The sequence below is a fragment of the Trematomus bernacchii genome, unplaced genomic scaffold, assembly GCF_902827165.1.
Source record: "Trematomus bernacchii unplaced genomic scaffold, fTreBer1.1, whole genome shotgun sequence".
In the NCBI taxonomy this organism is placed as follows: domain Eukaryota; kingdom Metazoa; phylum Chordata; class Actinopteri; order Perciformes; family Nototheniidae; genus Trematomus; species Trematomus bernacchii.
Genome location: NW_022987840.1, coordinates 4,565,951 through 4,702,402, shown reverse-complemented (window position 1 = coordinate 4,702,402; position 136,452 = coordinate 4,565,951). Strand labels below are relative to the sequence as shown.

Sequence of the window (136,452 nt, the reverse complement as noted above, 5' to 3'; positions counted from 1 at the left end):
ATTAAATCTCTTAAAATAAATAGCCAAAAACACGTTCTGCAATGAATTACTGTAGTAACAAGGAAGCAATACAACACAAGTTGCATTTCTCTGGGTGTAGTGCTACGTTCAATAAGGAAAGAAAAACAATGAAAAAACATGAAAAACAATACCTGCACTTCCAGTTTCAGGACTATCAAACGGAAGAAATAACCAGGAAATAGCAGAAGTCTGGTGAGTCTCGTACATGGCAGCAGCAACGATACTCTTCTCTAATGATGAGTTACAGATGGGCAGCACACTCCAAATGATTAACTGGTGTGTGGCGTACAACACTTTGTGTTTCTTGTCTGTCAGAATCCCTGTTTTGTTTTAAAGTGTGCATTCTGGATTAATTGGGCCAGTATTTTCCTGTGTCTTTATTACAAATTCATGACAAAACATTTCTCTTACTGATTTCTTCTCCATCGCAACTGCATCCAAGGTCAACCACTTCCAAGGTTATCAGCCTCATATGGGGTTGGTACACCATGTGAATAGAGAATAACCAACTTCTGAACATAACTTCACCAACAGAAGACAGTTATCATTTATTTACAGGGTTATTCCCCAATATCAATACAGAACATGAGTCCAAACTCCAGAGGCTGTAGATATTATGACAGAAGCATTAGGACAGCAGGAAAGGTAGGATAAAGAGCAATAAAGTAAGAGTAGGGAGGACTTCAAACAGGATGGTTATAAGAAAGGCAAGACTTTTAACACGTGTGAAACCCAAACTCAACATGTCGTGTGAAATGGATATGTTTCAACAAACATTTGTTTTCGTACTATCACGAGATTCCAGCTAACGTAAAAGGTGAGGCTCAGCTGTACTGTAGTATTTAGACTTAAACACTGTGCCACAATGACAAACAAAATATGATTGCTTAGAATTATAATACAGAAAATACAATAAAGTGGTTATAATTCCAAAAACCTATGCTAAGCTCTTGCAATTATAATCACCTTGTATAAACTTAAAGGGGACCTATCATGCAAAATGCACTTTTGTACGTCTTTTATACATGAATATGTGTCACCAAGTGTCAGAAAACACAACCCTCTCTATTTTCCTCCATACCCAAATCTCTAAAAAAGGGGCTGCAACGGATCTGATAAAAACTGATCCAGATTTGAACACTGTCCTGACGTCAGGACAGTGGCGCTACGGCTATTGGGCCAACTCCACCAATCAGGAGGAGACAGCCACGGCCATTGCCGTTCGAAAGCGCTGGAGACGCTGTAGTACATATGCCAGGCCTGTAGATGGCGCTGTTCTCACAGAATCTACCCTTGCAAAAACAGAGCTAAAAAATGTCAAATTGAGCGAAATGAGGCATGGCTAAAATGCATGATCTGTTTGGTATTTTGAAAAAAAAAAAGTATAAATATGCCTTATATAGGTATGGTCCTATACTATATTATTCAAATATAGCATGATAGGTCCACTTTAATGAACTTAACTTAAAGGTAGGGTAGGTAAGTTTGAGAAACGGGCTCGAGATACACTTTTTGTTATATTCCATGGAATGCTCTTAACATCCCGATAGCAATGAATATCTTAAGTGCTTTGACAAAAAATCCATAAAAAAATGTAATCTGTGGAAGCCGTAGTACTGTAAAAAGCACGACCAATCATTTTATAAAATAACTGGATGGCCTACCTGCCTGTCAGCTTTCCATCTGTGCACAAACTTATCTCGTGCCCCCATTGATCATGTGCGCGTTTGTGTGTGTTGGAGGAGGGGCTCTGTAAGGAAGTGGCAGATTTTTTCCGGCTGTGTATTTTCAAATTCTAGCGCACTCGAGCTGGTTTCGAATAACAATTATTAATTGCATAACAAGAACAAATCAAACATGATTTGACATTATCTTTGTTAAATGTCCTCATAATTTAGGTATATTTAAGACATTTGGATGGAAACATTACATTCACAAAGATGTAAAACCGACACATTTTACTTTCTATAGGCCATGATTGTACATGCTGAACACATGCACCAACAAACGTGTGTGATTACAGAAAGCGAACTAATGTCCATCATCTCATATCGTCATGTTGACCAAACCTAGTGTTTACCTTTCATATTTGTATTTCATCTCTAATCAATATTCCTCTTTCCATCAGTTGACGATTTAGCTTTCGTTGGCTCTGAAAGAAATTGGTTTGTTGACTCTGCTTGTGGAGCTTTAACCAACCAATATGATTATTTATGCTCCAAATGCAGCTGTGTTTGTTTTAATAAAACTCCAATCTGTTTCTGAGATCTTGTGCATGATGAGAGATTTAAAATCAAATGAATGAAAGAAAAAAGGCTGAATTTGTTTCACAACATTGAAAACAGTGAGATTTAAAGAACGGGGAAGCTTGGTCACATCATGGCGTGAGCATGGATTTGACTGCAGGGGGAGGTGGGAGACTTTTATTCCTTTTCTAAAACTGTCTGTGTTTAACCTCTGGTATACTATTAATTAAACTGAAACATGAATAAATTAATGCTTTGCCTTTATATGAGTTTCCTTCAGGGCAGTCTGTTCACTCAGCTGTCAGTTAGACATCACGCGTTGATCCCCCACTTCTTCACACTGGACATCTTCCAATCCAGCTGTGTGGGGTTCAGGACTGCAATGATGGAAAATAAAGAGTGCTGATCCCTCACAAAGTGCCTCGCTCTGGGTAACCTTGACAGTGACTGCTGGTGGTGTGTGGCTGCTGGTAGTTTGGGTGGAGGAGGTTTCCATTTGTCATGTGGTGCAGTGGCAACAGGGGGATTTATTGGGCTTTGGGTGTCATCCTGTGACAAGGTGCACATTCTTTCCGTGCATTATGGGCCCAGATGATAGTAGTTGGAAGCTCCCTGTAAATAACCTCGAGGTTATGTCTTTTATTGAGTTATACATTGTGTTGAATTTATGATTGAAGCCCTATGGAAGAAAATATAAAAGAATATACGAGTACAATTCCCAGTGGAGCGTGAACAGAGGTGGAGGGAATACATTCCCTATGCTTTACGAGAGCTAATGTGAAAACAATGATGCCACGGCAAATGTTAAGCACCAATACACACGAACAAATCTGCAGAGACTAGCAGGTATTGGTAATCCTTTCACTGCTACTTCACAAAAAGGTATCCATGTTTTTTTTGTAAGACCGAATGATATATGTTGTTTTCTGAAAACCAACAATCAAAGAAGGTGAAATACCCCAAACTAGTGATCAGATTATGTAAACAAATGACTACATTGATTATTATTATTATTAACTTGTAATTCAGTGTATTTCCCATTTGTGCAAATTAAATATTCCAAACAGTTACTCCCGAGACATCTATGGACTTATCAGAAAAATATAAATTAAATACTGGACAAGAGTTAATACAGATCCCCGCTAGCTGTTATTAAAATAAACACACTCGACAATGAGATCTGGGTCCATTTAGCACAATGCACTGATGAGATCTGTCTGTCTTTTTGTTGTGAAATGAATGACTCATTAGGCAGAGGGCTCATTGACACGTTGGCTGTAGGGTCGACCTGCTGCATTAATTTCCTGCAGCTCCTCTTCTCTCCTCTCAGCTCGCTAATCCAGGGACGCTGGAAAATACAGCAAACATTTTTTCAAATGCTTTACAAAGGCAGCCTTTGTTGACCTGCCAAGAAAATGTTGGATCGGATCACAAAATGCATTTTAAGCACGGCGAGTGGATGTGTGACATGCTTGTATAGGCAGTGGAGTGCTTACTAAACCCAGTGCATTCCTGATCTCAGGAACATTCTTGGTTGTTGAAAAAACGAATGAAGACAGATTTGGTAGGAAAATAGATTTTTTAAATCCCAGGATCTACACCTCTTGTGAGTAAAATATCCACTGGGTTTTGTTTTGCAGTAAAGTTTTAAAAACAGGACATCTACTGTGAGAAAAGAAGTCTTTGTCCAACATTAATTTAGGCCACCTGAGCCACCTATTGTTAATAGGATAGAGGATGTTCACATTATGTTTCTTATGCTACTTATAATGACTTCTCCTGCTCATAATGAGAAGCTATGTTCCTCCAGTAAATTATAGGTAATTATTTAATTATTTTTCATATTTAAACTGCTGGAAAATAAATTAAAATAAATGAATGAAAAAGATAAGCATAATGAGAACACAAATAAATAAAATGTTTACAAAGTAATGCAGGCTATGGTTTGTAAAAGATGTGCGGTTCATTGGGTAGGTTGTTATAAAGAACTTCTCCCAATAAAACATAAAAAGGGATACACTTTTATACTGACGCAACCAACCAAGCAATCAAACAAACAAGCTGAATTTTAAGATATCTTGCTGCTGCTTCCGCACAAGGTTTTGATTCGGATGGAAACACAATCAAACAGTAAGTGCAGCAAAGATAAGTCTTGGTTTGTCTCAGCTGTCATTTCCTCTAGCATCCATAATGACCTCAATACAGATTCAGCAGCTGCACCAGGCGCTCATCTGGAGATTTCATAGGGAAACTTCCAACTCAGTTTTCTGAGACGGTGATGCAAATCAGATCCGCATTGACCCGACATACTGAAGGCTTGGTTGAGCCGCTTGGGCTACAATCGATATTACCGCACCAGAACAGCTTTAGGACCACGGTACTGTGTTACTCAGCAAGCTCCCTGATTTATTCCCAGAGAAACGCCCCGTTCCTGGCAGGTTTAATTAAGGCCTGAGACCGCCAACGACAACAGCGGAAAGAGTCCCAGTCAGAGATCAACCAGGATAAAGTGCAGACTCTTGGACGATACTTTGAAGTTTTAGTCATCAGGCTTGACTTGACAATGTTACCACAGCGACACACTTTGTTTCGAGCGCTCGTAAAGCCATCCCTGGTGTGTAGGTAATGACATTCCACCGCTAATACCGCCTCGTCTTTCAACATAACACAAGTCAGATGATTGGCTATCAGCCAGCCAGCGATATTTCTTCATATATAGCCGCCGCAGAGATCTCATCCAATTCAATGAGTCTTAACGCCTGCACTCTGTCCTAATGAATGTTCCAGTATGTGTCAATGTCTGCATGTGTAATGGTGTTCTGTATGCATCTCCAGGGGTTATGAACTGCGGCCCATGCTGCAACAACAACAGTTTACTCTTTCTGTTCCTTGTAAAAATAGATGTTTAGATAGTTGCCATCTCTAGCACACGTTGCTGCTTTTCCTGATTTAGTGCCGGCGATGACTTTTAAAGGGGACCTTATGGAGTTGGCGTAGGTCTTGAGGAACACATCAGTATCCAATTAGACTCTGTTAAAACTGGGAACCTTTGCGTGTAGAGTTTGGCAGAGGCAGAGGTTCCACCGTTGCTCTCGTGTCTAAAGGGGGAGTGGAGAGTGAATAATCCTCGCTTCAGTTTTGGGGAATCACAGCCGCTGGCGGTCGAAGTGCCTGCGAATAAAATCCATTTTGGACGCCTGTTGTCTTAGATCACATCATTCTAGTGTCCACCAGAGTTCACCATGTTTTTACAGAAATTGCAGAACTCTTGTTTTGACTTTTCTGTCCTGACATAGAGTGACTTCATCGCCGAAGGCTTGCAGGAAGCTGGCTCTTTTTGACAGTCTTGTGTGTCCAAAGTATGTATCAACACGTAGAGAAAGAGTGACACAGTCCAAGATAAGAGGAAAAACATCAGAGTTTAAAGATGATTTAAGTGGAAAATAGAGCTGATGTAAATGTCAGCTCTATTTTCCACTTAAATCATCTTTAAACTTTGATGCCTCTTTTGTCTAAGGACTTTGGTTAATCCTGTCTTTTTTCCGTTAGATGTCTTTGAGTGGCGGTAAACATTTATCTGAGGCAAACTTGTCTTTTAGTGGAGTGATGAGCTTTTGACACCAATTTGTGTTCGTTAGACTGCAGCAATTCGCCCTCCCCCTGAGATCAATACCTCGGCTCATCTCTTTCTGCCTGTTCGGCTTTACAAGCTGTAAAGACAGATAAAGTGGAAAGAAAGAAGGAGAGTGGGATTGAAAAGAGAGAGGGAAATAGAGGTGGAGGGAATCACAACAGCCAAGCTGCAGAGTAAATCTGGAATTGGTTTTATTGCTAGAGCATGACTTCCCTGATGTTTTCTGCTTGGGCAGTGTGGTGTTTTCAGATCAAAGTAACCAGGATCTTTGCACTATTTTAATTCCCTGAAATAAAACCTACTGACAAATGTTTCTTACTAGTAGGGATTTCTGAAGCCTAACACTTGCTTTACCTTTAAATATCCCCACTTTCCTACAAAAACATTAGAAATATTCAGGGCTTTGGGTTAAAAAAGAACTGAGACTCGTCAATTCTCCTTTGAAAGTCAGACTAATCAAATTTCTTTAAAGATTAACAGCTTGTCAAGTCAGGCCGACCCATATATTGTATGGTAAGGAGTATCTGGGACAGATTAGACCTTTAAATAAAAGATTAACTTACAAAACATTCAGTGTAATTGAAGTTTCCCACAGCCTGATAAACGCATTCGGCTGAAACGAAAGGAGTGTCTCAGTTCGTCCTTTCCCATTTATGTATTCAAAGCAGCTCCTCAACCTTTTTTTACTCAATTTAAGATCCTTTTCAGCGCTGCGGACACTGCGTCATTCTTCACGATATAATTGAACAATTAAATGAACAAATTAAATGTGTGCAGAAAATTAGATTTCATTACAAAGTTACAGGGTGGAAAATCCATCATGTGAAAGGTGGATGAATGACAGGCTGATAAAAGGCTGATAATGAAACCTTATACTTGGTGCTGTTCGTTACATAAGATGGGCTGACAGAGTTCATCCAGAGGTGGGAAGTGAAAATACAATAGGTGAAAATTGAAAAGCTGTATCCTTAAGTTACTCCTGCAACAATATCCATTTCTCCACAATTGATTCATTCAGTGAGGTTAAATGTTAAGCATCAAATAAAGATTTTTATACTTTAGTGGTAAAACCTTAAAAATCTGAAGAGAAAAAATACAAATGGTCCTAAATTCAAAATGAGTTTCCTTGAACATCTTGTATCTCCAGACTTATATATGTCCTTATTTCCAACATTTAATACATTATGAGATTAATATAATACCTCATTATGTTTCCATCAATATAATAACAAAACATATCTATAAAAATATTGAGGGACAACAGTTTTCATCTCCTTCTGGGAACTAAATCACAGTTTTTAAAGTTATTTTAAGGCATCTCAATGCACTTGAGGTTAGGGTAGTAATATTATATAAAAGAAAAACCAAAACCACCATCTTTCCTGAACATTAACCAAAGGAACCTCTTGTAGCGTAAACCTAACCACACGGGGAATACACAACCCTGGTCTCAGGTGTCAAAGCCCTGTGCTGTGGGTTACCATTTCTAAGGATTTTACTGATTTTTCTTCATGTTGCTACATACACTGAAACACCTGAAACGTTGACTTTAATGAATTGTATTATGTCAACAGATTTCACATAACTGCATTAGGTTAAATTAAAGCAATATTATTAAACTAACCTAATACAGTATTGTGAAATGTGTTGACATAATACATTTAATTAAAGTCAATGTTTCAGTTTCTTCCATGTACGGTATGTTAATGAGGCAAAAGATGCCAAGAAAGAAAGAAAGAAATATCATCATATCAATCAATCATGTCCAAAAAACTAAATATGTCCAACTTTTGGATGTTTTTATCAAACAACGATACACATCTCATGTTGATGTTGCAATCTTTATCTGAAAACTAACGTGTATCTACCACTCTCTGACAGAATGTAATGAAAATAAAAATCCTTTTGAAATGTGATGAAAGACATGTTGAACATCCCCAGTGTTGATACTTAAAAATAAAGTATTAACTTAGAGTAGACGTTCTTATTTTTTTAATCTCTTCTGAATAGGACGTTCAGATGTTCAAATTAAGTATCACAGACACACTGTTTAGCAGTCAAACTTTAAACGTCTTGCAATCATTGTTCTTTGTTTTTTTGTTCCTGCTAACGATCACAGTATACCCATGCAGGGTGCCGCACACTGTCTGTTTCCAATTACCTTATTGGGTAAAAAAGGGGGGTGCTGGTGGTTTAGGAGGATGTTGAAAAGTACTACGAAGACGCTTTGATCCTCTCTGCTGAGAAACTCTGAGGCAAGAACATATATAAAAAAAAGAAACAGGATGAGAGACAGATCAACAGTGTAAGCGGCCGAGCTTTGCAGAGTATGCAGCTGCAGCATTTTCAAACAGATAACCTGAAACCACATTTATTTTCCATGTTCAATCTAAAGGCAACTGGAAGTGTGACTGCAGCGGTGTTATGTGTGTAATATTTCTTAACTGCTATAGTCTGCCATCGAACCTGGCCTTAAACTCACAGCGAAGAAACCCTTCAGTCAATATTTCAATAACATTGATCTTTTAAAAAATAAAACTATTCTCCACACAGATTTGGATGACTCATCGCTGTAACTGGAAACAACTATGAGCTTTACTCGCATGCCAGCTTGGTTTCTGAGTACTGGCATTTGTTTCAGCTGTGTATATTGAATTTCAGAATAAAACTGCTACATCTACTTTGTTCAGCCAGTGTTCTGCCCTACAGGTACGAGCTGTTATCTCTCGTCTGTTCGCTATTCAGCCAAAGATTTAAAACACATGGAGAGGAAATGGTGGGAAACCATATTTAATCCCAGAAGGCTTAGTGGGAGGGAAGCAGGCCGCAGTGCAGTCGGCACACGTGGAGGTGGGTTACACACAAGCCACATTGGACATGGCGCAGGTTTATGTAGCAGTTCATAAAACCTCAATGAGAGTCATCAGTCATCAGCGTAATGCTGAGCCAAATTTAAAAAAGCTTCTGATCAAGCCAATGTGGGCCGGAGTTTTCTCATCTGGTGTAGAAATTCAACTTGTGTGGTTATAATATTTCTCTCTGTGAATGACTCATAATGGCTCCTCAAAAAAAGCTTCAGCTTATTACATTTCATTTTTTTCCTGACTCTGTTGTCATGACATTTCAGCTAGGCGCGCTAGAGAGGTGTGTCGATAATAGCTGTTACAGAGCATTACAACATCTTGCATTATACCGACTTGTCAGTGAGGACAAGCTGACATTAATATTCATCTTAATAACTGCAGCATGACAATATTAACTGAACCCAGATGCAAATACACTGTTTTAGAAGCTGCTCTTCTTACTATACTTATTTTCTTTATAGGCCGTTTTTGTGGAATAAGAATTGAAATAAAACTAAAGAGCCAGGCAATCACACAAGCATGAAGTCTTAGAAATATGACTTCAGTCTTGCTTGATTTAACCACACCCGTGGTTACCATGGTAACATCCTTTTTTTTGTATTACTACTGTAAACACTCTTTCAGCAGCTACTTTGGAGAAAAACAACAGAAAAGCTACAGCGAGGCTGATATCAATGAAAGGGAATAGCAAACAGTAACGCTGGATTACAAGCATGTGTTGTTTTCTGTGAATTGTGTGCATGTGAAGGCATTTTGAATCCAGGCCAGGAGCGGTGGCCACAAACAATGAAAGCTACTATGTGGAAAACTAATCACAGAATGTAAATACACTGAATGGATATTGCTGAAAAGTGCCAACAAGAATGAAGTTTGTTTTTGATGAAAATCTGAGGGATTGAACTGTAATTATGCAGACTTTTCAAGTAAGTTTATTTTCTGAGTAAAGTAAATGTCCTTATTTCAACACTCTGACAGATTGTTTTGCTTGTGTTTAATAAAACAATCTGATTGAGACCAATTATAAAGAGAGATTTAGATAAAATCATCCAAACGGACAAATTATAACTGATAAGAAACACATTTTTTTGATTTTCATATCACATAATGTTTCTGTTAAAGGGTCAGCAGGTTTTCAGTTGCGCCACATGGGTCCACCTTCCAAAAAACTTTGATCAGAAGTCCTCCTTTGATTATTTTTAAGTCTCATTCATTCTCTTTACACACCTCCAGCTCCTCTTCTCTCCTCTCCCTGGCTGCTGGTGGACTGCTTTGAAAAGTGGAGAGTCTGCCTGTTGATCAGATAGCCCTATAACTAATGAAAAGCGTCATGGAAGTGACAGCAAGATTAATGTAGTATCCCGGGCAGCACTCGCACGAGGCACACTGGGCTTTTCCTGCAGGGCTGCTGCCGCTGCTTAAAACACTATTTATGGTGACAAATAATGCCCCATTCTGCACTGACACCTGCGAGTCAAGGTTAAAAAACATATTCGCCACAGCCGGTGCGCGTGGAAAACGTCAGGATGGGGGAATGAGGATAAAGAGGAAGGAGAGAGAGAAAAGGGGAGAGCTGCCATTTCAGATAGAATAAACTTATTTACTGGAGCTGTACTCTGTAGGGGAGTCGTGGGAGAGGGTGCGGGGTGGACAGGGAAAATGGGAATTCAGGATTAATTGAAAACATCTGTGCTGTGCAAAATGGCCGCAGCAGAGGAGCCTGAAGGGGTTGATAGCAGAGAGGAATCACACACAGCACTTGAGAACATATAATATATTTGATTCAGTTTTTTTCCCCCACTCTGAGCAGACAGCTGATGATGCCACCAACTGTCTGGCTTGATATCTCAGTGTGCGTTTAGGGGTGTGTGTGTGTGTGTGTGTGTGTGTGTGTGTGTGTGTGTGTGTGTGTGTGTGTGAGACATCACTTTGATCGAGAAACCATCTCATTCTTAGTCGATACCAGCAGCCGGGGCTCAAAAGCGGTCAATTCTGTCTGACCTTCAGCCGCAGCGTTACAGTGGGCCAATCAGACAAAGTGTGTGAGTGTGTGGGTGTGTGTGTGTGTGTGTGTGTGTGTGTGTGTGTGTGTGTGTGTGTGTGTGTGTGTATGTGCCATAATTCCAGGCGGAAGTTAAACATGGGCATGGAATAGCATCAAACACACACATTCACTTTTGTCATCTATGCTGCATAGATATGCACATGTACACATATATAAACGTAAAGTCATTGATTGCCTCTGTTAGCAGGTTTTACACCAGAGAAACATCTAAAATATAATTATTTGTCTATCAATTTGGGTGAGATGCAATAAAGCATAATGAGAGCTGATTAGAGAAAAATATATAAAAACAGTGCTTGCTTCTGCTCCTTCTTGTTGATTTTTAGCATCACATTCACACATCAAACACTGGAGGTGTGATGATGACATTCATGCGAGTTGAACCCTTAAAATAAACCAACACCATCGACTGTCACTACCAGGGGAACAACTCTGGGGTATTCAGAAGGAAAAATAAAACTTTGACAATTAGGAGACAACCGATTGCTATCTTCTTGGTTATTTCTGGAAACACACGCACAGTTGCATTTAATGGCCTCCAGATTCTCTTTGATATCACTTGTACAACCAATTTATTACATTCATAGAGACATATTGCTCGGGAATTGCTTTATTGTGTGTGTATATGTTTGCAACAGGAAAACATTTAAACTAGAAAGAATTTGGATTATTAGCTTATCGCTAAACACACCAGCAAGCCTTTACCTGGTATTACCTTAGGATAAAGTATGAAGAGAAAGCACACACAAGCTGTAAACTCATGCGTTGACTTGCTAGCTTTATCCAGCATGGCAACACAAGTTACAGTAGCTAACAAGTGTGTACCCGAAAACTGATTTAAAAAAGATTGATGTCTATCCATGGCATTGCTTCTACTGACCAGTTTGTATACACTGCCTTTGCGCCTCACTAATATGCACATTAAGTTATAAGCTCAAAACAGCTGTAAAGTCTGTGGGAGATGTTGCCCCCTCCTCTGATGTGCCTCAACTGCATCATAAAGACATACGAAATTGATACAAAGGGCTGCTAAAAACCGCCCCCATGGGTTGTGTGGACTGGACAACGCAGACAAATCAATTCTTTACAATTACATTCAGTACATATTATATCAGGTGGGAAGCAGTGATGATATTGATATGTCAGCTCTTAGTTATTATGTAGTCATCCTTTTGAATTGATGAGGATTACAGTTTGACAAACATTTGGAAGCCATTTCTAATGACCTAAAAATATTATTTTTTTAGTGCTCGTAAAACAAATATCACAATATGGGCCTTTACATATGTTTGTTGCATATGATTGTTTTGTTTACTTCTTTTTTATTTTAATTTTAATGTTTTTGTTACATGTTTGGAGAAAAAAAGCTGGACACTAACCTGACTATTTAAAAAAAAAACAAAAAAACTTTATTTTTCCTTTCAGCATTGACAGATGAATCGCATACCACATCCACTTCTTCCGTCCTTTCACAATAAAAGCCCTAGACACGTTTCCTGCCAAACTGTTTACCAGTGGGAACTCAAATGTACTAATAATATAGCCAACAACATTAGCTTAGACTCAACAATAACTCACCTCATGCAGAGTTGCAGACTACCTGACGCTACTCTCAATACGATCCAAGTTCCGTCCTCTGACTCCGCAAATAATTCACGTCTGTGTTGCAACTCCCGCGAATTTTAGTCGATACCGGTATGTATTGTTTTTGTTTTTGTTAAGCTTATTCACCATGACCCCGCTGTGCAATGGCCTTTAAGCAGGTGTGCAGGTTCACTGGACTTTTCTTTGTGGATAAATGAGTCTGTTTTCATATTGCCTTTGTTCGGGTCCATGTGAGTCTGCAAATGTCAGGAGTTGGGTGCGTCTTTCAAAGGTATGTTCAGTGTGTATTTCATTTCAAAAGTGTGGTTGTTTATCTGTTTTTAACTGTCTCTCTCTGTGTGTGTGTGTGTGTGTGTGTGTGTGTGTGTGTGTGTGTGTGTGTGTGTGTGTGTGTGTGTGTGTGTGTGTGTGTGTGTGTGTGTGTGTGTGTGTGTGTGTGTGTGAGAGGAGCAGCAGCAGCAGCAGAGTCTCATGGCTGCAGAAGCAGAGCAGCAGCAGCCTGATATCAGCTCCTGTTGAGTCTGATTACAACCAGCTAGAGAGGGGCAAAAAACTACTCATGAAAAGAAAGAGAAGGAGAGAGCGAAACTAGACTGAAGGGAGTCAAATGCAACAAAAAGAGTCTCGGCATGAGTGTGTGAGCTTCAGAGAGAAAATAAAACAGCGAGTGTCATCCACAAAGGGTGAAAGGGAGGTGTAAAAGAGGGGAAACACAAAAAAAGAAAATCAATCAGTGCACTTACACACACTTAAGTAACTGTGTTACTGTCAGCTTGGTGCAGTAATCTGATTTCTTTGATGTCAAGTAAACAAGAAACCTGGTTTCCATAATTGGGTTAAAGGGAAATTGATAAACTTGTTTACTTGTCTATATTTCTCCAGAAATTACTTCAGGGAAGGAAAATATCAGTGTGACAGCACAGCAGGATTAAAGGAAGATTGTTACAGTATGCATCTAAGTTTGAAAATAAGATAATACAAGTTCTACCTAAACACTAATACACGGCAGCCTGCATAAGTATACATAAATCAGGTTTGACAGATATCTCTCAAATTCACAGTTTAAGAAAAAACAGAGTCCTCTCCACAGAGCCTGTAAACTACTAAAATAAATTAACCATGGTTCCAAAATAAGGCTGAGATAAGGAGAGAATACAAACTGCCTAAAAAAGAAAAACAGTAACAATGAAGAACAACCGTTAATGTCAATACAAATCAGGTCAAATTAAAGAAGCCAGAGATGTTTCGCAATTTCTAACTGGACTAGAAACAGACATTTCTGGGCTTCAGAAGAGCTTTTACACCTAGTGATTAATTTAAAACATGTTGGCCACCAGTGGCAGCAGTGAATGCTCTCCTTACACTAGAAAAAAGGCTCATAAACGACTGTCATTTCTTTTTGGTTCAGAGAGCAGGTGCTTTCAACATCTCAATGGCTTATGTGGAGTGCGCTTAACGACAGTCGTGCTAAACAAGAGTCAGGGGCAGTGCCTCTCGTAAGTTAACTTGGCTATGCGCAGGATTTTATATTCATCCTGCTTGTGAATCGAGTTGACTTATCATTCTTTGAGAGTTGTTAAAAAAACGAGAAAGAAATTCCTTCTAGAAATCATTTGGTTATAAGTTGAAATCAAGTGCAATATTCACTCTTCCTATAGCTCTGTTTTTGGTCTCCACCGACTCCTGGGAAAAATATTGGACTCTTTAGTTGCTTAATTCTCCACTATGTTCACCAGCTAGTTGCTTACTGTGTCTGCCTGCAGTTTACTCCAGAGTAGGTAGGGTCTTGGAGTGTGTCGTGGCTGAAAATGAGGGTGATGAAAGCAGCGAGAGTGATCCAAAAGTTGTGGGCTGTTAAACCAAAACAGCTGAAAGATACTAAAACACTTGTAGAACTGAGTGGAACTGCAGTGTGGTGATAATCCCCTTTACATTTCCAACATAACCTAATTTCTTCCAGCTACCTTCTACTTTTTGTAAACGTGCTGACACAAGACAAAAAGAGTAAGTGAGGAAAAGCAACAAGACAGAGAAAAACACTGCGAAGATATTTACAGAGTTTGAAACACAGAGAGCGAGATAAGGAAGAGAGAGATTCATGGGAAAGCAAGGGAACAGTCAGAATAAAGAAAATCGCGCCGGAGATGGAAGCAGGGAGAGGAGAATAAGATCAAATAAACGAGAGGCAGCGGGGGGAAAGTGAGAGTAAGAGAGAGAGGCTTGGTTGACACATAAAACAAAGATGAGACACCTAGAGAGAGAGGGAGAGATAGGCGATTGTGGAGAAGAGGCTGTTGCTGGAAAATGTAGATAGACACCTCGGAGGGAGAGAAGATAGAAGCGAAGGGATCCAGTGTGTGGAGGGGCCAGAGAGGAGGAGGAAGACAGAAGAGGGGGAAGACAGAGGAGGAGGAGGGGGAGCTAAAGAGGAGGGGAGGGGACGAGACAAGCAAGGGAGGACCAGAGCGAGGAGAGAGAGAGGCAGATACGGAGGTCCACAGACAGCGGCGTGCAGAGCGCAGACTGGCCATTGACGCTGCAGTTGGATTGAACACACATGCACAGACACACACACACACACACCCCTGAGGAGTGTATGAGACATGCCCAGGCTGCTTTCCATGGACACACACACACTGGCAAGGCACCAGAGAGGAAATACAGCACATCCCAGAGCCTGAGGAGTCATGGAGAGCAGCATGTTTTTTGGTGAGTTTGTATTTATATGTGTTCACATGCATCATTTCATCCTTGTGTGTGTCCGCAGATTCCTTCACCTAAGAGTGTTTGTTTTGACTTGTTCTGGTTACTGAGAGCACGGACAGGAGAAGCGCTGGTTTACATTAAAGGCAAAACAGTGTGAAGTTACCCACTAGGGAGATTCTGTTTTTTATTTTGTGTGTGTGTTCACTGCATGGGTTTTATCACAGTCAAATGCACAGTATAAGTGCACACTCCCCCCTCTCCTAGATGTAAATGGATTCCAGCCCGCCTGTATCTTGTTCTTGAAACTAAAAAAGATGGATGTGGGGAGCCGGGTGCTGTTACAGGGAAGTTGCACACTGAGGAATCCCAAAACTGTTGAATGAACCTGCTCCTCAGGTAACCCCCTTTTGTGTTGCTCATGTTCTGGTTTATTGGACTGAATCCCAGGTGGTGTTGCTGCTGAGAATACAAGCTTCGGATTTCATTGTGACCAGCTGACTGTTCGTAGGAATTCAAGTAAGATCAGAGATGGCAGCACTGGGAGCCACTTGATATTCTCATCTGTATAGTATATTTACAGAAATCGAAGGAAAGGCCCCTTCCATTCGTTTTTTATGGAGGAGACTAGAGGAGGCTTAGGAAGACTTAATGCGCAAGTGGCTTCTCGTCAAGTGCTCTTCTCACGGCTGGCTTACAGTCACATAGGAGGAATAATTACACAGGGATCCGGAGTTCTGAGGGGGTGATTTGTTAAATGAAAAACTATTTTTTTCTTTTTCATCCCGGGGATTAAAGTGATCTGAAGTTACAGACTGTGGCTTGTAAGTGCGAGAAGGATTTTCTCTTGTTATGCCATACACAGAGAAGGAGGGGGTTGGGGGGGGGGGGGTTGCTGGTGGCTTATAAATGAATATGCTGTCAGGTGCAGAGACAGCTTCAGCTCTTTGAGAATCGACCGCCGACGTCAGTCAGGTGCGCAGCTTCTGGAAAGCAAAGAATGGATGGGTTTGGACATTGTCCCATTTTTTAACCTGAAATCAAACGAAGAGAGTTGGTGATGTTTCTTTTCATACGTTTTTTTGTCTGACAAAGAACCAACTTGTCTCCAGGGCTCAATGTGAAGCAAACAACAAGAGGAGTAAAGGTCACTGTGTTTGTGTACAGGAGCTGCATTGCTTTAACATTTATGAATCCTTAGTGCACAACCGCACTGCACTCCAGAGAGAAAATAGATGGTATCTGTTAAAAGATTAATAACACTGCTTGTTCAGCAACTCTGCATTGCTGCTACCTAATTGGAACACGTTTTTTGTTAAAGTAATTATTATCCGGTGATATATCATCGACTCTTGACCTCTTTTAAACACGACAAGAATATAAACAGATCAAAAGAAAATGCTCCTCTTGCATACATCAAAAGAAGGCCGTAAAAAGAGCCGTAACCCAGCAGGCTAATAGGTCTTTAGTTGGTGCTGCAATCATACAAGCTATTAGTGTTGTTTCGTCCAGGGCCCGGAGGAAAACGATCCTGTGTGTCTGGCTTTGTGGTCGGCGTTAAATGGCACGTAAACATATTTTTGGTTAACCTCAGATTACAGAGCACATAGGAAGTGATTTTTGGGTCTGGTTCAGAGACAGCTGTGTTTATTAGCGAGCCTCAGTCATGACAGCAGCAAAAGCTACAGTATGCTAATCTGGAGAGGAGTTATGTACCTCGGAGCAAAGTGCATGCTGTATGCCACACGCTTGTGAGATTTATGGGATTTCTTACGAACACAGAGTTTATCCTGTAAAGGTTCATTGTAAAATCAGTGAAAGTTTAGCTTAAAAGCAAAAAAAAAAATAAGAATGCTTTAAATCTGTCCTTCTTGTTCACTTTGTTCGATTTAATAGGGGTGAAATGATCTTATCCTCCTCGCTGGAAGCGTGGTACTGATCTCAGAGCGTGCTAAGGGCCGCAGAATACAATCAGCACACTCCAGGAAAACACAAAGGTGTTAATCACATCTGAAGCGTCATCAGCATACAAATTACTTTCAGAGAAATTCAGATTTATCTAATAATTGGATTTATGTTTGCTGAGGGAAAAGGAATGATGTGCCAGAGCAAGCTTTTTATTTGGAGGCTCTCCGGCGGTGTGGACTCTCAGTCTCTCTGGGCAGATCTTATCAGGGGAGCAGCCAGGTTCAGGACACTAAAAGGAGGCGGACGGTGGAGCAGAGCGGAGCAAGATGATTAATTATTAATGCCAGACGGCGTCCTCCAGACATCATTTTAACTCTCCCCCTCTCTCGACATAATGCCGCAGGAGTAAAAAAGCGCTTCAGCCCAGATAAGGGAATCTTTGAGGAAGGGCAATGCAGAGGACAGCCGTGTCTGAAACACACCCTGATGTACAGTACACACATCCTGTCCAATGAACTGCTCGTATTGTCTTACACTGTATAAACTGCATCATTAAACACAGCCTCAAAGAGAATAGATAAACAAAGGCCACTGGGTAAAAAAACTTTCATCAATTTTGATCTGTTTCAAATGTTTCTGGAAGTCAGATTTCATCTTAGTTTTGCATCGTTACACTTCTGGGCAAAGCAGGCAGAAAAGCAATTTAAAAAAGCCCTAGATTCAGTTTGTGTCAACTGGTTTGTGGTAATTTAATTAAAATTGTGTTTTAGAATATGCACCCCTAAAGCATTATATCATCTGACATGATAAGAGCTTTTAAAGCTGCGTTACTTTGTTTCGTTTGGCTACTCTGAGAGAAGCTGGAAAACACACGTTTAATATATTAATGCCTTATAAATTTGTTATGGGTAATGTGTTAGCAAACTGTTTACACATCCAGCAAACATCGAGGAACATTAACATTCATTTCGAGTCATGTCTCTGGTGATGTGAAGACCGTACGTGCAATTCACTTTCCTTCCAGCTCTGTTTTGTCTCTTTAGCTGCCAAATGTTTACAGGCTAGTCCCTGACTTTGACAATTGGTGCTGGGCAGGGGGCATAGAGTCGTTTTCTGGCTTTTTTGCTAAAAACAGCTGCCTGTGGTATCTGGAATTGATGCAGACAAGATCGGATTGAACAAAACAGTTGTACAAAAACTACTTTTGAGACTTTTAATATTTTAATAATATGCTTATATATTGCATATTTAGAAATTAATTCACGTGCAATTAAATGATAATGCAGAACAAGTAGTATTCCAGCAATGCATGCAGTACACAGAGAGGAGGGGTGGTGTGGCACCAATCAGCTGATTCTTTCTGAAGCACACTTTCAGGTAAATCACATTTTGATGATACATTTTTTATTGGAATTCCTGGTGTTTGTTGGTTCTAAGCAGCTTTCTGTGTGGCTTTAAATAAATCTGTGGCTACAATTTACATAGACAAACATTTCCCAACCTCACATTTCACTTTTAACCACCACATACCTCCTCTCGGTCGCTGCATGAGAAGCTCATAGTGAGAAATTGTCCCTCAGATACGAGACTTCATTCCCTATGTAAATAAATGAGTGCAGGGGGACATGGTACAGATGGGGCAATGACATATAACCAGGCTGTCATTTGAATTTATGATTTCTATTTGTTTGGCTTGAACTTGTTTTGATTACTTTGATTTGATAAATAAATGTTCCAGACTAAAAAACTGAATATAAGACTAGGCTAAAGGCAAAACTGTCTTTTTTTCCACATTTCCACACTTAACTCCCAGGCTGCTCAGACAGTCTCTTTTCAGTTATTTTAATGATTGTCGCCTGCTGACCTTTCACTCTCCCGAGCCACTCTCTATGCGAAGTAGATGACAGCGCATGCCGTGGAGACTCAGGCCACACGGGGCCCTGCACTCTGTCGACGGAGTCAAAATTTAGAAGCAGGCCACAGAACTCAAATATTAACATTTTTAAGCCAAACTCAAGTCAAATATTGACAGCTCTAACAAAGTGATAATTGCGGTTGCCATCTGTGCTTCTGTGCCAGAGCCTGCTGTAAAAGGATTTTTCTGCATTAGTGTTGAAGCATCTTGAAGTCCGTGTGTCAGACTCAGGGTTAAAGATCAGAATAGCAGCCAGGGCTAATTTCTCTGCTCTGCCTAATATCTTTTTTCAGCATTTACTGGTGATGACAGATGATCAGGCTGAAAGCGTTGAAACTGTTGCTGCAGGCTGGAATGTGACTTTTTGTTCAGGCATGTTTTTCTGGATTGCGATTGTTGCGTGTTATCTTTTACAAAGGTAGACAAAATAAAAAATATGTTTGCCTTATTTTACCTCGAACGGGGGGTGGAAGGTATATGAGGTGAACGAGGTTAAATCCAGTGACAATTAAATTGAGGAAGAATAAGTATTACTCAAACACTGTCTCTATTTTACAGCTACTGTATAGTATACTTCTCCTTCACCAACCTTCAATACTTTAAACCGCAATACTATTTGGTAACTATAGTAACTACTTGCTTTACAAATGTTGCTGTTTAGCCATGCAGCATCGTGTCTCGAAGGATGGCAATGATCAATTTCTTCTTTCCTTCTTCTGCAAGTGAGGACTTAGTGTGATAGAAAGTTCATAAAAGTTATTCTTAGTCAGTTAGTTTTTTTATCAGCCTTTTTTGGATCCTGTGGTTCAGTGGGTTCACTTCTTTTGTCCAGACGGAAATATCTCAACACGTATTGAATAGATTGTCACAAAATTTGGGGAAAACTACGATGCCTTTTATATCAAAATTGTAAGTTGTCCTCAAATGTGGTTTACTTCCAATCCCTGCTAAACTAATTGAGTGCTGAATAGCATATTCATTGCCCATGTGTGCTCTTGTGTCTACACATGGTGCGTTCAGGCACCGTTTTGAATGTGGGTTACCCTCAGTTTAGCAGCTCTCAGAACCAAACATGGAGTCACTGTAGTTGCACCTGAAATGGATGAAGTGTGTATAGCTTGTGGGAAATATAGGCAGGATTATATATGCTGGATTGTGCAAGAAACACATCTGTTCCCAGCATGGTATAGAATATCTTTTATTCAGAACATATGATCAACGTTTAAAATGTGATGTGTTGTTAAAAATCTAACTACACACGATAAAAGAAAGTAGTTTAAATAGTTCTTCTTTGCCCAGGTACAACATTAAAAAGAAAAAGTATCACGTTACTATTATTTAAAAGGTACAGAAGGCACAATGTACTTCCAACCATGTTCCTTTTACGGAAGGGACATTTTAAGTGCAAGATGAATACTCATATGGAGTGTTTTAAGCTTATTCTTGTAGGGTCTGAATAGGATACTTCTTCAAGCGGCTACAGTGTCAATACAAAACACTTAAGACTGTAATGTGAAACTAATCATCTCTGTGTGATGTTTTGTCATAAAGGACTCCAGTCGTTATGACACATCATATTTCATCTCCTATCACTCAGCAAACCAAACATGACCCTATCGTAAAAATTCACATTTCAGTTTGTCAGTCTTCATCTCGCTGCAGACTAATCCCCCACATCAGCCCTGGTGTCTTTGAACGGCCTGTTTTGACTGTCGGGCCGTGAGTGCTGGATTTGGCCGGCGCGTGGTGAGGCGTGCTTGTGGGTTGACGTCAGGCCGGCATGTCGAGAGATGGCATGGTTGGATGATCCCTACAGAATGACATGCTTTGCTAAAGTTGGGACGAAGACGTGCCTCCACATGAGAGACGGCATGTGTTCTTTTTCCAACAGATGGCAGCGCTCCGCGACTGGAGGGCGAAGACAGAGTGGGAGAAGGGGAGACAGTCTGTGGTTTCTCCCTTTTCTCCTCTTGTGTTTATGACTTTTATTTACCCCTTACCACAGCCTGGGGTCCAAAACGTGGCAAACCGTGTTTTTATTTGTCTCAAGACGGCGGTTTGATACAGTATCTGCCAGCGCTTTAGAGCCATGCTGGCCCAGAGTCCCACTGTTGTTAAATGTGCAGCAATAAAGAAATCATCCCTCTGGTTCTCATTACAGCTTCGTGAAATGGCTTCTTTAATTCCTAATGTTTTGGAGGGCTATGACGGTTTTCTTTGCCTTTTTTTCATCCTGTAGTGTTGAAATCAGCCGTGTGCTGTTTCCAATTGTGGGTTTTAAAGCGCTCTGCTGGCGTGGCGCACTCACATGACAATAAAAGTAAAGTATTTACTTTGTTTTTCCTAGAGATGTGACGGCCTGCTTTGCCATTAACTCATCTCAGAAGACAAACTGTGCCTGTTGCAGTCATTCCACATCAGCTCTTTGTGGGGACAAGTCAGAATGAGAACATCTGTTTTGGAGAGATTAACATCATCGCTGTATCACTTATCATCTGCATCTACAGTTTATTCCCAGTGCATTATGTAGGTCTGACTGTGATTTAAAGAAGAAACTAAATCCAGAATTCTTGAGTCTTAAGTCAATTGATCACAGACACAATCTTTGAGCCAATGGAGACCATTCTCCTAATCGTTAAAGGGTTGCCAAACCTCCGAATGTACACATACTTCAATAATAGCTGAGAGGAAAAAATTGACCTTTTTAATTTTGTCCAAACATCAGGCATTCAGCGTCAAAGCATGAAAACTATAAACTATGAATAATTACGTTCTCAGAGACATCTCAAAGACATTTATGTAATCATATACTGATATTTTGAAATAAAACCATACAGAAATGCTGAAAAAGGTGCAAAATCTCTATTTATTTATTAAAGCATGGAAATTCACTCTTGACCTTGTATAATCTCAACCCCAGGTCTGACAAGTTATTCTGGAGCTTGCAACTCTGCTATTTAAAGCCTTGGAAAGCTCAGAAAACATAGACCTTCAGTTGATATTATTATGTCAAAAAAAATGATAAATGACATGATATACCCAAAAATGACGGAAAGAAAATGAAGGTATTGGGAGTTTGTGATGTATAATAAAAACCTTGTTATAAAATGATGTCTTTTAAATGATGGAAATCCTCAGAAAGGAATGAGGTTCAAGGTTTTTCCAGTGTTGAAGCTTTAAAACCATCCAAATTGGAGATTTGGGGGATTTCCGTGCCTCCAGCTGAGATTCAACCCACTGTAGAACATCTGAAAAGTTGTTTTTACTCCTGGTATTAATATAAATCAAATCAACTCGCTGGAACTAATGTAAGGTATGCATACTTTGGCTGCCTTGTTAGCAGAGGAGGTAAATACTTGAATGTATGAGTAATACAGATAAGATGTTACACAGTGCAGAGACACATTGTTTTACAGACTAAACAAACACTCTGACGGTTCACTTGGAAGATTTCAGCTGAGCTTTGTTTCCCTGCTGCCATCTGCATATCAATATGTTGCCTTTGCTCTGCCTCCTACAGGTAACACATGTCAAAATGGCCTCATGCCCACCCTGGTGCGTCCCACCCTGCCTGGCATCCAGACCTCACTGGGCATGAAGCAGTTTTTCCCGTTTCCATTGGATACGGCCGCAGCGATCAGCCTCTTCCAAGGATTCAATGCGGTGAGTCTCATCTTTATCCTATATTTGTCACATGATCTGCTGCTGCTTTATGTTCAGGATTCCACATCTTTATTTAAAACCGTTATCACTGATTCAGCGCTGCACAGCTTCAAAGCATCGAGGTCTGACCTTCCTCAACCTCATTTTGTCAAGTTCATGCATCTCTTTTTTTTTTAAATAAAATATATATATAAAATGCACTCTCTGTTAGCCTGGGTACATCTAATGAAATATGTTTTGAATGCAAGACTATAAAGAAAAACATAAAAGGAATATTTGTAATGGTTCTGACAATCCACTTTAGAGGAGTACATTTCCGTCTGAGAGTATGTTTTGTTATGCAAATATGTATGCAATATGTAGAAGTCTCCACTGTGTTTTTCTATTATGGCAAACACATCGTTTTTCCTGAGACGCATTTGTGGAAAATGTGCAATTATTCTGATAGTGCACTTACTCTCCTGCCAGTTTGCATATTCAACTTTATCCTGGAGATGTATTGACAGCTCTGTCTTTAGACTCCAAGACCAAAACTCATTAATAGTTATTTATATCTTAAGAAATATGGCTGCTGAATGCAACTCATCTTCTTATTCATCTCCACATGTGTTTTTAATTTAAACCCAATACAGACATATATTTTACAATAGAAATTGCTGAAAGCCAGTTGGCAATTTACTCTAGTCTAAAACATTTATTTGAAATGTGCAGTAGGTGACGGAGTAATGACTAAGTAAGCCTTATCTCTGTGAGACATTCTGAGAGCGATGCACGTTTGTAAAACATGCTCCATGTTGCACTAATCTCCGTTTGGAAATTAATGACAATGAGCAATCATTTGAAACAATGACTGAATAATTGTAATTTTTAAAGCAAGGAAGCCACATTTTTCATAGCTTCTGGAGTATTAAACACATTTTCAATCAGATTTGAACAAGCCATTTTAATTGTGTATTCAGGTAAATCAAGATGGCCTGTTTTTTGTATTTTCCAACATTTTACAGACGATGAAATTGATGAATGGAAAAGAATAGTCTGCAGATTAGTCGATTATGAAAATAATAAATACGGTGTAGCCCTGAACACAGTAGCGATCCCTTCCTGTCATGATTCATTGTTGATGTTGCAATATTGTTATATATTAATTTCTATGTCTTTAAGTTGATGTGGAAAAGGATGCATCATGTTTAAAGATTTAAAAGACTCCCCTTATAGCTCATCGCTTTTTAAGCAGGCATGGAGACAAACTCTATACTAGACCCTTTCTCCAGAATCGAGAACTGATGTTAACAGCTTTCTGAAATGCAACGCTAGCATGTGGCTGCACAGACCTTATTGGATTCGCGATTGTTGAGGCACTACCTTTTTTAATGGAGCACTCATCCACTATGCACTTACTGTACCAGGACTCACACGTACACTCGTATGGATCTATTGATTCTTCTTTTAAAAGCAGAAAGTAATTATGAAGAAATATGTGGCCATGTGCAGCTCGTATCTTCAAGGCCATCAAAACAACACGAGGACTCCTGGTAAAAAGAAAAACCCTGACAGATAAAAGTCTAAAAGCTTTTTTTGTTCAGTGTCTTCTTTTGAATTACATTGATAGCTCCATTTTTAAAATCTGTTGGAAAGAACGGGTTGAAATATGGAGCACAGCTGGATAAGAGTGAGGAAAAAAACACACATGAAGGAACAAAAGGAAAAGTGGGGACATCAAGGCGAGAACCCCAGATAACCCTTGATGATAGATGTTTTGTGAGAAATGTCAGGAATACTGGGCCCTTCTCTCGCCCCGTGTAATCTGTATTTAATAGACTTGTCTTCGGATAATGAGTAATACACTGGGAAGCCTCCAAGTGGTGGAAAGCTGATACTAGATTAACATGAAGTAATCACCTCTCATTCTCTGTCACACACACACACACACACACACACACACACACACACACACACACACACACACACACACACACACACACACACACACACACACACACACACACACACACACACACACACACACACACACACACACACACACACACACACACACACACACACACACACACACACACACACACACAGCATTCTTGCGCTTTCCTCTCATTCTCTCTCTGTTTTCCTTTTTGTCGCTTATTCTCTCAAACTTTTCTCACAGCTCCTGATTTATTTATAACCAGTTGTAAAAGCACGAGTTGACACCAGCCTCTGGTTTCACACATAACTTATTGGTTTACACTCTGCGGGCTTCCACTTTTTCAGCACTTTTAAAACCAGTGTAAGTTCGTTGTTTTAAGGGTACAACAAAGGAGCCTGTTGCAAGCTTGTGGGCCGTGTCTCTTTATGTGTTATGTGTGGTTTCATGGGTGGGAAAATATGTTTTACAAATCGTATTATAACCAATGTTAAGGAATAATTCTTCTAGATATCTAACCTTTTACTCTGACATATGTTATCTCCTTTAAGGAAAGGCCTTGGTGCCATATGTGTTGTTGTCACCAGTGTGAGACCGGTCAACTTGACTGGCACGTAGGGTAATTGTTGTGAGAACACTGAGGCACTTCTTTATCGGTGTTTGTGGGCTCTAGGATGTGAAATCCTTGAGGCCATGAACGTCGGACGCAGATGATTCAGTGTTTAGTCTACTCCTTCAGAGATGTTGATTTCTCTCTGTGAACCTGTTAAAAGGTCTAGCATAGAGAGAGGCTCTTCAGAATTGACGTGGCAACTCTACCGTGTGGTCAGAACCTCTGACTCTTTGATTTGTGATGTGAATCCTCCGGCCGATACTCTGAATAAACCCATCAGTGTTTGACATCAAAGCTCCAACTCTCACCGTGTCTCCTTCCTGAGTCGGTGACTCCATGCATTACTACACAGAAGTTTCCTCCACAACCAAGAGCTGAGATGTCAAATCAGTGCCACAGGGGAAAAGTCCTTGACTCAAATATTGAGTCAAGTTAAAGCAAACTTAGTGGCAACACATTGTACCTGAAGTGAACGTACTCTCTGTGAACATGTACCGTTAAATGTAACATTTGTTTCCAACCATAAATCGAGCAGGCCAAGTGGAATTACTAAAATATCCTCAAGATTAAAGGTGGGGTAGGTAATTTTGGAGAAACCAGCTCGAGGGCGCTAGAATTTGAAAATACACAACCGGAAAAAATCTGCCACTTCCTTACAGAGCCCCTCCTCCAACACACACGAACGCGCACATGACCAATGAGGGCACGAGATAAGTTTGTGCACAGATGGAAGGCTGACAGGCAGGTAGGCCATCCAGTTATTTTAGCCGGGCCGGCTAAAATGATTGGTCGTGCTTTTTACAGTATTACGGCTTCCACAGATGACATTTCTTTATGGATTTTTTGTCAAAGCACTTAAGATATTCATTGCTATCGGGATGTTAAGAGCATTCCATGGAATATAACAAAAAGTGTATCTCGAGCCGGTTTCTCAAACTTACCTACCCCACCTTTAAAGTATGCAAATAACTTTCTTGACTTTAACACAAAATGTTCTTCCTGCCTCCACATATGGGTAATATGGCTTCAGTCAAGCAGTGTATCAGAAGATGCAGATCTCTGATTGTAATTGCACACAGAAACCAAACAGCTGTTCGATTGACTGCAGCAGACTGTGATTTACGGATGAAGCTGAAGTTACTTTCCATCTGAACTCCCACTGACGGCACACTCTTAATATCTGCTGGAGATGAGGTCAGATATGCTTACGTGCCCTCAGGGCTCAATAAACATTTACACTCTCTTATTATAAAACAACATGAAATAATCCTATATATGATGACAGTTCTTCCATTAACACAATAACAGCACACTTCATCCCAGCAACACTCACATTATTGGATGTGTGTTTCACTTGTGGTGCAAAAGAAAAATAGAGAATACTAAAAGTGTGTGCGTGTCCACACCTGCATGAAATGGGACTAATAGCAAAGTCTCTTGTCGAGCTTTTGTGCAATCCTGTTCTGGATGCAGTGACTGACACTTCAAGGAAATCTTTAGCCGGAGGGAAAGAAAGACTTTTTGTTATCCAACTGCATATTCTCTCTCCCTCTCTCTTTTGTCCCTGGCGGGCCTCTTAATTCAAGGAAATGTAACAGAAAAATGTGGTTTCAAGACATAAAAAAACCCTTCATGCATGTAACTGCATGTGCTCAGAGACACACGGGAGTAAAAAGGTCTTTCTGGAGGCTCCAGTTTGAAAGGAGCTCTCAGACAAACAAAGTGATTCTGTAGTTCATAACAGAGAGGAAGATTGAGAGTGTTGTCTTGTGGTGGTCGTGCTTTTATTACCAGGTGTGGAGCCGTTGATGTGCTTCTTTATTTACACTCCTGTCTCTTCAGGCCTAACACAACCCTGACTGATTTGAATACAGTCTGATTTTAATAAATGGGTTATTCTAATTTGTCTTATTCTATTCAGGTATTGTTTTAATATAGTGTCATGCTTAAGTATCTATCCTTCTGCAGTCACCCATTGCCAGACAACTGCACTACATTCTCAATAATGTTTTGAGGGAAGCGTTTTATTGTGCCAGATTACGGTTGCCGTTTTAAACAGTTGGTTGAGTTGTAAAACAAAACCAAGCAAAACAAAAAGGCAATTAGACTAATTTGTTGGGTTTAGAAATAAAGATCATGGTTTGGCTTAAAATGGGTATGTAACAATTAGGTTACAGACGTAAATGTAGTCATGATGTTGCCACCACCATGTTGCTTCACTATTTTACTCTTGTTTCTTCCAGACAGGACGTTTAGAATTCAGGCCAAACTGTTCGATATTGGTTTCATCAGACCAGATAATCTTGTTTTTCACGGTCTGAGAATCCTTTAGGATCCCGGCCAGCGCTCTTACAGCGGCCCGTCTCCCTGGTTTGTTCAGCTCTAGGAAGAGTCCTGATTGTTCCAAACTTCCTCCAAATAGAAATGAAATAGGCTGGGCTAATAAAACGCTTCATGCAGTATTTTCTCTGCAGCCTCCTCTGTTCATTGTCGCAATTCTCTAAACTCTGCAGGATCGTCCCGTGACTTTGAGGCTTGTTCTTGATCTGATTTTCTTCGTCATCTGTGAGCTTACAGTCGTGTGTGTGTTCCAGAGGTGGGAAGTAACTAAGTACATTTACTCAAGTACGAACTTGTACTTTACTTGAGTATTTCAATGTTATGCTACTTTGTACTTCTACTCCACTACAATTCAGAGGTAAATGGTGTTCTTTTACTCCACTACATTAATTGTGTACCTTTAGTTACTTTACTTGGATTAATGTTGTGAAATATAATCAACACTTAAATAAGACTTCAGTAACACCTGGAGTAAAGTAACTGAGTAAAGGTACTGTGCAGTATACAAAGTAATTCAAGTTGGCTGCACCTTTACCAGCTTTGATAACCCTTTTCTTGTCTTAAAAAACACCCAAAGCATGATGAAGAAAACACAATATTCACATGAATATCTCTATTAAAAATCTAAAATGTACTTACTTTACATTAGATTTTCCATCGCATAATAATCATAGTTTATGAGATAAATTAAACCTTATTAATCCTCATAGGAATTGAAGGTATCATAGCAGCAACAGTTGTAAGAGAGACAGAAAAAACAGGATACGAGATATTGATAATTAAACAAATATACAATGTAATGGGGCATAATTACATATGTGAATAATTATGAATTTGATAAATATTGATAAAAGTCTATGTGCAAGTGTGCATGTCAGTGTAATATAATATTCTATTGTGGAGATTTAATCAATATGTACGCCTTAGTTGGACACATCAGAGTCAGTGGCCTTATATTCATTTATGGCAGCACCTCGGCTTGTCCTGTTGATAAATATATCAGTGACAGATCTTGATGAAATGAATCAAACATGTCTGTTGCAATCACAGTTTTCGGGCTCTGTCTAACGTAACATTCCTCATTTGTTTTCATATGATGAGGGAATAGATTCAATGTTTGCTTTATTTCTTTTTTTAGGGACAGAATGTGGATTAGGAGCAGCCTAAAACGAGAAATGATGACCAACCTGTCACAATGTATTACTTCCCTGCCGTAAGGAATTCAATGTATTTTCTCAACGTATAATGAGCTAATTAATCCTGCAACCGGAGTGAAATCAGTGAACTTAATCATCAAAATTGAACGCTAAAATCAGAATACCAAGCAACAGAAAAAGCGAGAATGGGTTTTGCAGGTTGAAAACAAGAGGCGAATCTCTCTGCCTTTTTATGTTGTTGAAGGCGGCCAGATCAGACAGAATTGTAAGCTTGACAGAAAAACATAAAGTGAATGGTAGATTTTATTTAATAGAACATTTTGAATGAAGGAAATCTCAAGTACCACACTCCCTCAAGGACTACTGTTTTTATCATGGTAAAAACCGTGTTTAGTCGTATAGCTCTGGGTATCCAGCAACATTCAACACTATTCCACCTTTATTCATCATACATCTTTTCAACTTCAGGCATTTAGGGCGCTTGTACAAAAACAAAAAAGGGCATAGAGTGCAACATTGAGGAGTTAAACAACTAGCCTCACTCATATTGCAACCTTTAAACGAGCCTTCCCACACACTCAGCCCCGCCTGCCTGAAACGCCTCCATTGGACTCCTTTGTTTACTTCCATAACACAATGAAATCACTATGTAACACTTGCGCTTCTATTGGTCAGCGCTCCAACACATTGTATGTGATAGGCAAAGAGGCGGGACAACTCTAAGAGGTTGACCAATCACAACAGAGCCGGCCAGCTAACCAATCAGAGCAGACTGGGCTCTGGTTTCAGACAGAGGGTGAAAAGAGGCGATGCAGCACAGGCAGTATGAGAACAATAAAGACCTTTTTGAACGTTAAAGTATGTAAACATGTCAAAGTAGAGGCACCAAATACAGTTATGAACCTGAACATCTGAATATTATGTCCTCTAAAAAAGCCCCTCCGTCTGATACCTGGGAACCTAAACCTACTGTATACTGTGTGTGTTGCTGTTGACCTGATTTGAAACTCAATGTCTTGAGGATGCCTTAAAGTTAATTTACAGCAAAGAGGCCATTCCATGGGGAAAGAAACAGAACGAGAGCTTTGAAGAACTTTTTGGATTGCTCTGCAACTTTCAATTGATTCAGTCGTGGAAGAGTTATTGAGATTGCCACCTCAAAAAGAAATGGAGCAAACGAGAGAAGAAAAAGGGGAGGAAAGGAGGGAGAGCTCAACAGGAACGGCTGAGTTTTGGAGTGTAATGAAAGGGAAAAGTGAACGGGGCAAAAGTAGTTTTCAGTTTAACAGAGTGGTCGAGGTGTGTGAGTGTGTGCGTGTGTGTGTCTTTCTTTGGCCCGGAAAATAAGATCTATCTTGCCCGGAGCTTACATTTGTCTTGAAGAAACAATACAACCTCCATTTCCCCCTGCAGAGTAATCAGGAATGTGATTTATCGATTCTGTGCGCAGATCTACACGCTGGGAAATTGCTTTGTAGTCCTGCAGCAGCAATGACACAGAGGCCTCCGTGTGCTCCCACGACAGCATCACAGTCCATTTAAATGTGTACCCACCCTCGCTAAGTCAATGTTAGCTTCGATGGCTGTAATGTGCTTTTTCGACAAAGCACATAACGCAGTGAAGTCAGAGGAATCCTATTGTGCGTTCACGGCACTAAAAGCAAATATCCCATTGGTTTGTCCATGGTCGATGTAAGGTGACAGTGGGGCACTTCCAAGAATCAAATCCCCGATGTGTTTACTGTCAGTCAGATGATGGGCTCATTGATGGCTGTTTGAAGGAACAGTTGAGCTCTGTAGGTGAGATTAACCTTGTTTTACGGGTCAGAAAAGAAACAGTTGGTGAGTTTTTCAGCGTGAAATTTCATCTGCACCTGTGTCCAAAGCTCTCCATAGCAACAGAAGCTGAGGCTCATCTGTATTGTAGTATTATGGGATGGCCAATTACCAAACAGCCGAAAACAGTTTATCATGTATTTGAGATGTGTTTATATATTGACAATATGTAATGTGAACATTTGTAATAATTATCACTAGACTCGGCTGCTTCTCTCGGCTCTTTGAAGCATTTTAGCATCTCTCTGCTCTACGATTGATTTTAAAGCCCTAAACATTACTGCTTTAGTTCTCGCTCAATGTTTTCATCATCTGTATTTATCCGATAATATGACCTTTTGAATTGCAGCTGAACATCGAGAGATTCCCACTCCAAATGAGGGCTAATGTTGCTGTTTTTCTGCTGGATATGTGAATGGGCTGTTGTCAACACGCCTAGCCGTAACACCTAGAGATGAAGTGATTACAACTGGAAGCAATATTATCATGTCTTACAATAACGTCAAAAAGTTATTATCCGATACCTATGGTATTGTTACATTATCGAAGAGACTATTCCGTTTAGTTGGATATCATCTAAGTACAATCTTTAAAAAAGGATCCAGCATAGTACAACTACTTCAGTACTTATTTTTTACTTTTAATGTTGACTTTCAAATGAAGAATGATCACCCAAATCATGCTCTGTGTGAAGATGAAATAAAAAGAACAAAGCACGAGTCGGGGCTGTTTTGCATACTCTCATTTGATTTACACATGTCCCATAAACATCTGATGGACTCAATAAAATGTATCCCAGTGGGAAGCGTGCGAGTGCACCAAACAACGGGAAATGATCAAAGCTTTAGAGCGAGCGGGACCACCACGCTGCTCCCCTCCAGCGAGTCACACCTGCTGGAGTGGAGTGGAGTGGATATCTGTCTAATGTGCAACGCAGCGGCCCTTATCATTTAGCCCGTGCTCTGGGGCTTTTTAACCCCCTGAACTGAGTGGAAGCTTTATGTTGGCGGAGCTCGTCTCTATGTGTTCTCCCACGATAATATTTCACTCTCTCTGGATAGCTGCCAGCTCTCCGCGCTCTCTCCTGTGGAATGCAGAGATAATAGTGGGGAGCTCAAGATTTTTTATGGAGGAGCTTAGAGCCAACTTCCCAGGCGAGTTGTGCCGATGCTACAGTCCAGTGTCTCATCCTTGTCTCTGTGACCTACTGGTACTCCACACCAGTCAGGATAACAACTTTAAAACTCCTCTGGGTGTTTGAATTCCGTGAAATGTCAACCACGGTGCGATAACTGATGAACACAGGTTTGAGTTGAAGGACAGTGATGTGTATTTGTTTCTCTCCTGTGTTTTAGTGCACATAGTCTGCACATCAGAGGCTTGGATGTAGGAGAGGAATGGAAGATAGAAGCAATCTGTTTTTGCTTATTTGCCATGTGCTTGAGGTTCTTTGAGGCGATAACAAAAATATGTCAGCTTTAAATCCCCATCTGCTCATCCTAAAATGGGGAAAACGACTCAATTTAAAGATTCAAGAATTTATTTTGCCGTTAAAAGCAGCACTTTATTTGATTTTAAGTTTGTGAGAGAATGATGAGCAGCATTTCTGTAAACAACATTAAAAGCAGCGGACCTAGACAATATCTACACAGTTTGAGGTTTATAGAAACTGCCACCTGTAGTTCATTTAAAACTGATCTGAAGGCACATGAGCATTACAAATAGCCAGAGTTTGTTAAGTTTAAGGCCAATTGTGGTTAAACCCCTGCTGAGTGGATGCAATTAAAATAGAAGTCGCATTAGGTAACATTACTCTAGATTAGACTACGCACTCCAGTCTAGTCAACAGTTGAATACACTTTACTGTCAGATGTCAAAATGTGTGTATATTTCCTACCAAACACAAAAGTGCAGATAATTAAAGAAAGTTGATGATGTAAAACTGCTCCACGAGTGAAAGCCGTTCCCATCATATTGAAGAACGTTTTGCTTCTGTCACATCTAAAGGCTTTAGTTCGCAAGAAAAAACCTGAAACTCATCAATTAATATTTTTGTCTCACTACTGAAATACTGGATGGTTTTACCTCGTCAGGCTGCTGAAAATTATTAAACATCACTCTTTTATTCAAACCGTTAGTCAAAATCTCTTTCCTTTAAAAGCTCACAAGCCAAAAGGTTGGGAAATGATTGCCCTGGATGACGTTGTGATATTATGGCTGGGTTCAATTTGGATGTTTACAGGAAGAGTAGTTAATGTTCATATTATTATCTTCTTCTCTCTCACGTTAACAGCCCGTCTCACTGGAGGCCTGCCGCTACTTAGCCAGAAAAGTTATCGTTTGTCTTTGCCCATTGAGGCTTAACTCATCCGGGGATTGTTTCTGCCTCAAAGAAATGTTTATATCAGTGAAATATAACAAACTGCACATTGCAAACACATGCAAACCGTGTGCTATTACCCTTAAAGACAGCTGTGTGACTTTCCCAGAGCTGAACATACTCTGTCTCTGACATCTGTCCCTCAGTAATCTCCTTAACTTTGTGTGTGTGCCAGCGTTGGACTTGCGTTGTGCCGTGTTTTAATGTCAAAACAAAACCAGCTGGAGCGTGAGTGCAAGGAGTTCGCACCTGCAACGCCATTGTTCCCATAATGAAAAGCACACCGGTCCCAGAGGGAGAATTCAACTGTGTCTTTTTGAACGGAGACAGGGTTGAACCAAGGATTTATGAGAATGACATACTCTCAGGACTAAATCATGGTTTCGATGAGGCGGCCTGGGGCTAACAGTCATATGAGGTCTTTGGACACACCCTGCTTGTCCACAGTGATACTTCCCCTCTGTAAAGCTATTTCTTACCTATTTTTCTCACGAGTAGCATTTTTTCTCTTACACAAATCTGTCCCTTGTGTGCTCAGAAAACTCAAACAAGGGTCAACCATAAATCATTTCTGCTGCAAAGTCCTGTTAAGAAGTTGGAAGCCGCTTTGGAGTTGAGGAAACTGGGCTGAAAGTTAGTTTGAATTCCTAGCTTTGCCTTGGGAAATCCATGTAGAGAAAACGTAATAAATGTCGTTGTGTTGCACTTTGAGGAGCACACAGAACCAGAAGGGAAGCCCCCCGACTGGAGTTGATGAGTTTGTATCCTCTGTAGGCTTTTCTGTAGCAGATAATATGCATTAATATGTAAAACTAAATAAATGAAAATCAGAGAGTGTTGATAAAGAGCATGCATGCTCAGCAAACTTTCCCTGCATTAGGTGAAGCTAACGAATACTTTAATGAAAGCAGGATAAGAAACATGATGACCCGCAGGTTCTTTGAGGAGAGTCACAGGGATACGTTGCATTGTTCAGATCCAGTGTCTGCAGGTGGCTCATGCATTTTTTCCATCTAAGGACATTGATTTTTGAAAATCCAATAGATGGCCACACTCCTCGGGCTCTTCTCTCATTACCACGGTATCAACCTTGTTTGATATTCATGGTGGAATATTATGAGAAGATAAATCGTTTAATCTTAGTTTCTATTGAACCCTGTCATGAGGGAGACACTCTCCTCCATCCTGTGGGTGTAGCTGGATCACTTTGATAGAATGATAGATTAGAAATTAGCCTGAGAGGGAATTTAGCAAAAACACGATCGAACTCCATCCGCTTGAGTTTCACAGCAAGGACGATGAATCAGATGCAAAAACACTTTTAATGTCCCGACTTTTTTAGACTTTAAAACAGTAATAATAAAAGATGAACACATATTTAAAGCGATCCTTTCCATAAACAAAATATTATTCATAAATATTGTATATTTTGTATGGATTAGTAGAATTTTTGAATATTTGCTTTACTGAAATCTTAGGTGATGCTGATTTCTGTAGGTGGCGTCATGCTTTTTTTTGTACAGCGTTAGGTGATAGGTACTAAAAACACAGTTTTCATAGATGTTCCTTTTACTATTGGCTGCAATGTCATCACTACTTAATACACCCATTTACAGATGACACAGTTGTATTAGTTTATACGCTGTTTGTATGTGGAAGCTGGCAGTATAAAACCTTACATGCTCTATGCCAGGGCTTCTCAAACTCCGGACCAAGGTCCGGATCCGGACCGAACTGCAAATCAATCCGGACCGAACCCTGTGTCCCATTATAACAAAAAGAAAAATAATAATAATAATAAAAAAAAAAAAAAAACAGGGGCGCCGTTTACCGACAGGCAAGGCAGGCAAGTGCTTGGACCAGAAGGGGGCCCCCAAAGAAGGTAGATTAAGAAGGTCCACAGCAACGACAACATGAAACACCCTTTAATTTACTGCAACGACATGTCGGGAAACTCCATGCATAGAGCGCCAAGAAACTGCTTCTTAATTTCAGTTTCGTTTCTCCGCTCGGGGGGGACGACGACGACTTTACTGGCATTGATCCGGACCAGTGACCTTGTATAAAGTTCACAACTGGACCTTTAATAAAAAAGTTTGAGTACCCCTGCTCTATGCAGTCCACTGCAGCATAAAATATGACTGTTTTTTTTGTTCAACCAAACTGCGATTCATTCAGGTTACTGTGACAACAAATCTAAAACAGTGTTAAATAACAACAGAACGAAAAGCTTTCTTGCATTTGTTAAGTAACATTGTACAACAAATGCTGGTTCTATGGAGTATTTCATCTTGTTTTATCGGACCATGGATGTTTTAAGATGGCAGATGTCAAAGCCTTGATTCAGTGGACAGGCAGGACTCATTGGCCACAAAGAAAAGCCTTTAATTAGTTTAATATTTATTTTAAACTGTCTATGTGGAAGCCTTGTAGCCAGTTTTAGCAGCATAACAGCCGTGCTGAATGTAATGCTTTAACGTTGCAGGAGGACCTGGTGCAGAGGGGGGCTACGGTGTTATATTGTTATCTTTTATCTCCGCTGAAGAGGGGAAGAGACTGTGAGGCTGCCAAATGCCTTGAGGGAGCTCTCCTAGTTCAATATTTCATCCTGATAGGGCCCAGTTGTGTGAGAGGGGTCAGCGGGGAAGAGCAATGTGAAAATCCGGAGGGAACATTCATACCTGGTGAAAAAACACCATGTCTTTGAAAGGGCACGTGCAAAGAAAGCAGAGGAAGGAGGGACAGAAAGGGTCAGGGTTTCAGAAAATTGAGAAATAAATTGAAAAGGAAGAGACAAACAAGAAGTGGGGTTGTCTGGAGTGGGGAGAGGGTTGAGTGTTGGAGAGTGGAAAACATATTCATAGAGATATCTCAACAAGAGATAGCCAGTGAAAGCAAACAAAGACCAATGTTCAACCTTCCTCACAATAGAAAATCCATTTGGCCCACCTTTATTTTCATGTCTGTTTCTCTTCTCCTTCTTTTGGCACTCCTTTTCTTTACTAGGCAACCTGGCTTAAAAGCAAATAATGAGACGTATGAAATGTACATAGTTCCTGGCTCCTCATTATTCTGTAATTGGACAGAAACACTACATTTTATCAAAAATGTTAATACACTTACCTGCTTGAATGTAATGCCAAATAGATATATTTCCAGCTGAGTAGAAAAGGCGGATAAACAAGTTTAATTATCTAGTGGAAACAGACTTTTCCTTCAAAGTTTGAGGATGATCAAATAAATCTTTCGTAACTCAGTTAGAATCGATACAATATGGAAGAGGGTTTGAAGACGGAAAGCAGATTTGATGAATTTCATTCAAAGCACAGACACTGTGAATGTTCCTATCCAGTGAAGCGCTCAACAAAGAAATCTCTTGTGTTTGCCTTCCTGTCTGTCACTGTTTCGGTCCTGATATTGTTATGAGTTTACTTTTGTTTGATATCCTTTCGGTACATTCCTGTTAGCTTTAGGGCTTCAGTCGTATATTAGGCACCGGCTTTAGTTATTTAACGCTGATTTTTACCTTTCAACCAGCACAGTTCGGAGTCACCCTACATTTCATTGGCCTAATATCTTGTTGGACACTCCCTGCTCACTTTCCTCACGTATCCTAATGTTCTCGGTTTTTGTACGAACACCTTAAGAGCCTGTTATCGCTCATTATGAGCCAATGAAATCCCCCCCTCAGATTTGACTTGCTAATTCTTAAAGTCCATCCCGTGTGGCAACAATCCACGACATCGGCTGATGATGAACTAACGCACTGGGTCAGGCGGCGGAGGTAATTGCGAGACACATAGGGGGGGAGGATTACATTTGACAGGTCATTCATCCCACTTTAGTTAATAGTAAGTGAGGCTGACGGCTGTGAACAGAGCATTTAGACCTCACCAGTGGAGCCCTCATTGACCGCTCATTCGCTCTTTCTATATGTGTTTTACTAGATATAAATGTATATTTTAAAGACCTTGTAGCTAACACAGAAAGGATTCTTGAGTACCTCTGGAGCATGGGAAGAGAACACCCAGTATAAACACTCCATGCTTCTGTCATACATACATTTAAATATAGACTACATTGTATATAGTAGATCAAAACATAGGGGTCTGTTGGACAGGTATGTGCTATCCAGCGGCTCTATACACTTTTTCAAGAACTCATAAATGGGTATTTACAATTGACACTGCTGCCGATGAAATACCTATTATTTGAAATGAAGGTTTTGCGGTTGGTTTTTAGCTTTTGTTTGGGCTAATTTCTTCAGTTTTTGTGGTTATTTCTCTTATATTTCTATTACTTAAAGCACATTCTCAGTAGAACTTCAACATATCCTTATACACAAGATTTTATGATACATAAATTATATTGCGCTACTTTTTGTAGGTAAAACCGCCTTGCAAGATGACACAGGAAAGCAAAAATATTTTTGACTTATCTGGAAAATTCTGATGAAATTCAGTTAAAACTATTATAAAACTCTATAGACAGGAGTACAATCTAGTTGTTTCTGATCTGGCTGCTTAAACACGTTGCAACATCTGAAGAATATCAGTGTTTCCCTGAAAACAAATGAACCTAGAATTGTCTCACGTTCTTCAAAGTGAGACTGTACCCACCACAACAATGAAAGCATCCCCTTACGCAGCGTCCACACGGCGGCGTGCGTTGAAGCTTGCCGGCGGGCGTGTCTGAAGCTAGACCAACAACCAATCACATGAATCTCCCGCCCCGGACACACAAGCACGCGGTTTGATTGGCTAGAGCTTGGACTGGCATATGAACAGCATTGTTAAAACCTGCTCCAAGATCATCGGTGTGAAACAGAGAGACTTAAATTCCTTCTGTAACCAACAGATTCTGCGGAAAGCAGAGAGCATTCTGAACTCTCCAGGTCATGTACTTTCACATGAATTTCGTCTGTTGCCATCAGGGCGAAGATATGCTCTACCTGCTCAAAGGACTAATCGCTTTTCAAAATAATTCATCCCTTCTGCACTCAAACTTTTAAATTCTTGAAAGGCTTTTAACTTGATTATTTATTTATTTATTATTGTGATGTTATGAACTATTTATAGTGTAAATTGGAATGATCCACATCTGTGCTCCCGGGTGTATCTGTGTGTTTTCTTCCTGTATGTTCCTGCCTGTGTACATGACATAAGCTGCTGCTCATAACCAATTGCCCCTTGCAGGATTAATAAAGTTGTTGATTGATTGATTTGATTGGCTGACGCTTCCGTCGAAGCTTCAAAAGTTGAACATTGCTCAACTTTTGAAGCGAGCAACACGAGCAAAGCGAAGCGACGCTCCCACAATGCAGTTTGGCAAAGCGTGACGTCACCTCATTCAAAGTGAATGGGCAGAAGCGTTGAAGCTTCAACGCACGCCGCCGTGTGGACGGGCCGTTATCTTGAAACACCTAAAGCTACCTGTGTTTATATCTCCTGATATGCTGAGTGTTGTCTCTGTAACCTCTTTTGAGAGGCTTTCAGGTGGAAAATCGGGTAGTGATATAATTTGACACCAGCGCATGTGGTTTACACTCTTTCTCCTACCTGCTGTCAAAATGTGTTTCTTTTAACCACCATGACCACCATCTTTACAAATGAACAAAGAGGAGAACACATGAAGTCATACAGACAGGAGTATAATTTATTGGGTTGCATTTCTTGCCGTGATCATCAGGACTCATGGGGAAATCAAAGTCTGATGACTGACTGCAGGTCATGCTGTACTTTAATGCTTTTAATATGTAGATACATGTGTAAAAAAATAACCTATTATTAAAATGATTAGACTGTAAATCGACCACATCTTGTGAATAATAAAAAAGAGGCTTGAACAGCCATGATCCGCAGGGTATTACTGTGGGATCGCTATGTCACACACTTTTTAATGGAGTTAATGAAGTGAAGTACACGGATACAAGCGCTGCCGACTCAGTTTGACTGATTGATTACAAAAACCCTGCTCTGTTACCATGGTTACCAAATGATTTGCATAAACATATACACGGCCTTTGCAGTTTAATTATAAGATCAGCGGGTGTATTTAACACAGGAGTTTTTCAAATAATTGTAAAATCACAAAAAGAATCCTGTGGTTGGTTCATTCAAAAAGGAGCCACACTACACGGATTTGTTTTAAGCAAACATGAAGGCAAAATATATATAAAAAGATTGTCATGTTGTTTTTGTAATAATATAGATTTGTTCAAGTGTGAGACTGTGTTTCTTTTTCTATCCAAAACATGAGCTGTATTGCTCTCAGTTGTGTTCGTAGACAGCACGTTTACACCTCCAAGATATTCTGATGATAATTTGTTTGACCAAATAAATTATGTAGGCTATATACACATGCATAATAAAAAACTTTGAGTTATACTGTTGATGGAAAACCATCATTTTATGTGTTGCTTATAAGATGATTAACCAAATGCAGATTGGCTTTACTGACAAACAAACCATAACAGCATCAATAATTAACAACTAAGTGATTGTTATTGCGTGGTGGAAAGCAGGTTCTCTTATATGTCGCTTTTTGATAGTAGAGAAAACATTTTGTTTACTGTGGGGTGTGACTTTCTGTAAAAAGTCAATAACATGCTTTCACAAACACATCACGTAACAGAAAACAAACCTCATACATGATGCAGGATAATTAACACGTGCAAGCTGTAGGGCAGCAATAATGCTCCTTCAAAGAGATTGTAATCTCCCCAGAAAGCATTCGGACAGAGGAATTAAACCAAAATGTTACATAATTGATTATTTGAGCCTTTGTTGAGTATTTTAAACCCAGCTTGTTTGTTTCACACCAGCTCCTTCTGTCACACACACAAGCCGATACCAGGGACGGTTGGCATACAAAAGCCTTGTCCGACCAAAACAGATAGCACTCAGTGTGTGTTTTCGTCCCTTTTTATCAGCCGTCAACCGGCCTCTCAGCTCATCACTGTCTCGTCCTGTCACATTATCTGGCAGCGCTGAGTGGGGCAGGGCGTCAGCGGCGGCTGCTGTGCTGAACTTTGAGACGGACAGGCCTTCTGTGGGCTGTCAGATAGTATCCAGCAAATTACCTGCTTAAACCCCCTCGCTGACAGAGACACTTCAGTGCGAATCAAAGACAGACAGAGGAATGAAAGGAGACACCCACAGACAGAGATCAGGGTGAAGGAAAAAATGGATTTACTTACATTGTTACGGTAACTGAATCTTGATGCATTTTTTCTCAGAAGGCCAACAAATCAAATTAACAATTGAAAAGTTATACTTTATTTATCATGAAGCTTTTGAATTGCTGTTAATGGTCAAACACCTCTGAAATGTCATTAAATAATTAAAAAGCGTACATGAAGGCATTAAAACAAAGAAAGAGAAAAACATTAAAGGAGGTTTCGAAACAATCCTACAAATTCTCGGAAGCTAGACTTACCTTTAAAGAACCCATTAAAAAAAGAATAAACAAGGATCCCAATGAAAGCTATTTCAAGCTTCATTATGGAACATTTACTTTAAAATATCAGCTAAGGCACACATGGCTGTCTTTGACACTCTGGGATATATCCGTAACTCTCCATGTTCACTTGAAATAGCTTTTTTGACTGTTTAGGATGTTTATGCGAGTACAAGACCTGTTCAAAAACACTGCAGACATTTCTTTTTCTTTAATTGCAGATTGGTTGTGTTCGCCATCTGCTCTCTGATCGTCTGCGGCGGCTTTACGGTTACCTCAGCCTCAGGCGAGGGGCTGTTTCAAGGCAGACAGCTCATCAGGATGATTGACAAGTCCTAGAGCTGGAAATCAACCAACTGAGTAAAAATTGCATATTAGTGCTTCAGGAAGTGATTTGAAAGATGACACTGAATGCACTGTACGCTGCTGCAGGCTTGAAATGGGCATGTGTGATATGCTTTGGCGTGTGTGTGTGGGTGTGTGTACTGTGTGTTTGGGCGTGCATTATATGTGCGTCGCGGTACATTTGCTCCGGCGACATTTCCGTCCCTAGCAGGCGTGGCCCTGTGGAGTGTGTAGCTCAGTGGGTGGGTGATGGGAGCCGGAGCATTGCAGCTGCTCTCTGCAGATGAGCCCTGAACATCATGTTTCAGAGCAGAGACAAAATGCTATGTGACTGGGGGATTTCTTTGAAAGAAACATGGAAATGATTCACAGTAGGTGGTGGAGTAATGGCGCTGAATTGTGGTTGAAATAGCGACACTGCCAATAATAGCATAATGGAATATATTCTCACAGATCCACTTTATACCCGGTGATTAATGACATTGCCACGTACTTAAATCTCTGCTGATCACTGTGCAAGATTGTGCCATTTCTTGTGGCGTCGACACCACAGATCCATTTCACAGCATCTGAGCCACAGTGAAGGAGAAATAACATGTTTATAGCCTAGTGCGTGCTTCTAAGAAGAGGTCATCCGTTCTCTCGTGGCCCAGATGTTTTTAACTGGCGTTCGCTTTCCAGAGCTTTCCCAGCAGGCTGCAGTGCGTCTGCTTCTCTGCTGTAGTGTTTTCCCCTTTGCCAGCGAGCCTCGCCAGCCCCATGTGTCATCCTCTACTCCCATCCCAAAAACTTGGGCGAGATTTACAGTACAAAGGTATAGACTGTTGCATAACGACAGCAACAAAGTGTGTCAGGGCAAAGGCAGAGGAAAGTCCCCGCTCTGATATTGTAATGCAGCGTTTTCAGTGTTTTGTGAAAAGCTGCACATTTCACTGAATATCATTATGTGCATTTCAATAGAGGAAGTGGGTGCTATTGCTTCTACCTCTTTGACATTGCCTACACATTCAATGCAGCCTGTTTCATAAGGCTGAGTGTGCACAGCAAGGTTACTCCCTGACATTAGCTGCTTTTAAATGCTCTCCTGTATAATATAGATGTTTCATTTTTGGACACATTTTCAGGAAATGATCAGAGATGGGGTCGTTACTAAAAAAAAGTAATATATTACATATTACATATTACTTTAAAAAAAAGTAATATATTACACTACTTCGTTACTCTCTACATAAAGTAACTCGTTACTTTACTCGTTACTTTACTCGTTACTTTACTCGCAGGGCCGGCCCGCCCCTCCCTACAGGCAGATCACGCAGACTGCTAAAGTTTCAAATGTTCTCTTTAGTTCAGTTTCCATTGTCGCATAAGACTGATCCAGATAGCTCTGACTATGGCTGTCCTCTGTCTCCTGCTATCTGTATTTTGCGCAGTATATCTCTGAACGATGCGATGGTGATTCCACTGTGCAAATGGGCAACATTACCTCTACTATGAAGGATGCTACAAGCCTGTCCATCTCTGCTTTGGTTACCGGTCCTCCAAATTCTAATTTGTGCCGCTTCGGAGTCGGTGGCGGCGACTCACAACATCCTCACTCTGGGTTCGGGGGTCCGGTCCTTAGCTATTAGCTTCACCTTAGCATGTGTTCTTTGCAGGTGTTTGTTGAGGTTTGACGTGGTGTTTGCAGCAGTGTATAACAGCTTCTGGCCTGGACACAGTTTGCACCTCACCGTCACATTCCTGTCTATTCTTCGGACGAACTCAAAATAATGGGCATACCTCCACCCCTCGAAAGTTATCGCTGACTCTGCCATGTTTATGCAGCACTGCAAGTGGAGATGTGGACGCGGAAGTCGCGCAGATTACGTACATATAAACCTGCGGCGGAAACCCCTCTTGTCTGTCAGTGAGCTCAGTGTGATTATGACTGATTTTATAAAAGTAACGAAGTAACGCGTGTCGGGGCAATGTTAGTAACTGTAGTGTGATTACTGAATTATAAAAGTAACGCGTTACACTACTCCGTTACCGACAAAAGTAATATTATTACAGTAAGCCCAACTCTGGAAATGATAATGTATCAAATGTGTTTCCCCAACTGTTAAGTGTTTTATATCATTCTACCTTTTAAAGACTGGTAAAGCAGTTAAAGCTTTTATTATCTCTCGACATTCATGAGAGCTACAATTCAGAATAACTGCAAATTGCGCTTAAGCAGTAAGGTACTGTAAAAGGACCTGAGATGCCCTTTTCTCCGCCTGCATCATCCAGTAGACCTTACACTCATATGGTCTCTGAAGTACATTATCCATCATGAATACATATAAAGAGCAAATCAGACTTGTTTCTTCCCTAAATCTGCATTGGTTGAGTTTTTTGGCCACCCACACGCAGTGGAAAATGTCCTAAACTGAATATATTATCACCTTTTTGAAGCTGATATATGTCACGTGTTGGCAACCATTACCCAAATTACACATCAAGTAGCCTAATTAGCATCCATTTAAATGTGTGTTTCTACTAATGTTAAGACCAATAGAATAGCCATTCTAATTGTGTCTCTGTTTTAGTATAAAACTATTCCTAAGTGAAATATCTGGAATTTAGCTGCAAAGTTTCCCACTATGATTAGTTGCTAACTGCGTCTGGTGATGTTTGGTGCTGAGCTGGTATAGTGCATTGGTTTGATCAGACCATTGATTGACCATTTAGCATTTACTAACAGATATAAAGAAATGCAGTGTGTGGTTGTTCCTATGAGAGATAGGTCATATTAAGAAACATTGGTAAATATTACATGTTACTTGTTAGACGCTTTTATCCAAAGCGACTTACATACTCAATACTGTGGGCAATCCAGGGGTGAAGTGTCTTGCCCAGGGACGCAACAATAAAAGCGTCTAACAAGTAACATGTAATGTAATGTAATGTCCCAGTTCACCTCCTGGGCCCTGCCGTGGTGCCCTTGAGCAAGGCACCGGACAACCCCCTTCCCCCATTGCTCCCCGGGCGCTGTACAATAGCTGCCCACTGCTCCTAGTACTAGACTCCTGGTACTAGGATGGGTTAAATGCAGAGAACAAATTTCACTGTGTGTGCTGTGCATGTGTGACCATTAAAGAGGGGTTTTATCCCTCCGATTATTACAAATATATTAGCTAATAGCATTAGCATGTAGCATCTGTCCTGGTTGTAGCAGTTTGATAATTTTATCTTAAATAACTTCTATAGTTTCCCTGGAGACCAGCACCTTTTTTCCGGGTTACACGAAGCACACTCTGTGGATACAATCCTATCAGAAATATAAATGTGCTGCATAGCTGAATCAAAATGTCATTCCTCACAACACATTTTATGTTAAGTGCCACAATGGAGTATCACTGAGTATTGTCTGTGAACATATGCTCTGTGAGTGATTCATGTGAGACTCCCTCACTTCACTGACAACTCAATTGCTGTAATTGTTTAGCTGTGAGGGGAACATTTTATTGTAGCCAGATTTTGATTACATGTCTAAAAGCAAGTGTATTCATTTTGCCAGAAACGATTGATTGAATTCAATCTGTATAAGTGCAACCATTTATGATCCCACAGTTACAGCTCACTTTATTGGAGACACGGCATACGGATGAAAAGGATACAAAATGTACAGTTCTTAGTGTACACTACATTCATAGATTTTTACTCCGTTGCTCAGTCAAAAATCATGAGTAATGAGCATTTATTGCACCTTTTGGCATTATTGATGTCAAATTCAGAACCACATGAGTATAAAGGACCCAGTGTACTCCATCAGAACGGTCAGCTGGTTGAAGTTCAGGAAACCCCATCCAACTACACCTTGCTGAAGTCATATTTGGCAGGGCTGAATCAGGAAATGTATATGACTTTCTGAAACAAGCTATCTGACAGTCACACCAACTCCACACAGCAATGTATGGGCTGAATGCTATAGGTTTGAACTTCTGTCTCATTAAACTATCTACCATTCAGTCCCTCTAAGACAAGTCATCCTGTGTCCAACTTCTTGGTGGCCCCCTGACCGGCCTGGAGGGAGGTTGGAGGCCGTCCGTAGAGCAGAGCTTCTGTCATAGCGACGTGTTCAAGGCTTCCCTGTTCCCACTCTTCAACCTCTTTCTTCTCTTTTCAAACTCTGACTTTCCTGGAATTTTCCGTTCCATGTTTTTAAGTCACATACCCTTTAGTCGACCTCGTGAGTTTACCTCCTCTAGAAATCACTTGACCCAGTCCCCTGCCTGCCCAGCTGCTCCTCATTCAGTCCGTCACAGTGTGAATACAGAGACCCGTTTACAGCCAGTCTTTGCCAGATTGTCAATGTCTCCAAGCTGCTGTGGCGTTCCAGACATCCCTGTCACCTGCATCTGATTACTCGCCTTCCTGCGTCAGTCTTCAAAAATTGTTTGCCGGATTTCCATGCCTGCTCCAGGGTAATGTCGGTGAAAATCCAAATATCCAGAACAATTCCCAGTAAAGACCAGCAACAACAAACTCAAACATCACCATAGTTAAAACTACCTCCCTTTTAAACATTTGACTTTAATAAAAAAGGGTTTACTGTACCCATATTGCATTGCATTAGACTTTACAGTCGTATCCAATAAACAAATAACTCTGATTCTTTGAAACAAATAGAGTTCATTCAAAGCATGTTTTTGTATAATAAAAACATAAAAGCAAATTAATTTCAAAAGGATTGTTGGCAATTCAAATATGTAAAAGATGGATGAATAAAAATCAATCAAACTAAAACCCAAAAATAGGAAATAAGACAATTATCAGATAATCAGTATTATCATGTCAATTATATAATATCAATAAACAAAATGGATGTATCATATACATAAAGCATAAGGGTAAATGAAACCTTCATAGATGATTACTGCTAGTAGAAATAAATAGTTTTCCAAAGGTCAATTTCTCAGAAAACTTTTTCAACCTCTGCATATAAGTACTTTGAAAACGACAAATAATAAAGAAAGAGCCACAGTTCAGCCTAACGGCGTCCACAGAAAGTGACAGCATAGTGCCTACCTTCTGCAGCACAATTGTCAAGGTGGATTAATCCTCCCACACACTGCCGGCACCTTTTCTCCTTTTGCAGCCAAGTGGGGCCTATTGAGACACTTTCTCTGCAAGGCAGATGTGTTTGTTCATTCCCCAAAGCCCTGTCACCACACACAGGGAGGCAGATACCAACCAGACAAGCAGCGTGCAGCAGAGCAGGAGCGTGCACACTCCTTGTTAGCCCAAAACATGAATGTGGAGGTTATTTGTGAATTTAGGTGAATTTAAATTGCTGTAGGAAATCAGCAGACAAAAGCACAACACATTTTGCAATGTCAGTTGTTGTATTAGGGCACCACAAATGTATTATATTAATACATCTGAATGGTGTACCATAACAGAAAAAGGGAAAGATATTATGTAAACTTAAAATGCTGAAACAAAGAAATAAAAGTAAAGCAATGCATGACTTCACTGGGAAGCCGAGACATGCATATCATAGAGATGGACCAAAACAATAGTATACATAGAGTAGGTCATATTACACTGTGATCAACCTTACAAGCAAATATTGCATTGTAACCGTGCCAAATTGTGCAACTAATGCCACAGTGATGAGAGTATGCATGACACAGGCCAGAGCCATTCATCACATTCATTTATACATAGGAGAAATTAAAGGATTTACCTGCTTACTTAAAACAACTATACAGTAGTAATAGTGGTTTTTTTGCGTGAGGCCCAAGGAATTTATCTTGCCAACAGGTATTTTCAGCGAAGCAACAGCTTGATATGGCTTGTGCCCCTCGACATAGAGCTGGGCTGTCTTCCAGTCGCAGCATCAGGCACAGTATGTCTTCACTGCAAAATAAACAATGAATTCATTTCCTTCAGATGGGACTACAGATTGTTGGTCTATCTACAATTTTTTCCTAGCTCTTTCTCATAAGAAAAAGATGTCAATTGCTAGGCATGATACAAACCTTGTGGCACTTATGTCAAGTGGAAACGGGAGTTGAAGAACTTATTCTCCTTGGATCTAGTGTAGCTTTGATCCCTATTTGTACATTATTTATAGTCAAACAACTTCTGCCATGGACAAAGATGTCAGCCGTTTGCATGTGGTATCCTTTTACATTGCTTAGATTATTATTGAGTTTTAGGCAGAATATTTGTCATGCATCACTGACTAATATGTATTTCACCAAATGCAAGAACAGCTCTTTATGTGTTTAAATGTTTTGGGGACAACAATATAATACTATAACATTAAGGCATTAGCCAACTGTGGTCACACAGATAGAACTTGTTGAATATATCCATGTTTTTTTGTCTTTTCTGGGGAATAGCTGATAATAAAGAGATGCAAAAATGCCTGCGGTGTAATGTGCTCACTTGAGGGATTTTGCTTATGGCCATTACATTAAGGTCCCTTAAAGTTAAACACTGATAGAGAGAATGCCTTTAGTAACCACATAGTGAATTACTTCCAGATATGTCTTTGTTAATGTCAGAGACAGAAATCACCTGTTGAAGCAAAAGATGAATTGCCGGCTTTCTATAAAGTTCCAGGCAGCATCTTTCCTCTTTACAGCCGAGTGATCGATCGAGTGGAGATTTACAGGTCAGTTGACAACTGTTTTAATTAGCCTCTCTCTGTGTCTCCCTCCTCCAGATGGACCCTGTGCAGAAAGCTGTCCTCCATCACACCCTCGGCCTCCCTCCCACCGCAAAGAGAAGGCACGTCTCCTGCAGCGTTTGCCAGCTAAGGTTCAACTCACAGGTGAGCCACTGCTCCTGCCACAAATATACACAGAAAACACCCCAAAACCACATTACAACCTACCTGCTCTGGTGTCAGTCTAGATGACCTTCACATAAATAGAATTCTGTTAGGGCAGGTCATATTTCTTTAATTAGTAACAGTAGAAAACTGAGTAAAAAAAGTATACTGTCGTGTCCGAATCAGAAAACCTTTATTCGTCCCACATTGGGGAAAGGTTATGGCGTCACAGCAGCAAGGTACAGACAAAAGGCAGAAAACAGGCGAAAGAAAAAATAATAGAAGTACATTAAATAAAAATGTAGGCACACATTATTAAGATTAAAAAAATAAAGAAATTAGTACACCTTGGTAAAAGATAAATAATGCAGCACTATTTTAAAAAGGAATTGATCATATGAAGTAATGTGTTTCAGCCATGCCAGTAGTGTGGCTATGTGTCTGTTTGCCAGTTCCTATTTTCTTTGCAAACCGAAATATTCCAAAAACTGGCATATGGATTGCCAAGATTTTGTTCCAAAGATGTGTGGCTTGCAGAGGATGTATTAACTGAACTACAGTGTATCCCTTACATTTCCCTCATCACCAACTCAAGATGTTCAAGTGTTAATTATTTTTATGACATTTCTTGGCAAGTTTTGGATGGATTGGCACAACTATTAGCAAAGACTAGAGTGAGATATTACAGTTCACTCAGGGTGAACTGTAATATCTCTTGTAATTCTCTGACTTTTACTGCATAGCTATCATCAGTTCATAGATTGTATCTGTCTATTCACTTTATTTGTGAATACCTAAAAAAACACACATCACATTCCCGTCAGCCACAGCTTTCCTTTGTTTTGGTGCTAATTTGTGTGATTTGCACGGGAGCTCCAGCCGTTTAGTTGGTCGTCTGGTGTATTGAGGAACTCATTGGAAACCATCTTTGTGTCGTTTCTTAAGTCTTTGTACATTTCAGGTCAATCCAATTGTGCCTGAAGCTTAGGTCTGAATGGCTGTCGTCCAGAGCCTCTATTTTGCATAGCAATAAACAGCATGTGGAAAACCTTTTACTCTGACGCATCTTTTTGAATGAGTACTGAAATTCAGCAGTAAACATGTTAACGAGTAGTGAAGGATTTAAGCTTGATACCAAACCATCTATTCCAACATTTCAAAATACGGCTGCCATTAACATCAGATTATCGCATCCTATATAGAAGATGCAATAATCAATATTATCGCAACATTCATGAACATGAAATGCCATCAATAGCATTCAGCTTCCCGTCTTTTTCTTTTTCAACTGAATTAAACTTGAAAGAGCAGTGGGACACAGAAAAGGTGACAATGGGAATTAACGGGTATCATTTCAAAAGGTTCTGAATTATTCAAACAGCATTATCCTATGAGTATTATTCACATTAAATCAATATTTCACAACATGCTCATAGTTATACATATTTTATTTATCAAAGTAAGAAGGATGAGGGATATGAATACAAATAAAGAGATTAATGAAGATTTAATCACGGGTCATTGAGAGATAAAATTCGAGAGTGAATGAGACAAAAGGTTGATGGAGAGTCACACAAAGTTAGCTGCTATTTTCCCATTATATTCGGAGGCTCTCATTTGTCAGATGAACCAAAAGATGTGAAAAAAACAAATCATCTCTGTGTTTGTGTTACTGTGTACAAGCCAAAAAGACACATTACTGATAAATATCAAAGCCGCAGTCATTATGAACGTGGAGGTGCAGGCAAGCCTTTTCCATTCCACAATCTCCGAACAACAACTAAAACATGACAATGAGTGATATAAGCAATAGGAAATGTTATTATCTTGAACCTCAGCATGTAAATAAACCATGTGCAAAATGGTCCATAAATGTCCCATCATATTTCCAGAGCAATGACAATTAGGCAAATATGGAGATTGTTCAGTGTGACATTTTGGTTGTCTTAAACAGCATGTCAGGTTTCTTTTGTAAAATACTGTGGTGCAAATGTAAAGTGTAAAAGAAAGGTGAAGAGATGAAGACATTTTTACTGTTATTTTACTGCAGTAAAGAGAGGCGCTCAACACACTTATTTTCCTATAGAGTATTCAGTAAATTAGCTACACAACTGTTTTGTTCGTGTCAACAACGATATGGAAACCAAAATCTATATCTGCAATACGTTTTTTAACAATAGTTATACTTGCTTGGACCACAAATGGTTGTTCTCAATGAGTTCCTGAGATTCTCAAAATGTGATGGCATCTAGTGATTACACCCAACTGTAGTCAGACTGATGTGTGAAAAGACCAATTACACCATTTACAAAACAAAAGAACGGGGAAACACATCAGTGACCAGCCTGAAGCTACCCATTCATATTGAAACAAAGCACCGTCAGCTCTACGATGATAAAACAACAGAAGTAGTTCAATGGGAATCATTTTAAGTCCACAGGGGGTGCTTTTTATGTAAAAGTCTCCAGCATGCCCCCCAATGGTGCTCAGGGTATTCACTAACAGCTTTCTCTGGATTCATCCTGATCCACGGCAGCTTCATTATGACTCGATCACAAGTCTTTTAATGTTTTAATATATTGCATCATATGAGCAAAACCGACTACAGGAAGGAGATCCTTTTACAAACTCTGTGTCTATCCTGAAGTATTTCCACAGTCATTAGCTCATATGTGCACTCTTCAGTACAATCATGAAATGCATTGCATTAATACAAGCTTGCTAAATCTAAGCGATGGACTAGCAGATGGGTTTCGATTTCCCTCGCATCTAATTTCCATACCATTTCCAAAGTAATCAAAATATTTGAAAGGAAAATTACTGCTGCTGCATGTTGTTAAATCAGTAGCATCCCTAAATAGCAATGTCATCGCTCTTTCATTAAGGGAGTAATCAATCTATTTCTCACACGGAATGTGTCAGTGATTACTGAGGATACGCTTATTATGTTTTACATGGAGAAATCTATATCCGTATATATTTACTGTCCATCAGCGGTTCATTTGAACACTTCATCAGAGAGATAGACTCTGTGTTTACCTGTCAATCATCAGGTGGTGCTGTGTTGAGCTGGGACCCCTCAGATACCCAGGCGGTGTTGTTTCTTTTTTATTTAAACCACAGCTACAGCAGGAGTGAATCTTAATATGCTCCAGTGACAGATTGTCATAAAATAAAACTGCAGCTTGGATGATGCAGAGCAGGAAGCCTGTGGGGTTCTGCTAAATACAGATCCAAGCTGCTCTGTCGGAGAGCAGAAAGTCTGTTTGTCAGACAATTATGTGAGTTTATAAACAGGAAAGCTTCTCTTTTTCAAAAGATCTTAGTTTGTTGCTGCTTTACGAGATGCACACGTGAGTCAAGGTCATAAACTGGATTTACGTCTGTAATTTGTTGACAGCGAGTGAGTCACCAGATCTGATCTACTCCCTTAACAGGGAACTTTTCTTTATGTTTACATTCTATGCGTCATGTTTTTAGAACATTTTACAAGTTTAATTAACCGACTTATAGTTTACAAGATACAAATCCAAAGGAGATTTCTAAGTCTACATTTTATTCAATAATTACAATTAGATGTAGACAATAAATTACATCCTATTATTGTTTTCATCGTAGGATTTTTTATGAGAGGACAGGAAGTATTTTAGGTACTCAAGAACATTACTCTAAAGATTGGACCAGAGTTAACATTAAACCAGTATCAGAAAGGTTACTACCTTCTGATCAGGCTTTCTTCTACTCAAACCTCTTAACCAATGTGAAAGAAAACCCACTTTCACCTGGCTTTCGTTTCCAGTGTAAAGGGTATTTTTCCATTGTTGCAACAACCACCAAATATGGTTTTAGAGTTTAAAAGACACTGTATATTAAAATATATTTAAGAAATGAACACTGTTTACTAACACTGCTTTACTCTGCGTAATACATAAAATAATACTAGAAAAAACAAACTTAAAGGTAGGGTAGGTAAGTTTGAGAAACCGGCTATGTTATAGATAATGGCACAATGCATTCATGGTGTTACAGGAGTGCACACAACAAGTGACTTGAAGAGTTGTATTAAGAGCTTAAGGGAGAAGTTCAAACCCTGGCTCCAACCGTGGTGAAATTTGGGTGTGAATGTTGGCTCAATGTTTGTGTGTGATGTGTTCTTGTCCAAAGCTTTTCAAGCTTCTGGCTGTAGTTTAAACAAGCACTGGGTGGTAAAGTAAGGGGTATAATAACAGAGCACATTTCTTTAGAACAAGTTTTCTTTGTTTAATATCATAAAATGCTGAGTCTTACTTCTTCCGTACTTTTTTTTTTTATTAGTAAAAGACACATGAAAAGTAATACAATTTCATAGGAAAGAAAATATCAGATTAAGATATTTTCTCTCCATGCCATTCTTTTAGTAACAACAGTCTCCCTAAGGGATGATGTGATAGCACCAGGAGGTGCTGTGATTGGATAGTTTGAAAACTCGGAGGACATATTTTCTTAACTCCACCAGGTAGGTTTTCAACAAGGTGATCCCCCAACAACCTGAACATGCCCCCAACAAGTCAAAGGTTCCCACCCCTATTTAAGCAGCAGCACCCAGCTGTAGGGAGACTCTCAATAAGCCTCATGGTTGAGTTGAACCTCCTGGCACAATGGCAGTCAGCAAGCTCGTCAAATACCTTCTCTTCAACTTCAACTTATGGCTTTTCTGCGGAGGAACTGCTATTCTCAGTTTCTCTGCACTTGTCAGGATCAACAAAGCAACCTTCCAGATCACAGATGAGCTTCTTCCAGCCTTAAACCTCCTGATGTTTGTTGGTGCCATGACCATGGCTTTTGGCTTCCTGGGCTGCTGTGGAGTTCTTCGAGAGAGCCGCTGTCTGCTGGCCATTTTCTTCATGTGCTTGCTGGTAATGTTCCTCATGCTGTTGTCTGTGGGAGTGTTGGGAGCCATAACGAGAACCGCATCTGCCCAGGAGATTGTGAAGAAACACATGAAAGATCTGCTACCGCTCGGCCATCAGCCGCAAGATTTTCAGGTGTCGTTTCAGATTGTGGAGGAGACCGAGTTCTGTTGCGGTTTCTTCGCTGGACATCATGATTGGGGAAATCCCAAAGCGGTGCCGCCCTCTTGTAACTGCAAAGACTTCACCAATAACTGCACTGTTATAGAAGAACGTATTATCTATGCGACACTGTGTTTGACGTACTCTATGACGTGGTTGGACAGGGTATCAGTAACCTTCATGGGCATTGCGTTTGGATTTGGAATGTTGATAATCCTGGGCATGATTTTCTCATCGATCCTGTTCTGTCAGCTGCGTGATGGAAAGAAAGGCTTCTTTTTTTCTTTCTAAAGTGTTCATCACAACGGAACTTTACCTGTGTTTATCAAAGGACAACGCATCCTGTTCGTGTTGAATGCTTTTCTACTGGTCTCTGCCTCATTGTACATTTTATTTTTTTCAAACCGTTTTTCAACAATTGTTTTTAACCTGTTTTTTGCAGCTTTTTTGGTTAATTATTTTTTATATTTTTCTAGTTCTCTACCTGTGTTTTTTTATTCTTGATTTACTTTGATGTATGCAACACGACAACAAGTCAAATTCCTCGTACGTGTAAACCTACCTGGTAATAACCCTGTTTCTGATTCTGATTCTAATAAACATTTTAACCGTGGAAAAAGCTCTATTTTATTAAATGTAAATTGATAAATTGTAGGTTTATTCATTTATGTAGCAGAACTTGTGTAAATGCTCACAAATTAATACTGTTTTGTATGTATTATAATACATTATAAAATGCTTAATCTTTTTACTTTCATTCTTATTTTTTTATATATTTTTTTAAAGTATGTTCTGCCCTTACCTAACTGAATATTTAAAAAAGGTCAAACCTAGCTCCACCTCCAGTATAGTGTTGTTTACCCTTAAATGAATCAGCATTCACAAGACATTTAAATGACAATAAATCAGCAATAGCAGCCATTGTTTTCAAAGCTCAGACAGATAGTTTGAAGTACCCGGTGCTGTTTATATCAATGATTGGAAAAGATCAATTATTTATATGTTAATTGACATTAAAGTCTAAAGAAAGTGAGATAATTGAGTGTGTGTGTGAATGAGATGAGACAAAACTAAATGTAACCATTTCTCTTGCCAAGAAAGGGCCTCACATAAATGAAAGGAAACAAAACAACAGAAAACTTGAAGGCAATATATTAACAGCACAGATCTAAAGTAAGGGGTGTTAAAAACAGAGTGCATTTCTTTAGAATTTTGTATGCAAAAAATGAATCACTACGACATCACTACTACTGATAAGCATTGTTGCTTTGAAGCAATTTACTAAAGCAGAAAAAACACAAGAAGCATATGTCTTCTTTGCTTGTTAGATACATGTGCATCCTAAACACTGTTCCTCCTTGGTTTGGGCTCAGATATACTGATTTCTCAACTTTTACCAACTTTATGATTGTTCATCAACATGATTTTGAACTATAGAAAGTTCCCATCTGCTGCCAAAAAAAACAATACATTATGTCTGTTCCAGTTGAGTTTTTAAACGGTTTACGATTTTAGACCTCAGGGGTCTTTGAACCCAAACACACTTTATTTATTTTTACCATTATAAAATGCTTAATCTTTTTACTTTCATTCTTATTTTTTTATTTTAATTTTTTTAAAGTAATGGCCACATGAAAAGTAATAAATATTCAAAGGAAAATAACCTTTGGATTTATATATGTTCTTGTATATTTATTTGTTACATTTGAATGATTTCCTGTCCCTCCATGCCATGACATTGTTTGAGTAACAACAGTCTCCCTAAAGGCCCTGACACACCAGGCAGTCACCAGAGAACTCGCCGACACCGACAGTTCCATCGACGAGTTCTCCTGCGTCTTGGCCGTGTGTCGCACTGGAATACACCGCTTTACTTCAGCCGAGCACGTACGAACTGCGCATGCGTGAGTGGCAATAACTGTCCTTACCAGCAGGCGGCGGTAGTGTGTATTCGTCATTCAAAATAGGCAACAACCGGAAGACAGAGAAGAAGAACAGACTGATATAAACAAACAAATAGCGTGTGCGTTCCATTTTCACTCTCGTCCATCGAAAACATGTTTTAGAATATAAAAATACATGAATGATGAAATGAGCACATAAAATGCAGACATACTATAAAATCACAGTTAATAGACCTGCATCTGATGATCGCAGTGTTCTGGCAGGTGTGTAGTTTATTGAGTCAACAATGTAGTAATGTATGTAATGTAATAATGGCCACTTCTTGCTAAATTTACATTTCCATGTGATGCTTTTATCCGAGGCGACTCACAATAGGTAAATGAACAGCAGTAGACAGTATCTCATTTACTTAGACACTGTACTTAAGGACAATGTTGAGGTACTTGAGACTAATCCTGCAACTTTATACTGACAAATAAACCGATGAGATGAAAAACCGGACTTGACCAAACAAATCACGGAGCTCTCAGCAGAGGACAGCCGGGGACGCTCCCGCCGATATCAGAGATGTCCCTGCTATGTGTGGGAGGTAAGAGAGGACATTTAAGGGCTATGTTTGATGTCTTTAAGTATCACCTGCTGGGGTTTAGCTGCTGTCCTGTGCCTTTTTTAATCGTTTGTTTACGTCCCTCACTTCCGTTTCGCTTCTCATTTGCTAGCTGAACAGCTGATCAGAGTGGTTTCTTGGCCCGATAGCTTGTGTCCGTATTTTGGCCGATTCAACATGTTGAATCGGCCATGTGTCGACCGTGAAAGGCCAAATAAGGCGTGTCACGGCCGAGGGTTCGGGACACACCAAATTGACTTTGGGCGACAAGGAACGCGTTGTCGCCAGACAACGCAAGACGGCCGAATACGGCCTGGTGTGTCAGGGCCTTAAGGCCCAGGCCCCACGGGAACGAAAACGGGTTGTATCCGCATATTTCTCTTGCGTATAGCCCTTTTTGCCACACCACGCCGTAACGGAACGGTAGAAACAGACCCTGCAAACGACAACGGGTCCAAAGGTGGATAGATCTGGGAACGGAGCGCTCTGGGGGGTCCAACGGCTCCGTGTGGTAGCCTATACGGTCATCATTTTCTGATAATGACGACGCAATAGCCCTGCCTCCCCCCACCTCTGCTGCTCACCCCTGCAAAAGTACACTGCACACTGAATTCAGATTATTTATCTTTATCTCGATATGGACATAAACGTGAGTGAAGTCTAATCTGACAGGACGGAGACACGCAGCTCCTCCCGCTGTGATGCAGCGGGAGCAAAACACACATTTCAAGTCAGATCATCACCCTTAGCTATTTTAATTACCTCTCAAACTACCTAAAATAGTTATAAATATGTTTATTTTTACTGTCGAGTCATCATTACTGGATCAGCTGCTGCATGAGACAGACACTGACGCTGTGAGAAGAGAGGAAAAAGAGACAGGCTCCGTGTATTTTATTATTATATATCATTATATAGAGTCGTTATTCATTTGTTTTAAAGCTCAATAAATAACAAAGAAGACCTTTGACCGGCACTTTTATAATTTTGTCCGGAAGATTTAAACTTTAACACACGTTGACCGGCGAAAAACTCTGCCCGGTTCCCTCGGCCCCCACCACGGAGAATAAACAGAAGTGCAGACATGACAACCATTCTTCTTCGCTGCTTTTGTGGAGGAAGTTACAGCGCCACGTACAGGCTCGGCATATGTACTGCAGCTTTTCCAGCGGTTGGATCTAAACGGAGCTGTCTCGTGTGGGAAGACACTATCCGGTGTATATTGCGTGTGGGCGGAAGCTTTTTGGCGATTGCGTTTGCGTTAATCCTATGCGTTTTGCCGTATGCGTTCCCGTGGGGCCGGGGCCTAAGTGTTTGTGTGATAGCACCGGGAGGTTCTGTGATTGGATAGCTTGAATAATTGGGAGGACTACTTTTCTTAACTCCACCGGTCAGTTTTCTCTGTTCTCTGCTTCAACAAGGTGATCCCCAACAACCTGAACACGCCCCCAACAAAGAGTCAAAGGTTCCCACCCCTATTTAAGCAGCAGCACCCAGCTGCAGGGAGACTCTCATTAAGCCTCATGGTTGAGTATAACCTACAGACACAATGGCAGTCAGCAAGCTCGTCAAATACCTTCTCTTCAACTTCAACCTTTTGTTTTTCCTGGGAGGAATTGGTATTCTCAGTTTCTCTGCATTTGTCAGGATCAACAAAGCAGACTTCCAGATCACAGATGAGCTTCTCCCAGCCGTAAACCTCCTGATTTTTGTTGGTGCCATGACAATGGCTTTTGGCTTCCTGGGCTGCTGTGGAGCTCTTCAAGAGAGCTGCTGCCTGCTAGCCATTTTCTTCAAGGGCCTGCTGGTAATGTTCCTCATGCTGTTGTCTGTGGGAGTGTTGGGAGCCATATCGAGAACTGCATCTTCCCAGGAGATTGTGAAGAAACGCATGAAAGATCTGCTACCGCTCAGCAAACAGCCTGAAGATTTTCAGCTTGCCTTTCAGGATGTGGAAAGGACCAGTTTCTGTTGCGGTTTCTTCGTTGGGCATCTTGATTGGGGAAACGCCACAGTGGTGCCAGACTCCTGTAACTGCACAGACACCTCCAGAAACTGCACTGTTTTGGAAGCACGTGAGATCTTTGCGACACCGTGTATGACGTACATTTTGACGTGGTTGGACAGATTATCAGAAACCCTCATGGGCATTGCGCTTGGATTTGGCATTTTGATGATCCTGGGCATGATTTTCTCATTAGTCCTGCTCTGACACAAAAGTTTAATTTTAAAATGTTCATCACAAGGCCTGAACTTTACCTGTGTTTATCAAAGGACAAGGCATCATGTTCATGTTGAATGTTTCTTTATTGGGCTCTGCCTCATTGTACTTTTTTTTTTACTGTTGTATTGCTTATTAAACATTTTAACTATGAACAAAGTTTGATTTATTCATGTCAATTGCTAAATTGTAAGTCCAGAGCTTCTTTCTTTTGTGTAGCAGATCTTACATAAATCCTCACCAATTAATACATTTTTGGAAGTACTGCACTCTATCTGTATTTAAAAAGGTTAACACCTAGCTCCACCTTTTTAACTTTAATGCATGAGCAATGACAAATCAATTTAAATGACATTATACTGTAGCAGCCTTTTGTTTTCAGCAGATCTAAGTAAATGTTCTTACATTTTGCTGATGAAACTTTACTATTAAGTATCATTTTCAACAGGGGACTTATTTTCCCTGTTGGTTAAACACACATGTGTGTTGGGTGAAATCAGCTTGGTGATTACATTCACCTGTCAACTCATCGGACTTCACGTGGGGAGGAATCTGTGCTCTTTAAAAAGTGAGGTCTGAAAAGGTTTGTAAACAACACAGGTGTTGATTTTTCTAATGCTGAGAGTAAACCTTTCTGCATTTATAACAAAGCATTAATTGACTCAAGTGGGAAGATAAGGACTGCTGGTTTCAGACATGTATCCCTAGACAAATTCACACTGTTGTATTTGGATGTAACTAAAGTACATTCAGGGAAATAATCACTCGATAAAACTAGGTGCTGCTTGGTGCCAGAGGAGGAAACATTCATAAAATGTTTTTATTTCCTTTTGGTATAGACTGTCCTTCCATCCTTAAAATTATACAGTACTGGCTACACACCCTGGCATACACTCACGGAAACTAAGTCATAAAGATGTATGCCTGGCTAATATGGTGCATCAATTCAGACCCACAAATAAAAGTGGGAGAAGACTCCAACTCCATAAATGGGAAAAACCGCACTTGTTTAAAAATTCTGAGTAAACTATTCCACAAATAAAAATGATTTAAGCTGGTAATCCTCCATTACATCAATGTTGGGCTTTGGAGATACATTTATTTGAACATTCAATTTATGAGCATTTGTTGGAGAGCAGGAGTCAATGAAACGAAAAAACACACAGCTGTAACATTTGTAAACTTTCCTCCGTGTTAAGCTTGTGCTCTGTTCTGAATCACCCTGACCATCAGAAAGGTCTGTTCATGGAAGAAATTGCTCATTCTTTTTCAAATCACATTGAGTTAATTGAATATAGAAACCAGAACAACATGTTTCGGGAGGCGTGTGGTGCAGTGGGTTGTGCGTTGGTGTTCGGCTCAAACCCCACTGCAGTCAGCATGTCGTTGTGTCCCTGGGCAAGACACTTCAACCCAAATTGCTCCTGTGGGGATTGCCCACAGTGTTGAGTAAGTTGCTTCTAACAAGTAACAAGTGACATGTAATGTTTCGAAAACCCCCCTTCTCTTAAAACCTCAAATGTTCCCTCTTTGTTCAGCAAAACATCGACCAGTTTGATATTGTAATTAAATTGTGAAACGTGATTTTTTTTTTTCAGTCAAGTTGTGTTTCCTGATAGACTTGGAAAGATTTCATACATTTGTACTTAACAATTCAAGTTGGTCTTGTCTTCTTCCAAGACCCTGCCTCTCCCGTTTACTGAGATTGTTTGACATGCAGTGACGCAAACCACAGACTACTATTAGTATTTAAAGTACCTTCAATTACATGTGGTGTTCTTATAATCCTTATCCACATGCCATCTTTTTTTATCATGAATTTGGGATTGAGAATATAATTTCCTAAATACAAAAAGGAGGATATCTGATGTAACACGCAATTCTAAATAAAGGCACAGATGCAGGTTATGAAACGTTAAACCATGTGTTGCAATGATCTGATAAAGACTGAACCACTGAAGTTACAGCAAATAGTTTTCAGATTACCTCAAGTGTTAACTTCACCTCATCTATCTAATAAGCTAAAAAGGAAATTGACATTGGAAGAGTAGTAGGTTTTATTTCCTTAAGTAAAAAAAAAGTGTATTAAATTATATATTTAATAACGGTGCTTTCATTCACCTGCATCCATTGCTTTCCCCCCCCCTGTTTCTCTACATGGCTGTAAAGGTAACACTGACATATTATCACCTTCTGAAAGTGTTAATGGCTTGACAAACTGTTGCAGATCCAGCAGACACAGACCAACACACTCATTCAAAGACCTGCTCCGTTTGTCTAATTGTTTACTCATATATCTGCCTTTGATGCAGCAAATACTCCACTATTGAGAGCTTTCTTGTTAAAATCAGGAACAGGCAAAGCTGATGAGTGTAGTGAGAATAAACCCAAACAATAAAGATAAGGGCCATTAAACCAAAACGGTCCTCAGAGCTTAGGGGAAATTATGCATTTGTGGCCATTTTCTGTGGATTTCTAGCCCCAAGCAGCATCTTTCACATCACACATAGTTATTTATTCAATTGTTAACACGGAAATAATGATCAGCTTGCGATGGGCGGAACAAGGCATTCAATACTTCTCTTTGAGTACAGATTAAAAACCATGTCCAAAAGACAAACAGACACATTAAGTGTGAAATTGTTTTAGTGGTTTAAACTACAATGTGTTTGCTGTGGTGAAAGTAGTAATTAACAGCATTGTTCCATTAAAACATCATTTCAAGTTTCAATTGTTTATTTAAAATGCTATTTTTTTTTAGGACTGAATAAATACAATCCAAGCTATGGTTCCTTGGTATTATTATATTTAGTTAAGACTTAACAGTTCAAATATCAATAAAGCCTGAGCACACAGGAGCACACCACAAGCACAAATGCAGAAGTCTCTCATCTGAAATTACCCAAAAAATTGTGTTTTCAGGTAGGAGCCCATTGCTCATAAGAAGCCAGTTTAGCAAATATGTGTCAGAGCTTTTAATGGAAGAACTTAATTAGATTTACACTTCAGCTGACGCTCAAATTCAGGTTTACTTACTGTGCCAAAAACAGTTCTCATGACTGTTGATTGATACATGGAGATTTAAATGGTGACCTTTTGGTTTCCAGACAGCCCCTCTTAATCTTAAAACCCTCCGACTATGATTTTGTTTGATGTCTTTTCCCCCTCACAGCTCACCTGCAAGGAAAACAAATGATTCCCTTCACAGTTTTAATCATGCATGTGTCAGCCTTGGAATTCAGGCAATTCTTTCGCTCCATTTCTCTAATGAAAGATGAATTTATGGCGCAGTCACATTAAACAACCATTCATATCACCTGAGTCCCATGACAAAATATAAGTTATGTCTTCAGTACCTGGAGAGTGATGAATGTGGTCAAAATGAATAGTTTCACGCCAGAACAAGATGTGCACTCAGTTTGAAAAAGTGACGCCTTATCCAAAAATGTTTTTATTGGAATGAACGGAAAACGTTTAAGCCCTTTTAGCAATTCCAACTACCTTTGCCAACAAAATATTTGAACTAAATGTATTCTCCCCACATAATTAAATCTCTTTACTTGTCTTGTTAAATCAACCATTCACATACACTTGTAGGTTCACAATGGATATTAGATATTAGATCAATATTGGAAGTAAATTAGGATAATTTAAGTGATACCTACCTTAACTAAAATAAAATGCTTTGTCACAAATAATGAGCCTATTTTCTCACAATTAGACCAATCTTACCACTGCTTACAACCAGTAGAGGAATGTAACTACATAACCTTGCATATTTTGGTACATGTACTTTACTTAAATATTTCAGTTTAGGCTATTTTATTCTTCCACACCATTATATTTCAGAGGGAAATAAACAGCACCTATATTTGACATAGCTGCTGGGTTATTTTTACATTAAAAACACATGATACGCTTGAGAGCAGTACCCAGAAGTATACAAAGTCACTAAAATTGGCTCCACATTGAGGAACTACAACATTAAAACCATTGACAGTAAATTATAAAAATAGTTACGTTTTTATATTAATAGACATTTGACGAAAATATGTATTTACATTTTGGAATTAGGAGTTTAACTTATACTTTTTGATTGGGGGATTTATTGGCATACATGGGCTATTTCCATGCTGGGTGTAGTCACAGTGATTGGTGATTGCGTTCACCTTATCAGAGTACTCCATCCCCCACTGTCTATAAAGAACTGGCTGTTCTTGCTGAAGAGGAACAAATGGAAAGGAAAGGAATACTTCTTAAATTGTAATGCAAAGAGGACCACCTGGAATGTGCTCTTTCAGCCTTTAGTGAATGTCCCCACTGGGGCCCATAAATAAAGATTCTTCCAAATGTCTTCTGGGGAATGCGTGGTTGGCTTGCTTATTTATTCCGAGAGGCAATTGCATTTTTCCTGATACCTTCGTTTCTGCCACAGGCGAAGTATGCACGGGCATGAGCAAAGGTAAACAAGGACAGTTCAAAGTCTCTACATATGTCCCACTTCTGTATGCCTGGGTTAGTATTTCCTGAAGGTGAAACTTAGTGGCGCGACGTGATCAGACTTTAAAACAAACAGCGGCTTCATAAATTATACATCGAGGGTCACACAAATATCTGAATCACTTATTTCTTCATTGTTATTAATGAAGAAATAGGCTTCATAATCACATTGTCACTGTGTTGACGTCTCTTAGTTACAATAGCCCGACAAATTTGAAATGTTAATAACTATTCAGGGATTAATACATTTCATTTATTTATTTGTTATGGACATCAAGGCTTTCTTAAACAGATCATTTCCATGAAACAATTAATTATTTCCAATTTCCAATGATTTAATATAATTGCTTTCATTATATTAAATCTTTTTTGGTAAAAAGATAAAAACAACTGCCAAAACAAAGCATTTAAATGACTAACCAAGTACCTGGATTTATGGATTTATTAACAATGTTGTACTAGAAGATTTGTTTCCACTTTTTGCTGGACAGAAAGACGTATCAATGGTCCCTTGCTAATTGTGTTTAGTCTGCTTCGCTGAGTGACTGTGTTCCTCTAGTTTTCATATTCTATTTCATCCTGGCGCTGCTTTCCCAGCGCTAAATCGAGCCTGTTATTTGTTCTCCTCACAGAGCCAAGCCTTGGCCCACTACAAGGGCACAAAACATGCCAAGAAGCTAAAAGCCCTGGATTCTCCGAAGAGTAAGCTCAAAGGCTCAGTGGTCACCAAGGAAACCACCAACCAAGAGATCGCCAAGGGCATCAACACCTCGCAGGTTCCCATCGGCACCGACAGGAAAGGTTTGTGTTTTCCTGCCTGCTGCACATTCCCCAACACATGTTCTTTGTTGTGGTCTTTTTATAGCTGCTGCCATTGTTGAGGATGAATGTTGGACCCCAAAAAACCCACCTTTTTGGCATTTTACATTTGCTGCACACAACATGCAATCACTTTAGGACCTGGATGGACTCACTGTTGATTAAATCAACAACCCTGTGTTGGCTGGTCTGCCAACGGCTGGCTGCTGACTTATTGAATTTGTAGAGTTGTAGAGAAGAATTAGGCAGGGCCTGATTATGCCTCAAACACAACGCTTGTTGGATTGTCCTGGTCACAACCAGCACTGTAGGAAAAAACTAAGCTCCGTTATTCATTCTGTTTGTTCGATGCAGCGTCAAAATGCCATGTTTTCTTCAGTCTGAATGCAACTATACAGTATTGTGTTGAACACCCTCTTTGTTCTACTTTTGTCACCTTTTTATTTGTTAAGCTTGTACTTGCCATGCATGCCTTTCAGGAGAGACTTTCTAAAAGGGTGTGACATTATCGATTGGCTGTACAATTCACTGCAGAGACACAATAGCCATAGAGATCTGAGAAGGAGGTCAAGGTGGCAGCCAGTGGGGATGCTTTTCATCCTTTAAATGTAATCAGGTTAAACCTTCAGAGTTGTTGGAAGACATGCGCTACACACTAGTTAGTTTGAAGCACACTGAAATCTTCATCTTGCTGCCACTTATAGAACCGTGTGCTCCAGAAGTCATGCTTCCTATATTGGATTTGTAGTGTTTGCCTTTTATCCCTTTTCCTAATTGCATTTGAGTTTTTGCACATTGTTGTGCTGTGACTGTGTGTAACTTAATATTCATCACGTAGCAGACAGGTGGCTGTTTAAATCCGGTTATCTTGGCCAGGTGTCTGACGAAAAACATTTCTATTCTCGGCGGAATTCCTACTTTAAAACATGTTGAAAAAGTAAACAAACAAGAACTGCAACTTCAGTTACCTGACAGGAACCAGATGCAGATTATTTTAAATGATTTTATCTGCAGTGTTTCACATTGGTTCTGTGGAAGATAACATCTGCCGAGGAGCCCTGCTCTCACGGCCTCCTCCCGTTTAATGCTCTTTAAGCTACTTGTTATAATGTCATGAAATGGGCCCAATGAAAGTCTTCCCCTTCATCTGTAGCAATAGACTTTTAAAGGGATTGGAAACACATTGAGCCATCACACTCTGGGATTAATTTCACCTCTGCCCATGTCTTCTTCCAATGTTCCACACATTTTTAAATTAGGAGCACATTTCTGTAGCTCAATGTGCACCATGACCTATTTGTCAAGTCTGACCTATTCCTGCTTAACGCTTAAAGGTAGCTTGAGGTGAAAACTGAGCCATTAAACGGTTCTGAACTTCTGATGCTCTAAACCGGTCTTCATACGATGTCTCTGAAGGGAATATTCTGGCTCATAAATGCTAAAAATATTAATATATGTTATTATATAACTAGTATTTAACTTTACATATTCAACCTCACATAGGTCACAGTCTTATGGTATTTTAAGAGCTTTATACCTAGCAGCATTCTGTCTCGCATCCCAGAGTTACTAAGCTGCCATACTGTCAGACCGTTAAGTGGAGCAATTTGCACTTAAGCAACCCCTGAGCTAATCCGCACTGCAGTTAACCAACATTTACCGTAAGAGGTGACGTTATGCTCCCTTCGGCGGCCATCTACAAGGTCTCTAGAGCCACTTTCACACATGCACTGCAACCCTGAAATTATCAAAAAATTACCCGGAGGAGCTGTAAGTGAGAACGCAAGCACCCCAAACATTTGGACTGGACATCAAACAGCCTTTATCCTGCAACATACTTAGTATACGTCCAAAGTGCGATTATGCCCATGTGTGAATAGAACCGCTCATTCCCTGGTAAATTCTCTGTTAGCGAATTAACGTGTTGATGGTGTTTCCATGCAGCGTTTCCAAAAGCCGCTACGTGGCCGCGGTGTAGGCAGATCTGCGTCCTTCTTGCCTCCTGCATGCTCTACCCAGACCCCGCCCCCTTGCCTAACATTTCGATTAAGTGAAAAAGCGACTGGCTATACTTCAAGAACATTTTATTTCAAAAACATTGTGTTCATAACACAATAAAAAGTGTGTATAATAATAATTGTTGGGTGAATTTGTGGGATAGTTTGGCTTTAGAAGCAAATTCCAAACATTAAACAATTAAAGAAGATGTACAGAACATTGTGTAGAGGTGTAGGGATGAGTAAGTGTTTGGTAGGATGAACGTGAACAATCTTGTATAATGAGCGCTTGCTATATATATTTTTTATTTTGCCTCTTTGTAATATGTTTAGAATAAATGAAAAACATTTTCATTAAATATAAGATGCATAACTCCAGTAAACTTGAACCTTTCAAAGGATCACATTTTGCAGAATATATTAACTGCTGGCTCGTTTTCACTCATATGTATACAACCACATTAAGGCTGTGAACTGAGGGGTGTTCATGTGCTGTGGGAACCCTGAGCGTTGAAGACTCAGTAACTAACTAGGCAGATTTTAAGTTTAAATGAAAGAAGCATATTACTAAACATGTGCAGCAAATATGTTCCAACGGAAATGTAATGCAGCCCACATGTCCAATTAAGCCCAATATATTTATAGAAGCATACGTAATAGAAGATTTAATAATACGTTCATGACTTACTCCAACAACACAAAACATGTATGACTGGAGTGCTTAACAGTATGATTGTTTCTGCACTGAGATAGCCATCTGTAATCCGTAGTGGACTATATCTGACATTAAACATGCACTTTAAAAAAATACCAAATTGTAAACACATTAAACACAGACGGAGAACTCAAGAGATCTTAAACAACAAGCCTTCATAACCAAACAGACAAATAGCTATTAATCATTTCGGTGCCCTTAAAAAACCCCGGCACATTTCTGCACCATCTCACTATCGTATCTACAGTGCACGGGGGCGGCGAATTGTCACAAATGGCACTGGGTAATGAATATTAATGTGCTCAGATGTCAGAGGAATTAATTGTCGAGGCGGGTAAATGCTGCATTATCTGTAATGCTGAAGTATTTGACGGTATATCAGTGGCACCAAACTGGCTCTAATGAAAAGCACAGTTCAGGGAAGAGTAATGGCCATATTGAGAGTAGGCAGAAACAACAGGGAGGGAGAATATTACCTTTTCAGACTCGGCTTTCAATGGGTCTGTTTTGCTCTAACATTACCGGAGAAAAACACATTTGGTATGTAATCATTGTATTTCAAAACACAACATATCCATGCAGGGAACAATGCAGGGTAATTGCTCATTTTTTGTCACAGAAAGAAACCTGATTGTGTCAATCAGGGGCTGTTTGTTAACAAGAGGTCTAATCACTTCATTAATAGTGGGTATTTTTTGGATCAGGTGGCTGTTATTTTGTAGGCATACACTGTAAAACATTTTATGTTGGTTTAAAGGTGGGGTAGGTAAGTTTGAGAAACCGGCTCGAGATACACTTTTTGTTATATTCCATGGAATGCTCTTAACATCCCGATAGCAATGAATATCTTAAGTGCTTTGACAAAAAATCCATAAAAAAACTTCATCTGTGGAAGCCGTAGTACTGTAAAAAGTACGACCAATCATTTTAGCCGGCCCGGCTAAAATGACTGGATGGCCTACCTGCCTGTCAGTCTTCCATCGGGGCACAAACTTATCTCGTGCCCTCATTGGTCATGTGCGCGTTCGTGTGTGTTGGAGGAGGGGCTCTGTAAGGAAGTGGCAGATTTTCTCCGGTTGTGTATTTTCAAATTCTAGCGATCTCGAGCCGGTTTCTCAAACTTACCTACCCCACCTTTAAGGTAAACATTTAAGTTTTCTTGTGGTCTAAAAAAATAGTTTTAAGAATTGTGAAACAGATAAATGAAGTGTAATCATCATTAAGTGTAGCTGTTTAGTTGCACATTATTTGTTTTATATTGATCTAACAATGAACATGTCAATCTGCTCCTAGTGGCCTTGTTCATATTTGGGGGGCGTCTGGAGATTTTAACTCTCAAACAGTGCATGCTGGGAAGTCTGCTATATTACATTAAAGACATAACATTGTTAGACTCGCAATGGACAGTTTAAAAGAAAGGATACAAATACACACAGAGTAAGACAGAGTTTTTTAGTCTACACATTCTTCTTCCTTGTCAAAACCTGGTGTCTACATTACCCACAATGCAACTCGACCACCAACAGTTCTAATTGTATGAAAATGAAAACTAGAGATTGAATGAATTGAACGTTTTTACATTAAGTTGAAGCTTAGTGGACTCCTGTATGATGGTAGGCATAATATTTTCTATGTGTTATTATATTATCTAATGGAAGTCTCTGTAACAAGAGATGCAACAAAAACAAATTGCTAGAGTTAACATTAACAACTTCTTACACAACGTAATGGAGGTAAATCAAAAGTGTCCATTTAGTCCATTTGCTCAGGGCAGTTCAAGTTGTTGTGCGAAGAACATAAGTGCATCATCGGGGAATAATGAGTCTGCATGAAAGATGGTAATCATAGGGTCGATTTCATGAAATGCGCCGAGCATCCGCGTTCTTTACTCCACCGTTGAACTTGTGTGTGTTCTGAGATGGATGGACAGCTGGACACAGTGAGATAGTATAGATTAGCCGGGTGACTCAGCGGCCACCTGTCAAGTTTATATGTGTGTGTGTGTGTGTGTGTGTGTGTGAGTGTGTGTGTGTGTGTGTGAGTGTGTGTGTCCTTACACCAGTGCCAGAGAGTAGAGATAGAGGGAGAGAGAGAAATGCCCACAGCACAGCCCGCCATCTCTCAGTTCCAGTCCAGTGCCTGAGGAAATGTACCCTGATATTAGCTATTAAAGAGCAGATTGTCAGGGGAGCCATGCCAGCACTGACAGCAGCTGTACAATGGAGCCGGCTGCAGGGAGCCAGGAGGCTATCTGAGGCTTTTTCCCTCCACACAGCCTTCTTCCTCAGGTCCCCATCGGATGCCGACGCCCTCTGCCACCCTTGCCGCACCCTCTTCCACACAAAATAAAAACTGCCTTTCTGTCTAACTTCGTAGCTGCTCACTGGGTCGGAAAAAGCGCCTACAGGCAGACGTCAGACAGGCAGCAAACCTGATGAGTGTGTGATTAGGTTGGCTTTATACCTGTGCGATGCTTCAAATGTTCTCATTTGAGAGGATTTTGGATGCTGATGTGTAACTGAAACTTCCCAACAGAAATTAGTTGCGGATCATTTGCGCTCGGAGGAAATTGGAAAGGGATAAATCAGTTCAAATTCGATTCAGTGACTCCTGCCGCTTGTAAAATATCAGAGATAATGTCGCTTTTTCCCCTTCAACAAGAACGATTATTGCAAGCGTGGATGCACACTTATTTGTGAATGCAAATTTCTTACCTTATCAATCTTTTATTTTAGGAATATTCAACTGTGACTCTTTTCTCATTTACTCGCTTGGAATACTGACAAGAAGGGAGGGGGGGGGAGGGGGGGAATCATAGCCGTCGGATGTGATTTGACAGAACTCAAGAGCCATGAGGGATTTCTGTCCTTTAAATTTTGACGGCATATAATAAGGCCCAATCATTTTAATTAAAGGGCTTAATCCAGCTTCATTGAGAAAGGTAATCAGATCTCTAGGGAGTCCTGTGATTGCCTGAAAGCCTAAGTAGAGTGGAAGGATTTCAGAGCGCCGTTTCTCGTCTATCGCCAAAGCAAATCTCTGGGGAGAGGTGTGAGAGGCTGAGGTACAAATGGAGGAATGAAAAGAGGCAGTGTCCTATCTCCAAGGGTCGCAGCACCTGTCCTGATCTTTTCTCTCTTTTGATTCTTTCCATCTTTGTTGCCTTCACCACTCCTAGCCTCTCAATTTCTTGCTCTTTAATTGTGTCCCATACTCGATTACTCTCTTTCAATGTTATCTCTCTCCCCTAACCTTCTCACGTCCCTTACCCACCTCCCCTTTTCCTTTCACCCCATTTCACAAACGTTCAATGTTGTTCTGCTTCAAAGTTTGCTTACTTTCCAGTTTCACTTTCATTTAACTTTTCTCTTTTTCAAGCTCCATCCTTCCAAATCTATCCTCCTTTGTTCTTGTTGCTTATCCTCTTCAGTTACCTGGCCTTCCTATCTCTTTTTCGTCCTCCTAATTTTTCTGTCGGGACTTGCTTGCCCATACCAACTTTAGATTGATCACAGTCATTACCTCCATTAATGAGAGGGGATTGAGTTCTTAACTGGGCTTTGCAGAGCCAGTCAGGTCACACGGACTGGGGATACAGATGACTGGAGGTTTCCCAGAGTGCATGGCGTCCTAGGAAAGCCAAAGTACACTTTAATCACCTGCCCTTCCAATGGCAAATAGCTCTTTAATGACACTTTGGTAGATGGGTTCACCCCAACACAAGGGCAAAGACATGCATGTCTTAACATGACTTCACCAAGCAGCCTTTGTTATAAGCAGGCAGATAAAGACACAACCTTTTTTGCTCTTGTTGATCATATGTTAAGCTTCTTTGCTCGGTTAGACAGAGATTAAACAGCTATCAGCTCTGACTTGTGTAGTCCTTACTGACGATAGAATTAAAAGTAATACTAGTGGCAAATTTGCCTGCATATGAGGGCCCATTTAGACTATATACTCTAATGACAGGGGTGGGTTCTTGATATGTTAAGCCTTAGAACCATGAAGATCTCATATATGCCAAACATTTGTGCCAAAAGTGTCTTCTAACGACTCCAAAGCTGTGTTTACACGTCATTCAAATGAAATGTTTTCTAATTTTTATGGGAAATACAATAATTTGCTATATTGCTGTCAATTAGATGAGAGGAATGCTGATACTCTCAAGTCTGTGCGTTGAGATGGAGCCAAGAATCGATTAGCCTAGCTTAGCATAAAGACTGGAAGGATGGAGAAACAGCTAGCTTACCATGGCTCTGTAAAGTGAAATATATACCTAACAACATTTCTAGAGCTGCCCATTTATATTTGTCTGTTTGATCAGAAAATATCAGAAATGTCCACTTGACCAGTTTGGGTTTTACAAGAGAGTTATGAATGTATAGGTGTTTCGCTAATTATTATTGAGAAGTTTGGGGAGTTAAGAAGACATTTTGACACAGCAAACATGGTGGTTTATCATCCTTGCACAGTTTTGACATCTATTCGATTTGTTGATGAATTGCATACTGGTTTTAGCACACTCACTATTAAACGCTTAGCAGACACCATTCACTGATGGAGACTGAGAAATTGAATATCTCAGTAAAAAAGCCAGTCAGTGGAAGCTGAGATATTCAAAATTGAACTTTTTAGAAGAATACATCCAATACAAGTGTTGGAAGGTGTATTTTCCCCTTACATTCAGTCTCTGTGCTAAGATAGGCTCAACATATCATGGAGCCATCTGCTGAATTCATATTAAATAAATTGATCTTCACATTCCACAAATCACAGCAAATAAGCATATTGTCAAAATGTTGTTGAGTTTTCCTTAATAATAGCACCAAAACAATGTACCATTCCCCAACTGCTCGTTTCTGATCAGAACCCTGTGTCAATGCAGTCAGTCTTTGCCAGAGAAACATTATATTTCCCAGCTGCTTATAAATGAAAGAGGAAAAATGAGGGCCATCTTCAAAAAGAAACATCACGGCACCAACACATTATCCCTAACAATGACCAGAGAATATGCCAAAAGCAGTTAAATAACAATTCACAGGCAAAACATTGCTGGCTCACATCACCACCAAAACCTTTACTTGCACTTTTCTGGAAACACACACAGCCTGGTGTCCGTGCCATTGAAAAGCTGCCCAGAGAAGCAGGTGTGATGGCAGCTTTAAGCTCGTTGGTGAGCACGGTGAGATCGAGTGAGCTAATCTCTGTGATTTCAGGTTGTTTTGATGCCTGGCACACAAGAGCCGACTGGTGGTTGCTAATTGCAGGGGGCGAAGAGGTCGCTGTCGCTCTGCTCAAGGCATAAACATTATTCATCAAGAGTGACAAGGTCAGCCACATCATACATAGTTCACAGATTAATTATTGTTCTATTGGTAATGGCTTGGGCTTGATCTGACATGTTAATGTACATTACGCTAAGGTCATTGATGTCATTTGTTATTTGGGTTTAATAGTAACTGATCATATCAACATACCCGGAAAGATGTATTGCTTTCGTACAAGTACAAATGTGGGAGTGCTGATGTCTTCTTTCCATTGTTTGTATCAATATTAATGTGATCTTATTCAATCTAAGAATAGCCGTTTTGGATAAGATCATCTGTATAGATTTTCTGGCTCTTGCGTGTAGCGTATTCAGCCTTATCTCAATTTAAACAGAACATAAATTACACACAACTAACACACACACTGACCCCCTTCTCAGAGTCCAGAGTCTTTAAATAAATGTTCCAGTCATGGCATTGAGTAACAGCCTGGAATAATGGCCTTTTCATGCCATATGTTCTTCTTAAGATCAGTTCACAGGCAGTGTCCACTGAAAGCACACAGATAAACGGGTAGAGGTCAATTAGTTATCGCTGCACAACATTGCATCACCAACGATCATCAATCCTCTGATGGCAACCTTAATCTATAGATGCCCTTGCTTAAGGTCATCTGGGCAGGTGATGGACAGATACTCTCCAGGGCACTCTAAACAGCATAAAATAACTGCTGCAGAAACACTGGGAGATTGAAAAAAGAAACCGCTTAATACACTCTTATTCACAATCCAATGAAATCCAGTTTATCATTTTAAATATAGAGATATTAACAGTGCATCTGAAAACATCAGACTTGTATTTAATATGGCTTTTTACAAAACAGTATCTACCCCGAGTGAAAGAGTTCAATTGGTCTTGTTCATGAGTCAGGGTGAGATAGAGCTCAACATGCGAATTGATGATTTCTCTGCAGTTATGTGGGAATTGTAATGGACTGTCATGCTGAGGGGAGAGCTGAGAGTGTGGCAAGGCGCTTGATTTCCCTACTGATGTTGAGTTTCATTCAAAGAGTAGATGGGCTGCTTGTCAGACCAAACACAAAAGAACAAATAGTTGTTTCCTGACTGGATAGTACACATTATATAAGATGGCAAACAGTCTTTGATACCCTGATATCCCCTTCCAGTCTTTTACTCTCTCAAGGTCTTTTTTCTGAAGTCCAAGAAGGAGAAACCTGAATTAACTTTTCACCATTTCTTACTTTAATAGAATAAAAATAAATTCATGAATTCCTTCTCCTGGCAATGCCTGGATCCCATTTGATCCAGGTTGTGAACATTCGGTAATTTGTTCTAACCTGATGGAAAATCAGCTACTATGGCTTGCAGAGCCCTCAAAAAGAGAGCCCTTTCGAAATAATAGCCCTGCTCTTGAACCCTGTGTTGTCAAAGAGCTGTTAAATATACGTTTTCAAATGCCAGCATCACTGTCATTTAAGGCTCCACTTCGATGCTCACCAACTCTGCAAAAGATCTGGCATTTATCACACGTTTTATGATTCTGTTGCATATCACTGAAGCAAGCCACCCTATAGCTTTCCTCTTCATTTCAATGCAAATGTCATATTTTTGTCGGTTATTTACCACCTGCTCCTGTTCATTACTTTTCGAGATCTGCATTCAGGGAACTCAGCGAGTTTCGTGAAAGTGCAGCAAATTTCACAGTTGGAGTCAGTCAACTGTAAGAAGAGAGTCTAACAACAAGTATAAATGTGCCGCAAACCCATTTCAAAGGTTAATGGATTGGATGCTCACAACACTGAAATACTTGACAATGCATATATTTACATACATTTAAAGCATTTAGCTGAAGCTTTTATTCAGAGTGCCATTGCAATAAGCTGCAATCCTTGGATGCTATTCAGAAACTCAGCTTGAATAAATAGACACCACTCACCAGAAGCTCTTTCCTGATCCTTCTTATCTAAGGCCCCAGCTCCATGGGAACGCATACGGAAAAACGCATCGGAGTAACGCAAACGCAACCGCAAAAGACCTTCCGCCCACACGCAATATACACCGGATTGTGTCAAGCTCCACGAGACGGCTCCGTTTACATCCAACCGCTGGAAAAGCTGCAGTACATATGCCGAGCCTGTACGTGGCGCTGTAACTTCCTCCACAAAAGCAGCAACTTCCTCCACAAAAGCAGCGAAGAAGAATGGTTGTCATGGCTGCACTTCTGTGTATTCTCCGCGGTGGGGGCCGAGGGATCCGGGCAGAGTTTTTCGCCGGTCAACGTGTGTTAAAGTTTAAATCTTCCGGACAAAATTATAAAAGTGCCGGTCAAAGGTCTTCTTTGTTATTTATTGAGCTTTAAAACAAATGAATAACGACGATATAATGATATATGATAATAAAATACACAGAGCCTGTCTCTTTTTCCTCTCTTCTCACAGCGTCAGTGTCTTTCTCATGCAGCAGCTGATCCAGTAATGATGACTCAACAGTAAAAATAAACATATTTATAACTAGTTTAGGTAGTTTGAGAGGTAATTAAAATAGCTATTGTTGTTGTTAACGAAACACATCAGCAATGATGCGGGGTACGCGGAGAGGTGGGGAGAGGTGGGGAGAGGCGGGGCTATGAAACGGATGACCGTATAGGCGACTCTACGGCCCCGTTGGACCCCCCAGAGCGCTCCGTTCCCAGATCTATCCACCTTTGGACCCGTTGTCGTTTGCGGGGTCTGTTTCTACGTTTCCGTTACGGCGTCGTCGAGCTTAAAGGGCTATACGCATGAGAAATATGCGGATTCAACCCGTTTTCGTCCCCGTGGAGCCTAGGCCTAAAGGAGAGGCCATACTTATTTAACCACAGGTAGATGGTTCCTAACCTTTCATGTATTTTTTTTAACCTTTGGCAGAAGTGAACCCGTTGACAATGTAACTCGGAGCTGTTTTGCGACGCCAACTGCCAACACCTCCACTGGGATAAATAAGGACCATATATAATGGCTCACAAAAATAGCATGACATAATTCATTATTGATTTGCTCTCGTAGCGGGATGATCTTCATTTCGTGAAGCTGGAGTGCAGAGAACTCCGACGCATTGGCATCGATCAGGCCGTGCTCCCAAGGCAAAATTAGATTTTCGTATATGTGGCAGCAAGTCCTCTGTATTCCAAACACTGACATGTGCTGTTGTTTTGTGAGTCAAATATATTGATCTGCTGCTGTCCCTTTGCTGTCTGTCAGACATTTCTTTCACACCCCGAAGCTATTTGTGTTACATGTTAATGACATCTCACACACTGACAATACAAGTCTGATTATTATCGGCTTCTTGGTTTGCTTGTGTTGGTCTTTACTGAACTTTCCTGCATATCTAGTATTTTATCCCGTATTACATTTGTTTTAAATGTATAATGTTTTAATAATCATAGTCTGTGGTAGTCTGCAAATTTGAGGAGATGGAGGGGAATAGATGAATGGGTAAAACATTAATCTATGTCAGTAACATAAAATACGTTACAAACAAACATCTTTATATCCAAGCCACAATGTTTTACTAAACCTTACCAAGTAGTTGTCTTGCCATTACCAAGTAGTTAAGTTGTGTCTTTTGGTGGATTTGTAAATGTTTCCGTGGTGTCTGTCTTTTAACCCAACGCTCACGTAACCCTAATGAAACCCATCTTGTTACTGCAATTAGATTCAGCTATTTATTTTAGTAAATGTATCTTTTAAATCCACATCTCAAAGTCTGTTTAGCCACAGGTTGGTTGAACCTCACAATAATGATTTGCATCCAAGTGATGAATAAAGCCATACGATTAAAATCACACAATAATCCCTCTCTCTGCAGATGTTGTTCCTGGAGCAATGCCCCTGCCGCTTTCTCCGGTGCTCCGACCGGCGCTACCCTTGGTATCCTTGACGACTCTCACAATGCCAACGCCGGCCCCCGTGGCCTCACCCATAGACCCGAGCATTATGGCAGCCCCCGAGACTACCTCAGCTGCTGGAGGGGACTCAACATTAAACTCACCCTCAGAACCAGACCTGGAGCCTGAGGCCGAACCCGAGGTCGAGACGGATGCTGAAACAGAAGAGGAGAAAGCTCGTCGTCTGCTGTACTGCTCGCTGTGCAAAGTGGCGGTCAACTCGGCGTCACAGCTAGACGCTCACAACAGCGGTAAGAGACGTTTGCAAAATCTGCTGCAAATAAATTATAAACATCACTTGAGTGACTTCAGCAATTTAACCAAAACTGGAATTCAATTATTATCAACTACAAGTACGGCACGGCACTCCTTTGGGTCCTCAGCAACACACGACAATCAAGTAGATCTGTCCCGGGGCTGGCAAGTTAATTAAAACTCAAATCATACACACACACACACACACACACACACACACACACACACACACACACACATACACACACACACACACACACACACACACACACACACACGCACACGCACACGCACGCACACGCACACGCACACGCACACACACACGTCTGTTATGAGTCTAATTATGAGGTAAGTACTTGTTCAAACTAGTAACTAAACCTAACCAAGTAGTCTTGTTGTGTTTTTGTTTTGTTTTATCTTTCAGTTTTCAACGTTTACCAAGTATTTTAAACTGATAGTTATTTGGGAGAAAAACACATTTTCCTTCAAAACATAATTGATTTAGCAGTTTACTTGTGTGGGAATGTAGTTTCGTAAAACATGTCCCCCCATTTATTTAGAATAGCTTAAAACAACCGCTCCAGCAGGCTGCTAATTAAAAGGTCATATACTCTTTGTCGAACAAGCCTGATCAATATGAGTTAACATTGGACCCTCACTGCTTGACTATCAATAACTTTGAGGTCACTTGTGTAATTTATTGTGGACTGCCTTCAATCTAGGGGATGTCAGTCTGTTTGTGTCTGCCAAGCACCTGTTTATAGATTACTATTTGATTTGTTCTTTTGTTCAAACATTTAATTAAATGTTCATTAGTAATTGGACGAGGCAAAAACAATGGGACATTTCTGTGCATTAAGCCGTGATTAATGGATATAGATGACTTATTTCATATCCCCACTCTGTGTATTTGTTAACTAGGTATTAACAGACAGTCAATATACTTCAATAAATAAGACAAAGAACACTTCAACACTGATCCTAGGCGATTGTGTAGAAATTCAGCGATTAACTGCCTTCTTCACATACAATAAACTTAACAAAATAATATATTTCAACCCTGATGCTGGTGGAATTTTTCTTATGAATGGCAGCTGTTGCTCCTGTTTTAAGAGTGCAAGACGGCAAGAGGAGTGTTAGCAGAGATTGGAAATGGGAATAAAAATTGTGTTTGCACTTGCAAGTTCAGTCACTTAAAGGCTGAGTTAAACCTCAGTGCTAACAGTGCCCTGCGGGGACATCTAAAAGTGAAAGATTTGTGCAAACATGACATTTTTCCTGAACAATTTTAACAAGGTTCTTTACTTTTATCAGGGGCTTTGTAGATGAATCTATAAGTCAGAACTTCCACACTGACCTTCATACTTCCCACACCAGAAAAAGGGATAACAGATGTGAGCCTCTGATCTCACCTCTCCTTCAGGCAAGCATCTGTTTTGTGACGTTAATGTACTGACCGTGCTGCCTCTGTTTGAACCTGCAGGTACGAAGCACAAGACGATGCTCGAGGCCAGGACCGGCGTGGGCTCCATCAAGTCTTTCCCTCGGCCGGGAGTCAAAAGCAAACTGGCTCCAGTCGTCAAGTCATTAACGGGCCTGCAGAACAAAACGTTTCACTGTGAGACGTGTGATGTGCATGTAAACTCAGAGACTCAGCTAAAACAGGTGAGAGGGACACACAACAACATTGAAATGCTCAACCAATTCTTTCCTGCACACAAAGCATTTTTTAACTGAAGCTTTTATAAATAAATTCAAGCAAAAGGGAGATTAATCGATGAAAGGACATAGACAGGAATTGGACTGGAATACAATCAAACTACTAATTACATTGTAATGGATTAACCTGGGTTATAGAGACACAAAAATAATATTTCACTGCATTTTCTCATTATCAGATATAACAAATGTATATATCAGGGTTCTTACGGTCATTAAAAACCTGGAAAAGTCATGGAAATTCAAAAAGCTAATTCCAGGCCCTGGAAAAGTTATGGAAAACAATATTTTTCCCAAAGTTTTGGAAAAGTCATGGAAATGTAACTAAAGTTGCATCAAATATAATTTATATTTTATCTAATCGCCGAAATAGTAATACTATAATGATAATAAATACTGTATCGTATAGTAATGAAACGTAAAATGGCATTTAACTGACGAGGTATTTTGCTGGTGAGAGATTTTAGTGGCTTTAGCGTGTAGAAGCTAGTAAGCCTACTATTTGATTTGTTTTAGATAGGCACAACATGTTTCATATGCAGACCTTATTTTCCTGTTCCATGTTAAAATAAACCATTTTCAGTGGTACGCTGAGAAAGAGTAATTTTTTTGGTCATGGAAAATTAGATAAAGGTTATGGAGAAGACATGGAAAATCATTGGTGAAAAAGTATATGAACCCTGATATATGTTTTGCCTTTGAACAACTAGATAACAATAAGGGAAATAAGCTCATTTTACATTATTTCAATTAAACTAGATGAATGGTAATAACCTCTTACTTATCTGTCATATTGAAAATGACTATGTCTGGCAAAAATATATTTCAGCCCATTACCCACATTGTCACAGTGAAATGAACTGATTGCAGACAATGTCCTAATAAGCATCAGGACCTGAAACCAAAGCAACTTAATGTAATTCAGTCATCATTCATTGCTTTGCTTATACACTGTGACATGAGTAAAGAGAAGAAAGTATGTATACACCCTTGAGTTTAATATGAACTCAACCAAATTAGAGCAGTGGTTTACAGGAAAAGAGAGGAATGATATGTGTAAATCGCAAAATGAAATAATACAAGGGTACATGATAGTAACTTTCCTCTTTTGATGCACCAACATTTCTTACTACTTAGCCTCAATGTGTCATCAAGCACCCAGTTTACCGAGTGCATGTGCCTTAATTGCACAAATAGTTTGCTGTTCATCTGTGAGAACCTACTTATTAAGACTAATTTACTTCAGTGTCAGATTAAGCTTTTTGTTGCATTAAAAAAAACTCACTGCCACTCCTCATGATATTTCCTTTCATCCTACTGCGCCCTGTCTTTTGCAAAAACTCTTAAGAAATCTGGTAAAGCAAACATAACCAATAAATGAGGTCTCTCCAGTATAAATAGATTTAACTGAGTCAAGTTTCTGCTAATCCCTTTCCTCTAATAAGAATTTTTTTTCTAGTTTACAATATGTTCAGCAAAATTAGGTTGCCCTTGAAGGATGACATGAACTTATCTCTTATCTGATGTTTTTGAGGTCTGGCTGAAAACTCTTCCTGGGATTGTGTATCATGGTTTTTGCTTTGGGGCACCCCGCAAATCTTCTTTCCTTGTAGCTGCTGATCATTCTGTCACAGAGGGAGTTTTATCTACAATACTAGAAAACGACTCGGTTTTGTCTGAGCTAACCTTGAGCTCCCTTACTGAAAATAGAGAGGCTTTGTATGAATTTTTCATGGAGGGGCTTTTACTGAGTACTTTTAAGACAGCAGTGATTCTCTGTGAAAAGAATCCAGCATGACAAATCTCCGTTAGAGCTTGAAACCAGAGGAACATTGCGATTTTTAAATCCACTGCAAGGACTTGTGACATTTAGACGCAGCCAGAAATCTGCCTTTTACTGTCAAAATGTATCCATTTTGAGTTATGTATTGGCTTGATGTTACAGAGAATTTCTGTGTTCCAGCCTCTTGTATTTTACCTGGTTATTCACATCCACTTTTCTCTCTGGTCTTTAAATATCAGAAAAGCTTCATATCTCTTGTGTATGACAAAATGTATTAAACATGAGAATATGTATCTGTCATATGCTAAATGCTTTCTGCACTGTACTTTGCAGTGCCATAACTGCAGTCATTTTCACCATGGGTGGTTTCCGTCGCAATGAAACCTTTAGAGCTGTAATACTTTACGCCCTTGAGACAGAAGGTGTATTTTTAGTTTTGCCCCCCCTCTCTCTGGGTTCCCATATGATAAGCTATCTACCCCGAAATGGCATCCACCCTAAGGCTGAGGTAACAGGCAACTGTAAAGCATCACAGCACCTCTGTAATAAAAAGATAATGAGGATTTTCACAGTTTCTCTTTGGAAAATCCAGAGAAAGATGCCACATCTAAAGTGGTGTTTCAGCATTGCCATGGAACTAACCTTCCTTTTGAACAACAGCACTGACAAGCTATCACAAAATCTGATAAATGGATTGCTTTGGGCATTCGTGATCCCCAGAAGATAGATCCTTATTGTGTTGTTGACCCCCCCCTGATCTTTCCCACAATCAATATAAACATTGTCAGATTACCAAATGATGAGATGAAAAGAGGAAACTTTCAGATTGTAATGACCCCAGGGCCATATCTTTATTGTCATCAGGACAGGTTCTGTATTTTAAGTAGGTGGCAGCAAGGCACAACACTTTGTCCCCCAGTGTTGTTGAATACAATCATTTTATCAACCTGTACACTACTTGTTGCTGCCATGTATCAAATCTAATCTCATTGGGAAGCCAAAAAACAGTGATTTGTATCTTAAAGGTAGGGTAGGTAAGTTTGAGAAACCGGCTCGAGATACACTTTTTGTTATATTCCATGGAATGCTCTTAACATCCCGATAGCAATGAATATCTTAAGTGCTTTGACCAAAATTCCATAAAAAAATGTAATCTGTGGAAGCCGTAGTGCAGTGTAAAAAGCACGACCAATCATTTTAGCCAGCCCGGCTAAAATAACTGGATGGCCTACCTGCCTGTCAGCCTTCCATCTGTGCACAAGCTTATCTCGTGCCCTCATTGGTCATGTGCGCGTTCGTGTGTGTTGGAGGAGGGGCTCTGTAAGGAAGTGGCAGATTTTTTCCGGCTGTGTATTTTCAAATTTTAGCGCACTCAAGTTGGTTTCTCCAAAATTACCTACCCCACCTTTAAATGAAAGGAGATGTTGCATTTTGACATGATGAACAAAGAAGTTAGCTAACTAACATCATAAACATTGTTTAATGAAGACTATATATTGAAACTTGGAAGAGGATGCTATGCAAAGACTGTTTTTGCTGATTGATCTGTCTCTTTGTTCGGTTAAAGTTAGATATCTTATGTTTAAGGTTAGGATAAGATGTCACATGGTGAGTTTCCTAAGAATTTTGACAAAGTTCCTTAAATGTAGGGTTACCTTTTAGACACGATCCCGAACCACTCTCACATTGTTTTCCTCTGTGTGGCTGTGGCCAAATAGTTTAGCTATCATGTAAGAGGCAAAAATAAGTGCATGTTCCTAATAGCTGCAGCCGGCCTGCTTCTCTTTTTACTCGCAACTGGAAACAATAGAGGCAGCAGTGCAAATGCTTGATTTCTGAAGGAACCTTTACTTCTTTCCTGCCTCCACTTTCCTGGCCTCATTGGTTACCTCTTGCAACACCAACAGGGAACTTTCCTTAATTATAATGAAGGCAGATGTACTTTTACACTCAGGTAAATGCAGACTTTAGGCATAAATATAGAGAGAGCTAGACACAGAAACCAATTTGTTGAACTGTTCTATTCTGTTTATACATTCATTCATTGTTATTGCTGCTTTAACCACAATAGAGTGAAATCCTGAACCCTACATGTCTGCAACATTTACAAACAAAAATGTCTGTCTCCTTTTCAGCACATCAGCAGCCGTCGTCATAAAGACAGAGCAGCAGGTAAACCAGCCAAACCGAAATACAGCCCGTACAGCAAACCGCCGAAAGGACAGACGAACCAGCCGGTGAGTCACTGCACACTTTAATCATGTTATCACAACAATAACAATGACTCAGTTCTCAGAGCCTCTTTGGAGACAGACAAATCAACCCATGGCAAACAGCTATTGTTTGATATTTGAGTTTATTGTCATTCTCTTGTTCTAGTCACTTCCTGTTTTCCAAAAAGAAATCATAGCTCTGCGGCTCTGCGCCCATACCGATTACGTACCCCTCATTTTTGCTCTGTTTTAATAGGAGAACACTTTGGAAAGAACTGCATGCAGAATTTTGGCAGTTTAATGTTTCTCTTTATCAGCTAAAAGTCCTGCACAGCTCCTCTAAAGTTTCTGTTCTTTGATAAGCATTCAATTTGCTTGACGTCAGCTAATTCAACAAAATGTCAACTTTCATAAACGGTTCACCTGTTACCTGTTATTAAAGATCACTGGCAGAACACAGTGGGATTTCATTTGAAAACTTGATATTTTATTGACAAAAATGGCATGAATCAAGGCTCCTCTGAGCCAGCACGCTGGAGGTGGAATGCAAACTTGGGTCGAATATTATTTATAAGTAATTGTAAATGTCAGTTTTAACTATTTTTGAGTAGCTCAGCGTGTGGTCTTCTGCATCAAGACCAAATTAGTTTCAGGCGAGTTTTCAAACCACAGAATAAGATAAGTGAACTGAAAGGACTTTCTTAATGTTTTACTGAGTTCAACTTTCTGGTACTCACTGTCCTGTGCCACTGAACCCCGGCAGTCTCACACTCCAGGAGGATTGAATGCCACATGACGAGGATTTGTAGGATGCATGAAGGAGTCGTGTGGATTAAACGTGGGAAAGATAAAGGAGCGCCTGACTTTCCATCTTACAGAAGCTCCCAGAAGAAGGCATTAATCACACCCACTGTTTGCCGAGACAATGCGCGGGGGTTACCAGTGTGGGGGAAATGACTTTTTCTGAAACCCATCATTGACTGAGTTAACGGAGAGAAGCTTCTTTGATGAGTGGAGAGCAAAGAATGCCTCCCATAGGGTTACGATGCCTGAGTCAGTGATTGATAACCCATGACAACGGCTGCCATCGCGGTGCTGTGAGACCGTAGATTTTCCATTACTGATACAGAAGATTAAGCCAGATAACTTTGATGACCTTTTCACCCTATTAGGCTGGTTCTGGAGGTTGAATGCTTTTTTGCCGGTTGTCCTTCTGTGGATTCTTGCATTCCTTCTTCCTTATTCTTTTTCAATGGACACTACTATGGATTTTGAAAATAAGCAGCATTTGTCAGAAAAGAAGAGGTCTGGAATTCCTTTCTCCCCCCTATTTTTTTTTAAGTCTGAAGTGCTGGAACGTTAAGCGTTTGAAAATTAGATGTAAAGAGGTTAACAAGTCTATTGGCGATCCAAGCTTTTGTGCCTCAGATTATCTTGAACACTTGGAGCAATTAGCACCTGATTTCTGGCACCTGTTTGCTCCCCTGATCCCCCCCCCCCCCCCCCCCCCCTCTCTCTCTGTGCCTGCACACTGCACTTCAACAGCAATGTCCTCAGCCATAACATACCATAACTGTTTGTTCATGTTTCTTCTAAGCAAACTAATGTTTGTGACATCACCATGGTGTCTCTGTGGAACCAGGATTGTAACAGAGAAGTCTGGAAAACCCCGAAAGACAAAAGAGATAAACAACATAATAAAAACCAGACTATCCCAGAGCACTATGTGTTCAAATGTGTTGTTCAACCAACAGTACAAAAACCACAATATTTAATTAACATGGGAATAGGAATTGTTTTGCATTGTCCCTGAATAAGGGACTCCAGTTATTACTTGATTATCAAGATAACAGTTTATTAATTTCCTGCTTATACAGTTTAGATTAATTGGCAAATGATTTTGTATGGAAATGAAATGGAAATGCAAGATTGAAATCAAATCCCCTTTTAATTTTCACCCACATGTTCACAGGACCACACACATACAGTATGTAGTCCCTGCATTGAAACCATCCTAGTATTAGGAAGGCAGCTATAGCACCTGGGAAGCAGTGTGGGGGCAGGGTGACTTGCTCAAGGGCACCTCTGCAGTACACAGACTCCATTCAAGCCACTTCTTTTAGTAGGCTAGTGTGCTTGGTATTGAACCAGTCATTTGGTAAGGACCAAATTGTGTCTCCAAATATCGAAACATTTAATGTTTATATGACATTTACCATTTGCTGACTTTTGCTTTAATCTGTAATGGTGAAAGTATTTCTATTATAATAAAAAATAAATATAGATCTGGCCTTTTTGTATGTGTTTACATTATTATTATTATTATTTATTGAAGACAGTTAGAAAAGACATTTGGTACAAGTTACAACTGTTCAACAGTTCAAAGCTACTAGTGTTCAGCTTAGTCTCTATTATTGTACATCAATTGACCAGCCATACATAGTTGATCTTACTTGAAGGCGTACAATATTTAAACCACAATTATAACCAAAACAGACCATGTAGCCATAATTGTGCACAACCTGTGTACACATAGACTGTGCTGACTGTATCTTGTCTCCCTCTGCAAGGTGAAGCTGTCCCTGGGGAAGGAGCGCCTGTGTCCTCTGAACACACAGATCATACCGGCTCACCTAGCGGCAGTGGCGGCCGCCATCAGCAACTCTTTCACGCACCGCACTAATCACATTACTAACCACGCCTCGACCCCTAACCTCTTCCAGACTCAGACCCTCACCGCTGCACTGCTCCGCCCGGCCCCTGGCCCTGTCAGGACCTCCCACCCACAACTCCTCTTTGCCCCTTATTGACCTGTTTGACCCCGGGGGGGGGGGGGGGGATCTGCACCGCCTCCTGTTAAGGACCAAAACATGTGCTACACCAGGACCAGGCCAAGGAGTCGTGTCAGCATCTGCACTCCTTCTATGCATCCGGAAACATTTTTTCCCACCTCTCCTCACATGGATTATCCCACATTTAAAGCTAAACCAGGCGAAGCAATGGGCGTTCTCATGATGGATTAATTTCTCTGATCCCACTGAAGAGATGGGCTACAATATACATGCTTTCTGTGCCAACCTGCAGCCCACGGATCACACCCGGACCCCTTACCTGGTTCTACATTGTACCGCAATAATGTATAAGACTAACCCCGTGAACTATGCAGTGTCTTTATTTCATGATGCAAGGCACAGTTTGAGCTACAAATAGGGAAGGGATATGCTTTTTGTAAAGATACAGCGTGGCACTAAGATCATGCTTTAGTGGAGGATTACTGTCGCTCGTAATTTAAAAGGCTGTAACTGATAAAAGAGTGAGTAAGGCCCTCCTCAGTTCCTGTATGCACTTTAAGCCCCTCCTCTGTTGATGTCTACATTAGATGGCTAGACTGTGTTAGATTGTTAGAGTATGTGTCGTGATGTGTGTTTTTGTATCTGTATATGTGTATGTGTGTACAAGTGCGTGCTCGTGCATGTGTGCTTGTCCATGTGAATACGATTGTGTGTAATTGAATGTGTGTGTGTGTGTGTGTGTGTGTGTGTGTGTGTGTGTGTGTGTGTGTGTGTGTGTGTGTGTGTGTGTGTGTGTGTGTGTGTGTGTGTGTGTGTGTGTGTGTGTGTGTGTGTGTGTGTGTGTGTGTTGCTTGTGTGCTTCTCATCTGCCATAAGCCATTCTAGTTGATATCCAGGACACATTGGGCCTCATTCATAAACATTGCAAACTCACAAATCTGTGCACAAACCGTGCAATTTATTTATTTTGTAACTTTGTGTAATGTAATGTAACTGTTTTAGTTTTCATTGTTTTTTATAGTTAGCCTCTAAGGATCAGCTTTCCTCAGCAATTTCTAGTGCAAAAACAAATTTGAATTAATACCATTCGCATTGTGTTAAATACAAAAATGACCAATGCGCATGTGTCATGAATCCGTCTATAATTTGCCACACTTTTTTGTGTGCAAAGTTTCTACGCTCATATTTGTGAATGAGGCCCATTGTCACTGACCATGTCTCGGGCCAGAGGGACCACAAAGGCTTGTGTATAGTAACTGTCGGTGTGTAAAAGGTGAATCATTTCAAATAAAAAGAGTCCTTATTTGTTAATGCTGTGGATTCTGTGTAGTTTTAATTCAAATATATTGGGTTAGAAAAATATATATACATACAAATACTGTAAGGGTAATCTATCAACTGAAGAATATTAACTTTGTTGCATCAAGGAGTGGACATAAAGCAAAATTTATCAGAGAATGTGCCTCTCAGATGCGCATACACAGAGTACTACATTACAATTCAGAATATGTACTTCAAATTCGTAACTCAACTCCATTTTAACTACTAACAAAATGTGTTTTTGAAGGATATGCATTCTCTTTGTTTGTATCGCAGTGTTTGTTTTACAAAGGCTTATCCGTAATTCTGATGTAAATATTTCTGTTGGATTCTATTAAATTATTTATTGTTATTATTCATTGTAATAATGTATTTAACTAGAATGAGCAAGCAGAGCAGACGTGTCCATTCATATTTGAATAACTGAATGATAGATGATCTATGGAATAATAACACGCTTGATTGTTGACTGCATTTATTAATTTGACTTGAGGAGACTGACACTTAACAGCATAACATTTAGGCACTGTAAGAAAAAACACATCTGTAACAAACAGGTGTACATTTTGCATTTAGGGACTATTTTCATTTGTGGATGAATCCACATTAGGGGTTCTATTGAATACTTACAGCAGCAGGACAGTGTATTGAGACAAATTCAACTTCAGTGTAAGGCAAGGCAAGTTTATTTATATAGCACCTTTCAATACAAGGCAATTCAAAGTGCTTTTCAAAAATGAAAGGCATTAAGAAAATGGCATTTAAAAACAGTCATTAGACAACAACAATATTAGATAAAAATACATGGATAAAAGTTACAGTGCAGTTTAAGATATGAATAGTTCAATTAAAAGCAGCGGCAAAAAGAAAAGTCTTCAGCCTGGATTTAAAAGTAGTCAGAGTTGCAGCGGAGTTGCAGTGTATCTTAGTTGAAATGAAGGAACACGTCAATAGTAAACACTTCGGCTCACTTGGCTGTTCAAAAGTTTTTGGACAATATAAGTATTTTACACAGAGGAATAACATTCATAAAGCTTTGGTTACAAGAAAGAACACATGGTTGGTTTTGGAATTCTAATGGGAGTTGTTGACAATACTCCAAGGCCTCTTTACTTTATTAATGTAGGTCTCTTGCATTGTTTTTCTGCATAGCAACATGGCAATCCTGTCAGTAATTATTTGCCATTGTGCACCACATTGATACATTGTGCACAAACAGATGAACAGAGTTAGCCCATCACCAGCCGATTGACGTAACCACGATAGTTACTGTACATGTTTCTGCAGTCAATTTCCTGTTTTTATCAAAATACATTTGACAAAGAGGCAGTACACTGTGGTTACCATGCAGAGGTTTCATCAAAAAACAGACACGTGGCACACAACCATCAGCCCATTTACAAAAAAATTCACAGGCACTGATGCATACATCATAAATTAATCTAAGATGTCTGACATCTTAAGGCCCAGATGGCTTTTTTCCCCCCAGGAAATAACATCACTGACAAAGCAGCTCTGAGCGCCTTAACTCTGACATTTTGGAGGGACCCCAATTTACCACAACACTATAACTCATACGGCACATATTAAACTCAGTTGTTGAGTCTGTGAACTTTTCCATGAACCCTGAAGCTTATTCATCCATCCCTCGTTTGCAGCACCTCCACCCCCGAACTCCCCGACGCATGAAAGATGGCCGTTCAGCCAGACGAGGGAGCTTCTTTCCACCAAAGGCCCCGCTCGCTCTCCAAAAGCAATAGTGACTCTGTGGCCTCCATCTCGCTTCCATTTATTCTCACTGTAGCAATGATCACAAACATCTGTAAGTTGGAGCCTCTCTATCAGCGGTTCAGGAGAGCTATCAATAGAAAAACACTGCCTGACTCCATCGCTGTCAGCGGGAAAAATGCTGTGAACAGCTGGGCGTTGAACTGAGCAAGCACAGGAATGAAGATTACGCCTGAGTGTGACTCAAAAAGGGGGAAAAAATGTAGTTCTTGGCTCCAGTTAATGTCAAGACTGATACTGAAATCAAGTTAACCTTAGCGGAAGCATGTTTCAAGACAATGAATGTAAAAATGATGAAAAACAGCGGAAATAAATTGTCAGTCAGCTACTTAAGACAAAAAAAAACAATAGGGAGTAATATATAACAATATAATATCATTAAAAAAATGACTACTTATCAAAATGAATGATCATTAAGCTGTGGAGGTGATTCTACTAACAAATGTAACAAATAGTCCAACAGTATTTTAGCATTTTCTTTTTTTTACTTGATGATAATCAATGTAATATTAAATGCATTATTAAAAATATAAAACTAGAAGAATAAAAATAGGAAATACAATTTTTTTGGGATATACTTACTGTATATCTTGGAATTAGTCCAATTCACAGTTTCTTAGATTTCTTAAATGAAAGAGTAATAATCTGGATCAAACACTTTCACAGAGAAAGAACAAAATAGATAAACTAAGAAATAGATAAACAAAAAAATGGTAACTGTTCTTTGCAAATGCTGCCGAAGCATCCGTGTTAAGTCGACCTACCTTTTTGTTTTATTCAAAAAATCACAACCCCTTCCAGACAGAACAAAGCTAACATGAACAGGATGTCTGAATGTTGATTTGAAATTAAATGGCGATTCAGTCTGATCATCGCACTGAGAGCATGACTGGAATAAAACTTTATAAAAATATGATTCTCACTTTTCAAATGCCAGCAACGCAGGCATGCATAATGAGTGTGCCAGTCAAGAGGTGCTGGTTTCCAAAAATTGCAAAGAAAGACAATAGAACGTCATTATTAAAACATGTTTTGTATCTTAAGAATCAGGAAAACTGAAATGGTGCAAAATATTATTTTTTATTTAATTCATTTTTAATGGGCAAAACCTGTGTGTCATTACCATCGGGCCTGATGAAGCAGCACAGCTCGTTATGATCCTGAAATGGATTTCTTTCCCAGCGAATGCGTTGTCACGGAACTTGAGTCATAATTATGTGACATTTTCAGCTTGCGTGATCCAAAAAGTCCAGTCTTAGGTACATTTGACATTTACTTATGCACGGCGACGTACCAAGAGCACAATGGAACAATGGAAAAAATGCATCCAATTCTCTCCTTATTATCTGCTCGGCTATGACTGAATATCAACTACTCAGTAAATCAGTAAAAACATCAACCAAAAGTTATTTACGACTGTTATTGGAGGAATAGTAGTACTGAACTTACAAGCCCACAGTTACATTAAAGAGCATGTCGACATCTGTTTCCAAATACTGGCCAACAGATAACCTTTAAAGATTGCAGTTGGATAAAAACTCAGTAGAAAGTGAGTGAATTGTTAAAAAGAATTACAGCAATGTTAACACATTCAGTGTATCTCACAATTATGAGACCATTACATCTTGCTCTATATACACATCCATATGGTCTTCATTTCCGCAACACCCCTTGTTCATTTCACTGTACAGGAAGGTGATTTATAAGCAGACTACCTGCTTGTGTTGGCCAAATTCCATCCAGACTCTTCATTTTATGCTCTCTGTCACTGTAACATAAAATAAGTATTGCTCCTATTAGTTCTATCGAGTTGTTATTCATTTTTCATTACGAAACGGTTGAGAAAAGAAACCCCTAAAGGCCGCAGCACTCAGGCGGGATGTTGTAACTCGATAGGAGCTGCACTGACAATGCCCCCGGGACTCCTGGAAGGGCTGTGCAGGTCCAGACAGCCCGTTTCCATGTCCATGTAAAAGCTTTGATTCAACATTATGATAAATGCCTCAATTAACATTCCAGTCCATTAAGGCTTTGACATTTTTACTTTATCCGGACGTTTCCAAAAAGCCTCGCTCGCGGGCAAGGATCTTTTTGAAACATTGTTCCGCTTGTGAATCTGACAGAACACCTGCATTAAAAGCGCCCTGGTTTTAGTGTCCTGTGTGTTTTTACAGAGTGCTCTTAGGCTCCAGCACCAAAAGATAAAGATTTAACGAGAGGGGAGGCTTGCAAAAAGTCACTGAAAGGTTTGCTCACCAGTAGCATTCTGAACACCCTGGCAGTTTTGTCAAGTGACTCACTGAAGCCCAAAATATGTAAGGGCGAAAGGTTAAGGACTACTTGAAAAACACCCACCCCCATACACACACACACATATTCACCTACACACATTACATTACAATGCATTTAGCTGACGCTTTTATCCAAAGTGACTTACAATAAGTGCAATAAACCATAAAGATTCAAACTAAGGACAACAATAACTGTGCTGACATAATTGTATTTCAAACAAGCAATATCATTGTTAAGTGCAAAGTTTGTTTGCGATTATTAGCCAAGATACAGGCGAAACAGGTGGGTCTTCAGTTTGTAACGGAAGATATGTAGACTCCGCTGTCCTGATAACGGTGGAAAGCTTGTTACACCATGTAGGAGCCAGGATAGCAAAAAGGCGTGACTTTGTTGAAGTGTACCTGGTTCCACTTCGCAGTGAGGGAGTGGCAAGCCGATTGGCAGATGCAGGGCGACGTGCATGTGCTGGAGTGTATGGTTTGACCATGTCTTGGATGTAGGATGGACCAGATCCTTTTACAGCATGGTAGGCCAGTACAAGTGTCTTGAAGTGGATTCTGGCAGCGAAGGAGTGGTGTAGTGTGGGAGAACTTGTAGAGGTTGGTTGGCACTTGCAAGCAGACCAGCCAGGAGGGAGTTACAGTAGTCAAGGGGTGAGATGACAGAGCCTCGACCACATAGTCGAAGCGCTCACAAATCTGCCTATGCACACACACATACAGCAGAATCATTATTAATATATATACACTTAAAACAGTATATATCTCTATATATATATTGGGCAGCAGTTTGGTAGATTTGGAAGACATATTCATCCATTTTGAATATGACATAAACAGTCTTAATGTTGAACCCTAAATCAGATTATACATAAGAAGTTTGCCAATACTGGGCCATTGCTTTCAAAATGTTAAGGTATAAGTTCTATCTCAGCTTTGCTACTAGCTGATAATCGGCTGCAGATTGTTTGTTTCTGCTATTCGGGGGGTGAAGAGAAAGAAGCTAAATGTTTTGTAGTTTTATTTAAAGAGCAACTTGAGACACTTTTAGTTTTAAACACGCCCCCCTTTACAAATAAAAAAAATGCATTTGAACTCATACAAAGTCCACCCACACTCTAGGGGATTTCCAAACCACTACATAGCTGTTGAAGCCTCAACATCACAAAAACAAAACAGTCAACACTTGGTTACAGGACTGAAAATTGAAAACATAACATCTATAATATGCAGTAAACAACATGCGAGGCAGATGGTGACTTGAGCTGCAGTCAGGATTACCATACCGTCTTCATACTGATGCCTGTATATGACCCTCATAATCAAACAAGACTATCATTCAGGACACTATTTATTTATCGTTTTTCTTAATGCCTGTCACCACGTGTGATTTACGGCTGAATTCAACTAAACAAGTAATTGAATGCAGACCGTAAGCTCCTATGCATTTTCACAGGAGAGTACATCAGCCATTTAAAAGAAAGCAGGAGATTATTCTTCAGAGAAGTAATTTTTGATTTGAGTTCATTTTCTAGGTGTCATTGGTATTGTGAGCTGGTCATTTGAGTGTGAAACAAATAATGTCAGTAAGAAAAGTGGAATAAGTGGACTTCAATTAATCCAAACTGAATGTATGTTCCATGTCTCCCTGTAATAGTTCTAACTATTCCAAGAAGCAAACATGATGTGATCCTCAGTGTGATTGGGTTTATTAACACACAGCTTGAGGAGTGTCAAACTGTCAGACGCTGGCTTGCATCTGGCTCTGAAAAACTCTGGCACAGGACAGAACAGGTGTACATGAACAGAATGAGTGCAATCCAAAACATTTCAAGGACTAGTCTGACAGTTATGTTATCACAGTTCTCATGAATATAGACAGCATTGCCTTCTCCTGTTATTGTGACTCACACTAAGCAGCTGACACAGAAAATCACTCTCTCCGTTTAACTGTTCATCTTCCTTAGAATCTGATGGTGTTCGTAGTCCTCTAACCACAGTGGACAGCAAGTCACAAGCAATCGCTGTGTCTTCAAGACAAGTCCCAAAACAAGACGGTTAAAGGTAGTTCAACATTTTGTCAAATACATGCTGGAAAAAAGTTATTAAACCACCATTGACAGACCAACAGCGCAACCCATTGAACAGATTAATAGATTGATAGAAAACTAATTGGCGGAGAAATTGTTAAATAACCCTTAGTTCAAGCCTTATTCATTCTGTTTATTTAACTTGTCATCGCCAACAAAACCTTTTTCTTAGACATCAAGAACTAAACATTGCTAGCAAAACTTTTATTACATCAAAATAAAATCAAGCTTTTTTAAGAGGTTTTAGTCCTTCAAAAAACCTTAAGCTAGTGCTGTCATGAAAAAACAATTCAAAAGTGCTTACTGTCTTAAAGGTAATAGAAACTCAAATGATTATTAGTGAAGCATTCATCACTTCATGGACGCCTCAGTCAACGTACAGTATTTACTGCTGCCGAGGTTATTTGGTGACCTTCCATTAGCATGCGTTACAGACTGACTTAACCTCTCCATAATCTCCTTGACAATATGACGGGCACATCAATTATTGAGCCATTAATTATTGTCTCGAGCAGATGTCACTCAAGTGAGACGGACACTTTGACCCTGATGAATAACACCGAGCTACAAACAGTGTGTCCGACCGTCCGGCCGTGAGCACTCGAGTGTGAACACAGGTGTGATACATTTCAAGGACGGGGAGCTAGTAAACTAAGAGCTTCTTTGACAACGACTGACTCGTATATCAGCCTATATGATGGTGTAAATACTTACACTGCTCCATTTCACTTTAAGGAACCAAGCAAGAACACATTAATAGATTTAATGTGGGCTATATGGAGGGAAAGTATCTGTAAAAGAGTTGGATATACTGGATGAAAGATTCACTGGTACTATGCAATGTGGTGGTGTCTGGAAGATCACAATCTCTTAATATAACCTTCCTGGAGCCCTTCAGAGTGAAAACTCAGCTTAGAGAGTGATTTTATCTTCTGCTCTGGCTTATTGAGCTTAGATCAGTAGGTAGAGAGCTGCATTAAAGCTCTCCGAGTTCAGCTTTTATTCCCTCTGGGGCCACTGACGCTCACTCTGTTTGCTCATTTATCATACTTGTGGTGCTTTGGATAAAAGTGTCCTACTTACATAAAGGTAGAAGAGCTGAATTAATGGATGATACATTTACTGTTTGATAATTCCAGGTGAAACTGTGAGTGGTGAGGTCTGGTGATATTCTCTATTTTTATATACTAAAGAAATTCCAAAAGAAAACCTATATATTTTTTGCTATTTCTTATACACTTGAGGAATTTGTCTCATTGAATGAAAACTCTGTATGAGAGACAAATAAGACACAACACATTGCTCTGGTCAAAGTAATAGTATTTAGTTAAAGGAATACTTCTTGCATGGCTCAACAATTCATACAAACAAATATTGACATTTGTACTGAACTGAATTACCAAACACAGTATATACAAAATCGATACAGTATTTGAAAATGTAATTCGTACTTAATACGTGCAAGCAGAACCATTTTCTGTACTGTTGCAGCCTTTGTTTAATAAAACGCATTGATTCAGATGATTCAGATTTCAATAACGTAGAGTGCATTGGGCTGGATAAGAGTCCCTGTCAGTAGGTGTCTCCAGCATTGCTGTTCATTTACAATATATAAATGACGCCTATCAAATGTCAAAGGATACTATTTTAAAGTAGCCTATCATAGCAAAGTGTTGTTTTAATATGTTATTTTTGTATGCACTGTAACACCATATGACGTGTATGCTGTCAAGAAGTGGGCCTCCGGAGAGCTGGGTGGATTAGATAAACATCAGGCACATAGTGATAAACCACAGGAGCTTATGAGCCGGGGCTGCAGTGGTTTGTCGCCGTGGTTACCCTCCTTCAGCCTGCAGGTCATACGTGGATCAAATGTCTTACAGTCTGCAGCTCAGGAGTTAAAAGTTTTCAGAAATGTCCCTCTCCCCCGGTCATCACTGGAACACTGCACATCATAACATCACGAGGAACATAACGGAAATGTTTTCTGCCGGTTGAGTCATCCATCCTGTAATGAGGCTGTCACCGTGACAACATGATGTCCCAGGGTTACCTGTGACAGACAGCACAGGTGACGCATGCCGCAGGCTATGGAGATCACAGCAGGCAACAGCCGTGACTTTCAGAAGGTCTAACCTTGTATTGTGCCTCGATGTATCAAATGCATGCAGGCAAACAGGACCTTTATGGTACCTGTCTGCTGGCATTTCAGCTCAGTGACAGCTAAAGGTATAAAAGGTTGTACTATTTCATAAATTAGTAATAATTTCAAAACATTTCCATTTCTGTTTTGCTATTTTCTAAAATGACTGTGAAAATAATTCATCAGATGTGGCAGTTCTCCAAACATTCATATTTCTAAACACAAAGCAAAAGTTGTGTAGTGCCCAGCACAGGAAGTCATGCTTTTTATATCTTCGGCAGCACCAAGAGCACTTTTTTTGGAATACGTAATATGTGGTAAGCGGAGTAAACAGACCAGAGCAATGATTCACTTAGAACCACAGTTGTCACAAAACTAGATGAAAACATGTCATAAACATGGTCAACGCTTAATTTGATGACTAATGAGATGACACAGTACCAAGTGGACCCGCTTTTCTCCAGATTTATTTATTCTGTAAGTGATGTTTTATCAGTGCAGGAAACACTTGCAAAAATGAGACACTTGTTGTTGCACTCAGCAGGTCATCTTCAGTGTCAATGATCCCAATATAAACATGTGCTTTGAAAGATTGATTTTGTTTCAAATGTAAACCATGTTAAATCAAAATAAGCAAGAACTACACTGTGAAATATGAAGGTTATTTCCTAACAAATGCTGCATGCTAGCGCTAAAACGTTTAAAGGCTACTGTGAAAAGTTGATATCAATCCAGTGGGTCAACATTTTAAGTGCAAATCTGTCAGTTTTGTAAGAGCTTGAAAGAGGGATGTTATAGTCTGGGCTATTTTTAAAACAGACTTTTTGTCTTACTGATTGTAATATTGTGGATACAGTGCACTGCTGCCCTCATGTGGAGACCAGTGTGAAATGCAGTTACAAGTATTAAACCCTGAGTTTCTATGAAGCCAATAATAAGGACTTAAGCAGGCATGGTTCAAATTACAATAGGTAATGTTGTCAACAGCATTGTACCTAAATGCACGTGCCCAGACGTATTTTTAGGGGAGTCAAAGTTTCTTTTGTGTGTCTTAGTGAGTTGATTGACCCAGGTGTGTTTATGTCACAGCATCGGATAACATTAACGGTGGCTCTACTCAATGCTCTACATGAAGACTATCTAATGAGGTAACTGATCTATTACAACAAGGTTTTTTCCAGCATTGCTTGATCAGTGATGTGTCAAATGTAATTCTGTCTTCAGAAAAGGCCTCCAATTATATCGAAGGCTAAATTCCAAAAAGCTTCATGTCTAAAAGAAATCTGTACTTTTCTGCTCTAGCTGTGACCGACAGCCCTGAGTATTTATGTATCCTGTCGCAACCAAAGAAAGAGTCCAGTTTGAGTTATAACATTTTTTTATGTGTCAAACTAACCATTAAATATTTTGTTGCCACTTTATTCCCTGCTTTGGCAGGCTGCACGAAGTCACATGCTGCCAAGTTAAAAACTAGATTTTTGCCAGGAAAATTGTTCAAAGGTCGGCTAACAGCTGAATCTCGTCTAAAAGGTATGAAATCTTCAAAAACCATAGATGGACTCTACCAATATAGCTTTATATTCATAGTTATTGGCTAGTTCAGAGTCTGAGGAGTGGATATGTCCAACAAAATGGCAACGTCCGATCAGCTTCAACATTCAACAAACCAATAAGGTTATTTCTGTTTTTCCATGGCCTGTCTCCTCCTGTTGCTGATTGGCTGGAATAGTGTTGTGTCCAAGCCCCATTGATTGTTTCCAGGGCTGTATTAACACCAGATTTCTTTTAGCACACCCAAAGAACGGACAGCTAGCGACATTGGGTGAACTTTTTAAAAGTGCGTTGGATTACACTCACTGACCTAAACGGGGTCTTTCAAATTGAGAGGGTTTATGCTGAACGACTTCATGACAGTTTAGTCATGGTGGGAGAAGCCTTTGCTTTGAAAGGATGAACCATATTCTTTTACTGTTGAGAAAATAAATTTCCAGGGTTTGAGTGGTTGCACAGAGCTGGTCCGCCTTGACAGTGGGAAAGATCAGGGGTTAGATTCCCTACTGGAAAGATTGTAATCGGAAACTGTAGTCTATTCATTTTATGTTTTAACTTCTCATCAAAGGGTTGTGATTTAACTCTTGGGAAAAAGTAAGATGGGCCGCCCTTCCAACAAAGCAGCATGAGACATGGTGACTCATTGGGTCCAACATTTGTTTTATGCTCCTCTGGTGACACAAGGCTCCACTGTGAAGGAGGCTAAATACCATCCAACTTGTGTAAAAAGTTACGTAGTTCTTCTCTGTGGTTGTGAACATGATTAAAGGGCACATTGTGGGAAAGAGTAACACATTACTTAAGCAATGTATACAAAAGCTTGTAAATGCCATGAATCACATGTATTCATCACGTTTATGATCTCTCTCTCTCTCTCTCTCTCTCTCTCTCTCTCTCTCTCTCTCTCTCTCTCTCTCTCTCTCTCTCTCTCTCTCTCTCTCTCTCTCTCTCTCTCTCTCTCTCTCTCTCTCTCTCTCTCTCTCTCTGTGACATTGATGGGTTTCAGAATGTCTGTTTTTTTTTTAGAATGGGCAGTGTGTACTTTTCAGAAAGTGTCCCTGTTCCTTAAAATAATCCACAAACTCACCATGAACTAATTTCAGGGATTAACGTCTTCTGACAGTTTGTATGTTGTGTGGATTTTCCAAAAAGAGATCTTCCTGTTGATTTTTTAAAGATACTTTTTCAATGCTGTGAGTGAGCACCATATGCCCAATTTAATTCTCCATTTTATTTGTCTGTCGGCAAACATCTCCATGAGTGATGAGTCTGATAATGTTTTTTTAATGTTTGTGAACTGACTCTTCAATACACCGCAGTGTGTGTCTGTTCATGAGGGACATGATCAAGGTTACCACGAGAAGAGGGTCACCATGAGTTTAATCGGTTATTGATCCCTGTGCCATATAGCCTCACGAGAGTAGTTCTCTTTCTATCTGCTGACTGTTGCCAACCGTGGTGTGTGGGCAGTGCTGGACGGAGAGGCTGATAATGAGGTTGTGAGGACGGTAATTGAAAGGAGCAGGAGGTCTTTTCTGCAGAGTTTTGAGTCTGTGCCAACAAGTTCAGAGGACTCATCTAGTGAGGCCTACTTTGAGGCTGTGGAGTGTGTGAAGTGTCAGCAGGGAACACATCCAAGACCTGAGAGAGGAGGCAGATGGTGGAAATACACGAGAAACATCGGACCTGGACTGATAACAGGGCTTAAAGAAATGTGGTTAGAAGTAGTATTACTGCAAAATAAATGTTTTTTATTATCGATTCATTGACAAACACTTGGACTCTACACTTAAAGATCCGTTAACAACCATGGTAAGAGCTGTTACTCAATCGGTAAAGAGTAAGGCTGTAGAGTTTTAAGTAGTGGGTCTTTCCCAGACATGTAGGGTCTAAAAAACCCACAACCGATTGCATAATGGGCATACATGCCAACCTTTCCAAATCCGAAAGAGGTAGGTTTGCGCGCGGCAAATGTGCACGCCCAAATTAGGTAATCAGAAGAAATGGAACCCCAGTAATTACATGTAAAACCATGTATTTAACATATATTGCATCATTTTATGCATTTTTCAGAAAAAGTGGTAGTTTGGTAAACAGTGACATCAACGACATGTTTGGTCTGTAAAATGCCCGAAAAGTAAAAGAATGGGAGATAAATACCCCAAAGTCTCCACATTTTATTATATTTTTAATGTGTTTCTGGTCCTCTTTCAGTTGCATTGTTGGAGAAGCCTGTGACATAAGATTTTCAACGACATAATTACTCTGTAGCTATGTTAGTTTGACAATAAAGAACCTTGAACCTTGACAGTGTAGATCAGGGGTGCCCAACCTTTTTTGAACCGAGAGCTACTTTTAAAGTGGCCAGTCTGCCGAGATCTACAGTCCAAATAGAGGCGCAGCCATTACTGACAGCCGACTACCAGGTAAATACACACTTCTACTTGTATAAAACTGACTTTGTACGATTAATACTTCATAAAATACTGCAGATCCTTTATCTTACCTCTTTCTAATCTACACACATACAAGTATTTAACTGAAGTTACACAACAGTGTTGTTGATACAGAGTTGGGAGTTTATTCACACGTCACATACTACAGTGGGTAATGTTTTCAAGAAACATTGAACAGTGCTGCCACATATGACACAGGAAAAAAAGAAAAGACTGAACCCTTTCTTTGTCATTATATAAAAATAGTGTTGCTACAAAAGTATAAATTAGTTTTACTAATAAGACAACTCAGATCTGAAGCTACACAGGAATCTGCTGCCAGAGTGCAATAAAAAAGACAAAATTAATAGAATCAAACCCTTTTCTTTTTTTTGCATTTTAGTAGAGTATAAAAAGAAATGCCTTTAAAATAGGATGCAAGCAACACTAGTTTCTTAACCTGAATTGATAATAGACTATAATCAATTTAAACAGAACAGATCTTAAAGTTTGCATTCTTATACCATTTTGTACAATAATTATAATGAATAAGTTCAAACAAACTAAAACTTACAGCTGATTAATAACGGTATCTAACTTGAGTTTTTATTATATCAAAAACCTGTTGAAATGCTACTGTTATTTTTACTGTCCCCAAAAAGCGCGTCGGCAGCCTCTAGGAATGCTTCTTTCACAACTTCGCCGTCTTTGAAAGACTTCATGTGTTTTGCAAGAACGTGACTGACACGATAAGATGCTATGGTAGCAGCCTTGCTCTTGTTGTTGGGCCTGGTGAAAATGGACTGCTGTGCATTTAGCTGTCCTTTCAGGTCCCTCACCTTTTGGGAGCGTAGGGCAGAATTAGGAGGGAATTCCGTCTCGTAGCGTTTGTGCACTGTTTTGAAATGCCGCTCCTAAATTACCCTTCTTCGATAAAGCCACGCTCGCATTGCAGATGAGACAGATGGACTTTGAATTGGAATAGATACAAAAATAATCATCCTCCCCACTCGGAGTGAAAATTATATATTTTGGGCTCTTTTGCTTCTGCCATAATTGTGGTCTTGTGTGTGCGGACTGCACAGCAAACTAGTGCACTGCCCACTGCCTACCAGCCACGCCCCGATAAATCACAAAGCTTTGATGCGTTCAAGTGCATTATTCTGGCACAGGAAGATTATGTTATAGGACATTAACGATAAAACAGAATATTGTCGTTCTATTTTTAGACACATCTCGCGATCGACTGAAACACAGAGGACTGTTTGTTTGATGGGATCACAGACACGCTGCAAACGGTGTCAGCCAAAAGTCGAGTCCAGTGTCTATGTAGTGTCATTTTTATTTGTTATAGTTTGGGAAGATTGAAAATCGGTAGGGAGAGTCAGCTAAATCGGTAGGCGGTAGAAACATGTCAAAAGCGGTAGACTACCGCCCAAATCGGTAGGGTTGGCAGGTATGCTCGGAGTTGGAGGATCTAGTATGTTTTCAAAAAACAAAAAATGGGATTATTACAGTCTATTGATTATACACTATCAATAGGAGTAAATGTACCTCCAGTGCAAGAAGAATTGCCGCTCTTTTGCAGGACTGGGCAGGGAGTCCATGATGTATCTGTCGCGATTCCACTTTCGCGGCAACACTGGAAGGACGGGGAGAAAATCTAATTTTTCTCCCCAAATCGCACCTATTCACTCAAACAAAAATGTGTGTTAATAAGAGCATAAAAAGAACATTCAGGTCTGCATTTTTCTATAACCGTAAAATTATTTAATTTACATTTTTATAATCCCAGACGGTGTGCTTACTTGTTCCAAAAGTTGACAATGGCACACTGAATATAGTTGCTTGCTGGATTTGTGTGCCAGGACTCCAAGATAGGCATGTATTATCTACATGTGATACAAAAAGAAATCCTCATATACAATTTATTGGTATTTAATTGTAACTTGGCTCTTGCTATCAGTCAAAGTATAACAGATACCAGCAAGCTATATAATCTCATGCTGAAGACCACAAGTAATGGGGACAAATGTTGATTTTTTTTTTTAAATTAACCATTTAGTTACATTGCTTTACAATTAAAATGTTATATACATGTTATTTGATTGCCATATTAAAAATAAGACACATTTTCTACTCACATTACCATTAAGCCATGCTCCTTGTTGGAGAGACTTGAGATCATCTTCGTGCGGGGGAACGGCACTAAAGCCAGCAGAAGTTGAAAACATCGCTGTAGATTCAGTGGGCACGAGGAAAGGAAGCAACGCGTCCACCTTTGGGGGGACACGTTGTTTCTCTTTTTCACCCGGGTGCAAATAGACACTCCATTAAAGGAAACAGTTTATCATTTAGTTTCTTAGTCTTAAAAACACATTGAAACCAAATACTATGTGAAAGTCTAAATCTGGTATCAATATCTGCAGCATCTTTACGTCCATGTGATACCACTGACATATATGGCAAAAAGGCATACAAGAGACCTGTTTATTGAATTTATTAAGTTGTATTCAGACACTCAAAACTGATCAGCCCATCACTAGTAATGCTGTTTTACATCATTAAAATTCATTAAGCTGTAAGAGAGACCACCAGTTAGGTTAATTATGCTACCTGCTTATAGCTGTAGGTTAGCAAGTCCAATACAGTCCGTCATATAAAATCGAGGGGCAGTCATTAATTAAAACATGATCAACAATGTGCAATGCAAATATAAGTTCCTTTCAAACATGACCATGAACCATTTCTCATAAAAGTAACAATACACCGGAGAGGGATTTTGTTAATAGCACTACATATACCTAAAAAGACCACCACTGCTTAACATTTGACCATTTTTTTTTATATGGTCTAGGATGAAAATATAATAAAGAAAGAAAATAAACAAGCAGACCAATATTGAACTGTACAATTGTTCGGAATCTCTAGATTTGTTTCCTTGTGAGCTCTGCAAGCTGTGCTAAAGGAGGAAGAAAACAACATTGCACTCTATAACAAAGTTATATATAAGTATATTCTTTTCACATACTTGTGACAATGGGTAGTAGTCCAATTTTATGTTTGTGTGCTGTCTGAACTCTACTCTAAAAACACCCCCTAAGATTGAGATCACCCAGTTTGATGCAGGTTTACTACCCACCTGGACAGAGACGGAGCAGAAAGAGATTATAACATATAACTAGTTGTATATGTTCAAGTCTTTGCCACCATGGAAGTTCAACAGTCATCAAATTTCCTGTTGATTTTTCAATGTGAAAATCTAGCCTCTGTGATAGATGTGATGAACCCGCAACATGAAAACATTTGTTAAATAGCAAACCAAAAAAAAACAAAAAACATCCTGTCACACCGGCCTCATGTTGGCATTAGGTGTTGGTTCCTGATGTTACTGAACTTTCCAAAGCTCTAGGTTTTCGACAACCCGACGACTTTTGTTATGATAACCGGCAACGACACAAACCCATATTGTTAAACACATGGTTGTGCATAATAGGAAGCCAAATGTGGATCATCGCAGTTTGGGATAAATACTTTTATGTGTATGTCTTCTTATGTAACAGATGTGAGGAGGGAGCGATCCTTGATTTGAACAACAGTCCTTTCCTGGCACTGTCTCAATGCATTGATGCCTCATAACAGACAGAGAAGCCAGGCGTCTCGAGTTGGGAACAATTTGGTTTTCTTCTGATTGTGAGCATATAGGCAACATCATTCGCATCCAGTCAACCCTGTGAAATGACAAACGAGGCTACAGCTTCTCACCAGCAAATCACACTTCCACACAATCAGACGTTCAAAGGTTTCCCTCTCGCTCATTCTTCTAAATTGGGGTAAGTCTTCCAAATGAATAAAATATACAAATGTGTTTAGGCGTTGTAGTGATACATGCATCCATTATACTGATATACACTTCTTAAAAAAAGTTTAAGAAAAAAAAAAAGAACATCAAGAAAAAAAAGAAAGGTATTAGAAATGCAGCTATACAGAGTCTTTTAGCTATTCCAGGGGAGTGAGATTGACAGTCAGGTCTGACGTCAGGAAGCCGAGGAGCCCGATGTCCAGTTAGGAGGGGGAGGGGCGGCAGAGGAGTATGTGGGAAGGATGAGCAGGAAGAGCCAGGTTAGTTACTGCAGCAGGAGCGGCTGGTGGGCTGAGCCGTCTCCGTCAGGTCCACTCCTCGGTTCCGCCCGCCGCTGGCGCCGGCCGCCTGAGGCTCATTCTTGGGTAGCTTTTTCGCTGTAAGGACATAGCAACAACGTCAGTAATGACATCACCAAAGATCATCAGAAAACTACCTGTGATGACAGCAAAATTGTTTCTCAAAAGTAGCTTCACACTTAATCCTCTTTGTTGGTTAGTTAACTACAATAACATGCGTTTCACATTTTGGGTCATTACACATTCACATTGGGATGGTTAAAATTGATATTCAGTATGTTTCTGGGATGCCCAAATAAGATTGGCACCCTACTGAGTGCGGCTTTGAATAAATACTTTTAATAACAGTCTGCAATGTTCATTAAAGTTTTTCATTTGTTCAGACTATCTGTTATTTCTGTCCTACAGAAACCCACACACAACTGTGACAATTCCATCATCTGAATGATGTCATAATCATGAGATGTTAAGGAAGTTTAAGGCAACAAATGGCATCTTAAAATACAAACAATTCAGTTTTTTTTGGGGCTGAAACCATATATAAATAATTGAGCTGCAAATATGTGCTAACACCTGTGTGCATGGATTGTGAAGGGCACTACTGCAACACTGTTTCTCAGCTCAAACTACTTTAACTACACTGTGAGCTGACAGGTCTCATTTTGCGGGAAATCTTTGTGGTTTCTTTTTGCTGAAAAAAACACAGTGTTCTTCATATGCAAATTCTGCATTGGAGTTTAGGGGCTCAAGCACAGAGCACAGGGTACTTAAGACAAACTAAAGGGCCAGTTAAGCCTGCATCTGTTGTTCAAATGAGATGGCTCCACCTCATCCTTTATGTCAACAACAAAAACAACAACAACCAGGAGGTTTTCAAAAAGATTGGTAGACCAGAGGCCTGTACTACGAAGCCGGATTTTCGCTTAGCCGGCTGACTTCAGGGAAAACTCGGGCTTTCCGGTCCTACGACGCTGGTTCTCTTTTTAGCGGGCTAGATCTCCATGGTAACTTATGCTGAACGGCTAGCCTGCTCCGGAGCAGGTTAGGTTGCAGGATAAGAGATCAACTCAGTGAAAGCACCGCTGCTGACCAATCAGAGCTCAGTGTGCGGAGTTTAAAGCGATCAAGTCATATTACAGGATAAAGGAAATACAGTTTAAACTGCCGTTGCAGGAAAGACGGCCGGCCAAAATCACCGACTGTGTGAACGTGAAAATGAATAGAATATCACCTCCCATCTTCAGAGCAATCTGACTATTATAACATTAGCGTTAAGAAAGCTTACTTAAATATCTGCCACAACATAAGTAACCGGATCAAAGTAACATTACGTACAGTCTGCGGCACTGTGACGTCGATGTGTCCCATTATCATTCATATCACATCATATCACATCATAATGTATCATATATTTCCTTATCTGAGTCAGCTTCTTGAGCCGTATCTGGCCGTGCAACACTTACAGCTTATTATTTTAAGCAACACATTAAGTTGACGAAACACTCGAGTCAAATGTAATTAAAGTCAGATCCACTCGTGTCTTAGACGGGGCAGTGATATCATAAACCTGTTAATGTACGCATTCAAACACTTTTTCTTTTACCAGCTGTATTCACCTTGCAGGTGCAGCTATGTGGCTTTTATCCTGGATAAAGTGTTTAAGTCATGGATGTTTAAAGTTTAACGTCTTCATATTTGTCTAATATTATAGTTCACTTTTCATTCAGGAAGTATGACGCTGCGCTGTCAGTGCGCTTCTCCATGTTTGTGATTGGTCAAATGTTGCTAACCCCGCCCCTTTCATGTGAACGCGCACCTAACTAGATAGGACACGGCTGGCTTGAGCGATCCACTTGATAACCCGCGTCGTAGGACCGTTTAGCGAGAGCGCGTATGTTTTGGATTAGGCCAACCGGCTAACTCAAACATATCCAGGTTATGTTAAACCGGCTTCATAGTACAGGCCTCAGTTCATCTAAGTTAACATTATAAGAAATGACATTCAACACGCCAGAGTAAATATTTAACAATCATGAGCTTAATTGTAAATATGATACAGCCAGATACCTTCCATTTATCTTTGAACCTGTGAAATGGAGGCTAATAAATAAAGACTCCATGGAATTTTAACCTAGCCTTCATTATGCATAACTTGCTTTTTCATTGGTCCATTTCATGTGACAGTGATCACTGAGGCACTAACAGTACGGCAAGTAATACAGAGTTCTGCTTAATATATATATAAATATATATATATCTTATTATAATACCTGGTAAAAAATGTATTTAGATGAAATTAGGAAGTTTAGGATATGAAAACACTTACCGATGGCCATGAATATCTCATTGACGTTCATAGAGGTCTTTGCTGATGTTTCCATGAAAAGCAAGCTGTTATCATCTGCGTATGACTGTGCGTCCTATAAAGGGAAACCAACATTAAAAAGTCATTCATTAAGATAACCTTACAGTCTTTATGGTCAAAAAACTAGATGTGGAAGAAGCATGTAAGGTAGACAGGATTGGGCCGTCTTTCAAAATGTTTCATAAATAGGAATCTATCTGAATATTTTATGTTTCCCTCAACAGAAATATCTGTAAAGAAGTTATTGTTTCTGCATAAATTGTTAGTATAAATATTTAAAGAACACCAACCTGGAAGTCCAGTGCTCTCTTGTTTGCGAGATCAGCCTTGTTCCCAGCCAGAGCTATTACAATGTTTGGACTGGCTTGTCTCTGCAGCTCTTTAACCCAGTTCTTCGCCCGTACAAATGACTCCTGGCAAGCAAAACAGGGTTGTGGGGGGGGGGGGGCACTCAGTTAGTGAAAATAACAATAAGACCCATGTGATGGAAGGAAGCGGACGGGAGCCTTCCTATGAATTCTGGCTGTGCTTCTGCTAATCTTTTGATCAATTGCCCTGAAAGAAGCTTTGGACGGAATATGAAACAAAAGAAAATGTCCTCAGGTAAAATAAAAGCAGAATTGTACACAACATGGGAAGAAGGATTATATTCAGCCATGCAGAAGTTATGCAGAGCACAAAAGAAAATTAATTCAATGTACATTCCTGTATTCTGAGACCTGAAATGAAATTACTCTTTGTTCAAAGTTTTGACTTTGATCACATACGGTAACCATTATTTCTGCAACTTGACAAGAAGTGTCAGAAGGTAATTAATACATTTCTGTACTTTTGTTCTTTCATAAAAGTGAAGTTGAACAAAGTTGCTGCTGACTTTGTCACAGAGATACAATCATAGCTGACAGTAATGTTGACATTTAACTCTCATGCTATTTTTGTGACTGTCTTTCAAGTACAATTTACAAATAGAATGTCATTTTCAGATGCAATCACCATTTCTGAAACTAACAACAACTTAAAATTGACAATATATATATGGGTATATATATATGTTGGAGAGTTGTCATGTGTAACCTTTTTTAGAGTGCAGTAACTGTTGTACTTACTATGTCTATATACATTGTCTTCATAACACTATGTTGTTGGGTGAGAACTCAACTTAATTTGTCAATTTACCAAAATAAAAATGTTTGGGCTTGACTGCTATTAAGAAAATGTAGGATGAGACCATCTCTATCTTTTCATCAGTCACAACAATGTTGGTCCAGCTCTAGTTAGTGAAAGCATCACTGGTAAAAACAACCACATGACAGATAACAAGGCACCTGACTCACCTCATTTGTGATATCATACACCACAATGGCTGCCTGGGCACCTCTGTAGTACATAGGAGCCAGACTGTGGTAGCGCTCCTGACCAGCTGTGTCCCAGATTTCAAACTTGACTGTTGTGTCGTCCAAACATACCGTCTGAGTCAGGAAGGCAGCTGCAGGGGCACAAAGCAGAGGAACCAATGACAAATGGTAATGTAGCTACTGAGCTATACAAAAGTTAAAATGTAAAACCAATGCTGGAGGCACACACAGGCAGATTATATGGTTGACTAAATCCATATTTGGAAAACCGGGCACTAGTGATTTCAAACATGTTTTATACTGATAATCCAAAATCTGGATGTGAGCTGGAGCATAAAGTATGGTGGGATTCAATCGAAACACATTTTTAAATTTGTATTTACTCTGGGATGACTAATTGACAGCAAAACAGCCTGCACGCTTTCATCAAATGTATATATGCTGGTGTGGGAATCGTACCAATGACCTTTGGGTCACAAACCTGGAATTTGTTTTAACCTTTCAATATCCAGTAAGCAGCATGTTTGCCAAAAGGCAATAAGTGTTCGATTCTGAAGATAATAACTGGCTGCTTTAATCTGACGTAGATTCCTGGAAATACCAGGAACTAGATATGGAGATTGAAGAATTCAAATATTCCTGTTGGCCATTTTCACAGTTACAATTCAATATCCCCTTTTATCTTTTGAATGCTGCTTTGGTCTTTATGTAATGTGATGTGACATTTTTCACCATTCCTGTCAGTTATATTTCCTATATGCCAACACCACAAATGCACATTTTGTAATCTATTTATTGATATGTTTATACCCTTTTAAAAATGATATAGATTATAATTTCTCATTTCACTGTGACTTGTGTGTGATCTCTGAATACAATTTTTCACAGGTAAAATCCAAAACATGACCATATCAAGGTACATACCTCCGATTGTGCTCTCTTGGAATTCATGAAACTGTCCCTTGACGAAACGAAGCACGAGACTCGACTTCCCCACGGCCGACTCCCCTAAAAGCACAAGTTTGAACTGGCAGATCTTGTTGCCTGCATTTGGCCCATTGGGTCGCGTAGCTCCGCCTCTACTTGCCATGTCAGACTGCCCTGTCTCTTCCTCGGGACGCTAACACACTGAGAAAAGTGTAGAAAATACCTGCGCAGGAAAGAGGAAAAAAACAAACAAAGTGTCAATGGAATATGTTTGGTTCAAATTAAAATGTACACCTTTTTTTTTTAAATAAGCAACATTTTAATGTCTTCAACTATGAATCAGAATGACATTAAGCACACTGATGATGTGTGTGCAAAGGGGATCAAACCCGCAATCTCTAACAAGTAAGTTATACAACCCAAGTTGCCCCTTTTAGCCTTAAATCATCAGATTAGTTGTTTCTCTTTGGGTTAATGAGCTTTAAACAGAGGCTTTAGCAAGGAAGCATAAAAACGGTACAAACAAAACCTATATTAACAACTCGGTGTTATGTAACAAAAAACATTTCCATTTGGCTTGATGGAGAAATTCTGCTGCTTAACTTTCTATATTTCTTACAAAGTAGAACAATCTTGTCCAGGTGTGCAGCTCATTAATGACCTATATCAATTCCCAAATCGCAAAGTGAGAAACCCCAAAAAAGTTTCTCTATAAAAATTACTAATGCGGCATACCTGGTTTATGCTGTGATCGTTATTTTTTTTTATACTGGTGAACTATACTTTAAGTCAGAGCCCTTTTCAAATTCAAAATAGATTATACCATACTTTAAGTAGCATTTAATGACAAGAAATGTAGTGTTATTATTGTTGGTGTACATGATTTAAGAAATTGTAGAATAAAAAGATAACCATCTTTTGGAAACTACAACAATTATGTATGGGGTAGAATTGGAAACATGTCAATGTCATGTTTACGCTGGGGTTTTAATAGAACCTCTTAGAATTAGCAGATAGGGCTGTGCGATTATGGCAAAAATCATAATCACGATTATTTTGGTCAATAATTGATATCACGATTATTAAATACGATTATTAATTGACTTTGAAAACATCCCTTTATTGAACTTTTAAATACAAATAATAATTTGAACAGTATCTTTTTAACTGTTACAAAAATAAATAAAATAGATGATACATTTATATCTACATTTAAATAAATAATATCAAAATAATAAATACCAATAAACAAGATCAACAAATATTTTGGAGCGCACTTCAACAAGCTACTAAACATATATAAATATGATAAATACAAACAAATTTGATCAAATATGTTGAAGTGCACAAGTTGCCAAAGTTTCTCACCTGTACCAAGTGAACAAAAAGTTGACCGACTGGTGTTACTGCAACAACAAACCACTAACAACTCCTGCTTGTAGCTTTAAGCAATATGAGGCAGACTGTCACAAAGGAGATTAGAATCACACGGGTATGAGCACATATGTGGGAAAACGTTGCAGGGTTAGGAAACCGTTTTAAATCTTCCGGTCTGTACATATAAGGTGTATAACAACATCAACCATGTTAACCAGGCAACAACATATTCTCTCTGTAACTTATACATTTCCCTTTACAACCAACCAAGTAAACACAGAGCATCAGTCCAAAAATAATAACTATCAACTCGTTGAAATCGCATTACGACACACAGTTAACCACAAATAACCTGTTATGTTGTTGTTGACTGGCTCGCATTAGCAATTAACAACTGCTAGCCGTAGCAGCATAGCTACCTAACGTTAGCAAGTTAAACATGTCAAAACCAATCAATTCCTATAAGAAAGTATACCTTTGCCAATGTAACGCTTGTTTCAATCTGGGCAGTATCGTTATCACCAAGATCAAAGATACTCGATTTGACATCCCACTCAACATAACATTGTAGAATGGCAAAACACAGATGATGCAGTTTTGGGTGTGTACAGCTAGTGACAGCTAGCTAGCCTTAGCTGCATGACGTTAAACAAGTGAACTCCCTCATCAATCAGTGGACAACATAGAGCCGCTTATGTTAGTTATATGATATCACACGTAGGTAATCTTAACATGACAACTGATTCCGATTGAGTAGCCGTAAAACGTTAAATTACTATGCTAACTAGCTTGGCCCTTCCAGTGTTTGCTAGCTAACGTTAGCTAGCCAGATAATAGACATGGGCTGGCTAACACAGTGAACGTTGTTTAGCAGTGGCCGGGAGGAGCCCTCCGGATAGCCATTAGCTAGCTAGCTAACGCTAATATTAGCTACTCACCTACCAAAACAGGAAGCTATTTACTGTGAATGGTGTCTTCAGGACAATCTTCGTGGCACTTTAGTGTCTGTTCACAGTGTTTCGATGACCCAGACAGCTACCGTATCGTTAGATTTCATAAGGCTCCGCGATGTCCCTCTCCCACTTCTTTCAACTTCCCTTTTCGCATTGTACGAAGGATGATGACAGATCGTATGACTGGAATTGACAATCCGCCTACGTAATGCTACGACGGACCAATAATATGTTAGGATTTTTTCCCAATTTACTGGTATGTGCTTTTCCAAAAAAGTACAACACAGAAAATAAAAGATGATGAAGACTTGCAGAGGAGTTATTTGCTGAGAGAAACATCAACTCCTAGGTTTAAAAATAGCATCTGTCCAGAAATACCAAAACGCTTTTTCCTATTCGTGATTAATCGAGTATCAATTGACATCAAGTCATACAAATGTCTTATTATTAAAAATGTTTGTATTTACACAAAAGTTATTTTAAACTAACGTTACCCTTTATCAGTGTTTTGAATTGAATTGTCTGGTGTTGCTTAGTAACGCCAAAACAGGTGCACTAGTCCTCAGTGCCTGACTGCAGAATTTGGGGTAACGTTAACTTGCTTAGCTAGTAAGTTGAATAAAGTTTGGTTCTAGGTCGAGAAGGAAAAATAATACAATTTAATCGGTTGCTGCTGGATGTAAATTAAAGTGAAACATGACTGACGGAAATACCTCTCACCAACCGAAATATAACGTCACAGACACATGTCCAAACATACCGACGGTAAGTCGATTTTAAGATGCTAGCTAATTTTGCGTTAGCTTACTCCTGTGATAAATGTAAACGTGCGCAGTTTTTTTAAGTAGCTAACTTAAACTTTGCTTTGGTTGTTCCTGTACACTGACTACTATATATTTGTTCCTTTTGAAACCAGGCCGGGAAACTTATACCTGAAGGAGACAGGGCTAAATCCTGCTTGCAAGAAGCGACAAGGGTACGTTTTATTTTTGGGTTTGCATTTGTGTGTTTAGCATTTCCCCTGTGGTGGTATAAGCATGGACTGTATGGGGTGCAACGTTTGCGTTTTGGCACAATTGAAGATATGAAAATAGTAAGGTAAGGTGGCAAACAGATTTTTTATATTTTGAATTTACATCTGCACTTTGTCTAATATGCCATGTCAACATTTTTCCTTTCCAGCCCCCTACCCCACCAGTGGTAAGGAAGTTCCGCAGCAGCACCCATCCAGAACCAGGAGCTGTCAGAGTGCACCAAGGAAAGGCAAATGATCCAGATGTTGCCAGTACCCTTGTTCATGGCATCAGCACCAAAACTTCCCTCACTGTAAGTACCACACACAAGCAAACTCACTTTTTATTGGGTAAAAGTGGCAAAAAGAAGGGTTTTTATCATAGATTGTATATAAAGGTTTTTACTTTTCACCCAACATTTGGTGGGCTGTTTAGGTCAATAGCCCTCAAAACTAACAGTGTGTTATTACTTAATGCCTCATTCAAAGTCTGTAAAATACAAAAAAAAAGTAGCTTATGGATCAAGTTAGGAAAAGAAGATCACTGTCAGTTTTACTGTTCAGTATTTATTTTGGCACAAGCTGACTTTACATAAAGTTCAGATCTATGGGCTCAGAACAGTCTCATAATACACACATGCACACAGAAGGATTCACACTTGTATTTCATGATCCGCAAAATGATTCACACTTGTATTTCCGGATCCACACTTGTGTTTTTCAATGCACACACAAATGTGTTCCGTTTCATATACATGTAAATAAAATCCAAAAAAAAAAGTTTTACATATGTATTTTTGATCCTCACATATTTGTTTTCCGTTTAAAACCTCTGCACCTACAAACACAAACCGCTTTCTGTGCATGGATCGCTGTGCATTCGTGTGTGGGTTTTTTGAGACTCCCCTGACGGTCACCCGATTCGTACTTGTAATTTTTTCTATCTATAGCCAATCAGATGTCTCCTCAATTCTAAGCCAATCACATGAGCGCGCCCCCACGAGGGTAGATTTCTTGCGTTCATGTCACTTCATATACGCATTTTGCGTAGTCCGGAGCAGGGTTTTCCGCACACAGAATTTAATTTTACCGGACAAATTTGAAATTTACCGGTCATGTTTCAATAATAAGAATAATAAGAATTGTGTAGCAGCGTTTCCGTTAGGTAATTACCGGACTATGACCGGATAATAACACGGGAGTAAGGATCATCTCTTTTCCTCTCTCCCTCCCTCTCTCCTGACAGCCCGTCAGTTTCTCATGCAGCTCGCTAAAACTTTACTCGCGTTTATGTCCATATCGATCAGATCCAGCTCTCCTGATCGGCCTTTATAGAGAGCACCGATCAAACTATTAAGAGTGAATATCGGCCGATAATGACCGGCGGGGCTCCCCCCGTTGACAGTTCACTGTCTAGCACTGGCTTCGTAGTGCACTGATCGATTAGGCTAAGCTAACCTGTAGCTGCTCCCTCCACACTCACAACAACTTCATACAGACATACTGTAAATAAAGCAGCTGTATTCGCCATACAGGAAACACACATTTAAAACAGTTTTGCCTGCCGTTTTTGTGTACACAAGCATTCATTAATGGTTCGGAAAGTGGCACTGTACCTTAATAATATAAAGGCTTGTATTTGCGTGCATTTCCTGCTCGGAAAGTGGCAATGTACTGAGAGTGGAGGTGTCCTGTCAGCTCCGGACAGCGCAAAATGCGTACATGAAGCGCTACGTCATGAACGCAAGAAATCTACCCTCGTGGGGGCGCGCTCATGTGATTGGCTTAGAATTGAGGAGACATCTGATTGGCTATAGATGGAACAAATTACAAGTACGAATCGGGTGACCGTCAGGGGAGTCTCAAAAAACTAGAGATGGCAAATCCGGATCCTTTTACGGACTCAGGGTCTTCTGAGTCAGTCATTGAAGAGATCCGGATCATACGAGTCATTTGAGTCATATGAGTCAGCATCACCAAGACCGTAGAAATCCTATCGGTGAAACCGAAAAGTTGATGCATTTCACGAGCATATTATTATTCCATATATTTTGAATATATATATATATAATATCTGCATGTATATTTTCTATTTCGACATGTATATTTTATATTTTATTTTATTTTTCTTTCTATTCTTGTATATTTTGTAGTTTTGTTTTATTGTAAAATGCCTTTTATGCTGCTGTAACAACAATTTCCCAATTTGGGATCAATAAAGTACTATCTATCTATCTATCTATTAAACTGACGTTATATTAACCTCCGCTACACAGTGTATTTTGCTTTAATAAAAAATGTTGATCACAAAAAAAAGGGTTATTTTGCGATTTGGCAAATCTGAGTCTGCTGTTCCAGAGATCCAGCAGACTCGTCCTCATGCACGAGTCTGCTGGATCTCTGGATCTGCTGCTATATACGGCTCCGAGTCCGCACGAGTCTGCTCTGCTGTGTGTTGCAGAACAGTGAGTCAGGATTTGCGAATCTGAGTCTGCTGTTGACTCGTGCATGACGACGAGTCTGCTGGATCTCTGGATCTGCTGCTATATGGCTACGGCTCCGAGTCCGCACGAGTCTGATCCGCTGTGTGTTGCAGCGAGTCAGGATTTGCGAATCTGCGAATCTGCGAGTCTGCTGTTGACTCGTGCATAATATAGCGCGGGAGCCGGGTGCTGGAGGAGGGGCTATGCTCGTGCACATGACGAGTATGGATCGCTGGATCTGCTATGCTATTACGGTTAGGAGCCGTCGGCTCCTCTGAGTCCCCACGAGTCTGCAGGAAGTTTCACTGATCCGCGTCCCCTCCCCTGAGCCAAACGATCACTTCTGGCAGCTATCCTGTATACTTGCTAAAGGGTAGGTAGATGGACTGGGGTACGTTGTAATGTGATTTTACATGTTATAAAGAGAGTAGCGAGTGACGCAATTTATAGTTTTAATTTGTACGTCACACCAAGTGTGGGACTCAAGGACTCGGGTTAATGGAGAGGGGAGACTCGTCACGACCAGCTCATTTCTAGGATCCGGGTTAATGATCCGGATGAATCAGGACTCGCCCATCTCTACAAAAAACCCACACACGAATGCACAGCGATCCATGCACAGAAAGCGGTTTGTGTTTGCAGGTGCAGCGGTTTTAAACGGAAAACAAATATGTGAGGATCAAAAATACATATGTAAAACTTTTTTCTGTATTTGGATTTTATTTATATGAAACGGAACACATTTGTGTGTGCATTGAAAAATACAAGTGTGGATCCGGAAATACAAGTGTGAATCCTTTTGCGGATCATGAAATACAAGTGTGAATCCTTTTGCGGATCATGAAATACAAGTGTGAATCCTTCTGTGTGCATGTGTGTATTATGAGACTGTTCTGAGCCCATACAGATCTAACTTTCTTTTTTTTCTACCTGATTCCAACAGGGCAGAAGTGTGCTTAATCCTCCTCAAAAGACCATGTTCCAGCAGAAATTACAAGAGCTCAGTGAAGCAGCGTACACCTCCAGTAAAGCTCCAGTAGGCAGGTCACATGATCAGCATGTTGGACTTCCCCCCTGGACTACCGACAAAACTACATATGGTGCGAAAACAATTAGAGGTATGTGAATCAACCGGACTATATTTTAATTGTCTGTTAACTGCAAAAGTCAACCTTGTTCTTGCGTTACTATTTCTATTAAATGACCAGATTTAATTAGTTTTATGAATAATTATAGTTAGAGTGGGAAGGATGAGTCTTCTTTTTTTTTATGTCTTACATCACTTTGTTCCCAGGGTTGGATGTGCATGAGATTATTAACCCTTCGAAAACAGCAGAGGAGTTGGAGAGGGAAGCTCAGGAGGGACATGAGTCTTACATTCGTAGCCACAACGCCTATTTTGTTGGTAAGATGAAAGGAAAAACAATAGTTAGGTGCATAAGGCCTTTATTGTCACTACCTAAATTAAAACTATTTGTGCATTTTGTTGCTGATTTTGAAATGTGATGTCTGCCTGTCACAATAAAATTACAATTCTCTCCAGGTGAGAGGATTGATAGAAAGTATGACATGGGTCACTACAGTAAAGACAGCAGGTTTGGGATCCTCACACCTCATTTCACTGACGGACGTACTATTGGCAAAACTCTCCACTGGCTGGGGGAGACTAAGAAGTAAGTACTGAAATAAGTGGGTACAGATGTTTTGTGGATGATTTCCATGATACTAGCTATTGATTCGTTACATACCTAACTTAAAGAAAATTAATTGTACCTGACCTTGCATTTATGTTATTGTGCCATAGGTTTTACAATCCAAAGCCTGTGTGGAAGAGATCTGGAAACAGGGAAATGATGCTGCCACAAACTGGCAAAACTAAGAATTTGTAAGTTTCTGTCTCACTACTATTGACCAATTTGTTGACTATCCTTTACTAACTAATGTTGAACTTTATCCTCGCTGTAAAACTATATTTTCAGGAGAGGAATTACCTTAAATCTTCCACCAGATCACACCTTTGGAAATCTCTCGAAGCCTGATGAATTTGGTAGAGTCTATGAATCTTTCCTGGGTTATATATTTGAAAACCAGCAGATGTAGTGTTTCCTGAAGAACAATTCATAAACTGGAGCTTTTGTGTTAAAGTCAACAAATAACATTTTGCCTGCTTCATGCACAGATGTTGGAGCTCTGCTCCACTCCACAGAGCCAGATGAATACATTAGAGACCGAGACGGACAGCGCAGCCTGGTCAGCGCAGTGCAACACTACCTGAAGAAAGTCAATTTCCAAAACTTCCCCTCCCTGCTGCAAGCGTTCAGACATTATGACAAGGTATGATTTCATACTTCTGACCATTCAACTTATCACATTTAGAGCAACTTAAAAAAATACAGTGACACTGTTAAAGGTGTACAAATTCGACAAAGCATAATTTCTCAAACAGAGTCTTTTAATATCAAAGAGTTATCAATTTAATTACGAAAATCACAGGTGTTATAATTAATTAAAATGTTTCACTTAGGCCTTTGGCAGTGAATATTGCTGCCATTGGTTACACCTCAGTTTGACGTGTCAAAATGTCTCTGGTTTGAGTTAAGGCCAGGGATATGACCCTGTTGTTTGGACACGTGATAAAGTAACAATGCTACTACCTATCTTATCTTGGTCTCACTCTTGTCAAACATCCTGTAGTTGTAGCCTTTTCGTTCATGTACTTCTCCAGGCAGGCAAGGGAATGATTGACAAAGAGGACCTGCAGGCAGTGTGCCATCAGTTCCAGCTACATGTGAGCAGACAGGTTCTGGATGCCCTCATGGACTACTGCGACACAGACAAGGACGGACTAATCAACTTCCTGGAGTTTTCCAACTTCCTCAACTGGAAGGACAAGATGCCCATCAACCGTCGAGAGCAATGCATTATCACAAATGGTCAGTAAAATGCACTGTAATGTATAGATGTATTTACTAAGATGCTATCCAGTCAAGGTAGCCTACAAAATATCCTTTCCTAGAACCGCTCTGCTTCACCTGAACATTTTACTGCAATAATTTCCCATGCACAGTTCTAAGGCACTGAATTAAAAAAGCAGTTAGGATATTTCAGACTACAAAAACTATAACGTGAGAATGTGGAAGTAAAATACTTATAAACCTAAGTTTTCAAGTCATAGAAGTAAAAGTGAACCAGTTAGGCTATCAGTATTTTGAATAAGGATGCGATGCGAGGTGCAATGATTAGCACTGCCACCTCTCAGAATGAGGGTTTCAGATTCAAAACTGCTAGCTGGCTTGGGCCCTTCTCTGTGTGTTCTCCTTGTATTGGCGTGGGTTTCCTCTGGGTTCTCCAGATTCCTCCCACAATTTAAAGACATGCAGCTCAGGTTAATTGTTGATTCTAAATTTTCCGTAGGTGTAAATATGAGTGTGTATGTTATCTGTCTCACCCCTCCTTCGCCCAATGTCTGCTGGGATTGGCTCCAGCCCCCATGCAACCCTGAATAGGATAAGCGGTTACAGTTAATGGATTAATGGATGATGCAGAGGTTACATGTGGAGGCTCATTTTCTAAATCGTTTCCTATTTAATTTGTCTCCCGCAGAGTGTCAGACCAGCACCCTTCCAGCTGACATGGAGAGGAAGCCTTTGTCAGAGTCGGAACAGCTTCCTGCCTCGCAGGCCCTCGTTAAGCCTGAGGACCTGGAGCCCTTTAAGCCAGGCTGCTCACTGAAGACCCTCAGGACCCTCAGGAGACCCAAGGCCGCCCCAGACCACTTCATGACCTCCTCCAACCTTATCGGGTCTGTCAGGGATCCATGCACATCAAGTAAGTCAGAAATAGAGATGTGTGGTGAACGATAGCTAGAGGAGCTTACGCATTATCACACAGTGCTACATGTGGGATGTGGACTGAAGAAAATAAAAGACAAAATGGCTGTAGTAACTAACAGTATAATGCTAACAGTATTTGAGTCTATTGATACCCAGCAGGTGAGAATTGTGGATAACAACAAAACATATTCGAGATCAAAATGTGCTTAGTATAGATGAGGTGAAACAACCAAGAACTGCAATAAGCAGATTCTCTCCCTTACATGCAGATATTTTCAACAAGCATGACCCAATTGAATTTGCATTTGTGTAGGACATAAATATTGTAAGTTAACTTATTAAATGTATTCTTGTATGTAAAGTCTCACCACATTATATCGTCGTACTGTCTAATAACAGTCATACTCATATTAACTTGAAATTGCTTAAGTGTTTTCTGGTGCACTCATGCATTCATTTTATTGCTAAAAATACTTGTTTGATGACATTTGTATTAATATGCAACGGTTTTACAAGCGCAAAAATGTACTTATTCATATTTTCCCATATCCTCATAAACCATGCTCATCATGTGGTCTCTCTTTACAAAGATAGCCGCACCTATGGGGTCCCGTCTGTGCGAGCCGACCTTCCAGCGCCACGCATAAAGAGAGTCAGTGACACCAACAACTACGGTGATTCATCCACAGCTGGAGATCTTCTGCATCCATCAGTCCATGCCCTTCAGGGTGTTCACGAGAAACACTTCTTCTTACCTCGCACCAAGAAGGAGGTAGGCACTATACTGTACTTAAAAATAAACTGTGAGTAAAGCGTGTGATGGACTCCAAGGAGAAGCCCCAATGCAATCCATGTCGTGGCAAATTGCTTTTTCTAGGCCTACAAAAGCAAAAAATAAAATAAATAATTATAGTGTTATTAATATGTGATTGTGGTTCAATGGTTTATACTAAGATTGGTCATTATTAATCTCCAGTTGCTGCAGTGTAGTTATATAATCTAAAATGACAATGGAAAAACAAAAATACATAAATCTTTCAGGTATAACTTGTACTGTATATATAATTTCTTTAGTAAAATAAAAGGTTTTTAATGGCAATTCTCTCATCCCCCTCGTCACAGATTGCAGAGATCTTCAGGAATGTGGGTGTTGATGTGTCCGAGGAGACGTTCGAGGAAGCCTGGAAGCTGGCTTCTATGAAGCATCAGGACGGGGAGGTTTGTGTTGAGGTTTTCCGTAACACACTCAAGGAAATAAAAGCAATATAATACTCTAGCTTACCAGCAGTCTTTCCTCATCGCTAACATGTGTTTGATGCAGTTTAACATACAGCTTTCAGTCAATAATGCATCATTGAGCATATTCTACACCCATAAATAAACGTATACCCATCAGGAATATGGGTGGGTTTTAATCTTAAGTACAAATCATTCTAATAACAATAAGGTTCATATTTTCAACCCCAAAAAATTACACTGTAATGATGATTAAAGTTAAAAGTCCACTCCTGGTTTTGAAATCACAGATTGTGTTGAAGTCTTAGTCTTTACTTGTTTGATTTAAACTGTCTTTGTTTCGGCCTGAATTGTAGTAGCGGTTTCCTGTCAAAATACATTAAAAAGATTCAAACACATGACACTGTATGGCATAAAAAAGTTCTTGTAATGTAAACACACCAATGCTTAAGAAACAATCTAATCAAAAATATTTAGCCTTGAAGTGTTTTTAATTTATTTTTGATTTAATTGCATCTTGCTTCATAGCAAATCAACAAGGCATTTTTCTGGCTGTCCAAGAATTCACAAGTCATCTCACAAAGTATTTAATAACATTACAAATTCAGAGATAAACATGTCAGCAAACAAAATAAATGTTTTTCCTATTACATGTCTGTTTATTGAAAATCAGTGTCTCAATTAAAGTGACAAATAGAATTTCATGCAAAGAAACGTCTCATTTGTCATGTCAACATTTCATCTTTTCTTAGTTGGAAGTAAAAAAAGGCATTATTTTGTTGGTATACCTAAGCTGCTGTGACACGGTGGTAATCTTTCATTCATTGCTCTGGACTTAACAATAGATACTGAGTAAATAATGAGAGGTAGGTTATCATTCTTTTCTATCAGAGTATTAGTTTCAATTTTCTGGCATATTCTGTCTTGTTAATTATTAATCAACCATAAAATGTGAGTCTGATAGAGATAGCACAATTAATTGATGGCGTCTTGGAGCTGAGACACGTGCAGACATTCAAACAGACACACACACACTTTCAAAGAGATACAAGGAATTGTTTGCAATCTGTTTCGCTAACCAGATTAATGAATCAGGTTGGCAGGCAGCCTAGACTGATGCACATGTCTGAAGATTACAAAACAGTCAAATAACTAATAAAAAAACCATTAGCTTTTTGTATATTCATCACTTGTTTTTGTTTTCTCGTTAATTTCCATTAAACTGAGTGATGCACAGGCGAGGTAAATTGTTTAATGTGCTCTCACCATATCCATGAGCATATTGACATGTGTTAAGCTAACCGCACTCATTTAATCTCATTATGACTCTGGGAGATGCTCCACTGGAACCAAAAAACCCCCACGCAAACTTCCACAGACCACATATTACTATGCAGGAGAATTAGAATAATCCTCTGCGTATTTCATTATGCATGAATTAACAGCCGCTAATGACAGAATCCTCTCTGTTTGTCAGATATGTTGTCAACATAAATAATATTGCAGCAAGCTTTAACAAAATGGGATGACACGCAGCATTCACAAACCTGTCAGACGTGATGGTTTTGACAATTGACATATTTCTGGCAATGGCCGTGGGCCCAGACACAGGCTGCCTTTGAGTTATTTCAACTGGTGGGGAATTTTCTGGGAGAATTTGTCACTCTTGCTTGCAGCGATGCAGTACAACAATTTAACTTGGTGTATGTTTTGATCTCTTATCGATCCTTAAAGGAGTCGCTGGAACAGTCAACAGGCTCGCCAAAAAACATGTACCAGGAGTCAGACATACGCCTCCTCCTGTTTTCTATGCAAATGGTATCATTTAGTTAACCGGTGCTTATTAACACAACGTATCACATCACTAATGTATTACATTTTAATTAAGTTTACATAACATGTACCATAATATGTTCTCTGTAACATACACTAGCAGCTAACATAATACCCCTAACTTTCTGAAAGTCCATAACCTTCAAGGCATTTCACGGCCCTTTTATTTTATTTGTTGCTGTACAGCGTTGTAATCATTTAAGTTTTGACGAAATCCTATACGGTAGCTTTGCATGTTGTGTGTGGTACCGCATGTAACTTTATTTGAAATATTATATAATGCAAAGTGTGGTGCTGTTTGTCACTTATTAAATACTCATAACCCAGGGGGAGTTTACATAGTGAAACATAAGATATAGACCAGTTTCACACCCCAATAGTTGTTGTACACTTGCTTAGTTTACCAGTGTAGATAAGCTCTCACAAGTTGAATTGTGACTTGTGGTCAAGGCATTACTCCTGTGTAAAATAAAGGGTGAATGGTCTGGTGTAAAAAGTGGAGTGGAAAACGTGTTCTCAGTTGTCATGGAGATGTCTCAGTTGTGATCATGTGACCACATTAAGTATTTAGCTTGAGTCATGTAACAACAGGTTCTTGTATAGTAAATGGTCACTTCTGTCACATGACCAAAGTCCCAAACTTAATTTAGGTCATGTGGAAACTCTATTCACGGAGGAAGGCTGAGCAATGTGGGAAAAAAAGTGTTACATGGACCTGGAGTAAGGCTTTTATTTATTTGGCAATACATTCAAAAGCAATTTCTTCGACCAAACGCATTTAAAAGCCCAGGAAAATCATCCATCCCGTCATATACTGTTTAAAAACTGCAGCTGATTTATGGAGTTGTATAGAAGTCCAAGGACTATGACCTTTCATTTTTTCTTATTGTTGTAAATCACTTGAGGTGGGCATTAAAGGCATCTGAAGGTCTGAGGACGATGTTCAAGTAGTAAGGTGGACTCATCTGTACAGTTTGGAGGTCTTCAGCTTCACTGTAACGGCCCTGGGTCCCGTGATCCTGATTCACAGTTCTTCAATCTGCTGCTAGATACATTCAGCCATCACTTCTTCCCTGATAACTGACAAATGTCCTTGCCACTTTAATTTACATCACTCCGCCAGTTTCCAGTGCCAATGCCAAATGGTTGTGACCTTCCAGTCAGGATCGGCTCTCTTTGTCAGCTCTCGTTTGAATCTGGAAGTAAAGGGGAAGACATGTTTAACATGATCTCTGATCACTGACTGGTTAAAATCAGATACTGGAAATTCAGAAGAGCATCCTAAACTCAGTGTAAACAGTACTGAAGTAATACACAGATTTACACAACTACTCCGTTTAGACCAACTGTTTCGAATACTCAACGTTTCCCAAAGCATTTTGAAGCCAATCATCGCCAACATTTTAATAAGAGTACAGATTACTAGCACATGGCACTTGTTTACAACTTCTGGACCTCATTAACATTAACAAAATGAGGGGGAAATACTATAATTGTTTCAAAATAGTCCCTGAATCATAACAAAGCATACAAACGGCAGGTCTTTAAACCATCTAAGTTTCAACTCAAACTAAGTTCTAGTCTCACCTAGAAACAATGAGGTAAGGATCCTGAAAATAGCTTCCTTATCCTGCCGAACGGTCTGTTTGCTAGCCTCTGGGATAACATTTGAAGTGTAACAGGCTTTCTCAGAGGGGATTTCAAGACCTGAAACAGTAGGAAAGAGAATCTGGCTAACTAGATAGGTGGGCATTAGGTAGAATAGCTACACTATGTGGTCCAGCAACTAACAGGATTACTGATGGAAATGGAAAGAGGCTTTGACTGAAATTATTTCGCTTTTCTGCTACTCTGGCGAATCATATCAGTGGTTCTTTAGACTAGAAGTAGAACAACTAAAGTAATGCAGAAACAGAATAGTAAAATGTTCACAAGTTGTTACTTTTTGCCCATGGCTTCATCAAGACATGACAGCAATTTTTAGTAAAGAGCCACAATAATGCTTGCATGATATTTGGCACCTTGGGTGAGAGACGTAGCAGTGGCACTTTATTGAGTTTATTAAACATCAAGGAGTGTTTTTGTTCTCTCGTTGTATAAGATCCTATTTCCCAATGTCAGACAATGCTCAAGCATGGAAAAAGACAAGACATTGTGACAGGACTTTTGTTTGCTCACATGCGGTATGTGTAGCATTTTGCTGGATATTTAGAATCTAATTGATTCAGTTGGTTGAATAGAAAAAAAAAGAGGGACACAGCTGGTCTGATTTATTATTGTGCTTGTTCGAGATTTACTTTTTTGGACCTCCTTTCCTTAGTTGAGCTTCACAGACGGCCTGGGTGTCTGTTAATATTTGGACAGTATGCCATGATGCCTCACTGTGAACTTACAGAAGTATTACAGTGAATACAGATAGGATCATAGGATTACCTCTGGCCTGGCTTTTATTTACTTTTCTTCCCATCAGTGCTTCTATGAATATTTTTCTTTCTTTAAAGTGTCTTGGCAGCATTTCTCCAGTGAAATAAATATGTCACTTTCACTCTTTCCCCAAGTGAGGCAATACATATTAGATAAGACTCTCATCCACCCACACATGACACTTTGGAACATTTCTCCAAAATGATCCTTTCTACATATATATGAACAATATTTACTTCGCTACCATCAGCTCTGTGGCTCTGTTACCCACCCAACAAAAACAGACAAGCCATATGGAAGGCTTGCAGGTAACTTTGAGGGCTTGCCAACATATAATTAAGTCTCTAAGTAAATATTTGTACTTTTTTTAAGTTGTGAGAGATTTGGCACCCAACATCTGAGCAAATTATTGATCTAAAAGAGTTGGCATGAAATAGATTTGAACATGTCAAAGCTGAATGACGGGAGATTTGATTGCAAGTAATACTTATATGGGCGTCTGTGCAGACGATAAGCTGAGCGCTTACTCATAGACTGCTGTCACTATTCTCTTCTGTGGTACGCCATCTTCACTAGAGGACACTTTGAAGATCTTTGTACTCTCGGGGTCATCCGGGCCTTCATATGTTGACATGTGCCAAAACCTCATGACGATGAAGCAGTATGTTCTACCTGTAGGAAACAGAGACCAGACAGCAGATCACTTTGCAATACAGATGGTAGGAAACACATCCCCTTAAAGGCATATCAAGTATTTCAAGCAGTATACTTCACGATCACACCTGAAAACTGGCATTTATGTCCACAATTTCTACAGTCAACCCTCTGATAGTTTTTTTTTTTTTTTTTTAAACGAGCAAACTTTAGTAATGCAATCTGAATGGGTGCAAGAAGGTTCATACAAGCATAGTGTGAAACAAAATGGATAACACTGTTGAAAACAAATGACAAAAAGAGGTTGAACTGAATAGAGAATGATGCTCCCGGTCTGAAACTTAGATCATGAGTCCATGACACCATCCTTGAAAGGAAAGCATAGACAGTTTTATTACTTTTTGATGAATAGAAATATAGTCTGACTTGGCAGTAGAGCAGTTCAAGGCCACACTGATGGAATACATATTGCAACTCAGGTGTCCTGAAGTCACTTTTGTCATTCAGTGTTCTCAACCTGTGTGTGTAACGTAGGAACACTGATCGCACCAAACTCACCATCTTCATCAAGAACCACGGACACGTCTTCCGGGATCATAAATATAATGTCATCCATTGCGATGGCTAGCTTCTGTCTCTGAGCATCAGTGAGAGACTTGCACCTCGTTTTCACATGATCTATTGTCTGAAATGACAATAGATCATAAAAAAAGAAAAAGAACAATGGGTATGATTAATCCACAATCACAAACTTGATTGTTGGACTCTTTGTGATGGATTTTGACCTACATGTATGAAGGCTATATTATTCTATACTGTACTTTCCATTGTACATGGGTTGTTTTTACAACATCATTTGATTATATGTTCAGTTAGTATGTGTGTCCATGTACAGTATGTGCATCATTTGTTACCTCCATGTACAGTATGTGCATCATTTGTTACCTCATTTGACACAATTCCCACTAGCGTGTGGTAGCTGCCCCTGGACATCATGTCGGAGACGTGGACCAAAGCCTGGGATGGGTGAGGAACAACAAGGTGACTCATGTCATAGTTATTTTAATGCAATCATGTACTGCAGTACTGCAAGTTGAAAGGCTTGTATTTGTCTTTACTGTAGCTCGGTTATAGTTGGAAGACAACATATGTCTACTTGTCAAACTTTTTTTTATTTCATTTTTCCTTATCTGCAGATGGAGTTTGTCCAGATGCAATTTAATTATAGAGGTTTTAATTTCAATTTCTCAATTTGTATTATTTTATTTAGACCTGAAGAATCAATGTTTATACTGGTGCAGTATTAGGAAGTAGAAGACCTACCATCAGTAGTTACCTGCTTTACTCCACTTTCGAACTCCTCAGAGTCTACGTCTAAGTCAAATTGCAGATAGATGAGACACATAACAACTTTGCACCGGATCCATGTGATCGGGTCCGGGCTGCCGACCACGGAGACACCGGGGTGACCGGCGGGGCTCCCCTGCGGCCAGTCGGCTCCCTGTGAGCTGAACGGTCGGTGTGACTGTCCGGCGAACACGAACCTCCGCCTAGACAGTCTCCGGACTGGTGCTGCGAGCATCCCGGTGAAAGGATGCTGTGGACAGACACACACCCCCGCCCACTGCCCGTGCTCTACCGGCCTCTCGCTGCAGGTCAGGCTCTTCTTCCAGGCGCAGACCCCGAGAGAGCGCGCCGCGAGGCCGCCGAGCTCCCGACAAGCCGCGAGGCTGCTGATCCGCTGCATCACAGCGAGGAGCAGGCAGCGTTACCGGCGGGCTTTAACCACGGACCGGGGCTGATACAGCCTTCATCGCCATAGGTTGCTACGGTCACCTTATGCAACTCACCCCATGCTTTACCCATAATCCTTCTCGTCTTCACCGCTTTTGCACATATAACTGCTGCCTTCAGGTACTGTTGGAAATGCAGAAACTATATTATATTATATTTTTCTGTTCCACCTACACTTATCAGAATGACAGTAGTGTTTCTTTCTTTGACTTTTTCCGCTTATATTTTGTAATATTTAGTTAATTTTTATATATATTTTATTTTATATTGACTTACACACTTTTGCTGCTCATTGTCATGCAGGGTGCAAGATTAACTTTTTTTGAACAGGCCAATGTCTAGTGAATGATAACATTCTACCAGCCACTCATTAGATTACCATTGCTTTTTTGGCTGGTGAGTGAAGCAACTCTAGCTACTTGCATATTGTACCTACATTTGTGATAATTGTGTTCACTCTTGTCATGCTATACCACCATTTATCAATCATTTTATTTTATTTTTTTCAGGGACAATGAATATTGATGAACATCATTGTCTATGTGCCAGTAGGAGGAAAAAGGCTACATTTCTACTATTGTCCCTTACCCTTATGTTGAACTGGCCATTAAATATAAAATAAAACACACAACGTATACAATTAAAATGAAAGGAAGCAAAACATGAACATCTGAACAGGATGAAAAGCTTAAAGGAGTAAGCCAAGCATCATGCGAAGAAGGGCATGTAGAAAGCAGGCAATTATTACAAATCAATGTTAAGCCGACAATCAGCACCAACAGTTATTTCCTTCGGGATAGTACAAAAGTTCTTGATTGAAAAAATCTAAATTAGGGGAGGGCAGAAAATGGAAGTATGGAGGCCTAATGTTGAAATGCACATTAGGTATTTTACATTATGCAAGCAAACACAGATATGTTTAGTATGCGGGGGCTGTCAGCTCTGACAGGATGACTCATGCTACAACATATGACTAACCAATGACAACAAAGCCATGCAAAACATTTGTAAAGCACATAGACTAACTACATACTCATACCTTACTTTATGTGCTCACTTGTTTGCAGTTAAATCAGTTACACAATTCATGTGTAGTCTCTGTTCATTCTGCTGCAGCATAAAATGAAGTCAAACAAAAGCCTTCAAAGGACAATATTTGTTCTGATTAAGTCTTTCTCTCTTTATGATTGAGTACGTCGAAACTTACGAGGAGCATTTTAAAGCAGCAAAGTGCCTTTCCTTTCAGAGTCCACTAGAGGGAGATGCATATCTATTTATCTGTCTTTTGGTCGTGTGTCTGTGCATTGTTATATTAAAAAAAGAATATAGGAAAAAAGCAAATGATAGTGTACACACAACAAACACACAGTCACAGAAGCAGTTGTTCCTAAGGGCGAGCAGTTGCCGCATAGTCTTTGTTTTCTGCACAGGTGCCCAAAATGATTGTGCAAAAATGTGAAATTTGATCATCAGACCAAAACATCATTAGTTCCCCGCTGTTCTCGGTGATTACAGGTCAGCGTCGCTCTCTCCCTCGTCAGCGCGCGCTCGCACGCACAAGGCAGACACCTGCACGCGGCGCCGCCCACCTGAAGTTTTCCCAACTAATTTTATTTATCAATAATTAGCAGCGCAGCATTTGGTTAGTTGAAATTGCGCTCAGACACAGGAACCTTTCCGGGATGTATCATAGTAATTATGTGTGTCAGTTGAGAATGCTTTTTACATCTGCGAGTCGAATGGAGTAGAATATTAACGACTTCCACACTGGATCAGATTAAATGTTGGAGAATTTGCAGTAAAACACACAAATGAATTAGAGTCAGAGTCCAGGCTGCTGTTTATTTGCATAATCAATACATTTAACAAGGATAGAGAGAGGAGTAGAAATTAGGGGAAATAATTAAAGAAGCAGGTGATGAGATGAGAGAATACGAGAGAAAAAAAAGCTCAAAGAAAATGGATTGATAAAATACTTAACAAAAGAAAATGTGAAAAAAAAAAAAAAATGTAGCCTGACCACATGTGATGAATAATTGACATGGGATCTCTCATGAAATTAGATCACATAGTCACACGCCAACTATCACAAAAGAGGCGTATCAGTCTGTATTCTTAGAATCCAGAAGGAATTAAACAAGCAAGTCAGAAGAATATATGCCTAATGTATAAACCTTTAATCTTGAACCAAACCTAAATGTATACCGCAAATACGACCACCTTTAAAAACAGCATGGCTGCAGCTTCAGGGCTCTGAGGTCATGCCCTCTGCGCTGTATCTGGGAATTTGGACATTTAAACAACCTGAGGAGGAATTGCAGTTGTTATATCTGATTCTGGTATTCTTTTTCTTAATATGTGACTGTATTCAGGCACAACTCTTAAATAACTTACATTTCGAATAAGCAATAACATGATTTCCCCAGATTATATTCCAGGTACTCCAGAAATGTTAGTACCCTTAAGTAGCAGTTAGATCAGCAGTTATCTAGAGATAAAATAAACAAAACATACTGAACATAACACATTTTATAGGTTAAATGGAAGAAATACTTTCAATTTAGAGATGTTTTGGAAGGTTGGCCTTTGGCTGCCAATGTTATTTCTCCACTTTCTAAAACATATTTCTTAGTGATTTCACACTACAGGCTGGGAAGGTTGACCTGCTGCAGACACTGTACCCCTGCTGAGAGTGTCTTATACATGTGATTCAGTGTCAGGGAGATGGTGTGTGAGCCGGAACCTCACTCCATGTGTCTTTATTGAGCTCTTACCCCTTTTGTGCCACTGAAAGGCACTGTTGTCCACAGCTGAACTCCTGAGTAACAACATGAAGATGTCGTGTTGAGCAAACCTCCACAGTGCTTAAGGCAGGTCACTGGTGGAGCGTAGGTTAAATATGGAGACTGGTTTATCAATATAAGATGAGACAACTTCATTAATTAGATATGATGCTCTGGAAGACCTGATGTTATATATTCTTTCTTGACGAAAATCACAGCTTTGAAGGATTCTGAAAATGGGATTGAGATATGGGAAAATGTATATAATATTGGACATTGTAGCTTTTTCCCTTATGGAAAGTTGGTACTTCCCACACGTTAACATGACAGGGGGCTGGGACCCTTAGAACCGATTGTAAACTAAAGCTGGAGGTACATGAGATAATTAAAAGGACAAGAAATCAGAAACATGTTTCAGCACCACAAAGTTTTGACTGGGTCTAAAATCTTTACTGTCTATTTTTTATTTGAATGTGGGAGTGTGAAATCAATGCAACATTTTCCAAATGGACGCAGTTGGATACGTTTTTAATGTTATGCTAATTTTTGTTTTTTCATGGTTGTAATTGGGAGCCATTCTGAAAATGTAACCAGAAAAGAAAAAAAGACACGTGCAACCTGTGTCACAGTTCATTCAGTTTCATTTTTAGAAAGTTAGGGAACATTGTGGTAACATTACTTGATAAATATACATATTATAAAGGTGTTGTCTTTTTGTTTGCAATGATTCCACCATTACATCTTTTTTTTATGTTCCACAGTAAAGCAATAATAGACTCCAAGAGCAGATTTGAGTTTTTTTCCTTCTTCATTTTCATGTTTATAAAAATAACTTGCTCAACTTTCCGCTGGAAAGGATGCAATGTTAAATCTAAAAATATGTTGTTTTTGTAAATTTGAATTTAATCTGGGCTACAGGTATTGGATTTTTGTGTCTGCTGGCAGGGAGCCACACACAATAGCGGCACAGGTGTTGACCAAAAAAAAGAGGAGAGAAAAGGGAAAGGCAGAAAGTGATTTGAATTATCATTGTGGAATGCATTTGGCATCTCTGTAATGGAAAGTGTGCTAAATAGAGCCACAAAGTTTTATGTAAAAATGATGCATGGATTTTTCCAAAATCTTTGTTTCTCCATAAATCTTTTTTTCTTTTGAAGCTTTTTCTAACTCTCGATTTCAAAATACAGCGTTTGTTGATCAAGAGTAGTGATATCTTTGACTTGAGCGTGGGGTAATGAGAGAAATTAGCACAAATGCTCTAAGTAATAGTTCCTGATTTTTTTCACTTACAAATTATTTTTCAACTTGTTTTTGGATCTATGCATAAATTAAAAAATCTGCTGAAATTTATTATTCATCTGAGATGTGATTAATATGCAAAATTATGCAAATTAAGATGCAATTAGGCTCCAATTCTCTAGTGGAATTTCCCATTATAATTTAATACAAAGTAACAGAGTAATTGGTGTCACGTGTAATTACGGTTACTCAAGTGCACTTTCAGGCATGCAAATGATTCGCTATATGTTGGTTATCCTATGCAAATGTACCATGTGGTGTTTTAACAAGTTGGGGAGAACACAATGGGTGCGTGCCTACCCAGTGGGGTTGGAACAAGGTAAAGACACCAGGGTGTATTTTTTAAAATGAGAGTAGTTGGAAAACTTTCAGCGCTCAGATTATCACCAGCTAACACTTCCAGTTACTTTTTTTTCTTTTGGGAATATCTGTGGAGAGGCATAGACTTTCATCCATCACCAATGAATTTAGGAAAGAAAACTGTTTTGGATTTGACTTGGGACTCGTGTTTGGGGGAAAGGAGGCGGTTTCCAACATGAAACTGTTGCTTCAGTTGACACCATTCACAGGAAGTACCAGACCACCGCCGCCCCTCCTCGTTTCACTCGGAGATATTTTTGTCTTCATTACTACTGTGCACTGTTTGATCAATGGCACTGCAAATGTCACAAGTAATCACAAAACATTATGCGCGGGGGACAATTACGCCTCAGCTCGGCGTGACAAACTTTGCAGTCTGCGGCCGGGCGGAGAGAGAAAAAGCGATTATGTAATTGATATCTATTTAGATAGAATGAAAGTCCTGTAAACGCTCGGAGGGAAAAAATGTCTTGCAGAGCAATTCCTTCTTGGGAGGCAAATTGATTTTAAATTGTTACATGGCTGGTTACATGTCCTGACATCTTGCTTTGCGCTCTGACACACACACACACACACACTCAAACACACACTCACAAACTGCCTGGCATTAAAAATATACACACAGATACACTCACTTGTACGCACATACACACACTCTGCTATCTGTCTTGTTCATGATCAACGCTCTGAACAAAGACATCCTGCCTCCCTCCTCATGCCCCCCTTCACCCATCTTCTCTCCCTCACTCTCTCTCTCTCTCTCCCTCTCCGCCTCCACTCTGTATGCCTGCCTGCTTGCAGAACTCTCTCAAAGAACATAATCCCTCAACAAAATGGAAACACAAAGGAAACTTGAGCTCAATCCTATAAACGCACGGACACAGCAGACAATGCCTCCTCCCACCCGTTTCCCCCCTATCCCCGTCCCCCTGCCTCCCCAACAGCCATAAATGCCCCGTGGCACAGATCAGGCTTTATCAACCCTCCCCTCCTCCTCCTACTCCTCCTACATCCATCCATCCCTCCTTCCCTCCCCGATTAGTACCCCACCACCACCACCTCTACCCCGCCCGTCTCACTCCTGCTGCCAGCGTCTCCCATACCTCCACACGGCCGCTCTCCTGCTGCAGGAGGCTGGAAGGCCTTTTGATGTTTTGGCTCCTGTTATTATATATATATATATATTATTCAGTGTCAGAGTCTTTGATTTGAGACGTGTGGCGAGCAGATATGTACGCATGCACAGGTAGATGTTTGTCAGAAAACGTTATTAAAGCAGCAGTTTGACCTGCAAGTTGATCCAGCAATTTAAAAGTTAGTATGAGTTTCCAAAACGCTCACTTTTGTGGCATTCACTGCTGTGTCCAACCTGAACTTGGTAGATGGCGCTCAACAACAATCATAACCAAATAGTCCTCTCATTAATACTTAAGGGCCAAGGTTGTTTATTGATACCCATGAAAAGTGTTTTCTTATCTGACACTCGTATCAGATGAACAATTTCATTATATCAACTTCCAAAAGTGCTACATAAGGTAATGTTGAAAAGAGAAATCAGTTTAAAGATCTGGCAATTATATGGTTACTGTTTGGTAACACAAAAGTGACTCAATCAGTCAGGGAAATATGATGGATTGGGTTTATATGTTAAGGTAAAAAGAGCTTTGTTGTCAGGCCTGCTATAATTAACAGGTGGTAATCATTGTTACGCTTTTTTCTAAACAAAATCAACTTTGAACTTGTATGTTAAAGTCTGATTGGCTGTTTTGTAAACCCTATGAACTTTATCGCTCTCTAAGAACTTCCTTCTTAGCTTCTGTCATGATTACTACAACCTCTAGAAGGGCTTTAAAATAAGACCCATGTTTGGGGCTAACTCGACTAATACTGTTGTGTTTTTTGTTGTACAGTGTTATACAAATCCTTACCTTTGTAATCCCAAACAAAAGTTGCTGTTACCACATACACCTGAATCACTGAAAAGATGGAGGAGACACATGTTTAGTTTTAACTCCCCGTCATGAACTTGCCTGAATATCTGCTTCCTATTGTCCCTTATTGGTCAGTATAAAGAATAACTCATTATTACTTAAAAATCAAACATCCTTCAGTTTAATTGAATCAGACTCCACACTGCTGAACCCAGCAGTCCCCCTGTGCCCAAAATATGAATGTACAATAATGCAAACAGGAAAGAAGTGAACTGAAGATTGCTTGTGGCTTTGCCAATGTAGGTCAGTGTCAGTTTCCACTTTTGACTTAACTGTTTTGCGCCCTTTTGTTATTAGAGATCCTCCACACCGGCAGCTGAGCACCAGCTGAGGCCCAGTGTGTTCCTGAGAGTGATTCCTGCTCGGGGCCGCAGCAGCGCCGGAGAGGGAGCCCCCTGGAGGAGGATGTGAGGTGGGTGAGGTTTGATCTACTCTAATCTGGTTGTGGGTGGGAGGTGGGGATGTTGGGGAGTTGTTTGGCATCAGTACCGGGACTCTCTGTGACTGTGTGGTCTTCGGAGAACCACTTACCGCCCCCGTGCTCTCCTCCAGTTCCAGGCTTGGGAAGGTGAAGCACACTCTCTCCATCTTTAACCTCCTCCCCCCCCCACCCCGCCCGCTGATTAAATCAAGGGCAAAGCACGATAACACAGGCAAAGTAGGCCGCCTTCTCTCGCTGCGACAGGAAGAGGAAGTGCCCTGGTGTACCTTCACCTGTGCCTGGTGCCTCGCTGGTGCTGCCGCTTCAACCCGTTGCACAGCTGGAGACGAGAGAGAGAGCGAGCGTGTTAGATCAGAGAGCAGCGAGGCTCACGTGTTGCGTTTCCTGCTTCTGCAAATGTGTCTAGTGACCGTCTGAGGCCTCAGAACAGAAGAAACGCAGAGGAGATAGCTCATTTCTCTCTTAACTGAAATTACCAACCGCTCCTTAAGAGTATTAGTATGACGATAAAGACTTGTGGGGAATTAGAAATGTGATATTCATTCTGCACTACTTAAAACACCCTCTCTGTAAACAACCACTCAAAAGAACTAAGTAACATTCAAACACTGTGTGGGTAACTTCATTTTATTTATCAAAGAGAAAAAGGCAGGTAAGTTGTTCAGACATGTAGCTCATTAATTAAATCAATTTGGAAATTAAGCAACCAAAGCAGTGGAAAGAAAAACAGGTTGCGATTATTATATACATTTCCCCACATTTAAATGAGTAAATCCCACAAACATCAGAGATCTGGGATGGCGAGTCCTGCTCTATACGTTCTATAAATGCCTGGTCTCTTTTCATGGATTACTGTCATTTGCCATCCGCTATTGTGAGCGCCTGCCAGACTGGCTTGCCATTTCTGGGGCTGTGTTTCCAACCTTGATATATTTGCCAAATGAATATTTGAAGCTGTAATTAAATGTATCCCACCTCTACACCTTCTGTAAGACGGCCACCTTGCACATTTCTCACATGCCATATTTCAGACATTTTTGTGTGAAAAAAACACAGCTTGTTGCCATTTTTTAATGATTTGGAATGAGGATATTTTTACTGGAATAAATCTGATTTCAGGACATCCATTATGGTCCTGCTTCCTTATTCAGACATAAATACAGACCGCGTGGAGAGAATAGCCTTCAGAGCTGTCAGCGGCTTCATAAACAAACTTTGTAAATATGCTTTAAAAAAGAGGGGATGAAATTATTGCAGAATTTAATGCTTTAAACAAAAATCCGGCGCTGATCCTGACAAGTTACTATTTCAAGTCAGCCAAGAGAAAATACTTCAAACCCGCATAAATGTATCCACATGTTAAAACAGAACTCTTCTCATCTCTATGCTGTCACCTTTTTTCAAATGTTAAGGTAAATCAAGAAAGTTTAGCATTAATTGGTTTAACGGGAGGGTACAAGAGAGCTTTACACTGGACGTAATGTTTTATTTAAGGACTACATACAAGATGAAGCTTAAACTATTGTTCACCCTGAGTCTTTGAGGCATACAAGAAACAAATAACATTTCATTTAAAACAATGTACCCTCAACAGAATTTTTTTTTACAGCTTAAATGTTTTTCTTGATTATTATATATTCCGAGTGTCATCCCTTTATGTTAAAAGTCAGAAGGATGTTGACAAGCAATACATTAAGAAATCTCTTAAGTCTTTTTTTTTTTATTGTGGTTATTTTTCTATTTGAGTAACTTTCCCTTATTTCAAATGTCTGAGTTTGGAATTAAACTCCCCTCAACTCTCCATACTCACAGTTTTCTTGTCCACGCTTTTTCTCTCCGTCGGAAGAACAAATAACGGACGTGTCCTATTGTCAGCCTCTCTCTGAATCCTGTTAGTTACACTTTAAAGAAGCCCACTCCTCATAATTAAAATCTCCGAGCCTCCCAATAATTACCACTGGTTCCCCTGCACTTTTGAATTGCACTTGTGGTGACATAATTCATTAGTGTTTGTCCAAAGAAATGATTTAGATTCTTTAAAGTGCTCCTCCATGCAGAATAGCTATTAAAGCAGCCATATGCACATATGCTTGGAGCGTTAAACGGTTTGTTGAAGTCAGCCGGGGTACAAGCGATGATAAACATAAATTATGACTAATACACTGCACCAGTGGCTTCTTCAAAAATAAAAAATTACTGACACAGGGAAACCACTTTGGATTCGCCGCTGTGGAGCCGTAGCCCCCCCTCATCTGTGTGTGCTGAAGCGAGGATGTAGGAAGCACAACACAAATGGCTCGGGCATCACCTTGAATATTCAGATGGGTAAGCTAATCGTTTATGCCTGGATGCACCATTGTGATTACCTGGCTCCTTTGGCATCTCTCCTGAGTTCTCTAAAGGCAACACAGAGTGCCTTTTGTTTTCATTTAGTTCCATTAAAAAGTTCAGACCACACAATGACACTCGACCACTGAAGTTCACACCATGAATTTAGACCAATAAATGTTATCTCCTTTTAGCTTTAACAGCCTAGCACACTGTTTAAAGTAAGAGCCAGTGTCCCGTGCTGTGTCAAACACCCTCAATGAGAAGTGTGATGACATAAGGGAAGATTATTTTAACACCTAACAGCTGGTGCAAATATGCAAAATGTTAGTGACTTCACACCAACCCTGTCACTTTGTGCATGTTGATAACTATGATCTATAATATACTATACATATATATACTTTTATATGATATTGATTGTTTTCTTACAAAACATCTTAACATCTTATATCATTCTACACATGTTTATCATATTATTTTGGTCTTTGTAATATTTTTATTGACGTAGTTGTAGCTTTGCTACACTCCTCCTTAAATCCATTTTGAGACTATTCACCTTAAAAATGGTTGAAAATAAAATGATACATAAAATAAGTTATTAACATACATTTACCAATATAACAACATTAAAAAGGGAATACAGGTTTAATAATAATAAGGCTGAAATCATTTGTCAATTTGTTTTACTTTAAAATGTATCAGTTATCAAACCAAAATATGAAATACTCTTCGGTCCCAGGCCCTTTCAAATGAGTATTTCCTGCGTTTGGAGCAGCTTTGCAGCAAGAATACAAATTATTGGAAGAGATCATCTAAGAATTTGCGAAAAATATTTCTTAGCATTTTCTGACGTTTTCATATTCACAATCAGCATATCAGCTAATATTGAAAAATAATCATGAGCTGTGAATGATGTCTTAATTTTGCTTGTTTTTTACCCTCCCCTCTGGCAGTACTCTTACCTTGTTAAGCAAACTGCTGCTGAAAATGGTTTTCATTAATATTAATGTTGACCCGTTCTGCTGCTCCAGCACTCACACCTACAGTGTGAAAGCCCCCAGTTCATGGGGAACACGGCCTGATGTATTACCATACACCCTACATTCATCACTTTGTTTCCCCTTTGTGTTTTTCCTTTTTTAAGGGAACTGCAGGAATTATTAGCAGCTTAGCACAGAGAGGCCCCTAAGTAGCTCTCGGGGTGTAAGCCCCTCTCCCAAGTCAAGGCCAACAGCACTCTGAGCCCCCGGCCCCATTCAGTGATAATGTACATGTCAGCAGGGACATGCAATGATCCCTCACTTCTCCATGCTAAATGATCATTTTCTTTCTTACACTCTGTCTTTCATTCAACTAAATCCACTCCCCTAAAAAAAAATTCCCAGCAAATATTACCATGCTGTCGAACAATAGCCCTCAGAAAGCATGAATCAGCAGATGATTCCCAATTCCATGCACACAACAGGGGATTGTATTGAGGCTATGTGTGTGTGAGTGTGAGTGTGTGTGTTAGGGTGGGTGGAGGGGAGCTTCTGTTAGCTCCAACGTTCCCATCCAACAAAATTCCAAACCCCCGGCATCAGTACAGAGCTTATGATCTGTGGGAAAGCCGAGGCGAGTTGCGGAGCAGAGCACCTCGCCCGAGTCTCCAGACGGCCTGATTTGGGAACGCCGTGAAATCCATGGCACCTCTCCTGGCTTCCTGGCTGAACGGCTGCCATATCTTGTGATGGACTGAGGCAGGAGAGAGCGAAGCAGCCAGGGATGAATACGGCTTAATCTTTACCCAGGCCACATGTGTGTGCATGATAACATGGTTGCTTTCTTCCTGTGCAGGGTTATTCTCCGCCAGCTGCCAGGTTAGCTGCCTCGCACAGCCGTGTTTCGCTGCGATATTTGCCCGCTGTAAAAAGAACTATTGCACCTTAGGTGGGGGCTAATGCATGTTTTTGGAATTGGCGGTAATTCCTGACACATTTCGAGAGACAGATAGGGTGTCTTATAGCAAATGACAATATATGTAAAGACACCTAGCCCCCCCCCCCCCCCCCCCCCCCCACCCTTTTAGTTCCTAATATTGTATTTGTCAGGAGCCTCCTTATGCTGGGGATAGAGGTTATTTTTATAATTAAATGGCGGTGTTGTGTTCAAAAGCAGCTTGACTTGCAGCAAAATACCTAAACATACATTTGAAGCCAAGGCCGTATGTATGGAGACATAAGAAACATATGTATTTCAGGCTTCTAAAGATCTTAATGTGTCTCCACTAAATAATTAAACCAATTATTTGTATTAAGCTGGAATTTCAGGCAACAAAGACAACAACTTTATCAACGTTATAACAGCTTTCATTTCTCTTCTTTACCATTTAAAGTTGGAATTTGTGTGTGTGCGAGTGTGTGTGTTAAATGCAGGTGTTCTTCAACCCATACATTTTTCTATAATCTACACAGTAATGTAATCACTCCAGCAGCTTGGTGTACATTTCCTCCCTTTTTCTCCTTCTTGCATAAACGTTCTCCCCCTCCGCTCATCTGCCCGGCTACACAAAGCCCATTTATTATGATTGCATTAACATAAATGATTTTATAACATCTGCTTGTCAATAATTATCGTACAAATTCCTGTGCCCTCTGACCCGTGCTCTGAATGAACCCCAGGTGTAAGCCACTGTCGGGCTAATGATTAGCGCCACGCTAGCACATTGTCCCCACGTCAGTGCACACATTCACCCAGCCACTTCAATTAGAGCTGGCACACGCCTAATATTAGCCGAAAATTGAGGAATCATACACTAATTGAAAACATTGCATTCAAGAAGAGAGAGGCTGGAGGCAAATGGTGAGGATATTTGATCTAATGTCCTGGAGGATGCACAAATGGATGTTTCTGAAGTATAAAGGAGTATGTCACCACACCAGCAACATTAATGGGGACGAGGGCAGGTGCAACAAACAAATGATAGGTGACCAAAATGCTTCTAAAATAAATAGAGAGAGAATAGAGTCTTTACGTTTCATAATTTAAATAACATCAAAACTTTAAACATAAACGTTTAAAAAAAACAATATTAATATTATGAGTACAAATATTAATAATAAAATATTGATTCAAAGCTGTTTTCCAACGACACATTTGACAAAATATCTCAAAAATAGCAGAAACTTTCATATTTAAAAAGTTGTAAAACAGTTTGTAAAATGTACTCCCATCTATCTTACAAACACTTCCCCCTGAAATGACAACAACCATCTAATAACAAAATGAAAATGAATAAACAATCACTTGAATGCCACATGCTCACATTACAAACCATTATTCAAGTGCTCAGAAACGCTGAAGTGCATCAATCTATTTTACAAGTCTGTTCCTCCCTGAACAGCAGCCTAGTTGCTCTAACGCAGACACAACTGCAGTGTCAGATGCAGTCCTAATTGAAAAGTTAATTAACTTTTTGAAGTCATCAGCTGTCACTCCTGCAAATCAGCCTCCAGTCCGGCCCCCCGAGACCAACTTTATATCAGTCTTAATGGCTGGGGACACAGTGCCGGGCTACATGGGAACATTTGGTCATTGAAAGCACCATTTATAGAGTATTGTTTAATTAAAGTCAAATTAAGAGAACTGTATGCAGAATTTAATTTCTGCTATGAATTATTGTGGAAAACAGAGTGCAACTCAGATAATCAAACTTTTCATTATCCTCTCCTCCCTCCTGAGGTGCCTCTGCTGCGTTCTTGTTGACAGCTCCCAGAGTATAAATGAGAGGAAGCTACCCACAATGCACTGCATATCTACACGTTTTCTCTCTTACATCAGCTTCCTCCGGTCCTACTTTTTTGTTTTTAACAAACAAAAGCTTCTACTTTCAGCCCTGTCTGGAGCAGATTACTGTCTGAAAAGTGTTGCTATCAGTGTGATGTTTGAAATTCCACAGATATTTTGAGGTCCAC

General features: G+C 39.8%; 5 protein-coding genes across 8 annotated transcripts; 3 read left to right on the top strand and 2 right to left on the bottom strand.

The window, feature by feature from the left end:
- The first annotated feature begins 14,814 nt into the window (after nt 1-14,814).
- Nucleotides 14,815-84,014, top strand: znf385d (zinc finger protein 385D). Of its 2 annotated transcripts, none has more exons than XM_034153370.1 (8): nt 14,815-15,141; nt 22,479-22,621; nt 47,369-47,476; nt 62,393-62,561; nt 74,428-74,757; nt 76,245-76,426; nt 80,399-80,500; nt 83,047-84,014. In XM_034153370.1, the coding sequence occupies exons 1-8, from the start codon at nt 15,120-15,122 to the stop codon at nt 83,284-83,286; spliced, it is 1,296 nt and encodes a 431-aa protein (XP_034009261.1). In that variant the 5' UTR covers nt 14,815-15,119; the 3' UTR covers nt 83,287-84,014. The 2 variants fall into 2 exon arrangements, with proteins under 2 accessions (XP_034009261.1, XP_034009262.1); XM_034153371.1 differs by having other exon boundaries at nt 14,816-15,141; nt 83,053-84,014.
- Nucleotides 56,567-57,395, top strand: LOC117500503 (tetraspanin-8-like). Its single transcript, XM_034153372.1, has one exon. The coding sequence runs from the start codon at nt 56,589-56,591 to the stop codon at nt 57,249-57,251; it is 663 nt and encodes a 220-aa protein (XP_034009263.1). The 5' UTR covers nt 56,567-56,588; the 3' UTR covers nt 57,252-57,395.
- A 15,356-nt stretch (nt 84,015-99,370) lies between the features above and the next one.
- On the bottom strand, nt 99,371-108,216 carry rab5ab (RAB5A, member RAS oncogene family, b). Of its 3 annotated transcripts, none has more exons than XM_034112654.1 (6): nt 108,014-108,216; nt 105,692-105,917; nt 104,747-104,898; nt 103,703-103,825; nt 103,374-103,467; nt 99,371-101,125 (listed from the first exon to the last, which is right to left on the bottom strand). In XM_034112654.1, the coding sequence occupies exons 2-6, from the start codon at nt 105,855-105,857 to the stop codon at nt 101,010-101,012; spliced, it is 651 nt and encodes a 216-aa protein (XP_033968545.1). In that variant the 5' UTR covers nt 105,858-105,917; nt 108,014-108,216; the 3' UTR covers nt 99,371-101,009. The 3 variants fall into 3 exon arrangements, with proteins under 3 accessions (XP_033968545.1, XP_033968544.1, XP_033968547.1); XM_034112653.1 differs by having other exon boundaries at nt 100,879-101,125; nt 108,010-108,202; XM_034112656.1 differs by having other exon boundaries at nt 100,879-101,125; nt 108,034-108,202.
- A 358-nt stretch (nt 108,217-108,574) lies between these two features.
- Nucleotides 108,575-117,465, top strand: efhb (EF-hand domain family, member B). The gene is made up of 13 exons (XM_034112749.1): nt 108,575-108,789; nt 108,941-109,000; nt 109,207-109,350; nt 112,463-112,637; nt 112,814-112,924; nt 113,063-113,192; nt 113,324-113,404; nt 113,499-113,566; nt 113,699-113,853; nt 114,245-114,452; nt 115,123-115,347; nt 115,943-116,124; nt 116,475-117,465. The coding sequence occupies exons 1-13, from the start codon at nt 108,721-108,723 to the stop codon at nt 116,619-116,621; spliced, it is 1,755 nt and encodes a 584-aa protein (XP_033968640.1). The 5' UTR covers nt 108,575-108,720; the 3' UTR covers nt 116,622-117,465.
- Nucleotides 117,466-119,135: 1,670 nt separating this feature from the next.
- On the bottom strand, nt 119,136-123,366 carry si:dkey-82o10.4 (uncharacterized protein LOC797793 homolog). Its single transcript, XM_034153402.1, has 5 exons — nt 122,836-123,366; nt 122,445-122,516; nt 122,058-122,184; nt 121,373-121,517; nt 119,136-119,617 (listed from the first exon to the last, which is right to left on the bottom strand). The coding sequence occupies exons 1-5, from the start codon at nt 123,244-123,246 to the stop codon at nt 119,533-119,535; spliced, it is 840 nt and encodes a 279-aa protein (XP_034009293.1). The 5' UTR covers nt 123,247-123,366; the 3' UTR covers nt 119,136-119,532.
- Between the last annotated feature and the right edge of the window lie 13,086 nt (nt 123,367-136,452).

Coding starts and splice junctions, on each gene's coding strand:
- znf385d (XM_034153370.1), top strand. CDS start 15,120: ATGGAGAGCAGCATGTTTTTTG. Junction 22,622..47,368: donor TCTTCCAAGGATTCAATGCG/GTGAGTCTCATC, acceptor TCCCTCCTCCAG/ATGGACCCTGTGCAGAAAGC. Junction 76,427..80,398: donor CAGAGACTCAGCTAAAACAG/GTGAGAGGGACA, acceptor TCTCCTTTTCAG/CACATCAGCAGCCGTCGTCA.
- rab5ab (XM_034112654.1), bottom strand. CDS start 105,857: ATGGCAAGTAGAGGCGGAGCTACGCGACCCAATGGGCCAAATGCAGGC. Junction 103,826..104,746: donor TGTATGATATCACAAATGAG/GTGAGTCAGGTG, acceptor TTTGCTTGCCAG/GAGTCATTTGTACGGGCGAA. Junction 101,126..103,373: donor TGAGATATTCATGGCCATCG/GTAAGTGTTTTC, acceptor ATGTCCTTACAG/CGAAAAAGCTACCCAAGAAT.
- LOC117500503 (XM_034153372.1), top strand. CDS start 56,589: ATGGCAGTCAGCAAGCTCGTCAAATACCTTCTCTTCAACTTCAACCTT.
- efhb (XM_034112749.1), top strand. CDS start 108,721: ATGACTGACGGAAATACCTCTCACCAACCGAAATATAACGTCACAGAC. Junction 113,567..113,698: donor CTCGAAGCCTGATGAATTTG/GTAGAGTCTATG, acceptor CTTCATGCACAG/ATGTTGGAGCTCTGCTCCAC. Junction 116,125..116,474: donor TACCTCGCACCAAGAAGGAG/GTAGGCACTATA, acceptor CCCTCGTCACAG/ATTGCAGAGATCTTCAGGAA.
- si:dkey-82o10.4 (XM_034153402.1), bottom strand. CDS start 123,246: ATGCAGCGGATCAGCAGCCTCGCGGCTTGTCGGGAGCTCGGCGGCCTC. Junction 122,185..122,444: donor TGGGAATTGTGTCAAATGAG/GTAACAAATGAT, acceptor TTGTCATTTCAG/ACAATAGATCATGTGAAAAC. Junction 121,518..122,057: donor CGTGGTTCTTGATGAAGATG/GTGAGTTTGGTG, acceptor TGTTTCCTACAG/GTAGAACATACTGCTTCATC.